At 56.0% G+C, this 137,541-nt stretch overlaps 9 protein-coding genes, 1 long non-coding RNA gene and 1 other non-coding gene across 11 annotated transcripts; 5 read left to right on the top strand and 6 right to left on the bottom strand.

Annotated features, from left to right (window-relative positions):
• Positions 1 to 19,288: 19,288 nt before the first annotated feature.
• Positions 19,289 to 22,150, bottom strand: TMEM270 (transmembrane protein 270). The gene is made up of 3 exons (XM_004587202.2): positions 22,025 to 22,150; positions 19,681 to 20,085; positions 19,289 to 19,593 (listed from the first exon to the last, which is right to left on the bottom strand). Exons 1-3 carry the CDS (start codon positions 22,094 to 22,096, stop codon positions 19,306 to 19,308), a joined length of 765 nt encoding a protein of 254 aa, XP_004587259.2. The 5' UTR covers positions 22,097 to 22,150; the 3' UTR covers positions 19,289 to 19,305.
• Positions 22,151 to 27,640: 5,490 nt separating this feature from the next.
• Positions 27,641 to 30,631, top strand: METTL27 (methyltransferase like 27). Its single transcript, XM_058680739.1, has 5 exons — positions 27,641 to 27,809; positions 28,152 to 28,280; positions 28,536 to 28,671; positions 28,886 to 28,978; positions 30,101 to 30,631. Exons 1-5 carry the CDS (start codon positions 27,705 to 27,707, stop codon positions 30,343 to 30,345), a joined length of 708 nt encoding a protein of 235 aa, XP_058536722.1. The 5' UTR covers positions 27,641 to 27,704; the 3' UTR covers positions 30,346 to 30,631.
• Positions 30,632 to 32,726: 2,095 nt separating this feature from the next.
• Positions 32,727 to 33,532, bottom strand: CLDN4 (claudin 4). The gene has a single exon (XM_004587004.2). The coding sequence runs from the start codon at positions 33,406 to 33,408 to the stop codon at positions 32,779 to 32,781; it is 630 nt and encodes a 209-aa protein (XP_004587061.1). The 5' UTR covers positions 33,409 to 33,532; the 3' UTR covers positions 32,727 to 32,778.
• A 30,930-nt stretch (positions 33,533 to 64,462) lies between these two features.
• Positions 64,463 to 65,852, top strand: CLDN3 (claudin 3). Its single transcript, XM_004587003.2, has one exon. It carries the CDS (start codon positions 64,772 to 64,774, stop codon positions 65,432 to 65,434), a length of 663 nt encoding a protein of 220 aa, XP_004587060.1. The 5' UTR covers positions 64,463 to 64,771; the 3' UTR covers positions 65,435 to 65,852.
• Positions 65,853 to 84,091: 18,239 nt separating this feature from the next.
• On the top strand, positions 84,092 to 86,416 carry ABHD11 (abhydrolase domain containing 11). Its single transcript, XM_004587200.2, has 6 exons — positions 84,092 to 84,280; positions 84,408 to 84,543; positions 85,139 to 85,312; positions 85,454 to 85,624; positions 85,733 to 85,914; positions 86,110 to 86,416. Exons 1-6 carry the CDS (start codon positions 84,168 to 84,170, stop codon positions 86,240 to 86,242), a joined length of 909 nt encoding a protein of 302 aa, XP_004587257.2. The 5' UTR covers positions 84,092 to 84,167; the 3' UTR covers positions 86,243 to 86,416.
• Positions 86,370 to 87,469, bottom strand: LOC131483205 (uncharacterized). The gene is made up of 3 exons (XR_009247567.1): positions 86,997 to 87,469; positions 86,656 to 86,776; positions 86,370 to 86,570 (listed from the first exon to the last, which is right to left on the bottom strand). It is a non-coding gene; the product is annotated as an uncharacterized LOC131483205 (long non-coding RNA).
• Positions 87,470 to 91,971: 4,502 nt separating this feature from the next.
• STX1A (syntaxin 1A) lies at positions 91,972 to 105,220 on the top strand. Its single transcript, XM_004587002.3, has 10 exons — positions 91,972 to 92,032; positions 98,403 to 98,480; positions 98,718 to 98,817; positions 100,777 to 100,851; positions 101,247 to 101,320; positions 101,443 to 101,551; positions 102,021 to 102,094; positions 102,673 to 102,810; positions 104,762 to 104,872; positions 105,029 to 105,220. The coding sequence occupies exons 1-10, from the start codon at positions 92,003 to 92,005 to the stop codon at positions 105,104 to 105,106; spliced, it is 867 nt and encodes a 288-aa protein (XP_004587059.1). The 5' UTR covers positions 91,972 to 92,002; the 3' UTR covers positions 105,107 to 105,220.
• A 1,570-nt stretch (positions 105,221 to 106,790) lies between these two features.
• Positions 106,791 to 115,754, bottom strand: BUD23 (BUD23 rRNA methyltransferase and ribosome maturation factor). The gene is made up of 12 exons (XM_004587001.2): positions 115,652 to 115,754; positions 115,518 to 115,555; positions 113,303 to 113,398; positions 113,114 to 113,196; positions 112,919 to 113,015; positions 112,078 to 112,174; positions 111,428 to 111,478; positions 110,166 to 110,251; positions 109,896 to 109,941; positions 109,586 to 109,644; positions 107,048 to 107,137; positions 106,791 to 106,938 (listed from the first exon to the last, which is right to left on the bottom strand). Exons 1-12 carry the CDS (start codon positions 115,697 to 115,699, stop codon positions 106,884 to 106,886), a joined length of 846 nt encoding a protein of 281 aa, XP_004587058.1. The 5' UTR covers positions 115,700 to 115,754; the 3' UTR covers positions 106,791 to 106,883.
• LOC118757834 (small Cajal body-specific RNA 20) lies at positions 107,393 to 107,521 on the bottom strand. Its single transcript, XR_004995394.2, has one exon. It is a non-coding gene; the product is annotated as a small Cajal body-specific RNA 20 (non-coding RNA).
• On the top strand, positions 115,730 to 116,595 carry DNAJC30 (DnaJ heat shock protein family (Hsp40) member C30). The gene has a single exon (XM_004587199.2). It carries the CDS (start codon positions 115,880 to 115,882, stop codon positions 116,564 to 116,566), a length of 687 nt encoding a protein of 228 aa, XP_004587256.2. The 5' UTR covers positions 115,730 to 115,879; the 3' UTR covers positions 116,567 to 116,595.
• A 7,686-nt stretch (positions 116,596 to 124,281) lies between these two features.
• VPS37D (VPS37D subunit of ESCRT-I) lies at positions 124,282 to 128,213 on the bottom strand. Its single transcript, XM_004586999.2, has 4 exons — positions 127,994 to 128,213; positions 126,422 to 126,593; positions 125,607 to 125,689; positions 124,282 to 125,462 (listed from the first exon to the last, which is right to left on the bottom strand). The coding sequence occupies exons 1-4, from the start codon at positions 128,129 to 128,131 to the stop codon at positions 125,079 to 125,081; spliced, it is 777 nt and encodes a 258-aa protein (XP_004587056.2). The 5' UTR covers positions 128,132 to 128,213; the 3' UTR covers positions 124,282 to 125,078.
• Between the last annotated feature and the right edge of the window lie 9,328 nt (positions 128,214 to 137,541).

Raw genomic sequence — 137,541 nt, 5'->3', positions numbered from 1 at the left:
GAGAAACCTGTCCAGCAATGAGATCAAGGCGATGGCACCAGTGTCTCCCCCAAGGGAGCCAAGCTCTGCGTCCCAGGACATTCCAAACCCTGTGAACAAAACATGGGATGGGACACTGGCCAGGCTGGGCCCAGGCCAGGCAGCCCCCTGCCCCTTCCATCAGTGGCAGCAATGGTCGTGTTTAATTGTGGTGGTGTTGGTGGGAAAAGGGGGGTGGTGGCTGGCCCCAGCAGCGGGACCAGCTTGGGAGTACAGCATGAGCATCTGGGAACGCTGCCCGTGTACAAGTCGCCTGGGGACGCCACGTCCAGGCACCTGCCACATTCCCTCCATGGGTATGAGGGGGTGCTCTGCCTGAGCCCAACCCCAAGTGTTTCACAACACGCACCTGCCCGGTGCCGTCCAATTCAATGCAAACCTGCAAAGCTGCAGTTGCTCATGTTGGGTGAGCCAGGTCCAGCCAGCTTTCTCCATTCTGGAGGATACAGGGGACCCAACATCGAGCCTCGTGGTTCCAGAGCTCTATTTCAGGATTCTTAGCCAGGGCCTGAGTTCCTACAACCACACTTCATGCTGAGAGCAGCAGGGGACCACCCAGCCACCCCACCCCTACTCCAGGGCTTGGCCTCTCTGCCCAAACAGAACCTATAAAATCCCCAAGTTCAGCACCTGCATCCTACCAAGCAGCTGTAAGTGGGGGTTCAACACAGAACACCCCCACCACCACCCCCCTGCCCAACTATTGGGCTCACAAAAGCCACACACGGAACAGCAGGGGGCAGCAGCCAGCAGCGCTGTGGCTCAGGGACAATGGGGACATCTCCCCAGCTGCCTGGAGGAGGTGTCCTCCCCAAGGGCAAGCCCTTATCAAAGAGCACCCTGGTGTCCTCAGGAAGAGACCCTCTTAGACCAAGGTGAAAGGGAAATTTAGATCCATCTCAGTAGCCTAGTGGCTAAAGTCCTCACCTTGTACATGCCTGGATCCCATTTGGGTGTCGGTTCCTGTGCTGGAGGCGCCGCTTCCCATCCAGCTCCCTGCTTGTGGCCTGGGAAAGCAGTCAAGGATGGCCCAAAGCCTTGGGACCCTGCACCCGTGTGGGAGACCAAGAAGAGGCTTCTGGCTCCTGGCTTCAGATTGGCACAGCTCTGGCCGTTGCACCACTTGCGGAGTGAATCATCAGACAGGAACATCTTCCTCTCTGTCTCTCCTCCTCTCTGCATAAAAACATAAAATTTTAAAAAAATGAACAGTTCTTATTAAAAAGAGAGAGAGAGAGATGAAAGGAAAATTGCCAAGACTTGGAGGCCTTTGGCAACTCCTTGGTGACCGCGGGGCTGGCCCTCCTCCGAGACTCAGTGGAGCAGCTGGGGCATGACTGGGAGCCAGCAGGCAGGTGATTGCTGTGGGGCCCTACAGAGCTGATATGGGAGACCCTGCAGTGAACACAGGAAATGTGGAGCCAAGAGGTGTACAGCTAACATCAGCATCTTGGACTCCAGTCCCTGAAGGATAGGCACCCGAGAGACTTAGGCAGCCCAAGGTGATGGTCAAATCAACCATGATGTGGGGACTACTGGCTCAGTGAGTCCAGTCCAGACATACAGCCTTGGAACCAAAACTTGCCATGACCAGGAACGTTAGTCTAAGCAGCCTGGCTCAGGCTGTGAATTCCAGATTGAGGTCCCGATCACCTCGAACCTTGCTCAAGGGTGAAGCAGGAGAGCTGAGGCCCCACCCTCATCACCGGGATGGGGTTTAGGGTAGGAAGGGCAGACTTCAGGAGGCCTGGCCATCACAGCCCCCTCTCTCTGCAGAGAAGGTCCACCGCCGCCGCCCCCCCACCCTGACCGGAACAGGTCATGCTGACCAGGGGCACAGTTGACAACCAGCAGCCTCTCCCAAGAGGTGTCCCTGTCTGACCTGCCAGCTGCTCCCAGGGTGGCTGCAGCGGATGGTGCTGACAAGTTTCCGGAAACCAAGGGCTCCAGCGTCCGCACGGAATTGCGAGCAAGGCATGCCCAGGATAAGGTGGGGTTCAGCCAGCCTGACCCCGTGGAAGCTCCATGGAGCACAGGCTGTGGGCTGAGTGTGAGACCATGGTGAGGAGGAGAAGGAGGTTTGGGGAGCACAGTAGTGCCCAGAGAGCCGTGATCCGTGAAAAGCAGGGGAGGACTGGAAAGTGGGCATTGGCCTGGTGGAGGGCGGGGTGGGGGTGGGTAATCCAAAAATCAGAAGCCACCAGCAACCACAGCAGGACGTTGCGTGCATGGAAATTGCTCCCCCACCCTGCCGGGTCAAGGGGAAGCTTCCAATCCCAGCACCAGGGACCCCAACAGCCCCCTGCTAGATTGTGGTGAAGACAGAGGTAAGGCCTGGAGGGCCATTTTCACCTTTGAAAAGCCACAGACATCCGAAGTGGGGCATCGGAGCCAAATTGCTGGGAGCAGCGGCGGCCCCGTGGGCGCCCGCCCTGACGTCAATCCGGATTTGTCTTTTGTGTCTGCGGCTTCAACAGGAGGAGGCCAGATCAGGGGGCACCGAGCCGAAGAGGGCGGGAGGAGGACAGCCCTCCATCCCACCGCCCCAGCTCTGCTGATCAAAGCTGCTGCTGCTGCTGGGTCCACCCCACTCCCTGCAGATGAATCATGTGCAGGTGGCAGTCCTGGGATAGGGGTTGGAAGTTATCAGAAGGGGCAGGGTGCCTTCGTGACCACTCCTGCCCCGAACAACCGCCCACAGCTGGACCCTTGCTCCAGCCTGAACATTAAAGCTGCATGCCCAGCAGTCTGGGAGGCCCCAGCCAGGACCGTCCTTTGGTTGCAGGGTGGAGACAATGTTAGCAACGGAGAGGCTGACCCTGCCCCCAGGCCAGTGTTCCCAGCCCCCACCCCAATGCCAGCACCCTACTCCAGGCCTCTTGGCACAGCTGCCCTAAACTGCTGGTCCACCTTTCTTAGGACACAGCCCAGGTCCCCCAGTACTGAACTTCAGAGATAAAGCAACAGGCCTGGGAGAGGGCCATCTGGTATACTGCAGGCATGTTTTCGCTTGGGCATAGTACGGTGTCACCAAGCCCAGCCCATCCCGCATTCTGCAACCTGAGACCCTTACAAGGGTTCCTTCTGGAGTCAGGGATACCTAGGGCACTCAGGTGGTGGGTGACACTGCTCTGCCTCCATCAGCTCCCCATCTGGGGCTCCCGACCAAGCTGTACATCTGCTCTGAAATCAGCCTCACCACACACACACACCGCTTGGTGACACCAACCCACACACACCAGGCCAAGTAGCAGTCAAAGCACCCCTGGCCCCAGGCTGAATCTGAGCTTGAATTCAGGCTTTCTGATCCCAGCCCCTGGCCCCAGACTAAGGTTACCTCTACTCCAAAATGAACTCTGAGCCCATCACCTGTCTAACACCAACACCAACACCGAGCTCCAGACTGAACTCTGACCCTGGCTGTGAGCTAACCTGGCTCCCTACCTTCACCTGAGTATCCCATGTCCCAGATGAACCCCTGAGCCTGACGCTGTCAGTAGATGAGGTCCTGACCCAACACACACAACCAGGAAAGACCACTAGGCAGCGTTAGGGCCATCTGGGTGGGGTCCGGGACTCAGGAATGAAATCATGTGACCCTGGCCAGCACAGGCCCCCTCAGCCTCAAGTGCATCAAATGGTGGTGGGTGAGTGCTTGCCTCTGTGTGGGGGAAAGCGGAGCTGGGTGGGGCTGGTCAGCACTGGGCGTGGCTGCGCAGAATGAGGTGGTGCCAGGCAGAAGAGGGTGAGGTTTGAAGGAACAGGGTAGCATGGGGAGGTTGGGCAGAACTGGGCGTGGCTGCGCATGATGCTGGGGGTGCAGAACTGGGTGTGGCTGGGCAGAATGCAGCAGAGCCCTCCAGAACTGGGCGTTGCCAGGCAGGATGGAGTGGGGCGGAGCAGAACAGGGAATGGTGGGAAAAACTGGGCATAGCTGAATAGGATGGGGAATGGCTGGCTTGAAAGGAGGGCAGATGCTTCACCCCTATTTATTTTTTTTAAGATTTATTTACTTATTTGTATTGCAAAGTCAGATATACAGAAAGGAGGAGAGACAGAGAGGAAGATCTTCCGTCCGATGATTCACTCCCAAGCGGCCGAAATGGTTGGAGCTGAGCCTATCCTAAGCCAGGAGCCAGGAGCTTCTTCCAGGTCTCCCACACGGGTGCAGGGTCCCAAGGCTTTGGGCCATCCTTGACTGCTTTCCCAGGCCACAAGCAGGGAGCTGGATGGGAAGCAGGGCCACCAGGATTAGAACTGGCGCCCATGTGGGATTCCGGCACATTTAAGGCAAGGACTTTAGCCACTAGACTACCGTGCCAGACCTCTCATCCCTACTTAAGGACCTTGAAGAAAGGGGGAAATGGACCCAGCATTGTGCCAACCACTCCTGGGTTATAGGCAGTGCCCAGGAGAAAACAGGTGAGGACAGAGCTGACATGAACACATGTGAGGCTTGGAGCGTGGGGCTGGGGTATTAGCAATGGCTGAGTTCCCCTTCCCACCACCTTCCATCCACTCTCTGGGCCTCCCCTAACTGCAGGAGGTATGTATCTGGGGAGAAAGCTGTCCACGTGCTCAGGGCTGACTGGGTCCTAATGACTGGGTCCTAAAGATTGACCCCTCCCTCAACACACACACAACCTCAGGGGACCCTTGTCCCTACCCCTGAGTGGCGTCTGGAGGCCCGCCTCATCCCAGTCCTTGGCCCCATGTCCCACATCCCAGCGCACTGTGAGAACGTGCCGGGAGGAGGAGGTCAGCCCCAAGGAATGTGCTGTCCAGGGGCCAGCGGACGGGATGGGCCGCCAGAGAGGCGGGGGGCAGTGAGGAGAGCTCGGCAAAGGAAAACAGAGAGGTGCTGGGGGGGCAGCCAGCCAGGCAGCAGCAGCCCAGCCATTGTTCCCGGCCCGAGGGTCAGGTGCACTGGGCTATGGGCCCAATCCCAGCCTTCCCAGGAAAGAAAGAGACAACCCAGCCCAAGAAAGAGACAAAGCTTGCCCCCTTTCCCCGTGCCCCTCTCCAGCTCTGTGAGCCTCCATCTAGCCTTTGGCTGTGTCTCTCCTTCTTGTCTCAAGGCCTGTGGTCCTGTCTTCTCACAAGCCTTTCAATGTTGAACAACTGAAAGTGACTCTGACTGTGGTCGCTGGGCCAGTAGCACCAATGTCACTTAAAACTTGTTGGAAAGCACACACACACACACACGCACATACACACACACACACACCCCTACTGGACTAGAAATTCTGGGGAGGGGGACTCAGAAGCACGTTTAACCTAGGCAGCCCTCCAGGGACATCTGTGACACACACAAACATACGAGTGGCCAGTTCGAGACCCGGCTGCTCCACTTTCGATCCAGCTCCCTGCTAAGGCACCTGGGAAAGCAGCAAGTGCTTGGGTTCCTGCCACCCACATGGGAGACCCCTGGTGGAGCTCCTGGCTTCTCTGACTTTGAGTTGGAGAATAACTCACTTAGAGGGTGACCATGGGCCACGCCACAGTCTAAATGAACAAGCAGGTGAGTGCGTGGATTTCGAGAAGGGCTAGCCTCAGTCTCACATCATTACAGGGTGCTTCTGTCTTTCTTTTCTATCTGGCACCCAACCCCTGACTGGGACAGCGAAGAGCCGACACTAACTCCCCCTGAGGCAAAGCAAGCTGGCAAAATAATAAATAAATAAATAAAACTGTACCTCTAAGGGACCCAGCCAGCAGGTACCCAGGCTCAAAGAGGACCAGCCAAAGCCAGGGGTCAGGGGCCAGTGCTGTGGCTCAGTAGGTTAAGCCGCTGCTTGCAAAGCCAGTGTCCTATATCAGAGCTCCAGTTCAGTTCCCTGTTATATGCCTGGGAAAGTAGCAGAACATAGCCCCAGTGCTTGGGTCCCTGTACCCACATGGGACACCTGGATGGAGTCCCTTGGCTCCTACCTTTGGTCTGGCCCAGCCCTGGCTATTGTGGCTACTTGGGGAGTGAAGCAGCAAATAGAAAATTCTGTGTGTGTGTGCGTGTGTGTGTGTGTCCCATCTTCTTTGCCACCCCACCTTTTTTATTAAACAGATCAATCCATCTTTTTTTTCAATCCATCTTTTATACACACACACATATGTATATAATCAGGGGTCCAGTGAGCCAAGGGGACACAGCAACAGAGGACAGGAGCTAGAGGCAGGCAGGATGCAGAGCGGATGGGTCATCCCCAGCACTTGGAGAGGCTGTTGGCCCATGCCGGGGCAGAGCAGACAGGAAGAGGAGCTCCAGGAACGACATGGAACCTCCACCCTGAGAACTGGGACAGCAGCTTGGATGCCAGGCACCTGCCCAGTGAATGGGGGGCTCCTTCAGACCTCCCCTGGCCAAGACCAGGCTGGGACCAGGGCAGGGGTGGTGGAGGGAGGGGCTGGGGGAGAGTTCAGGGACCTCGGCCACAAGGAGAGTCAGGCAGCTGCAGGGTGACACCATCCGGCATGTTGTACATCTCGTGAGCTCATCCTCCAGCCTGCTCTGGGAATGGGATCCTTCCTGAAGCCGGGCTTGCCCTTTCCTGAACTCCAGAGCAGCTGGGCGGCTGAGTGCCGTTGGCTGCGGCAGCTGCCTTGGTCGGACCCAAGCTCAGCCACAGGTGGCCCAGAACCCGTGGCTGTAGAGACAGACAAGGTCTGGACTGACCGCCTCAATGCTGTCCACCTGCTAGCTCGCAGCAGACACACCGTGAGGCCGGATGTCCGCTCCCACGGCCACTTCCGCCCAACACAGAGAGACTAATTTTCCACTTAGCATTAAAAAAACATAAGTGACTTCACCCATAGCCGCCTCCTCCTCTGGAACAATTTGGGTCTTCCAAATCTAGTCATCCCCCGGGAGTTCCCTCCCATCTGTATGGGCCCAGAACTTGCAAAACGTCCCCTGTTGCAAAGTGACACAGGGGCCACCTGGGAAACCCTGCCTGTCTGGATCCCTTGGAAGTCAGCATTCCTGTTAGCTTCCACCTGCAATGCCAGCATCCCGTATAGACACTAGTTTGAGTCCTGACTGTTCCACTTGCAACCCAGCTCCCTGCTAATGCGCCTGGGAAAGCAGAGCAGGATGGTCCAAGTGCTTGAGCCCTTGTAGCCGTGTGGGAGACTCAGATGCAGCTTCTGGCTTCCACTTGGCCCAGCCCTGGTCATGGCGGCCATTTGGGGAGTGAACCAGCAGGTGGAAGCATCCTTTAGGAAACACCTCATATGTGCAGACAGCATCTGCCAGAGGTTCTAGGGGAGGAAAAGCAGAAGACAGCCAAGGAGCACGTAGTCCAAAGATCCCAAGGCAGAGAGAAAGAGAGCTTCCAGGGGGTGCAGAGACCCTCAAGGGCTCGGCACGGATGTCCCCTGCTCTACAGTCACTGTCACCAGGTGAATAAGACCCCAGTGGATGGTGTCCTCAGCGGATAGCCGTGGGCAGGTTGCAGCTCCCAGCCAGTCGGGGTATGACAAGCAGCAACCAGCATGCCCTGGGAAAGCCACAGCTTGGTCCTTGGACTTGCACTTGAATTCACAGACTACCTTACATCTGTGCCTAGCTCTCCAGCCCTGCCCATAACTGGGTTCAGTCCTCTGCAGCTTCCCCTGCCCCCAAGGCCTAGGATGACCTCCCATTCCTACCCACCTTTGTGGTCTCAAAGACAACCCCGTCCACACACACACACACACACCTCCCGAAGCCCCTCCACCCTCTGGCCTTCTCTGGGAGTAGGAGAGAGGAAAGGCCTTGCCAGGCTGACTCCCGCCTCTGGAGACACTTGGCTGCCTTCTGAGGCCGGACAATTCAGGGAAATGTGTGCACCCAAACAGCTCTGCCTCAGGAACTGCCCGACCCTGCCCAGGAAAGCAAACTCCCGGGGGCTCCTCCCAGCTGCCCACTTGCCCAGTGGGGGGTCACAGACATTTCCCCACCCCCCCACACACACATATCCCCGCCCTCGCCTGCTGTGGGCCAGAGTGGGAGGGGAGGAATGTGGAGCTTGCTTCTCTGGGCCACAGAGGGATCCCGACTCCTCCTGGCCCGATCCGAAAGGGAGTGTTCTTCCCGGCTGCAATGCATGTCCAGGCCAGATTGTCCGTTTGCAACTGGAGAGCCACGGCCCACTGGGCTCCTCTGGCCCCAGGGTTTGATGAAATAAGCACAAGGAGCCGGAGCTGGCAAACATATTCAACAAGCATCCACTGCCCTTGTACTCTCCGGCCAGTCTCAGAGATGGGGTGCTGGCAATCTAGGGGGGTGTACCCCCTATGTTCTGACAAAGAGACAAGCAGGAGAAAGCACGACAGACCCCGCCTGGTTCATTCCCCCACCCAGCCTGAAACAGCTAAATGACAGGGCCAGGAGGCAGGTGCACATGTGGGTTAGGGGGACGGGCTAGGCCAATGCGCCTGTACCTATGGCTACTCTGCCATGAAAACCACACAGGTCAGCCCTGGAAGCCCCCCAGCCCCCCACCCTCATCACCGAGGTAGTGAATATCAGGTGGAAAAGCAAGAGGAAGTACAGCGAGGTCAGCCTCTTGCACGCGGGCACAAACACGGCCTCCTTGACACTGCCGACAGGTGACATTCCTCCACACACAGACCCGCTGTGGGTGAAGGGAAGCAGGGCACCTTGCTGATCCCCCTCTCACCCATCTCAGGCTCTGGACTAGGGCTGGGACACAGCCCCACCCCTTCTTACCTCTGAGGCCTCTGATGCTGGGAGAGAAAAGAAGGCTGGAGAGGACCGCAAAGGAGGTGGGCAGGTGGCCACGTGGAGTGGGAGGGTAACTGAGGGTGATGGACCCAGCCTGCTTGCCACAGCCCCTCACGCCCACCTCGGCTGCCCACCCTCAGACCAGAGACCGTGTGTGTGCGCGTACAAGTGCGTGTGTTTCTGGCTCTTTGTCGGAGGGCGGAAGGGTGCAGCTCCAGGTCCTGAGTAGATCAGTTGAAGTGACAAAGTATGTGAGCCACATGGAGCCCAGGCACCCAGGGAAGGAGTTTCTCGATGCAACAAGCTGGGGTTTTGTCAGTCCTCACCGCCCCCACACACACACAGCAGCCCCCACCCCAGACAGGACAAAAATAGTCCTGGCCCGACAGGCTCGGACGCATAAGGCCTGGCCCCGTTTCGCCGGCCCCCCTGTCCTGGAGAGAGTGCCCAGTGACCTGATTCTCTGGATGGGTTTCGTAATCGGTCCACGTTGTTTCGGTTGTCTGTTTGGGTTGTCCAGACACATGATTCCCTAAGTGACACCCCTATACCCCAACTACTACCACCCCCCACCACCATCACCATCACCCTTCACCATTCCACCCCCACCATAAACCCCCCGCCTCCACCATATCACCCTCCACCATCATTGTATCATATCACTATTAGATTATTATAATATATAATATTACTATATCATATCACTATACCCACCTCCATCACCATCACTTCCCACCTACCACACACCACCACCTCCACCACCATCACACCCACCTTCCCATTCTCCCACCATCATCCCCTACCTCCACCCCTGTACCACCACAGCCTCAAACTGGAAAAGCAAGACCAGGGAAGGAGACCACCCCCACACACACCCCACCCCCAGTCAGGTCCGGGGCACCCAAGCTTGTTCACAACACAAACAGGCCTGGGCCTGGCACAGAGGGAACATCCGGAGGTGTGGGGTGACAGAATGACCTGAGCTCCTGGCCACCAAGGAAGGACCCAGAGGGTGAGCTGAGCCCCAAAGGGCAGAAAATACCTCCCATGGGCCCAAGAGCCAGTTGTTAGGAACCGTCTCCTTCTCCCAGGTGGATGAGAAGATCTCTCCCAGGATTGGTTGGTGGCGAGGATAGAATGCAGGGACACTGACAGGGCGCTTACTGACCCAGGACCCATAGACCAGAGCACCTCAAATGCCCCTCAAGAGGCATGGCCTGGCCACCCCTTACCCCTCTGCTGGCCCACCCCCTCCCTCTGCAGAACTGCAGGACCCAGCCCTGTCTGGGCTGTCCCACTGGCCAGGCCTCCTTCCTACTCTGGCTTCCAATCTTGCTCTACCATTGTTCCCACAACCACTTACTCTGCCTGGGATCAGCCCCACAGGTCACGCTGGGCACGTGGGGCACAATACAGGGTTGAGTGGGGAGGCTTTGGGCAGTCACACACCCCCACCCCAGGAGTTAGGAGAAGGCAGGAAGGTTTGCTCTCAGACCTTCTTTGCGGGGCTCTAACAGCCATGGATCTGAAGCTGGGCTTGGGCCCGGCGGCGTGGCCTAGCGGCTAAAGTCCTCGCCTTGAACGCCCTGGGGTCCCATATGGACGCTGGTTCTAATCCCGGCAGCTCCACTTCCCATCCAGCTCCCTGCTTGTGGCCTGGGAAAGCAGTCGAGGACGGCCCAAAGCTTTGGGACCCTGCACCCGCGTGGAAGACCCAGAAGAGGTTCCTGGTTCCCGGCTTCGGATCGGCGCGCACCGGCCCGTTGCAGCTCACTTGGGGAGTGAATCATCGGATGGAAGATCTTCCTCTCTGTGTCTCCTCTCTGTATATCTGACTTTGTAATAAAATGAATAAATCTTTTTTAAAAAAAAATGAAGCTGGGCTCAGCCACATGTCTGACAAGTCAGCCACTCAGCCTCAGTTTTCTCATCTGTGAATTGGGGATAAGGGCAGGCCCCTCCTGCTCAAGGCGTTCTAGGATACTTATCCCCAAGGGAGAGCATCTCCTTGCTGCCCAGCAGGGGAGAGGAGCTGCTCCCTCCCCCAAGAAGGATGGGCTCTGGGGTGGGAGGAGGGAGTGAGAGACAGGAGGTCCAACAATGCAAGAATCTTGTAAGAGCCTTCTCTCCTTCGGTCATTGAGTTTTTGGGGATGGAAAATGTGAAGATAGACAGAGGGGTGCAGTGGGTTAAACTACCACCTGCAATGCCAGCATCCCATAAGGGAACTGGTTTCAGTCCCAGCTGTTCCCTGCTAATGTACCTGGGAAAGCAGTAGAGGATGGCCCAAGGGCTGGGGCCCCTGCACCCACATGGCAGACCTGAAAGAAGCTCATGGCACCTGGCTTTGCACTGGCCCAGCCCTGGTTGCTGCAACCATCTGGAGAATGAACCAGCGGGCAGAAAATCTCTCTCTCTTCCCTCTTTTTCTATAACTGCCTTTCAAGAAAATAAAGCTTTAAAAAGAGAGAAGCTCTCTGCACATCAACCAATAGAGACCCCTAACTGCAGTCCTGGAAGTCCTGGGGCTGGGGGTGGGGAGGAATGCATCCAAGCAGCACCCAAACAGGGGCAGGTGCAAGGCTGCAACAGCTCCACATCCCATCCGGCGCCAGCCTATGGTGGCGGGAGATGGTCTCTGGACAGCGGCAGTGGACACTTCTTCCCCGATAGAGGTCCAGTGACAACACCTGCCCCAGGGCCTCGGATCCATCCGCCCAGCCATCTCTCTATGCCCACATTCACTTTGGCTCTGACCTTCCCAGCCTGCCCTCAGCTTGCAGGAGCCCCACCACATGGTAGCTGCATGGATGTTCAGCCTTAACTTCCCCATCAGCAGAATAGGCTCATGGCAACCCTGCTACCTCTCCCCTTGTCCCTCAGTGCCCTGGGGAAGCATGAATAAGGCCCACATATCTGGCCTATGGTGGGTTCGCAACCCATGCTAGCCCTCCCTCACTCTTTCTCTTTTTATTATTATTATTATTTGTGTGTCTACCTCGCATGTTTCTTGACTCACATTTTCCATGGCACCACTCTGTGGTTTGGGAGGCCTGGCTTGAGGTGTTGCCGCTTGAGGAAGACTCTCAGCTGGGGCCAGCGATGCTCCGATAAAGCCTGGCCCCAAGGATGCAGAATCCACAGATCGCTCCAACACATCCCAGGCCTTGGAGGAGGCCGGGCCAGAGTGCAGTCAGGGCCCACAGCAAGGGCCCAGGCTGCCCCCCGTGAATGGGGGGCGGGGAGGATGGCTGGAGCAAGAGGTTCCCACCCCCCAGCTGGAGGTGCAGACGCCCTGAACAGGCAGAAGCTGGAACTGGCAGGCCCAAGCCCCATGGAGGAGGCATCGGCACAGCCTCTGCCACGTCCCTTGACATGTATGTTCCTGGCGTGTGTGTCCCTGGCATATGTGTTGCTTGCCGTGTTCCTGACATTCATGCATGGTCCTGACATGCATAGCCCCAGCACGCATGTTCATGGCATGCATGTTCCCAGTATACATGTTCGTGATGCACATGTTCCTGACATGCGAGTTTCCTGTCATGTTTCGGGCATGTGTGTTCCTGATGTACATGTTCATGGCGCACATGTCCCTGGCATGTCTGCTCCTTGCCATGTTCCTGACTTGCATGTTCTTGGCATACATGTTCCTGTTCCTAGCCAGCTCAGATCACTCCGTGGCAGGAAATGTACTCTCTGCCATGGCAATGCTTAATACACTCACACGTGTGTGAGGGTCATTTAGGTCAGAAAGGCAACTGGTTTAGGCCAACACCCGGTGGTTACCAGACTGTCCCTGCCCCAGCCAGTCCCTTGTCCCTCCTGTTGACAGCCCCAGCTCCCTCAGGTAGCCTGTTTTCCCTGATCCCAGAGGGTAGCTGAGCAACTCCCTGCCAGGCACAGGTGTTGATGGGGCAAGGGTGGGGGGAATGAGGAAGGGCCCAGCATAGCTAGCCCCTTAAGATAAGGACAGAGGGGTCTGGCACAATAGCCTAGTGGCTAAAGTCCTTGCCTTGCATTCACCAGGATCGTATATAGGTGCCAATTCGTGTCCCAACGGCCCTGCTTCCCAACCAGCTCCCTGCTTATGGCCTGGGAATGGGACCCTGCACCCACGTGGGAGACCCAGAAGAAGCTCCTGGCTCCTGGCTTCAGATCAGCTCAGTTCTGGCCATTGCAGCCACTTAGGGAGTGAATTAGCAGACAGAAAATCTTCCTTTCTGTCTCTCCTTTTCTCTGTGGATCTGCCTTTCCAACAAAAATAAATAAATCTTTAAAAAAAAAAAAAAAAAGATGAGGGTAGAGACACGGTGGCTGGCAAACTCCCTTGCAGAGCGCCCCAGGGTGGGGGGGCGGATCCCAGAAGTTCTTTCAAGTAGTGCCAAGAGGGCTGCCGGGTGGCCTGGTGCAGAGTGGCAGCTGTCACCGCTCCTGGCAGGGGCCATGCATCCAGATGATGTTAAAACAAAGTCATGTTTCACAAGCCCCCTGAGCCATGTCACCAAGGGAGGCAGGTACACAGGGAAACCTCCCCCCCACCCCCTGCCTCAGGGCAGGGCTCCTGACACCAGGCGAGCTGATGGACCCCTACCCTCATCTCCCGCAGGCCCCAGGGACCCTGGCCGCCCAGCTGTGTGAACAGCATTCAGCCAGCCGGCTGGCTGCCGGGGAGACAGAGACGGGGGCGGAGCAGCCGCCGGAGGCCCACATGGGCCGCGTTAACCTGGAACGGGTTCTTTAGGGCCAGATGCTAGCCGGGCTTTGGTCTCCAGATGTGGGCCGGCTGGGGGTGGAGCACAGCTCCAGATGTGTTCAGCACAGGCAGGCTCCAGCTGCAGCCCTGGCCCCCACCCCGTTGGGGTTGGGGGGGAGGGGAAAATTCTCACTGGGTGCTCTCCCTGGAGAGCTGGGGGTGGAGGGACTCGCTCAGCACCCCAGAAGGAAGGAAGGAAGCCTGCTGGCAACCCCAGGATTGGCAGGGCCCACAAAGACTGTTCCCTGTAGGAGCACCCAGAAGACCTGGGAGCCAGAGGCAAGGCAGGACTTCCAGTAGGACCAGAGGGCCTGGGGCATGGTTGCCCAAAATGCAGGCAGGGTGATGGTGCTTTGAGGCCAGTCAGCGTTATTCTCCTGCCTACCCCTACCCAGACATTCTGAGACTTTGGCCTTGACCAAACAGATTGCTGCCTGTCCCTCTCCCAGAGAAATGTCGGAGGACACAGCTTTGCCATGGGACCCTACCTGTCCAGGGTTTCTGCATCTAGGCACCCAGGAGGCCTAGGGCCTGGCTCTGCCTGCCCTGTGCTGGCAGGTGGAGGTGCGGCACCAGAGTGGGGCTGCTGGGGAGGGCCGAGGGACCCTTGGGATAACCTGGGGTTTTCAGAAGCCCCTCTGGAAGCCCCCCACCCTTATGCAGCCCCCTCCTACGTGTCAGAAGCCACCTTGCCTAGCCCCGGCCCTGTTCCAAACTCTTTTAAGTGCACAGCGCAGGTGGCAGGAAACCCCTGCATCCCCCAAACTTCCAGCTGCAGGCAGGAGGCAGAGGTCAAACCTGCCCGATTGTAGAGCAGGTGCCTAGAAGTCCCAAAGCCCAGTCTAGGGTTGACAGCAGCCCCTGGGGAGGGCTGAGCAGCCACAGTGCCCTCACCCCGCGCCCAACAAGCGTGGGTGGATGGAGGAAGCGGCAAAGGTGGCAGGGGGAATGGCCCAGGTAGTGCCAGGCCAGGATGGAGAGTCCAGCAACCAATGGGGAACAGTTGTGGGAGAAACAGCAGGAGGTTATGTCAGGTGAGCGCTCAGGCAGGGGGGCTCTGGCGAGCCCCACCTTGGTGGGGCCAGGTCCAATAGCTGGGGCCTGGATGGAGTCGCTGGCTGGTTGTTGAGCACAGCATGAGGGCCCCAAGAAGGGGAAGAAGCAAAGACAGAAAAGAACCCCCAGCCCTTGGGGGCGGGGCTCTCTCCACGGGTTGGGGTTTAGGGGTCCATGTCAGGGAAGCTGGAAGTGGGCAGCAGAACCCCATTCATGTTCAGGTGAGGGGGGGTTCTCACATCTGCTCGCTCCCTCTCCCCTCCCCTGGGGTGGGAGCTGAGCTGCACCTGCCCAGCCTCTACCACCTTCCCTAGTGTGAGGATGGGAGAGGGGAAGGAGGACCATGAAATCGACCCATGTCGGAGTTGTGAGCTCAGGGGCTGAGCATGAGCCGTAGGGAGGAGGGTGCATGAGAGAGAGACAGGGGTCAAGGAAGGGCCAGGGCCCGGGGCAGACTGAGGAGGGAGCCCCTTGTAAGTACAGGGCCGGGGACCAGCCAGGTCGCTGTGTGTCTTGGCCGAGTGGGACCCTTGGGCGGCCAGGTATGTAACAATCCCAGCCATTTCCTGCCCTATTAATGAGAAAGGGGCTGATACAAATACATGCTCAGCATAAATAAATACAGGCCGGGCCGACTGCATAGCAGACAGATTGCGTGGAGCTGCTGGCCGGCCCTACAGCCAGCTCCCCCCACCCTGCCCACAGACTCCCCACTCCCCCCCTACACTTGTGTCTCTCCCGCCAGCAGCCCTGGGGCCCCTCCGCGTTCACAGAGCCAGATACAAATGAACATAGAACCCACTTGCCCCCCACCCTGACCCCCAACACACGCACACACACACATACACACGCACTTGCTTGGGAGGTCCTAACAGGGGTTTGGGCATCCTTAGTACACAGGCTGGGCCACAACCTTGAGCCTGCACGCTGTACACAGGTGGGCAAATGGAGGCTGGTATAGACGCAGAGTTCCCTGCCGCTTCTCCACCTGCCCGCTGCTGGGAGGCCCTGACAGGCACAATCTGTGGGCGTTCTTCCTTCCTGCACTCCTAGCCCTAGGATACTAAGGTCCTGGGAAGACCCCCCAGGACTTAGCTTGAAAGTCTGGAAGCGCAGTCAACCACATCCCAGAGCTAGGGGGCATGGGAAGCCTGATTTTGGTCAGGAGTAGAGGGCCCTGTCTGCTGGGCACCAGGACCGGCTTCTTTCCTGCCCAAGGCATCCTCCTGAGGCGTCCAGGAGCCAAGGCCCCAGGTACTGGGGTCCCCTAGGTGCTGACTCTCGCGCCAGGGATCACCTTTTCGGTCTATACTGCACAAACATGGAAGACAGAGGCTAAGAGAGGGCTCAGCTTAACCCAGAGTCACACAGGAAGATTGGGGCACTCCAGTCTGGGGGGTCAAGTAACAGGTAGGTTTATTTCCCTGACACCCCCTGCCAGGCTTACCCTCCCAGAGGTGAATTCCAGGGATAGGCCTGGGCCCAAGAGCCCAGGGGAGCCACAGTGGTTGGGAACTGACAGGTTGACATCATTCCTGGGCCCAAACCTGGAACACTCCTGTCTCCCAGGCCCAGGCCAATGTCTCCTCCTCCAGGAAGCCCTCCCAGCTACTCTAAGCCCCAAGGACCAGCTTCCAGTCTGCTGGAAGCCCAAAGAAGTAAAACCATCTTCGTTTCACCATGTGTCTTGGGAGAGGACCCTTATCCCCAAGCGCGGCCACCCAGGGCTCCTCTAGCAGGACCCGCCTGTGAAAAAGGGCCCCAAATTGTACTCCTGGGGTCGGAATCGTGGTGCAACTGGTTAAGCAGTGCAAGTTCGAGTCATGGTGGTTCCATTTCCATTCCAACTCCCTTGCTAATGCACCTGGGAAAGCAGCAGAGGGTGGTGTAAGTGCTAAGACCCCTGCACCCATGGGGGAGACTCCGATGGTGCTCCAGGCTCCAGGCTTCTGTCCAACATAGCCCCCACTGCTAATCTCCGTGTCTCTCCTTCTCTCAGTAACTCCACCTTTCCCATAGATAAGACCACCCAAGAATAAATATTTCTTTTTAATTACATTCCTGTCCCCACTGGCAGCCAATGATTTGTGAGCCAGTGGGTGAGTGGGCCAGGTATGAAGGTGGGGGTACTGTCAGGGCAGTTGGGCTAAGCAATTCCAGCAGGTCAGTTGGCTCTGCCCTTTTCCCATCCCCAGCAAATGAGCCCAGACCTCACATTCCCCCCACCCCAAGCAGGTGGAGCACAGGATGACCCTCGACCCCTAGCCTTGCCCCAACCTGCTGTCCGTTCCAGCCTTGGGTCCTTATGTACCCAGGCTCACTGCAGCTGGGCAAGGTCTCCAACCCAGGCTTACAGGGATGTGATCAGAGGAGATGAAGGTGTCACCTAGTCCATGCCCCTGACAGCTCCTAGGAGGCCCACCCCTATCCCATGCTCCAAGAATTATACCAATAAACAGAGAGGGGCCAGCACCGTGACATAGTAGGCTAAGCCTCCACCTGTGGTGCCAGCATCCCATATGGGAACTAAGTCAAGTCCTGGCTGCTCCACTTCCCATCCAGCTCCCTGCTAATGCACCTGGGAAAAGAGCAAAAGATGGCTCCAGCGCTTTGGACCCCTGCCCCCACATGGCCGACCCAGAAGAAATGCCTGTCTCAGGCCTGGCACAATGGCTCAATTGGCTAAATCCTCACCTTGCAAGCACCAGGATCCCACGTGGGCACCGGTTCATGTCCCGGCTGCTCCATTTCCCATCCAACTCCCTGCTTGTGACCTAGGAAAGCAGAAGAGGATGGCCCAGAGCCTTGGGACCCTGCACTCACATAGGAGACATGGAAGAAACTTCAGGCTCCTGGTTTTGGATCAGCTGAGTTCTGGCCGTTGCAGTCATTTAGGGAATGAACCAAGACATAGAAAATCTTTCTCTGTCTCTCCTCTCCATAAATCTGATCTACCTTTCCAACAAAAAAAAAAATAGACAAATCTTAAAGAAAGTCAGGATAAGGGAGAAAAAAAGTGCCACTATCACCTCTGCCCAGCGTCCAGCCACCCACCGTGGCTCTCAGCCCCTCTCCAACTGCCTCTTTCTCACTAGCCCAGGACCTGCAGACAGCTACAGCATGCCAGGCTGCACCCAGGATGACCTTGACAATCACTTTACTCCACCCAGGGCCCTCCACAGGCCCTCACTGCCCTGGCAGCCACCACGGGTACAGGAAAAGTAGGGAGAAGCCCACCCTGCACTTCCACCACCCTCTGGCTTGGCGAGTGAAGGGTGGCTGCCGACTCTCAGCAGAATTGCTATGCCTGTGTTAAGACCCCGCATCCCCACTCACAGGTAAAGGGAGTGTGGAGATGTTGGCTAAGCTTCCCCGCACTCCAGCAATGGGGATGGACAGAGGCTGGGTGAGTGGGTGGGTGTGTGGATGGATGGATGGATGGATGAGTGGATGAATAAATTTATGGGTAGGTGGGTGGATTTGTGGGTGATGGAGGTAGTGAGAGAGGGAGGGATGGTACGAGTGAGTGAATGAAAGATGGATGGGTGGCTGAATGTGGACTGGTTATTTGCAGCCTGGTTCAGGAGGAGTAAATACTTCTCAAAGCAACCATCTAAATCTCTGAAATGTGAGGTCAGGGCACCCCCCAGAGGCCAGAGCCCCTAACTGCCTGCCTGTCCTCCCCACCAAAGGCACTGGGTACCAGCTTATGCTGAAAAACCCAGGGCCCTGGATCCACAGCAGAGTCCCAAACACAGATGGGGAGACCCGCATGTCCCTGCCCAGTGTGTATCGGTAACCTCAGCCAAGTGCAGCTTTTTCTTTCCAAGGAAGTGTTCATCAGATCCAATGCTTGAGCTGCTGGAAGATTCAAACGAAACTGCGAAGTGTCCAAGATGATTGACATCAGACCCAGGAAAGCTGCTTGTAGGAGGAGGCTTTCCTTCCACAGACCACTCCACCCCATGCATCCCAGGCACACACACACCTGCAGAGAGTTCCTCCAACCAAAGAGGAAAGACACAAGAGGCGAGCCCAGCATGATAGTTCAATGGCTAAATCCTCTCCTTGCAAGCGGCAGGATCCCATATGGGCTCAGGCTCGTGTCCCGACAGCCCTGCTTCCCATCCAGCTCTCTGCTTGTGGCCTAGGAAAGCAGTAGAGGATAGCCCAAAGCTTTGCACCCGTGTGAGAGACCGGAAGAAGCTCCTGGCTCCCGGCTTCAGATGGGCTCAGCTCAAGCCGTTGTGGCTGCTTGGGGAATGAATCATCAGACAGAAGATCTTCCTCTCTGTCTCTCCTCCTCTCTGTATATCTTCCTTTCCAATAAAAAATAAATAAATTGGGCCCGGCGCGATAGCGTAGTGATTAAGGTCCTCGGCTTGCACTCCCAGGATCCCATAAGGGCTCCGGTTCTAATCCCGGCAGCCCTGCTTCCCATCCAGCTCCCTCCCTGTGGCCTGGGAAAGCAGTTGAGAATGGCCCAAAGCTTTGGGACCCTGCACCCATGTGGGAGACTTGGAGGAAGTTCCTGACTCCTGGTTTTGGATTGGCAGCCACTTGAGGAGTGAATCATCGGACGGAAGATCTTCCTCTCTGTCTCTCCTCCTCTCTGTATATCTGCCTTTCCAATAAAAATAAGTAAATAAAAAAAAAAAAAAGAGTGAGAGAGCGAGTGAGGCAGGGACAGGGGGTTCATGCCAAGGCAGGCCGGGAAAGCCAGGTGGGGACACGTTTATTCTCCAGGGGGCCCAGGCTCTGACAGAACAGGCCCTGTCTCAGGGGTCAAGGTCTTATGAAGTGGGGACTCCAACAGGGTCCTGGGAGCCGCCTGCGGCTCCATCTCCTGGGCCTGGGCCAGCTGGGCAGTGTGCTCAAAGGCAGCCTGCAGCAGGTGGGAGGCGAGGCAGGTGATCCAGGTGATGAGATAAGCCAGGTGCCAGGAGGCCAGTGCGGCTGTGGTCTCTGCCCAGCAGGACAGTCGGCTCCGCAGTTCCAGCACCGTGTGGTTCTTCAACAACACCTGGGGATGAACAAGAGCTGCCACAACTGGTACCTGCCAAGGCTGATGGCTCCCACCACCCCCAACCCACACCCCAAGCCTACCCACCTGGCTGGGCAGCCAGCCCTGACTACAGCGATGAGCCTTCTGGAACAATCTCCAGGTCAGCAGCGCCAGCAGCAAGGTCACGAGCATTAGGCTGTGCAGACATGACAGCAACAGCTCCCCACAGCTGGCCGCCGACAGGCCCAGCCGCTGCAAAGTCAACCCCACAGTCCTGGCACAGCCCAGCATGGCTGCCCACACCAGCCTGGGACCCCGCAGCAGCAGCCACACGGGGACCCACGTCAGGGTCACCCCAGCATGCAGAGCCTGGCCCAGGGCTCCCAGTAGGCTGTGGGCTGGCCTGCCACTGTCCCCACGGGCCTCCTGGACCAGCCCCGTCACCCAGTGATTGAAGAGAAGGATCTTGAGCAGCAAGAAATTGTACAGGTGCACCCGGTTCTGGGTGAGCTGCAGGGCAGAAGAGGAGGCTGGAGTTAGCCACCTAGGACAGGAACCCAAGGTGCACTGTCGCCCGGGGGCGGGGAGGGGGGTTGGAACAGGACAGGGAGGCTACTAGGCCACCTTAGTTAGCTCTCACACCCACCCAAGGGTGATCTGAGTGCACTGTTAAGGAGTGCTTCTGAGCAGGGTGCTCAAGAGGTCTCATGTAGTTGACTTCCTGTTTGTCGGATGTTGGTGATTATCCACAGCACTGTAGACTAAAGGGGTCCATCCCCTTCATCCCCTCCATCACCATCACCACCATCATCACCACCATCACCATCATCACTATCGTCATCACCATCATTACCATCATCATCACCACCATCATCACCATCGTCATCATCATTGTGGTCATTGGAGAAGAGGTAGCTACCCCACCCTCCTGTTGCAGAATTTGAACCCAGCTGAGCTGCCTTCTCCCAAGCTCCTTGGCTCCCCTTGAGACCATGAGGGCAGAGGTATATGACAGGAGTAGATGCATTGCTAGAACACATGACAGACCCACTGAGGAAGGCATGAGAAGGGGAGAGGCCCAAGCTGGCTTCTGGGTCTGTGGTTCGTGTGGCAGGTCGGTCGGTGGTATGCCCCAGTCAGGGCGTGCTCAGCAGTGGGACGGGGGACAGCTGAGATAGGGTGAAAAGCTGGAGTTAAGAAAGCTTAACCCCTCAGCACAGCCCTGAGGCTGCCCACCACCACAGATCACCACCACCTCTTTCCCCAGCCTCATGGATTGTGTCCTAGGGGCTCTCGGGGTGTGGGCAGCTACCTACAGGTGCCTGCGTGCCTGGTTCTTGGGCTGGATTAGGCCAGAGGATGAAGTTTTTCAGGAAGCTGTGTAGAAAGGAGACTGAGGTCCATGGAGAAAATAAATCAGATCTTCCCACACACACACCCCACCCCCACCGCTGTGGCACTGCAGGCAAATCTGCCTTCTGTAGCACCAACATCTCGGATGGACACCACTTCCGGTCCCAGAGTGGTACTTGGCCCAGGCCTATGCAGTCCAACGTGTGCCTTGGCAGGCAACAGAGGACGGCTCCAGCACGTTGGTCCCCACTGCTCACAGGGGTGGCCTGATGGCACGGCGGGCTCCTAGCTGTGTCCTAGCCCAACACTGGCTGTTGCAAGCCAGTAAACCAGAGAATGGGTGAACCTCTCTCTGATTGTCTTGCAAATAAAGTAAAAATAAATACATTTTTTAAAAATAGAGCATACGGGGCTCGGCGTGGTAACCTAGTGACTAAAATCCTTGCTTTGAATGTGCTTGGATCCCACATGGGTGCCGGTTCTAATCCCGGCAGCTCCACTCCCCATCCAGCTCCCTGCAGCGTGGCCTGGGAAAGCAGTTGAAGGTGGTCCAAAGCCTTGGGACCCTGCACCTGTGTGGGAGACCGGAAAGAGGCTCCTGGATCCTGGCTTCGGATCAGCCCAGCTCCAGCAATTGCAGCCACTTGGGGAGTAAATCATCAGACAGAAGATCTTCCTCTCCGTCTCTCCTCCTTTCTGTATATCTGACTTTGCGATAAAAATAATCTTTTTTTAAAAAATAAAATAAATCACACAGGTGTGTGGACACCTCTCTTTTCTGACCACAGAAAGCAGGAAGGGGGGACAGGGCTGACCCAGGGACCACCACTAACTCAGCCCATAAGTGATTGCGGGTTGGACATGTGGCCCCAGCCATTAGCACTTGAATATATTTTTTTAAAGATGGGGTAGGAAAGGCACATGCGAGCCCCCCTCCACCCCACTGGGTAGGGAAAGTCCTAGCTCTGGGCTTGGTACTTCCAGAAGCACTCAGAAGGTCACCCAGTTCCAAGGGGCAGGCATAGGAGAGACTCCAAGTAGCCAGGAAAGACTGGTGGGCATGGACCCCACCCATACCCCCAATGCCCCTGCTCACCAGTGCTGACAGCCGCAGGGCCTGCAGCAGCACCCCCAGAAGGCTGGGTCTCCCCGGGGGGGCGGCCTCCATGTCTGGCCTTCCCCCCCTCACCTCCTCTGCCTGGGAGAGACAAGGAGGATGACCTCACAGATGCTCACAGGGTGGGGGGTTCAAGTTACCATGGGGACCCCATCGCTACAAGAGATGCCCCTTTGGCCAGCTCCTCTCATGGGTGTCTCACTCTCGCTCTCTGCCCATAAAACCTACAGAAAGCAGACAGTGGAAGGACAGTGGTCAGAGGTCAAGCACCCTCCTCAGAGGGCAGGGGACAGGATGTCTGGGGAGCTGCCCACTAAGGCAGGGTAGGGAAGAGGTGCCTGTTGTTTGCTCAGATGGTGGCAATCAAAACTGGTTTTGGGAGCTTGTTCCTTGGCCTGTCCCCCTTCCCTCCTTGGGCTTATCCCTACCACCACCCCTGGCCACCACTTAGAATCCTTGTCCCCAAGTTTCCACTGTCACTGAGACCAAATGCATGGTTCCAGGCACTGGGGTCCTCATGGTCGTTAAGGGCAACCCCTTTAGGTCTGCTGCCCTCACCTCCCTGCAGAGCCATCTGTAAAGGTAAGGACCACCCCATGAGAGAGCGCCCACGACAGGAGCCAGGGAAAGCCATGCCTCTTGTAGCAACCAAGTTCCCTCAGTAATCTTACTGGGTCCCATCCCTGGACCAGTGAGCATCAGCACGCGGAGTTAAGAAAGGGCAGTAAAAACCTCCAAGTTACATCCTTAAGTTGGGAGCTATTCCATCACCCTAGGTACAAGACCTCCCTCCCAGCCCCCAGGTTCAAGGCCATCTGGGCGCTGCTGAGCCAGGCTAAGGTCACCGGGAAGACAGCGCTCAGGGAACGCAGTTGCCATTGCTCATTGCCAAGGGAAGCCAGTTCCTCATCCCCGGCCCCAGGCCCCATGGCAGGTGCAGGATGGGGGTGCAGCCGGTGCAGGATGGGGGTGCGGCTGACAGAATGACAACGCAGGAAGCGGGCAGCAGACCCAGGCAGCAAGTCCGAAGTCCGGAGTCTACAGAAACCTGAGGACCCCATCCAGCTGAAAGGAATTCTGGTGTTGATCAAGCTCGGATTTGAAGTGATCTCTGCCCAAGTTTTTGCTACAACTTATTTCCTTTTTTCCAACCTAATATTTTTTTAGGTTTATAATAGATTTTTTTAAATTTATAATCATTTTTATTGGAAAGGCAAATTTAGAGAGAGAAGGAAAGACAGAAAGTACTTTCTTTTTTTTTTTTTAAGTGCTATATTACACTTGAAAATTGCTAACAGTAGACTTGAGGTGTGCTTGTTACAAAGAAATGATAAGCATTGAAGTTCATTTGGATGTTCAAGAGCTTGGTTTCGTCATTGTACCACCTGCACATACACTGAAGCCTTCTGAACACTATAAACACATAGGTCCGTACTTGTCATTCAGAGGATGGGGAGGGAGCTGGCAGAGGATTAGCAGAAACGAGAGGCTGGGAGAATACAGTGGGAAGAGGGCATGGGACAAGGTTGGTCATTGGGTACCAGCTTACGGGAAGCAGCAGGAAGAAGAGCTGGAGTCCCAGGGCACAGTGGGTGACTAGGTGATGACAGGGCACCACCTCCCCAAAAGCCTAGAAGAAAAGATTTTGAATGTCGTCAACACAGTTGATGAATGTGAAACAGCTGTGTTTCCCCTGGTACACAGTGCGCATGCGTCCAAACGCGTTGAGCAGTCAGCATTGTGGCGTAGGGTGTGAAGTCACCACCTGCAAAGCCAGCATCGCATAGGGACACCAGTTCGAGTCCTGGCAGCTCCATTTCCAATCCTGGGAAAGCAGCAGAGGATGGCCCATGTGCTCCTGCACCCACATGGGAGTTCCTGGTGGAGACTCGGGCTACTGGCTTCAGCCTCGCCCAGTTCCTGGCTGCTGTAGCCCTCTGGGGAATGAACCAATGAATAACACATCTGTGACTCTCACCATCTGCTGTAACTCTGACTTTCAAAGTAAATAAATTGTTTTTTAAATTATTCTGCCTGGGCACGTTCTATTAATGAAATGACAATGAGCAAATATTTACGGTGACATACTAGCAACTTTCGTGCATGTTTGGAATTGTCCACAAAATGCTTAGCAGGGACAATCAACTTCCAGCTACAAACCAAAGGGCAGAGGGCTGGGCCAGCGGGGAAGTAGCTGGGGCCAAGCAGCACAGGTAGAGCAGGCAGCAGGTCTGTCCACAGGATTTGCTGATACAACATGGGAAGTGGCTGGGGCTGGGCTCCTGGGTGCCAGGTGACTCCAGGGACAGGATGGCTCTGGGGTCTGGGCCAATGTGTTCGTGCCCAAGGAGGAGCAGATGTGGGAGTGAGGACCAGCAGCGATAGCATTTAGGGGTGTGGCCTCTAGAAAGGTGTCAGGTGTGCAGCAGTAGTAGGACAACCTAGTCCAGAGTTGAGGAGTCGGGCTGGCAGTGACCAGCTGGGAAGTCACGGGGATATAAATAATACTTACACCCCTAGGACTGAGTGAGATCAGAGCTGAGGTCACCCAGGGCGTGGGTGGAAACTGAGAACAAAGGCCTGGAACTGAGCTATAGCTCCCGGGGCACAGCTGGGTGCCGCCGACCTGGAGCCCTTTTCTTTTCATTGGAAAGTCAGATTTCCAGAGAAAAGGAGAGACAGGACAATCTTCCATCTATCGATTCACTCCCCAAGTAGCCACAACGACCCAAAGCCAGAAGCCAGGAGTCCTCCTCCACCACCCACCCCCCAGGTCTCCCACACAGGTGCAGGATCCTTGACCACTTTCCCAGGCCACAAGCAGGGAGCTAGAAAGGAAGTGGAACAGCCGGGACACAAACCAGCGTCCACATGGGATCCCGGTGCATGCAAGGCCACTAGGCTACCACACCGGGCCCTAACCAGAAGACTTTTATGCCCCTGGGAGGGACTGGCAAGCCCCTTTCATCTCAGGCCTTGGTATCAGTTTTCCAAAGCTACCCCATTGCACCCCATGCTCCCCTCCCACAGCCGCACTGGTCCACCATCTTCCAGGCACTTTCAAGACCTGCCTCACCTTCCCTGACTCGCTCACTCGCTCACACAAGCATGCTTCCCAATTGGCTGCCTGTGGCCTTTGCCTGGCATGTGTAGGTGACCCGAGAGTGCTTCCAGAACTTCCCTCTGGTCACCAGTGCAGGGGTGGAGGGGAGGGGATTCAGAGGTCATGGACGTACTGTCCTTGTAGACTGGTGGATCCCAGCCACCCCTGACCAGCAGAGCTGCCTTTAAGATTTGTTTATTTTTGAAAGAGTTAGAGAGAAGGAGAAGAGAGACAGATCTTCCCCCTCCTGGTCCATTCCCCAGATGATTGCAATGGCTGCAGCTGGGCCAGGCTCAAAGGCAGCAGCCAGGGAGCTTCTCCCTGGTCCTCCCATGTGGGTACAGGGGTTTAAGGACTTGGATCATCTGTTACTAGCAAGGAGCATCCCAGATGGGATGCTGACATCACAGGTAGACACTTAACCTGATACGCCACGGTGCCTCTATATAGAGCCGTCATTTCCAGACAAGGCCCACAGCCTGGCCTTCCCCCATCCCAGGCAAAGGAATGATCCTGACCGCCCCCCACCCTCATGGTGGATTCCGGGTTGCAGTGACTTAAAAGGAAAAGCCAGCCTGGGAACAGCCAACAGCATCTGCCCGCCACCACTGCCACCCCAGAATGAGGCCAGCCCCGGTGCCTGTCAGAGACTGGCAAGCAAGCAGCATGTGCATAGCAAATCCTTATGGGCCTAAACCTAGCCCCCGTGGCCAGCTACCTCCTCCTCTCTGACCCGCATCCCGTGGTTGGGTGGGAATGGTCATGAGACCCAATCTGGCCAATAGGATGAGGCAGAAGTCACCCAGGGGCAGCAGGACCTCCCATCTTGCTTTCTGAAAGGAGAACCTGAGAGCGAACCCGCTGCACCTGCCAGCAGGTGCAACTGTGATGACAAATCAGACCAAGCGCAGGAGGCCTGACCAGCTTCCAGGGCTCTGGTGGTGTGACAGACCCCCTGTCCACCACCTCTGGTCTTGGTGTCTTTTGTTAGACCAGAAAATCCCACCCCTGCAGCCCTGTTTAAGCCAAGGCAATGCCCGGAGACCACAGTGATGCCCAGGGACCACACAGATGTCCACTACATGCTCACCATACACATTCAGACAAGGGCCCATTCAGATTAAGGTCTCCACTGGCGACACCCAAAATCTGGGCTTTCCTCGCTACTTCCACTCCTCCCAGGCACTCTCCCCACAAAGACAAAACAAAAACCCTTCCCTCCTGAATGCCTCAGTGTTCCGGTCCAACGCCGACCCCAAGTCTCAATGACTTCACACAGACCTTTCGGAGAGCCTGGATAAGCTCTGCTCCACTTCTGACCCAGCCCCCCGCTGACACACATTCCGGGGCCAGCAGGTGACGGCTCCAGCACTTGGGCCCCTCCCTGCCAGCCTCATGGGAGACCTCAAGTGGAACTCCAGCCTCCTGACTCGGCCTCTGGTAGATGCAGCCATCTGGGGAGTGAACCAGAGGATGCAAGATCTCTCTGTAACTCTGCCTTTCATAAAAATAACTCCTCCATGCCCGCGATGAAGGAATCATGACTGGTTATGATCTGTACTACTGTAACAATGCGGAGGAATTCAATGTGAGGGGAGGGTTTGGGGAGGGGTTGGGGGAATCCCAGAGCCTATGAACGTGTCATAAAACGAAATAAATGTAGTTTTCTTAAAAAATAACTCCTGGGCCCGGCGGCGTGGCCTAGCGGCTGAAGTCCTCGCCTTGAACGCCCCGGGATCCCATGTGGGCGCCGGTTCTGATCCCGGCAGCTCCACTTCCCATCCAGCTCCCTGCTTGTGGCCTGGGAAAGCAGTCAAGGACGGTCCAATGCATTGGGACACTGCACCCGCAAGGGAGACCCAGAAGAGGTTCCTGGTTCCCGGCTTCGGATCAGCGCGCATCGGCCCGTTGCGGCTCACTTGGGGAGTGAATCATTGGACGGAAGATCTTCCTCTCTGTCTCTCCTCCTCTATGTATATCTGGCTGTAATAAAATGAATAAATCTTTAAAAAAAAAATAACTCCTAAAAACAGGGCCCAGTCCCAGAAGGCTGAACCCCAAATGTCCGCGCCCCACAACGCGGGGGGCACTAAAGCCAACTCCTGGCTACATGCAAACACTTCAACTATGAGCAGAAAACGCGCAAGGAAGTCTCCGCGTCGCACTCGCTGCATTTCCAGCTCTCCGCCAGCCGGCCACCCGCGGCGGCCCCGCAGACCGGCCCCCACATGACCGTGGCTGTCCAAGAGCTCATTGGCTGGCAGCAGGGGGCGGGTTGCCATCGCCTCCCTCTGATTGGGAGGCGGAAAGCCAATCATCGAGTCGTGTTGGGGACGTGGCCAGGCTGGCCGCGTCTGCGAGGCCCGCCTCCAGTCCCCGTGCGCGCCCACGTAGGCCGGTTCCAGGAGAGCTCTCGGTGAGTTGTGACCTGCGACCCCGGCGCCCCGGGCGTCCTCCCTCCTCCGAGGTGAAGGGGGTGGGGCTGTCTCAGTGTCCCTTCCTGTGTCCACTCACCCCACCCCACCCCACTCCACAGCCCCTGTACTCCCAGACAAGATGGCTCAGGAAGAGGCGCTGGCCCGGGTCGGGGCATCCCACGGCATTAAGGACCTAGCAGGCAAACTCCACTTCTATGACTGCTGGGCCCCAGACTACGACCAGGTAAACCCGGACCTTCAGCCAGCTTTACTTTTCTGTCTGTAAAACGGGATCAGTTAGCCTCACCTCCCCAGGGCACCGGTGAGAACAAAACTGGCCCCTGCCCCTCTGTCCGCTCAAATAGCCGCCCTGTGGGCTGCTGGGGGATGGTCCTTAGCCTGACGCTACAACCCCTGCACAGAGGGGTTGCCTGAAGGAGGTGCCACAGGTCCTCCTAAATGGAGACAAGTCCCTGAACTTAACTTTCCTCTCCCCGTAACCCCAACACACACACACACACCCTAACGCGGGGGCAGGGAATGGGGCTGCCTGGATGGATCTTGCTCACTGCGCTGGCTCCTCCAGGACTTGGCTGCCCTGCACTACCGCGCCCCCCGCCTCGCTGTGGACTGCCTCACCCAGGCCGTCTGGGATCTGCCCCACAGCGCCCTCATCCTAGATGTGGCCTGTGGTACCGGCCTGGTGGCTGTGGAGGTAAGGCACCCCACCCCACCCCCAGATCTGCTGCTAAGCAACATACCCCCCACCCCCAGCTTACTCCCCACTTGATCAGTTTCCCTACACCAAAACCCCAGGGATTCGACCTCTGCCTCAGACTAGCTGGTCCCAAACGCCTGGACCAAATTCTCCTGCCAGACCTAGTGCACACACACCACCCCAACCCAGCAAGGTGCAGGGACCCCAGTGGAACCCATAACTGAGTGCTGCCCCCACTGCCCCATGCGCCAGCTGCAGGCTCGGGGATTCCTCCGGCTGCACGGAGTGGATGGGAGCCCCAGAATGCTGCAGCAGGCCCAGGCCCGAGGCCTCTACCAGCAACTTCAGCTCTGCACCCTAGGCCAGGAGCCTCTGCCCAGCCCAGCAGGTACTTCCCCCTTCTGTCCCTGGCCCAGCCTGGCCAGTTGCCTCACCCTTGGGCTTATAGCACCCATCTCCCTGCAGCCCACAGCCCCGGCCCGACACACACACACACCCTACAACCCCCCAACATGCATGGAACTGGTCCTGCAGACCCATGCAGTAGCCTTGAACCCTTCCCTCCCTGTCACCCGCCATCTCCCCACCCCCCGGTTCCTTAGGGACCTTCGATGCTGTGCTGGTGGTGGGCGCCCTCAGCGAGGGCCAGGTGCCCTGCAGTGCCATCCCAGAGCTCCTACGCGTCACCAAGCCAGGTGAGGAGTTGCCCAGCCAACCCTGCCCCCAACGACCAGGGGCCTGGGGCGGAGGGGAGGGGAGGGGGACAGAGGGAGAAGGGGAACAGAATCCTAGCCCAGCCCCAGCTGGCCTGAGCAGACCCATGCAAACAAGCAGGCAGGGGAGACAAGGGGCCAGTTGGCCTCTTAACCATGGATAACAGGGAGCAGATGGACAGGTGGTACAACACCGGGGGTCCCTTCGCTGTGAGATGGGGAGCTCCCAGCCCAGTTTCCTCATTGGCCGGCTTCCCCCCTTCATGCATCCACGGGTCGCTTTGGGTGAGCCTTGCTGTTTATATGGCTTGGGTTTCTCCATCTGGGAAATGGGGCTTCCCTGGGCCAGGGCTGGGGAGAGTGGACAGCCACACAGATCCATTTGCTAGTTCTGCATGCTGGGCAGGTAGCTGTGCCTGCTGAGCTCCTGCCACCACCCAGCCCTGAACCTGTCCCCCTCATCCTGGGCAAGAGCATGAGGATTGGGAGCCTGGGGCAGTAGTCATTCCGGAAGTTGCTGGCAAGGTCAAAAGGCCTCCTTCTCAGACACTGCACCCTCACTTCCCCCTCCTCCGCTGGCTGTCCCTGCTGCTGGGCCCAGCATGGGGCAGCCAGCAGAGACCTGGGCAGGCCTGGGCAGGCTTGGGGCTAGGGAGCCAAACCACACAGGGATGTTGTGGGAGTCAGTAAGAGAGACAAGGGTTGGGCACAGGTGCTCCAGGAAATGCCCTTGTGTGAGCCAGCAGGTACCGGGCCCCTAAGCCAGACCAGAGCCCCATGGGCCAGCCTCCATGTCAGGGTCTCCTTTCCTGTCGCTGTGTACACCTGCTGCCACTTGCCACCTCCTCTGGGAAGCCCTTCCAGACCCCAGCCTTTGGGTCTCCCTCTATCTCCTTGTGTGTGCAGTTCCTGAATGGGCTGGGCATTTTGCACGCACACACACATCTTTCCCCAGCACAACAGAACTGTCTCTGGTCTGCCAGTACAGAAACAGAAGCTAAGAGGAGCATAGAGACCCCCCAGGAAGTCCTGGGGCAGGGAGGTCAAAGACAGCCAGAGGACAGCTGCCCCCAGCTCACCTGCACCCTCCTTATCCCTCCTCAGGTGGGCTGGTGTGTCTGACCACCAGGACCAATCCATCCAACCTCAAGTACAAGGCAGCTCTGGAGGCCACCCTGGACAGGTTAGAGCAGGCCGGGGCGTGGACGTGCCTGGTGGCCCAGCCTGTGGACCGCTGGGAGCTGGCCACCTCTGAGTCGGAGCTTGTGCTTGGGGCCTCTGCTCAGGATGGCTTCATCTCTGGCATCATCTATCTGTACCGAAAGCAGCAGGAGACCACCCAGGGTTGAGAGAGAGAGAGAGGCCTGGTCCCCAGCCCTCCCCCATCCTCGCGACTGTCCCCTGACCTTATAGGTGGCCCTGGCCAGGCCCACCCCACTGCCTCGCCTGTGACCCAGGGCTGCTGGGCCCACTCCACCACCCCACACAGGAGTGCTCTGCCTGTCCTATGAGCTCTCCAGAGGGGTGAGAGGATTTCCAGAACATTCATTCTGGGGGTTCAGGATGCTGCAGGTTGGGGAAAAAGGTGGCATTGCAATGCAGCAGGTTAAGCTACTGCTGGAGATGCTGGCGTCCCCGAGAGGAGCACCAGTGCTTCCAATCCAGCCCCTGTCCCTGCTTCCAATCCAGCCCCTGTCCCGTGAGCCTGAGAGGGCAGTGGGAGACGGCTAGATCACCTGGGAGACCCAGAGGGAGTTCCAAGCCTCTGACTTCAGCCTGGTCCAGTCCTGACCAGTGCAGCCATCTGGGGGGGGGGGAAGGAAGATGACACAGCAGGATGCAACAGCTCTCCTGTGTGCAGAGCGGAGAGAGGTGGCTCTACTTTCAACATAAATAAATCCATCTTTAAAAAAGGAGGCCAGCTCCATGGTATAGTAGTCTGTCCTCAGCCTATGGCGCCAGCATTCCATATGTATACCGGTTCATGTCCTGACTACCTCACTTCCCGTCCAGCTCCCTGCTTGTGGCCTGGGAAAGCAGTGGAGGACGGCCCAAAGCCTTGGGACGCTGCACCCACATGGGAGACCCGGAGGAATCTCCTGGCTTCTGACTTTGGATTATCTCAGCTCCGGCTGTTACAGCCATTTAGGGAGTGAATCAGCAAATGGAAGATCTTTCTCTTACTGTCTTTCTTTCTCTTTATAAATCTGCCTTTCTTATAAAATACATGTGTATATATATATACATAATATATAATATATATTATGTATGTATATCCTTTTTGGGGGATTCCTATATATCCTTTTTTGGATTTATATAAATATATATTTATAAATAAATATATAAATATAAATTATATATTTATAAATATATATGTTATGGATATATATATACAAAAAAAGGAGACACTGGACAAGCCAGAGGAGACCCCATCAGGACAGTCCCTGACCTAAAACTAGATGGAGGCCCCCAGGTGCTGGGGCCTCATAGTTCAACTGTGTACACAAGGAAACAGGCTAGACCACCCTGGGAGGCACTCGCTCTGGCTGCCGGGGGGCCTTAGGGTGGGAGCCAGCCCGCCGTGGGTTCCCGGACCTTTCACACAGCGTGTCCCTGAGCTGGGACAGGTGAAGTGACCGCTGAGTTGGGCTGCTGCTGCTAATGATAACACCCCCTCCCAGGAGTGGAGGAGGAGGCTCAGAGCTGGCCCTTCAGGACCAACAGGATCCAGAACATTCCACACCCAGGGCAAGCTGGGGAATGGTCAGGAGGTAGCCCAGGGGACCAGCCTGGCTACCAAGAGAGATCAAAGGCCCCTGGGGTGGAGTATTTTCTGTCCTCCCTCCTGGGGTCCCAGTCCCCCAACACACACAGACAGACACACGCACACATACCTGCTGGGTCCTGGGTTTACCCCCTAAAATGGAGATGGTCTAAAAAAGATGACTGCCAAGGTTAAGGCCAGTTTCCTGGCTAACTCCTTGCCGCGGCCTCAGGCTCTGCCCGTCCCACCCTCACCCCCGGAGCTACAACAATTAAACACAGTACAGAAATCTTTCCTATGCACAAGTCCTATTTATTGTAGAAAATAATAATAATAATTACAATGACTGAACAGCACTCCTTAAATTACAAAACAGAATACACTGAGATACAGAGGCAAAACCTGGACTTTGCACCCCCCAACACATACACCCCAGACTGGCCAATGTCCTTGACTTGGTAGAGGAGTCTGTCCATGGGGGGGTGGGCTTCAGGCCCTCCCCCACCCCTCCCTGCCCCGAACCAGTCTGTCCAGTGGGCCCCTCCTCAGGAGGCATTCTTACAGCCATAACCACCACAGTTCCTTGGGCAAGGCATGCACAGCCCAGGCGCCAACCTCCTTCCATCATACACCAGTGGCACCCAGACCTTGGGTGGAGGCCAGGAGCTGGAGAGACAGTGCCAAGACAGGAGCTAGTCACAGAGGACTTTGGGCAGAGGGGGACATGGAGCAACGCCAGCACAGGTGGGGAACAGAGCTCCAGGGCTGGCTGTCCGGGCCAGCAGGGCCAGCTCCCCGCTCCGTCGCCTCCTGCACCCGGGAGCGATTCAAAGAAGGGTGGGGGTCTTTGGCATCCATCTTGGGGCCAGGCAGGTATCCCAAAGTGGGCCAGGCAGGTGGGGCTGAGGACTGGCCACCGGGCAGGCCTCCTGCTAAGTCACAGCCGGGAGTTCAATCCTAGGGGAAATTCGACCGAGAGCGACAGACCCCCTGAGTGGCAAACGGCCGCGGTGGCACCTTACACGTAGTTGCTGGCCGGCGCTGAGCGGGCGGCCGAATACTTGGCAGAGTAGGGTTTTTCGGCGCGGGGTGGGCAGTTACAGCAGAGCAGGGCACCACCGAGCAGGAGCAGGCCCGAGGCGGCCCAGCCGATATAGAGCGAGGCTCCCATCTCTCGTTTCTGGCCCGAGGCCACCAGCGGGTTGTAGAAGTCGCGGATGACATTGTGGGCCGTCCAGGACACGGGCACCATCACCAGCAGGCCGGCCAGCAGGAACACCACGCCCGCAACGATCATGGTCTTGGCCTTGGCCGTGTCATCCTCCACGCAGTTGGTGCACTTGCCCCCGACCACAGACAGCAGCACGCCCACGGCGGCCACGATGATACAGATGATCATGAGCGCGCGGGCCGCCTGCAGGTCCTGCGGCAGCGCCAGCAGCGAGTCGTACACCTTGCACTGCATCTGGCCCGTGCTCTGCACCACACAGTTCATCCACAGGCCCTCCCAGGTGACCTGCGAGGTGACAATGTTGCTGCCGATGAAAGCCGTCACCCGCCACATGGGCATGGCGCAGCTCAGCATGGCGCCCAGCCAGCCCAGCACAGCCAAGGCTATGCCCATCACCTGTAGCCCCATGGAAGCCATGGCTCCGGGTCCCACGGGCCGGGCTCAAAGACCTGATGTGGCAAGAAGGTGGATGGAACGATCCGGGAGATAGTTGTAGGATTCCAGGCGAGAGGGAGACACAGACGCAGAACCCGCAGGAGCCGTCCTGAGTGTGAGCAGACCAGTTCCTTCCAGCCAACAGCCGCCTCGCCGGCGGCAGGTGCAGTAGCTTATATGGTGCTGCCAGAGAGGCGGGGCAGAGGGAGGTGGGGCCTCCCCATGACCAGTTTCTCTGGATTCCTGAGCCTTAGCCAACAAAGACACTGGAAGGTCCCTGCCTCCCCCTTGTCCCCCACTGGTTCCTGAGTCACTCCCCAGTATCAGAGGAAACTGCCCTCTCTCCCCCAGCCCCCAGGGCTCTGGCTGAGGTCAGCCGGGAGACAAGTTCTGAGTCAACAGCCAGGGTCACCTGGACGTCCAGAGGGCAGGGCGAGACAGGCCCAGCCCCCCACCCCATCCCCTTGCTCCCAAACGTAGGCCTTGGAGGGATGGGGGGGAGAGATGACCCCATGGACTGAGTCTCAGGATGAAGCTGGCCTTTGCATTGTTACCTGGGACAGGGGGAAGCCCTGCCCTCCCCACCTCTCTCTTTCTCCATGCACCTTTAGCCAGAAAGAGAGAGACAGCGTCCCCTCCACAGCCCTGTAGGGCCAGGGCTGAGGTCGTGTGGGCAGAAGGCCTCCTGGGAGACAGCAGTCCCACAATGGCTGTTTACTCAGTGCGGCCATCCAAAGCACTCAGATAAAACCGAGAGAGGGGGCCAAAGTCCCCGGTGGTTACAAAAGCCGGATTGAGAGCCCGGCCTTGGGGTTGGGGGTTGGGGTGGTCCCCTGGAGACTGAGGAGGACCGCCCCTCAAAAACGCACTTCCAAGCACAGTGGGAGGACAGGAAGGAGAAAACACAGCTCTCTCCAGGCAAGGCAGCAGCGGGACTGGGTGAAGGGGACATTGTGGCGGAAAGGAAGAGAGAGGAATGTAGTTGGACTGGAGATGGGCAGGCCAATGGTCATGGGGAGGGGCCAGCCCTGGGCTGTGCATGGAGGCAGGTGGGCACTGGTGGCTGGCAAAGGTCCCCATGGCTTCAGGAGACACTGCCAGAGTTGGCACCTGAAGGGAGGTGAGGTGGCAAGGAGAGAAAGCATCCAGGCTTAGGGGATCTGGGTCAGGATAGAGAGGTGCTGAGGAGACCTAAAGGAGACCTCGTTGTCCCCAAAAGCATCCCCACTGGGCTATCCGGGATGCCACCGACCCATGTTACAGACTGGAAAGCTGAGGCCTCGCCTTTACAGTTAAACATAAACACCTCTGTCTCTTCCTTCGTTGGGCCAGGGGTTCCTGGACAGGACAAAAAGCAATGTCCTGCTCCGACTTCAGGGTCCAGGACAGGGCTTGGCACCCAGTGAGTGCTCAATGATGACACCCGGGGAAACTGGTTTCTGGCCAGCCACCGCCTTCTCTCACACTCCAGACAAACAGGGATGGTCGGCGCTGCCCGCGGGAACCGCCCTGGCCGGGGCTTTCCTTACAAGGCTCTGAGGAAGCGCACAGCAGGTCCCCTGGGGGCTGAGCAGTGGCTAAGATAAACATCCTTCCCAGTGGACAATAAGCACTTTCCTGCTCGGCCCAGCCTCCCAGCAGGTGAAGCTGGGCGTGGATGCTCGGGCCGCGCGGAGGGCCGGGGCGCGAGGAGGGCCAGGGGACAAGTCCACTCTCCAACACGAGAGCCTCCGGCCCCACGGGCGCTCACCTGCTGGCCCCATTGCAGACTCTGAACCGGGAAGCTGAGTTAACCAGTTAGCCTGGACAACCCCTTTACGACCCCTTTACCCGACTTCCTGTCTGTCTTTTAAAACACAGCCAACCGGCACTCTACTCGGAGAGGCAGGATTATGGCGGGGCGGGGAGGGAAGCACACCACACACAAGCCTTAGAACTTTCCATCTGGGCTCCCCCTCCCCACAGCCTGTCAGTCAACCATATCAGGAGCTGAGAGAGGAGAGGGGCTGGGGGGGCAGGTGCAAGCCCGAGCTCAGGTGGTAGGGTGGTGGGGGATGTTAGGAGGGAGAGGTTAGGAGCGGGGGGAGGGGTGGTAAAGGGGGAGGAATCCAGGCTTGAAGCAGGGACGGGAGAGGCGCCCTGAGGGAGCAGGAGCTGGAGGTATTTATCTATGCTTGAGCGACAACAAGAGCAGGTGGCTCCGGCCCACCCACCCACCTGAGGCAGGAAGAACACCTGCGAAGGCAGGACACTTCCTTGCCCTATCCTGGTGGCTCCTGGAGCCTCTGCGGGCCCAGCACCCCACCTTTCAGCACAGCACGGTTCACCACCATCATTTGTCTCCTGGTTCAGGGAATGCAGGGCTGTCATTTCTTTTTTTTTTTTTCTTGTTCACAACGGATGCCTCCTGAGCTGCCGGAAGAACCAGGCAGTCAGGGCTGGGTTTTAATTAAGACTAGCCTCCTCCCCCCACGGGGGCCAACTTACCCATTCCTGCCCAGGCCATAAACACCAGCCACAGTCAACTCACCAGGCCTGGCTGTCCCCCACCCTCTACCCTCCCCCACCCCTCAACTACACCTTGTGAAGCCAGAACATGAGCACCCCGTCCTCTGGCTAGCACAGGCCAGGGAGAACCGGAACATGCTCTATACAGGAATGTGGGAACTAGGGACAGGAGTCCCTGCCTGAGGCTCCACTCTGCCAGGCAGGGGCTCCCATCCTGGGTGTCCTTGGTTCCAACGCGCGCGTGCGCGCGCACACACACACACACACACACCCCACACCCCTTACCCTGATGCAGCCCCTTGAAGTCTCTAGCAAAGCGTGCAAAGCCAGCCAGTGTGGCCTGTCCGGCTCCCACCCCTGTGCAACCATAAAAGGATCTTAGCTCTCAAGTCTTTCTGCTTCCAGGGAACAGGAAAAGCCACAAGGCAGGAAAGACAGGTAAGCAATGCATACCCCGGCATTGGGTACCACAGTCCAGACCCTGCCTGGGTTGGGGGTCCCAGCTCAGCTCCTGGAGCCACCTCCCTGCTAGTGTACACAAGAGAGCAGCAAGTCTCAGCTCAAATCCCTGTGTCCGGACCACCCATCTGGGATACCCGCCTGGGATTCCTAGCTCCTGCTTTCAGCCTTGTCTGACCTTGGCCCCTGTGGGCGTCTAAGGAAGTAAATTAGCCGTTGGATAATCTCTATTTTTTTCTCTCTCTGCCTTTCAAAGAGATAAAGTTTTTTTTTTTTCTTCTCTCAACTGTGGACACTACTCTGCTGGGCTGCAATTCTTGCTGATAAGCATGAGAGCCAGGGTTACGGACGGGCCAGGCTGGTCCAGGCAGCAACACCAGTTGGTTTTTTTGTGGGTCTTACCTGGGGGAGGGTCAGGTTGAGTTAAGCTGCAGTACCCATGGCAGTACACAACAGCCAGATGGATGCCGGACAGACTGGGCTAGGCCACAGCACATGCCAGCATACGTAAAAACCAAGGCTGGGGGTGAGCGTGCTGGGGATTTTGGGGGGACATCTCAACTAGGCTGTGGTACCCACTGGTGTGCATGAAAACTGGGCAGGCTGACTGGGATAGGCCACAGCACGTATCAGTTCACTTGAGAGATGGGACTTGGGGTGGGCTGACCAGGCAGCTACATCCACTGATAAGTGAGTTGGTTGGGGCAGGTAATAGACTGAACCTGACCATGCACTGGTTGGTGCATACAGGTTTCAGGTCTAAAATCACCCTTGGCAAGGTTTATTGGGGTCTCCCCAACTAGATCACTATAATCAAACCCCAACCACAGGGAAAATCACAGTATATGTGGTCCAACCTTGGAGTGCATAGTTGCTGATGCCTGTTCAGCATACCCAGATAAAAATAAAAGACGTGACAGCCAGCTCATCTAGGCCAGCAGAGGACATCAAATGCCTTGTCGGAGGATGGAAAACAGAACAGGTTGGACCACTCTCCTGGCCAAGCTTTGCAACATGTTCTTGAGCCTTTGGATGCACTAAGGTGGACTGGGTCAGCCAAGAGAACTTGGAAAGATTTTCTCAACCCTGGGACAGCAAAGCTGCCGATGTCTTTTAGAGCTCTGTCAGGGCCACTGGGGTCGCAGCCTCAGAATACTCTTCCCTACATCGGGGTCTCTAAGGTGTAATCAAATAGCCATCCCCCCCACACCCAGGTGCTGATGTAGTTTGAAGGCAAGGAATGGTCCCCTCCTCTTCCCTCCCTGTGCACACAAGAGAAAAAAAATGCAAACATTTGTCCCACTCACCTTCCACCCTAGCCAGAGAGTATGCCCATGGGCAGGCATACATCCCTTTCAACTATATAAAAAATATTACAAATTAAATTAAATTTTAAAAATTTCTTCTCTAGGGCCCAGCGGCATGACCTAGCAGCTAAAGTCCTCACCTTGAACGCCCCAGGATCCCATATGGGCGCCGATTCTAATCCCGGCAGCTCCACTTCCCATCCAGCTTCCTGCTTGTGGCCTGGGAAGCAGTCGAGGACGGCCCAATGCATTGGGACCCTGCACCCGCGTGGGAGACCTGGAGGAAGTTCCTGGCTCCTGGCTCCAGATCGGCGCAGCACTGGCCATTGTGCTCACTTGGGGAGTGAATCATTGGACGGAAGATCTTCCTCTCTGTCTCTCCTCCTCTCTGTATATTTTACTTTGTAATAAAAATAAATAAATCTTTAAAAAAAATTTCTTCTCTAAGCACATGACATTTTGATCCTTATAAAATCAAGCATTTTCCTCCCCCCAAATTTTTTTTTTTTTTTTTAAAAAAAAGGAAGCAACTTCATTCTCCTCTCCACTTCCCATCCAGCTCCGTGCTTCTGGCCTGGGAAAGCAATGGAGGATGGCCCAAAGCCTTAGGATCCTGCACCTGCGTAGTGTGGGGCACGTCACAGACTAAGGACTGGACTGACTGGACTTGGATCACACCACCTGTTATCCCAGAAACTTGCAGCCCACTTTGAGCCAGTAGCAGGTACTTTCTGGATGCTGCGCATGCAAATGTGCTCCTTGGCAACAGTGGCCATGCAGAACTGACAGGTTCTGGAGTTCATCACAGCCGGGAAGGGAGGGGCTTGTCTGCTCCCACGGAAAGAGCGCTGCTAGTATGCCAACCCATGCAGGGTCATCTTCAAGAAAATCGAAGAATGCTGAGGTGGTGTTGCAGAATATTGTAATTGAAAAAAAAAAAAGATTTTAAAAATGTTTCACTGGAAAGGCAGATTTACAGAGAGGAGAAACAGAAATATCTGTCATCTGCTGGTTCACTCCCCAAATGGCCGCAACAGCCGGAGCCAAACCAATCCGAAGCCAGGAGCCAGGAGCCAGGAGCTTCTTCTAGGTCTCCCATATGAGCACAGGGTCCCAAGGCTTTGGGCCATCCTCCACCACATTCCCAGGCCATGAGCATGAAGCTGGTTGGGAAGTAGAGCAGCTAGGACATGAACCAGTGCCCATATTGGATCCCAGCGTGTGTAAGGCAAAGACTTTGGCCATTGAGCTGTAGTGCCAATCTTCAACAGTGGTTTTTCACCCCATTAGGGGGCCTTCAGGATGAGTCAAGATGAAGTAGGTTCCCCTATGTCAACTAGGAATGCCACAGAATTGCTCCCCTATTTTTAAGGTCACCCAAGGCTCCTGGGGGCTCAAAGAAATAGAGCCCCAGCCCTGTCAGTCCAACTCTTTTATGGGATGCAGGACTTAAGGCTGTTTGTCTGACTCTCTTGGGGTGCTCATTCTTCCTATGACCCTCTTCTTACAGTAGACACCCTAATGTTTCCCCCTCCCCCGAGCAGGGATCTGGAGGTAGGACTTCCCATTAACCGTCCCCCTGCTTGGTGCCTTTCCTCACAGACCATGCTCTCACAGCGAGAATCTTGGCAAGCTTTTCCGTCTATTCCCCAGTGAGTCTTGGCTATTAAATACCTGCTGAGCCACAGCCAATAATTCAGACCAATTCTTACTTCTAACTCTGGGAGTTGCTTCATATCAGGAACTAAGAAACAAAATCCATGTTAATAGCTCCCCTACTGAGATGGAATTAAGGATCTATTGGGGTAGAGGTCCAGTAAGCCTCCACCCAGCATCCCAGAAACAAACCAGGGGACTCCACAGGCCCCCTATAAGACCTCACAACCTTAGTAAGGTTGATGGGTTTATGGATTGCTGCCCTGAGACCCTCAACAGTACCAGAGGCAGGAATAGGTATATCCCTCCCTCCCTAAATCCATCCTAGGAATTTGGATTCCAAGCCTCCCAGCAAGGTAGATGGGGAACTGGAGCAGCTGAAACATGAACCAGTGCCCATATGGGATGCTGGCACCGCAGGTAGAGGATTAATCTGATAAGCCACCACACCAGCCCAATGAAATTTTCAAATGTTCCTGAATGAGTTACCAAGGAGATAACTCAAACCTGAGAGGCACACTGTCCATAAAGTGTTCCCAAGACCCTTCCCCCTCCACTTCAGTGCCATCTCCTTGAAAAATTCTTGAAGGAGGGTCTTTGTAGGGTTACAGAACACAGGATGGATGTATCACTAGCTGTGAGGACAGTGACAGAGACTGCCCAGGGCTGAGCTGAGTGAGGGCTGGGGATTTTCAGAATCCAGGGTATGACACAGGTGACGGCTGAGTGACCCTGCCCGGGTGGAGCCCGCACTCTGCTGCTTTCTGCGATGTGACATTGGGCAACGGAACTAAACCCTCACCCTAGGGGTGATGGATGGCGGATCCTGAGTCCCCAGGTCCGCACCCACACACAGACTAACTTCCCTCCAACTGTCCCTTGGCAGGTCCCACACAGCCTCCAGAAAGCTCCAGCCCGTGAGCTCAGAAATGGGGGTGCTGTGTGGGGGAGGCCCTGGGCCTGGAGCTCTCCTAATAACAGGGCCAGGCCGCCTCAGCTGGCCAGACTGGCTGAGCCGGTACCGCCCTCAGTCTGGGCCCACATGGGCAGAGGATCAGGGAGGCCCCATCTGGGGGTACCTCCAAGCTGGGGGAGGGGGTCCCAGGGCCCAGGCACAGAGAGACAGCCGAGTGAAGAGTTGGGGGTGGGATGAAGGAGGGAGGACAGGGGTTCAGCCGTGCTCCCCAAACTCAGTTGTGGGATTCAGCTTCTGTTTGTGCGTTTATGGATTTGTCTGTGGCTTGTGTATTCAAGAGTTAATGAACTGGAGGTCAAACTGAGAGTTTTTAATCACATCTGTCCCGAATAGGTACAGACTTCTTAAAAAAAGAAACATTTATTTTTATTGGAAAGGCAGATTTATAAAGTTAAGGAAAAACAGGAAAAAAGATCTTCCATCGGCTGGTTCACTTGCCACATGGCTGCAATGGTCAGAGCTGAGCCGATCTGAAGCCAGGAGCCAGGAACTTCTTCCAGGTCTCCCACGTGGGTGCAGGGTCCCAAAGCTTTGGGCCGTCCTCCACTACTATCCCAGGCCACAAGCAGGGAGCTGGATGGGAAGTAAAGCAACCGGAACAGACTGGCACTCTTTTGGGTCCATCTCTGGTGCTTGAAGGGTAAGGATTAGCCAGAGGTATAGACTTTAAAATAACTAATATATGTATAAGTGTATATACACACAATGGGGGAGCTAGGAGGTTCATGAATTTATACATGTATATATTATTTGAATGACAGAGATAGGTCTTCCATCTGCTGTTTCATTTCCCAAATGTTCACAACAGCCAGAGCTGAGCCAGACTACAGCCAAGAGTCTGGAGCGCCATCCAGGTCTCCATGTGGGTCAGCAGCCCAGGCACTGGGGCCATTTTCCGCTGCTTTCCCAGGCACATCAACAGGGAGCTGGATCGGAAGTGGAGCAGTGAGTGGGGACTTGAATCAGAGCTCATCTGGCAATGCCAGTAATGTAATCAGTGATTTGACCCACTAGACCACAACGCCAACCCAGAGACATTTTTTTTTCCCTTGCTGTCATCCCCTAAATAATCCAGTGTCACAGTTGGCTAGCTAGCAGCTCCATGACACTACATGTTACCAGCCAGAGCTGTGCCTGGATTCTAAGTGGGTACTGGGTTGCTTTGTCGGAGAGACACCTACGCAGCTCTAAATTGGGGTATCCTGGCGACCTTGGTCATCCTCCTTGCATCTCACCCAGAAGCTCAGCAGCCTTCACAGGTCACTTGAAGAGGCCAGGAGTCCCAGATAGGGGTGCTCCCACCCCCGGCTCCCCAGCTAACTCCCCACAGCCCTGGTCCATCTGCAGGTGCAGTGGACAGAGAGGATGAGGGCCATCCTGCCCAGCCAGACAAGCCTCCCTCAACACACGCCCCCATCCCACTCCTGCTGTGGCTTGGGGCTTAGGCGAGGGTGCCTCTGGATAACAGGAAGTCGTCTTATCTCATTCAATTAGCTCACCCATTTTCCAGATGTGAAAATGAAGGCTCAGGCAGCTGACTTGGCATTCCAGGGCCACCAGAGCAAATTCATATCCAATCTGAGATCTGGCTCCGGGGCCCTCTGCCCCCTCACTCCCCCATTCGTAAACTTCTCTCTACAAGGACCCACGCAGCCCCTGCACTACAGAGCTCAGCCAGGAATCCAGTTCCTGCTTTCCCAGGGGGACTTTCCCACATCCAAACTTACATCCACTCCTAGCCCAGTGGGAACCCTGGGGAAGGTAAACTGATCCCACCTGGGGCATCCTGCAGGCTTCCTGGAGGAGGTGGCAGATGGCGACGGGAGCTAGGAGCTCCATGAAGCAGGCAGGGGTCACCAGAACCAAGCAAGTGTTAGTATTGGGCTGGGACCATCAGCAACACCCAGCCAGGAGCCTGGGGACCCAGGAGGTCGGGGAGGGGGAGCTCCTGTAATCTGTGTTGGGAGGGTCAGTGACTGAACCAGCATGGAGGGGCCATCCGGAGAGCAAAGAGCTGCCTTGCTGGGCTGGAGGTGCGCAGGGCCTTATTAGGGGGTATCCCCTGAGCCAGAGCCAGAGCCAGCGCAGGCTCCCCGCACCCTCCTCCCCCAGAGCAGCAGTCCTGAGTCCTGGCCCCAGGCGGGTCGGCTGACGACAGTTTACAGAGAGGCACTCCGTGACACACCATCGAGAGCCAGAAAGAGAAACCAACAGAAGGCTGGGGCCGGTGAGTCAACTGTGACAGGACCAGGGACACAGCTCAGCTCAGGAGCACTCTGGCCCCAGCCCTGGGTGACTCAGACATGGCGTCGCTCCTCCTCCACCCCTCCACGCCTGGCCTCACTCCTGCCCTGATGCCACCCCACACACACCATCTGTCCCAGGCTTTCTGGGCATGGATGGGTGCCCCGTCCTCTGCCCACATCCTTTGCTGTACAGGAAGCCCAGGTCTCCACCTTCCTACCAGGTGCGAGTCCTGACCCTGACCCCTCAATCCTGCGCTAGCTCCCAGCTGTGGAGCAGCCTCAGGCCCAAGAGGGGGCACACACAGGGATGGCTGGGCATGGGTTCCCCACCCCAGGGAGCCAGAGGTGGGGCACAGGTCCCGGAGTAGCCTAGCTTTGTGGTTAAGCTTGACCTGTCTAATTGTTCTGTGTTCTTTTTATATTTGGGCTGACCCTTTCCAAGTTCTGAGACTCCTGCAGGTTGCCAGGACACTCACCTGTGGCACACAGCCTGGCCCTGCCTCCCGCCCTGCCCATGTTCCTCTCCCTCCAGCTGGGGCACTTTGCAGCTGCCATCTGTTGGTGCACTGCCCCCAGCACCCGACTCCCAGGCCTCCCCACCCACGCACGGCTGTGCACCAGGCGTCCTCCGCATCATGATTTCTTTTCGAATCACCTCCACCCCACTTCTCTGCCATCTCATCAGGCTGCCGGGGAACCCAGTGCTGCCTGCCACTCCCTCTCAGACCAGGCCATGGCTTGTCCCTGACACCTGCTGCCAAGGGTCACCTCCGAACTTCAATCTGTGTGGCCCTGTTCATGGCCTGGGATCTCAGGGGCCTGGCAGCCATGCCACTGAAACCACAAATGGCCATCTAACAAAAGCTGCCTCTTCCTAGCCACGCCCAGTCTCATGCAATGATTAGGGAACTGATCACGGGGCTTCCCTAGCCAGGGTATAAGCTCAGGTGGGTGGGGAGGTATGTCCCCGTCCTGACTCACACCTCGTACATAGTAGGGGCTTTCTCCAGTGCTCCACGCTCTCCCTACTTCCCTCCCTGGCAGAGGAATCTCTTGGACACCCTTCCTCTCTGGTCCTGCTCCTGCTTTGCTTAATGTCCTTGTCACCCTCAAGTTCAAGCTCGGGTGGGATTAGCCCTTTCAACCCTTCCAGGCAGCTCCACTCGGAAGACTAAGCTCTAAGTGGCAAGACCAGCACTGCCCCCAAACACAGCCCGCTCCCTGCTGGTCCCCATGCCCCGCCAGCTCCTCCAGCCAATGTCTCAACTCCCAGCTTCCCCTCCTCCCAGAACACCATGCTAAGCAAGGGGCAGCTGACCTCAGGCACATGGGTACTACCTTCCTTTCCCACTGCTTATCCTGACGTCCTGCCAGAGGCTACCTGCCTGGTCATTGGTCACCCAAGCACCTCCACTGTTACCCACGCCTAGGCCTCTGTGTGGTATATCAGTTGGTCATTTTGCCACATAGCAGTTCCAGTCACCATTCTGTAAGGTTTTTCAGGCACTGTGACCTGTGACCTTGACCTGAAACCAACCCCACTGCAGCCCCAGTCACCCTGCATATAGACGTGGTTGCCACTGCCCAGCGAGGCTCTGGTGTCAAGGGACAGCACCTGACTCTTGTCTGCCACCCCTTCTCCTGCAGAGTAAAGTGGCAGATGGAAGAGTACTTGCCTCTCTCTCTCTCACTCAAATAACTACTTTGTAAAGATTTTATTTATTTTTATTTGAAAGGGAGATTTACAGAGAGGAGAGGCAAAAAGAAAGATTTTCTACCCACTGGTTCACTTTCCAAATGTCTGCAATGATCTGAGCTGAGCTGATCTGAAGCCAGGAGCCAGCTGGGTCTCCTGGACAGCTGCAGGGTCCTAGGACTTTAGGCCGTTCTCGACTGCTTTCCCAGGCCACAAGCAGGGAGCTGGATGGGAAGTGGAGCAGCCGGGACACAAACCAGCGCCTATATGGGATCCTGGCACTTACAAGGTGAGGATTAGCTAATCGAATTATCACACTGGACCTTCAAAACTTTTATTAGAAAACCTAAAACTGTACTTGAAAGTAAAGTCTAGGGGCTGGCACTGTGACGTGACGGGTACAGCCACTACCAACAGTGCCAGCATCCCATAGGGGCATTGATTTTGCCCTAGCTGCTCCACTTCCTATCCAGCTCCCTGCTTGTGGCCTGTGAAAGCAGTGACCGATGGATGGTCCAGGTCCTTGGGACCCTGCATCCACGTGGGAGACCCAGAAGAAGCTCCTGACTCCTGGCTTCAGCCTGGCCCAGCTCCAGCCATTGTGGCTATTTGGGGAGTGAACCAGCAGATGGAAAATCTCTCTCTCTCTCTCGTAACTCTGCTTTTCAAATAAGTACATCTTTAACAAGTCTTTTTTATTTTTTAACAAAATCTATTTTTTCAAGAAAGAAGGCCCCCTTTCTCCAGGGAGTGTTCCTGATTCCTGCCTGGGCAGTGAAGGGGCATTGAAGGGGTTGGGCTGCAGGACTCAGGGGTCAGCCTTGCTCAGGTGCCAGAGGGTGCTGGCACAGAATGTCCTGTTCTTAGCAGGTGCACACTGGGGTGTGGAACAGGTCATTGTCACGGTTACTCGGCTAAGTTTCAGATGGTTGAGGGAGATACCAAGTGTGGAGGCCAGCCGGGGGAGTACACTGCACGTCAGCAATGGCCCATTCTGTGGAAGCGTACAGCGGAGTGCTCCCTCTTCTCAAATGTTGATTTTCGTCTACTTGAACAATAGAGAGAGAGAAGGAGCTTCTATTTCCGATGCCTGCAACAGCCAGGGCCTGGCCAAGCCATGTGGCACTTGGACCATCTTCTGCTGGATGAGTAGTGGAGCAGCCAGGACTGAAAGCTGTGCTCCCGCACAGGACAAGGTGCTCCACCTGCCGAGCTGCAGCGCCTGGTGGACTGCCCTGGCCACCTGTCTTGAGATAGAGGCATGGAGGACAGAGAGACAGCAGGTGTCTGATGAGCAAGGCAGGATGGAGGCTCCGCCAGTCTGGGTGCCTCATCCCGCCTATCCCTCCTCCCCCAAGTCAGCCTAGCCCTGCCCAGGCCCCAGAGCCTGAACCCTCAGGGGGCTGAGTCACATAGGGACCACCCGCCCCTTCCCCACGGATCCACATGGGCTCTCTCCTGGCCCCTGTGTGGATCTCAGCTCCACGGGCACTTGAAAATTATGTTCCCCTGGCCTCCCCAGTAGGTGACTTCTCAGCGACTCCCAGACCTGGTTAGCAGGGGCTACAGGAGGGGCAGGTCTGTGCACCCAGGAACCGGCCAGGGCAGCAGGTAGTAGGGGTGGCGTTCGGGTTCAGGGATCCTGCATCCTGTGGGAGCAGAACAGGAGCTTCTCTGCTCAGTCACGCCCCCACGTCACCTTATTCCTACCTGGCTGGCTGGGTGTCCACAGGAGTCTGGGTTTCCCCCGCCAGCTGGGAGCCTAGTAAAGAGCAAGCAGGCAGGTGCCTGTCACCCATCCACCAGCAGCGGCTGCGCTCGCAGGGGTTGCCCTCTGGTGTTCACTTGTGGGGATTGCAGCCTGCGAGGAGTTCGGATGCTGCTGGAGGCGCCGGAAGCAGATGGAGCTGCCGGCATACGAGCCTCACCTTCCCTGCCCATCCCTCAAAAAAAAAAACAAAAAAACCAACAACGAGCTGCCTAATTGCAGAATTTGCAATTTCTTTTCGCAGATGGCTCAAAAGCTGACCCCGTGCCAGGAGCGTGGTCTGGGGAGGAGTGCCTTGGAAAGAGTATCCAACTCCAGGAGCAGAGAAAGGGGCCCCCAGCGGAGGCGGGCGGTACTGCATCCTTCGGGCTTTGCCCGCGATCTCCTGCAGGGGGCGCCGCGAACCGGTCGCTAGAGTGGATCAGAACCCTGGGGATGACGTCATTCCAGGGTGGCAGCCCCCTTCCCCATCACGCCCTCCTATGACGACCAAGCTGAGAGCAGGTGCCCTCAGACACTGCCCCAGCCCGTGCTGGTCCCCTTCTCCAGCAGGTCTCCTCACCGAGCCCCTGCTGAGGAGCTAGAAAGAACAAACGGGCTCAAAGAGAGAGACTCGGGCTTGGCCTTAGTGACTAAATCCTTGCCTTGTGGCGTGCCAGGGTCCCATTTGGGCACTGGTTTATATCCTGGCTGCTCCATTTCCCATCCTGCTTGTGGCTTGGGAAAGCAGTCAAGGATAGCCCAAAGCCTTGAGACCCTGCACCCACATGGGAGACCAAGAGGAAGTTCCTGGCTCCTGGCTTCAGATTGGCTCAGCTCCAGTTGTTGTGGCCACTTGGGGAATGAACCAGCGGATGGAAGTTCTTTCTCTTTGTCTCTCCTTCTTTCTGTAAATATGTCTTTCAGTAAAAAGAAAATTAATTAATTAATTAATTTAAGAAACAGAGAGCAGCCCAGGGAGGGGGAAGGGACTTGGGGAGAGGGCAGGGACAGGAAAGGGTAAGGTCTTCCAGAGTAGAGGGCTGTTGGCAAAGGAGGTGACTCAGACGGGGGCATCTGGGAGGAGAGCGGACTACGGGGAGGCTCGCTGGGGGGGTCATGGAGCCCAAGGGGCCCAGTGAGGGGAGCTCTCACAGCTCCTATACCAGGAGCTGGGGAAAGCTGGAGGCGGTGCCAGCTGCTTGGCTGCAGCCCAGGGACGCAGTTTGTGGGGCAGTGCCCTTGGCCCCACTCCCGGGCAGCCCCCAGGCTGGGTTTCACCGGACCTGGCCCGAAAAACGGAAGAAACCAAGACTGGGCAGGGCCTCTTTATGGCTATTGGCGAAACCAGGCCCCGAGGACAGGGAAGAAGTTTCTCTGTGGAGGAGGGGGTGTGTGACTCATGGCTCCTTCCGGGCTCTGGGACACCTAAGAGCCTGGGAATCATCTGCCAACCTGCCCCGCCCTGGCTACTCTCAGCTCACACCTGTCCACCTGCCCACACACCTCATGAGGGACAGGCTGCACCCACAGCCGGGGACACTTGTCACGCGGATATTGGTTGGAGCCCTGGCTGCTCTGCTTCTGGTCTAACTCCCTGCTACTGCAGCTGGTGAGGCACTGGAGGATGGGCCCCTGACCCACCTGCAGCCCAGTGGCAGACTCCGGTGCAGTTTCTGGCCCCTGACAAGTGCAGCCATTTGGATGAAACCCCAGATAAGATCTCACTCACTCCTTCTCTCATTCTCTTGCTTCACCTTTCAAACAAAGAAGTCTTAAAAACAATGATAAGGGTCCAGCGCCATAGCGTAGTGGCTAAAGTCCTCACCTTGAACGCACTGGGATCCATATGGGTGCTGGTTCTAATCCCGGCGGCCCTGCTTCCGATCCAGCTCCCTGCTTGTGGTCTGGGAAGGCAAGAGAGGATGGGCCCAAAACTTTGGCACCCTGCACCTGTGTGGGAGACCCAGAAGAAGCTTCTGCCTCCTGGTTTCAGATCAGCTATTTGAGGAGTGAACCAGCAGTCAGTAGATCTTTCTGTCTCTCCTTCTCTCTGTAGATCTGATTAAAAAAAAATTTTTTTTTTAATTAGACTTATTACAAATGATGCTCCATAGCCTGGGAGAAAATCTTTGCCAGGCATATAAGCAGTAAATAATCAGTAAAATAAATAAATCCATCACAATAACCCCAAGCACATCAGGTAAGCCCCAACAGCAGCCCATGGAAGAGGAAGCAACACATGCTCAATGTCACGGCCATCGGAGGGCAGCCAATGAAAGCAGCAATGCCCCCAACACCCACAGGTGAGGGAGGAAGGACAGGGTGCGTGGATGAGTGCAAGGTCACAGACCGGCCAGGTCGCCTGATGTGCTCAGGGGGTGAGAGTCTCGCGTCACAACAACTGTTCCTCTAGAGAAAGTCACATGTCTACACCGGGCGGCCTGGCCATGGGCGGACGTTCACAGGCACCTGTACCCGGCATCCTAGCCACGGGCAGCACCCACGGGCCTGGCTAGCGGCCCAGCCCCGGGCGGACACCCATGGGTTCTGCCGGTGGGAGGAGAATGGCTGTGAACCGAGGCAAAGATCGGGTGTTGACATCAATGATCTGGGTGTGGGAAACACAAAATCAACAACAAAGAGAAAAATTTCAACTCGGTATGCCTTGACCCGTTCCCCACTGTGTCACCAGTTGCGGGGCATGACCCCATCCACCCAGCAAGCCACCTGTACTGCCGCCACCCAGCTCAGCAGGGGCAGTCGCATCCCACAGATTGAGGGTTCAGGCCCCACGCCGGCCCCCTCCCTCTCCCCTGACTTCCATCCCTGCCACCCCTCCCCCACCCATGTGGTCTTCCTCTGCTGTGGAGCGCTGGGTTAGTCCAAAAGGCTCAGAGGTCCCCGAGAACCCCCAACCTGCTGCCCGGGTCTGTTCTGGAAGGAGCAGTGGGGATGCCCACAAGCTGCCCCATTATCAGGGACCAACCTATGGTGCCCCTCTCCGTCCCCTTTCTACTATCACCTCCTCCCACAGCTGCTCCCGACCCCCCCTGCAGGTCACAGTTCTACGTTCTGTGGCTTGCTTTGTGGGGAAGAAATTCTGTTTTGCACAGCCTGCCTCTTGGAGGAAGTGTAGAACTGCAAACCACAGAGACTCAGCCTCTGTCAGCCACAGTGGGCATTTAGGGAGTGACCCAGCAGCTGGAAGCTCTCGCTCTCCCTCTCTCTCTCTCTGCTTCTCAGTAGCTATAAGAGAATCACAAAAATGTCATGCACCATAAAATTCAAAGTTTAAAAACTAATTAACTAATTAAAAATGCAATTTAAAAGGATATGATTATTTCAATGCAATAAATTCAAGCGCATGCATAGTGTTCCGCCATATACATTTTCTGCAAGCTGTTTTGAACCCTGGTGCAATATGCATGGGTTGTAAGAGGTTTTGCATTGTAAGACATGTGTCTGTCTTTAAGATGTGTTGATGTACCTAACAGGCAAAGCAGCTGAGTTTTATAGAGTTAGGAGAACAGAGAGACACAGAGAGAAGTCTCACATCCACTGATTCACTCCCAAATAGTCACCGTAGCTGGGTCTAGGCCAACACAGCCAGAAGCCAGGGTTTCCCACAAGGGTGGCAAGGGCCCAGTCCCCATCAGCTGCTGCTTTCTCAGATTCATTGGCAGGGACCTGGATGGGAAGCAAAGCAGCTGGGACTCATACCAGCTTTCTGATATGGGACATCAGAGGTTTCACCCACTGTGTCCCAATGTCAGCCCTGAAATTCATCTCTTTAAAAGACTTTTTTTTCAGGCCCGGAACAATAATCTAGTGGCTAAATCCTCATCTTGCAACTGCCGGGATTCCGTGTGGACACCAGTTCATCTCCCAGTTACTCCACTTCTCATCCAGCTCTGTGCTTGTAGCCTGGGAAAGCACTCGAGAATGTCCCAAAACCTTGAGACCCTGCACCCATGTAGGAGACCCAGAAAAAAAGCTCCTGGCTTCTGGCTTCAGATTAGCTCAGCTCTGACCATCGTGGCCACTTAGGGAGAGAACCAGCGGATGGAAGATCTTTCTCTCTGTTTCTTCTTCTCTCTCTAGATCTACCTTTCCATGAAAATAAATAAATCTTTTTTAAAAAAGACTTTTTCGTTTATCCATTTACTTATCTTTAAAAGTTTCTGTTTTGTTTACTTGAAAGGCAGATTAACAGAGAAAGGAGGAGACAGAGAGAAAGAGAGAGAGCGCGCGTGCGCGCGAGCTGGGCCACACTGAAGCCAGGGTTAGGAGCTTCTTTCAGGTCTCCCACTGGGTACAGGAACCCAAGCACTTGAGCCATCCTCTACTACTTTTCCAGGCACATCAGCAGGGAACTGGATGGGAAGTAGAGCAGCTGGGACACAAACCAGCACCCATATGGGATGCCAGCAATGCGAGTGGTGGCTAAAGTCACCATGCCCTGTCACCGGCCCCCTAAAGGTCATTTCCTCCCTCTGTAAGGCCAGATGCTTCTGGGTGCTGGGGTGCATGATAAGGACTGGGCTCCCACACCCCATACTCTTGCTTGTGAATCAGGAACCACACTAGAAGATGCGCCAGGTCTGTGTAGGAGGTACGGTGGGTTCCCGAAAAAGAGAGGCAGGTGGCAAGGTCCATATCCTGCATGGCCCACCCACACAGCACAGTAGGACAGGGTCCCCAGCTGGCTAGTCCCTAAGCGAGGATGCCAGCAAGGCACTCAGGACTGGAGGTACTTTGCTGCTAGGTGACCTCCTCCCTCCCTCGCTCCCAGGACAATAAGCCTTCCTTAGTGGGAACAAGCCCTGTATGGCTAAGGCCTTCAATGTATTTCCTTATCAAATCCAGTTTCAGCAAAGAAAGAAAAAAAATGCACCTGCCTCCAGGCTGCAGCCGGAATGCCCCCACCCAGGAAAGCAGATCAGGTTACTGTCTGGAACTTCAGCCCCCAGGTGATGCCCCTCGCCCAGCCTTCCAGAAGAATCTGGTTCAGTCTGTTCAGCCAGAATCCCATCCCCTCCCCACCCAGTTTAGCCCTCTGATTCCCTACACCAACCCTCAACCCTGGTTGCTTAGAATTCTACCCCATTCACCTGGGCCTGATCTCTGAGCTGAGCCCATGCCAAGGCTCCACACACCTCCCAAGCCCCCACCCACCCACCCACCCTCGCCAAGCCCCCACCCACCCACCCACCCTCTCCAAGCCCCCATTCCACAGTAATGCTTGCACCTAAACCTAGGCTGCCTCACATGGACCTCTAGCAAACATCCTTGAATAACTCCTGCCACCACTATCCCCACCACCACCCCAACTCTTCCCCCCAACCTGGGGCGCCATGGCCACTGTGGTCACAGCCCATGGAGCAGGCCTGGCGCCAGCTGGAGAAGACAGTGGGACTGCTTGCTTGCTTGCTGGCTGGCTTGACTCTGGAGCGTCTCCCAGAGTCAGGCCACCCGAGGCCAGGGAGCATGGCCTCCTCTGTGAGTGATAAGGACAGAGCCAGCCAGGGGACGGTTGGGCAACCCCAGATAGAAACTATCTTGAATCAACTTCCCCCTCCTTGGGCCTCAAAAGCTGCTTTGTTTGACTTCAGCGTGGTTTGGATGGAGATATGATAAGGGCCTAAGGTTTAAATAAACTTAGACAACAGCAGGTGTCCGTCCTTCCTAGGAGGGCGACTGAGAAGGAGGGAGCCATGGGGGACCCTCAGGTGCCTCCTCCCCCTTCAGGCTGTGAGGGCCTCTTGGAGTTTCTTTCTTTCCACTTTGTTCTTTTTTAAATTTCTTTTAAAAGAGATGTGTTTATTTTTTATTACAAAGTCAGATATACAGAGAGGAGGAGAGACAGAGAGGAAGATCTTCCATCCGATGATTCACTCCCCAAGTGAGCTGCAACAGGCCGGTGCTGCGCCGATCCGAAGCCGGGAACCTGGAACTTCCTTTAGGTCTCGCACGCTGGTGCAGGGTCCCAAAGCTTTGGGCCGTCCTCAACTGCTTTCCCAAGCCACAAGCAGGTAACCATATAGGTTCCTGGCGCATTCAAGGTGAGGACTTTAGCCGCTAGGCCACGCAGCTGGGCCCAAAAAGACTTTGTCTTGTCTTAGAGCCCACTGTGGGGAATCCAGAACCACAGTACTGCTACACAGCTCTCAAACACAAATGTTCCCATGAGCTAGACTGAAACCTGTCCACAGGGGCTGGAGTGCGATAGTGTGAGAGACAAGGAAATTCCTATGTGACCTCTTTCCCCTCCTCCAGCCCGGTTTCTTTTTTATTTATTTGAAAGGCAGAGTGACAGAGAGGGAGAAAGAGAGAGCTCTTCTGCCTGTTGATTCACTCCTTGAGTAGTTGTAAGAGCCAGGACTGGGCCAGACCAAAACCAGGAGCGTGAAACTTATTCTGGATCTCCTACGTGGGTGCAGGGGTTTAAGCACGTGTTCCTAATGTTTTCCTGGGCGTATTATCGTGGAGCTGGATGGAAAGCGGAGCCAGGAGCCAGCTACCACGCAAGCCCCACCTCCAGTTTCTGACCCAGTTCCTAGTTCCCTTGTAGAGAGGTGCTGGGGGAATCTCAGGGTCCCATGTGTTTTTGGTTTTTGTCTTTTTTTTCCCCCCTAAAGATTTATTTATTTTGGGCCCGGCACAGGGGCCTAGCGGCTAAAGTCCTTTGCTTGAACGCACCAGGATCCCATATGGGTGCTGGTTCTAATCCCGGCAGCCCCTCTTCCCATCCAGCTCCCTGTTCTTGGCATGAGAAAGCATTCAAGGATGGCCCAAAGCTTTGGGATCCTGCACCCACATGGGAAACCTGGAAGAAGTTCCTGGCTCCTGGCTTGATTGGCTCAGCTCCAGCCCTTGCAGTCAGAAGATCTCACCCTTTCTGATTATCTGACTTTTCAATAAAAGCAAAATAAATCTTCTTTTAAAAGATTTTTTTTTTTTTTATTGTAGAGGCCGATTTACAGAGAGGAGAGACAGAGAGAAAAATCTTCCATCTGCTGGTTCACTCCCCAAGTGGCTGCAATGGCTGAAGCTGTGCCGATCAGAAACCAGAGCCAGGAACTTCTTCCAGGTCTCCCATGTGGGTGCAGGATCCCAAAGCTTTGGGCCATCCTCGACTGCCCTCCCAGGCCACAAGCAGGGAGTTGGATGGAAGAGGAGCAGCCAGGATAGTTTTTTTTTTTTTAAGATTTATTTATTTTTATTACAAAGTCAGATATACACACAGGAGGAGATACAGAGAGGAAGATCTTCCGTCCGATGATACATTCCCCAAGTGAGCGCAAAGGCCGGTGCTGCGCCCATATAGGATCCTGGAGCTTGCAAGGCGAGGACTCTGGGCACCAGACCTGCCAGGTGCGGTCTTTGATCTTGGTTCCCCTGGGGATTCCCCCTGGGCAGTGAAAGCATCTTTTGTTCTGATGATTCCTGTTCCTTCCAGACAGTCTCAGCAGAGGGCTATTTGCCAGGGGAACCACCATTGGAGGGTGGGAACTGTCCGCCTCTGAGGGGGGGTTTGTCACACGCTGACTGGAATACCATTGGCTGATGATGCAACCGATCAGGCCTATGAAATGAAGCCACCATGAAAACCTTCAGGGGCAGGAAAGAGTTCAAGGAATTCCCAGCTGACAGAATCTACAGAGGGGCCTAAAGAAAGTGGAGGTGCTGGGCCCAGTGGTGTGGCCTAGTGGTTAAAGCCCTCACTTTGCACTCCTGGGAACCCATAGGAGCACCGGTTCATATCCCAGCTGCTCCACTTCCCTTCCAAGCTCCCTGCTTGTGGCTTGGGAAGGCAGTAGAGGACGACCCAAGGCCTTGAAACCCTGCACCCCCAGGAGAGACCCAGAGGAGGTTCCTGGCTCCTAGTTTCAGGCTGGCTCAGCACTGACCATTGCAGCTACTTGGGAAGTAAACCAGAGGGTGGGAGATCTTTGTCTCTCATTCTCTCTGTAAATTGACTTTCCAATAAAAATAAAATAAATCTTAAAAAAAAAAAAATAGCCTCGGACCCGGCGGCGTGGCCTAGCAGCTAAAGTCCTTGCCTTGAATGCACCTGGGATCCCATGTGGGCGCCGGTTCTAATCCCGGCAGCTCCACTTCCAATACAGCTTCCTGCTTTTGGCCTGGGAAAGCAGTCGAGGACGGCCCAATGCATTGGGACCCTGCACCCGCATGGGAGACCCGGAAGAGGTTCCAGGTTCCGGGCTTCGGATCGGCGCGCACCGGCCCATTGAGGCTCACTTGGGGAGTGAATCACTGGACGGAAGATCTTCCTCTCTGTCTCTCCTCCTCTCTGTATATCTGACTTTGTAATAAAATAAATAAATCTTTAAAAAAAAATAGCCTCAAAAATGGGGCACAAATCTGGCTTTCCAGGGAAAATAATAACTAAACCTTTCAAAAAGGAAATGGGGTGCAGTATGTGGGGATGAGCCCTGGGCGTGAGGGATATAAGCATGTCAGCAGGTGTAGCCGCCAGAACTGAACCCCATGACAGGGCATTCGGGGTGGTGGCAGCAGAATCGCTGTGGCTGGGAGAAGTTCACACATCGTGCACACACACACACGCACGCACACACACACACACTCCGTCATCCTGGGGGCCTCAGGGGACACGTCCTGTGTTGAGCATCAATGCCCAGACCAGGAGAAAAGAGTGTGGATTTTTAAAAAAGATTTATTTATATTTTTATTGGAAAGTCAGATATACAAAGAGGAGGAGAGACAGAGAAGAAGATCTTCCATCTGCTCGTTCATGCCCCAAATGGCTGCAAAGGCGGCTGGAGTTGAGCTCACCCAAAGCCAGGAGCCAGGAGCTTCTGCCAAGTCTCTCATGCATGTTCAGGGTCCTAAGGCTTTGGCTCATCCTCAACTGCTTTTCCAGGGAATAATCAAGGAGCGCTGGATAGGAAGTGGGGCAGCCAGGACACGAATCGGAAAGCATATGGAATGCCAGCGTTTGCAAGGGGAGGATTAGCCAATTGAGCCTAGGCCCCCAATTTGGATTTTGCCATCTCCAGCAGCAGAGGACTTGCGCTTAGGAGAAGGAGGAGTAAGACACCCATTGCCCAGTTTTGTCAGCAAACCAGACACCATGCGCACCTCACACCTGCAAAGCTGGGAAGTGCGGAGAACTGGGCATGCCCACCGGGCACCTCTGGACTCCAGGACATGTGTCAGCAGCACTGTCACATGGCCCGCAGCTAGGCAGCTGGGGATGCTCTGGGCAGCCAGGGGCAGGACGGGTGCATGACTCATAGATGGGCACCTGCTGCCAGCCTGTGTGCTCAAGGTCAGAGCCATACTGCTTGGTATCCCTGGGCTTTTTGTGAGACATGATTATACTCTGGTCTGTTCTGGGTTTTGTTTTTTTTTTTTTTGAGGGGTGGGGGTTTAGATTTTTTTATTTTTTTTTTATCCACTGACTCACTCCTGCCCCCGCCAAATGGCTGCAATGGCCAGGCTAAAGCCGTGAGCCAGGATCTCTGTCAGGGACTCCCTTCTGGATGCAGGGGTCTCCATACTGCAATCATCCTCCACTGCTTTCCCAGGCACATTAGCGGAGACCTGGATGGGAAGTGGAACAACCAGGACTTGAACCAGTGCCCATACAGAATTGCTGGCATTGCAAGTGGTGGCTTAGTCCATTATGCCACAACGCCAAACCCCTCTTGAGTTTGAGTTTTTACTCATTTACCCCACATTTGGACCTGAAGAAGCAGGTGACCAGGAAACACCAAGGGTCACAGACCACAAAACCCCCCACAAAAGCTGCTCAATGTGATCAACGGAGCAGGAAGTGGGCAGCCCAGTAAGACAGAAACCTCGGAGACAGAGACTGCTTTGCTATATCCCAATGGGGCTCACCACACCCTTCCCTAGAGGCCAGGGGTCATCTTAGGGACAGCAACGGGGTACCCCAATACCCAATCTCCTCCAGTTTCCCCGGCAGAGGCCGATAGAGAGCATGTGGGGTGCCTGGCAGCTCTGAGAGCCGCCCTCTCCTCCCAAGGAGATGATGGTGCCATGTGTCACCTCCATCCCCTGTGCTGTCAGCTGCAGCTCCAAGCTAATCAGTAATGAGAAGCCATCTTCCTCTCCCACCCCTTGGGCCATTCAAGGCTGAACAGGGACATGGACTTCCACCTGACAGTAATAAGGCAGCCCCACCCGCCCGAGGAATGTCACAACAGCCCTGTGGTGCAAGAGGTCAAGACGACCCAGGGTCTCTGTGCAAGAGATGGAAACACCCCACCCCCAAGCTGGTTGAAGTCTCTTATCACACCAGGGTGAATCCCGGGTTAATGAGGAAAAGATGCTAGCTATCAAACAGCATTTCACACCAGCTTGATCACTTTCAAGGGAGCAATTATGAATGTACTTGAAACAAATAAATAAAAATAGAATGGGTGGTGCCACAGCATAGCACGCGAAGCCTGTGATGGCAGATCCCATATGGACACTTGTTCAAGTCTTGGCTACTCCACTTTCCATCCAGCTCCCTGGTTATGGCTTGGGAAAGCAGCAGAGGACGGTCCAAAGCCTTGGGACCCTGCACCCATGTGGGAGACCCGGAAGAAGCCCCTGGCTCCTGGCTTGAGATCAGCTCAATTCCAGCACTTGCAGCCACTTAGAGTGAACCAGCGAATAGAAGATTTTACTTTCTGTCCCTCCTTCTCTATATAAATCTGTCTTTCCAATAAAAATAAATAAATCTCTTTTTAAAAAAATTAAGGCAGGGAATTAGCCTGTTGAGCCACCACACGGGCCTCTCACAAAAATTAAAAATAGATTTTTTTTTAGCATAAAATTAAAAAGTAGGGTCCGGCTTGGTGACCTAGCAGCTAAAGTCCTCGCCTTAAACGTGCCAGGATCCCATATGGACACCGGTTCTAATCCCGGCTTTTCCATCCAGCTTGTGGCCTGGGAAAGCAGCAGAGGACAGCCCAAAGCCTTGGGACCCTGCACCTATGTGAGAGACCCAGAGGAGCTCCTGGCTCCAGGCTTCGGATTGGCACAGCACTGGCCATTGTGGTCACTTGGGAAGTGACTCATCGGATGGAAGATATTTCTGTCTCTCCTCCTCTCTCTATATATCTGACTTTCCAATAAAAATAAATAAAATCTTTAAGAAAAATGAAAAAGTAGAAGACACAAGAAAAAAAAAAACAGCAATGTTAGCTCTGAAAACACAGAAACTGCCATTAGAGCCTCCCAGGATGGTTTGAGCAACACTACAGAGAGGAGGAAGAAAGAACCCAAGAGCTGGAAGACACAACAGCCCATAGTCAATGTCCACAGAAAGGAAGAAACAGACTGGCAGGGAAAAAGAAGAGTTGTATGACATTTCTGTGTCATTTTACAAGGGAAAGAAATCAGGCAGGACTGGAAAGCACTGGAGGAAATAATGGCTGGAAAGTCCACAGTGTTCTGAGACCAAAAGGCTGTGTGAGCTCCAAATAGGACACACACACAGAAAGACACACACACACACACAGTGTCATAACGAAGAGGGCGTTGGGTGCCGGGAGACGCCACGAGGGACATTGGCATCCCAGACCCGGCCAGAGCTCAAGACCCAACTCTGCTTCCAGTTCAGCTTCCTGCTAAGATGCACACACTGGGAGGCAGCAGGGAATGGCACCAGTGCCCAGGTCCCTGCCTCCCACCCACGTGGGGGATGCAGATGGAGTGCCAGGCTGCTGACTTCAGCTTTGCCCAGCCATGGCTGCTGCAGGCACTTGTGGAGTGAACCTGTGGGAGAAGACAGCTCTCTCTGTGTGTTGTGTAATTCCACCTATCAAATAATTTCTTAAAAATATATCTTTTGGGCCCAGCGTTGTAGCCTAACGGACACAGTCCTCACCTCGCATGCACTGGGATCCCATATGGGCACTGGTTTGTATCCTAGCAGCCCCGCTTCCTATCCTACTTGTGGCCTGGGAAAGCAGTCGAGGACTGCCCAAAGCCTTGGGACCCTGCACCTGTGTGGGAGACCCGGAAGAGGCTGCTGGCTTCGGATCAGCTCCGCTCCAGCCATTGAGGCCGCTTGGGGAGTGAATCAACAGATGGAAGACATCCTTTTCTGTCTCTCCTCCTCTCTGTATATCTGACTTTCCAATAAAATAAATACATAAAATATATCTTATATATATATAAAGATATATATATATATTATAGATAGTACAGATATATATTATTTACATATATTATTACAGACATATATTATAGATATATATATATCGTGAAGAAGGCAGACATTGTCACAAGTAGACCTTCCCCTGAAAGAGGAAGGAAACTTAGAACATTAAAAAAAAAAAAAAAAAGATACACATAGTGAACGAAAAATACACAAATGGAGCAATGTTGGAAAATCACCAATTTGAAAGACTTCGAACGTCTTATCTGCCTAACTTACTACAGCGCTACGGCCATTGAAGGTAACCCACATCAGAAGCTTGGGTTTGCATCCCTGCCCCATGCCTGATTCCAGCCAGCTGCCAGCGCACCCCACGGGAGGCAGCAACAGTCAGAGAGCAGTGCCTGTCCCTGTCACTACCACGAGGGACCTGCTTGGAGCCCCAAGACCTTGTCTTACCCTCAGCCACAGCGGGCATTTGATTTATTTTTCAAAAACTTTGGTACCGCTCAAGCCAAACCTGCAGCCTGAACTCCGCCCCCAACTCTTCCCGTCTGCCATTTGCAACCCCTGGCCAAACCCTGGGGACACAGGAGGTAGCTAGGGCCCCCGATCAAATGACACTGACCACAATGTTTAAGTCACCCACTTAATCACAGGCATCAGTGTTGATATTTCTTTAACAAAAAAATAATATTTTGGGGCCTGGTGGCCTAGTGACTAAAGTCCTTGCCTTGAGTGCACTAGGACCCCATATGGGCATCTGTTCTAATCCTGGCAACCCTGCTTCCCATCCAGCTTCCTGCTTGTGGCCTGGGAAAGCAGTCAAGGATGGCCCAAAGCATTGGGACCCTGCACCCACATAGGAGACCTGGAGGAAGTTCCTGGCTCCTGGCTTCGGTTTGGGACAGCTCCAGCCATTGCAGTCACCTGGGGAGTGAATCATTGAATGGAAATTCTTCCTGTCTCTGCTCCTCTCTGTATATCTGACTTTGCAATAAAAACAAATTTAAAAAAATTTTTTTTCTTTATCTGCAATGTGGGGTTACAGAGAGAGAGAGATATCTTTCATCCACTGGTTTACTCCCCAGATGACCACAACGGCCAGGGCTGGCCCAGGTCAAAGCCAGGAGCCAGAAGCCTCTTATGGGTCTCCCTTGTGGGTGCAGGGGCCCAAGCACTTTTGAGTCATTTTCTACTGCCTTCTGAGGTACATTAACGGGGAGCTAGGTCAGAAGTGAAGAAGCTGGGATTTGAACCAGCGCCTTTATGGGATGCCTGCTGCAGACAGTGGCTTTACGCACTATGCCACAGTGTTGCCCCTATTGTTTCTTAACTATCTTTTTTTTTTTTTTTTTAAGATTTATTTTTATTACAAAGTCAGATATACTGAGAGGAGGAGAGACAGAGAGGAAGTGGAGCTGCCGGGATTAGAACCAGCGGCCATATGGGATCAAGGCGAGGACCTTAGCCACTAGGCCATGCCACCAAACCCGTTTCTTAACTATCTTTACACATACCACACAAGCACTGCACACTCACAGCCACACACATGCACATATACACACACATCCCACATGCACACCAATGAAAAGGTGGTACAGTTCCAACAAGCTGAGTGACCACAGCGAGCAGATCGGTGGTCTTGGCACTCCACTGCCTCTGTCCCCCCAGCCAGGACCACTGGGCCTTCACCCCTCAAAGCCTGAGTTCTTCCCTTCCTTGAGTCTGTGTAAAGTTCTCACCTCTTGGTGTCCCCGTGTATGGCAGGAGATGCTGAGAAGGCCAGGCTGGCTGGCAGGAGGATCCTGCAGCCACAACCAGATGGGCGCAGCCAGGGGGCCCAGAGGACCACTTCTTGAGGGGAGGTAGAGAACAGGCTAACATCTTAGCTACTTACTCAGTACCTCTTTTCCTGGTCGTTTGTTGATTGGGAATCACACACACACACATACACACACACACATACACACACAGAGGGTTCTACCCAAACACACCCCATCATCTCCAGTAATCAAATCCTCCTCCTTACCAACCTCCAAGGGAAGGCTCTTTTAACTCTGTTTGGACCACAGAAACCCACTTCCACAGGGGTCACTCAGCCCTTTTGGCAGGGGCGAGTCCACTCCCACAGGCTAATCATGCTGTTGCTTTGGAACAGGAAATTCAAGGGTGTGTGCATGGAAACACGTCCGTGACCTTGGGTGGGGGGTGAGGTGAAACGGAGCTCCCCGCCCCCCATCACAACTCACAGCACTCACCAGGCAATGGGATATACACACTGCAGGCCCCAGAGGCACGCTGGCTTTGTTTTCAAGATTTATGTGTTTATTCAGTTAGTTAAAAGGCAGAGTTATGGGATCTGCCTACAGTCCTGGCAACCCACATGGGTGCCAGTTCATTTCCCAGTTGCTCTACTTCCCATCCAGCTCCCTGCTTGTGGTCTGGGAAAGCAGCTGAAGATGGCCCAGAGCCTTGGGACCCTGCTTCCTGCATGGGAGACCCTGAAGAAGCTCCTGGCTCCTGGCTTCAAATCCAGGAGCCAGGAGCTTCTTCCAGGTCTCCCACAACGTGGGTACAAAGACTCAAGCACTTGAGCCATTATCTGCTGCTTTCCCAGGTGCACTAACAAGGAGCCATATAGGAAGCGGAACAACCGGGATGCGAACCAGCACCCAAGTGAAATGCCAACATCATAGGAGGTAGCTTTACTTGCTATGCCACACCGCTGACCTTAATTGCAGAACATTATAGGTACTCTGTTATGTAAATATCAGCATACTCCACGGTAGAATATTTTTATTGTGCCAAAAAATCTATTAGCAGTCACTCTCCAAGCAGGGTAGGGAAGCTTTGTTCTGCCAAGGGCCATTCGGAAATTTATAGCACCATTCTTGGGCCATACAAAATTGTAAACTTAAACATTGATCTGCTGGGGGCCAGCATTGTGGCATAGCAAACTAAACCACTACTAGTGATGCCAGCGTCCTAAACACGTGCCGGCTTGAGTCCTGGCTGCTCCCCTTCTGGTCCCAGCTCTCTGCTAATGCACTTCAAGAACTCTAGGTGGGTCTCCCAGAGAGGCAGCCAGGGACCCAAGTATCTGGGTCATCATCAGCTGCTTTCCCCAGTGTGTTAACAGGAAAGTGAATCAGAAATCCTCACCCTGAACACGCCAGGATCCCACATGGGAGCCAATTTTAATCCCAGCAGCCCCGCTTCCTACCCAGCTTGTGGCCTGGGAAAATTAGTAGAGGATGGCCTAAAGCTTTGGGACCCTGCACCCATGTGGGAGACCCTGAAGAAACTCTTGGCTCCTGTCTTTGAATCGGCTCAGCCCCTTGGAGGGGTGAACCAGCAGACGGAATATCTTTCTCTCCATCTCTCTTTCTCTCTAAGTCTTGTTTTCCAATAAAAATAAGTAAGTCTTTCAAAAAAAAGTGCAACAGCCAGGACTCAAAGCAACACTCTGATTAGGTGTCATAGGCGGCAGCTTAAGCTACCGCATCACCACCGCCAACACTTCTTTCTTCCTTTTTTCTTTTTATGAAAGCCACTTTAGAAACTGGTGCTATGGTCACCACTGTGGTATCAACATCCCCTATGGGTGCTGGTTCATGTCCGGGCTGCTCCACTTCGCATCTAGTTTCCTGTTAATGGCCTGGGAACACAGCAAACAATGGTCCAAACTCTTGGACTCCTACACCCACGCGGGACACTCCAAGGCTCCTGGTTTCCGACCAGTCCCACCTCTAACTATTGTAGCCTTTGGGGAGTGAACCAGCAGGTGGAAGTGCTCTCTGTCACTCCACCTTTCAAACAAAGTAAATATACCTAAAATAAAACGCCTCTCAAGCTAAGATGAGTTGATATCTCCTTTTGATTTGTATTGCCATGGCCTATTTCTAATTGAAATTTTTTGTTCTGTTTTTCACTGGGTTGTACGCACCATGGTCAGTATTGAGTAAAAAGTTGATGGGGCTGTGTTTGCTCAGAGTCAATGCTATTTGCTGAGTCCGTGAAGTTTGGCCCCTGGGCTTCAAGTCCTCTGTCCTGCTACTCTTTGCCTCTAGTCGAGGGCACCTCCCGCAGGCTCAGAACCAAGCCACTGCTGAGTGCTGGCAGTAGAACCATGCCCATTTCACAGGCAGGGAAAACTGAGGCTCCGTGGGGCGGAGGGACTGACCCAAAGTCTCACCTGTGAGAGTGCAGCCAGACTCAGACCTGTGCAGGACCAGCCTCACCATACACCCCTGCTCCTTCCAGGGCTCCTACCTCTAGCCCTGTGCTTGTCACTGCGAAGTGAGTCACACGGACATAATTTTGCTCATTTTACAGGAGAGGAAAATGAGGCTAAGGGAGGTCATATGACTTGCAAGATCTAGAATTCAGGAACCCTAGAGGAGGCCCAGCCCTTGGCTGGAGCACCTGACCCCAGCCAGCATCTCCCTGCCCACCCCACTACCCCACCACACACACACACACACACACACACACACACACACACACACACACACACAGGCCAGCCATGCCATATCCACCTTTCCCTGGCTCAGGGCCACCCGAGATAGGATCCTGGCTACATAAACTTCCTCCAGGACTGCCCACACCCAACACCAGCTAGACCCTTTGGCCTGGCACTCCCAACCCCACCCAGCAGTCCCAGCCCAAGGCCTTTGCCCCTATAGAAAGTGGGTCCCTCTGGCTCTGTTTACCTTCCTCTTCTAGCTCCCCAGGGCTTGGGCAAGCTGCACGCCTGTGTTTGGCAAAGCAGGAAGCCACTCAGCAGGACAGCTATGTAGGCCTGGGCAGACCAGGTTGGAGAAGATGAGCAAGTGACAGCTTTCCTCATTCACGGCATTAAATCGATTCTCCCTGGGCCACACAGCACCAGTGAGCTAAACAGACCAAATCCTCACCCATTTCAGAGACATTCTGGAGTTGGTAGACTGTGTGTGTGTGTGTAAGAGAGAGAGACAATCAAAAATATACAGGGGGCAGGCACACGCTACAGCCGCAAAGTCATCCACTTAGGAGCCCGGCATCCAACATCAGAGTGCCTGGTCCCAGCTACTCCATTTCCCAATCCAGCTCCCCGCTGATGTGTCCCCCAGGGGACACAGTAAGCAATGACGCAACCTTTGGGTCCCTGCCACCCATGCGGTAGACTCAGATCTCAGGTTAAATTCCAGGTTCACTTGCTTTCTCTCTCTCCCACCTTCTTTCAAGTGAGATGAAAAGGCACACTAACTTGTAAATAATGTAAAAAAAAAAAAATGGAAATACACAGGAAATGGATGGAGTGTGTCTCACAGGCAAAGGGACCTGGCCATGGCAGGTGTTGTGTGTGGGAGCCCAGGAGCCTGAAGGCAGCAACACACAGCACACAAGCACTGGGAATAGTAGGGGGGGGGGACCAGACGCGTGGAAACTCCTAGGCTAATTCCGAAAGGCTCAGAGCCAGGTGCGGGAGCCAGGACCCGGTGGAAAACATTTCTGACCTTCCCATTTTCAGTCTATCAAACTTCTTTCATCACCACTTCATCAACGTGGACCCCGACCCTGAACCGAGGTACCCCTGAGGGATGGGGGAACAGGCTCCCTGAGAGGAGGGGACTCCTTGAGGTAGAAGAGGGGCAGGGGGCTGCGGCTTTCTGGGACCAGTTCAGCTAAAGGCATCCAGGCTGGCTGCCAGCGCTAGGAGCAGCAGGGGGCTGGGGAGGAATTTGGGCTCCCTTCTGTACCTCCTGCCCGCCGCCCCCCAGGCCTGGGGACCCTTGCAGCCCGACCTCGGTTGCCAGACCCAGCTTCCCCCGGAATTGGACGATGCCCAACAGCTTGGCGGAGACCCGACCGGCAGGCGCCAGTTGCGCGCATCTCAGAGGCGAGAGGGACCTGGGCAGGTGCAGCTCCCCTTGGCGGAGCCCAGCCCACTCGTCCCAGCAGCTGTGGCCACGCCCTCTCTTTCTCTCTGGGCGCTCAGGGGCCCGGCTGTCCAAAGCAGTTGGCGGCGCCCCCCAGGCCCACACCGCCAGCGCCAGAGGCGCCGAAATGCCTCGAGGAGTGTAGAGGGCGGGGTGGGAAGGGGCAGTTTCTGATTTGCACTTCAAGTCGTTCAAGTTCTGAGCTAAAGAGGGACGCGGAGGTGGGGGATGGATGGGGAGGGGCAGACTCCGCCCTCCTCTAACAGCCCCCACCCCCAGCACCCGGGAGCACGTCGCCACTCGCCGCCAAGTCCTTCCCTCCCTGGGTGCAAGGTGAAGGTGGGAGGGGGCCACGTCACTGTCCCCAGGCCCGACTCCGCCCCTCCCGCCCCCGGCGCGCCGCTGGGGCAATGAGCTAAGTCTAACCGGCCCCAGCGCACCGAGCCAGAAGCAGGTGCAGGCGCAGTCGCGGCGCCGGGGTTCGTGGCCGAGCCGTTAGCGGCCGCCGTCGTCTGTGAATCCGTCCATCCAGCCGCAGTCCTTCCTCGGGTTCGCGCACCCGCCCGCAACTGACCCCGGCCAGGCCCAGCGGCCCCGGCACCCTCGTCTCTCCAGCTCCCGGAGGCGGCTGGTGCGGAACCGGCCGGCACAACCGCAGCAGCCATGTCTATGGGCCTGGAGATCACCGGCACGTCGCTGGCCGTGCTGGGCTGGATAGGTTCTATCGTGTGCTGCGCGCTGCCCATGTGGCGCGTGTCGGCCTTTATCGGCAGCAGCATCATCACGGCACAGATCATCTGGGAAGGCCTATGGATGAACTGCGTGGTGCAGAGCACCGGGCAAATGCAGTGCAAGGTGTACGACTCGCTGCTGGCGCTGCCGCAGGACCTGCAGGCGGCCCGCGCGCTCATCGTCGTGGCCATCCTGGTGGCCGCCTTCGGGCTCTTCGTGGCGCTCGTGGGCGCCCAGTGCACCAACTGCGTGCAGGACGAGACGACCAAAGCCAAGATCACCATCGTGGCGGGCGTACTCTTCCTGTTGGCCGCGCTGCTCACCCTCGTGCCCGTGTCCTGGTCGGCCAACACCATCATCCAGGACTTCTATAACGCCCTGGTGCCCGAATCGCAGAAACGCGAAATGGGCGCCGCTCTCTACGTGGGCTGGGCCGCCGCGGCGCTGCAACTGCTGGGAGGTGCACTGCTCTGCTGTTCCTGTCCGCCGCGCGACAAGTACGCGCCCACCAAGGTCGTCTACTCGGCGCCGCGCTCCACCGGGCCCGCCACTACCACCATGGGCACCGCCTACGACCGCAAGGACTACGTCTGAGCCGATGGGCGCGCGGGGAAAGCCCCTCCAACCTCAACCTCAACAGCCACCACCACCGGGAACTGGAGTGTCCACTAAGTCCTCCGCCCCGGCAGCCTCGCGTTCGAGACCCTGCCGCCCCGACGGCGCCTTCTCCCCTTCGCCACTTGCCACCGCCTCTACGGGGCGCGGGAAGCCGGACTGCTGGGGAGGTGCGGGCGGTGGGGAGAGTCAGGGTTCGACCCGCGTGGACAGTATACCCCAGCTCCGCTCTCCTGCCCGCTGCTGGGTGACAACCGCCGCTACTTGCCCGCTCATGGAGGCTCCCTTGTCCTCCACCCCCACTCCAAAAGCCCGCCGTTGCTTTGGGTCCCTGGGACACGGGCAGCCAGGAACCGGGCCACTTGATGTTTTTCAATAAAAGCCGTTTGTTTTTGCAGTGGCTGGCGCCTCCTTGTCCTAAAGCTCCCCCCGCCCGGGAGGAGGGGGTGATCAGCCTTGACTGGACCCCACCACCCATACGGCACCCCCAACTTGGATGCAGCTTAGCTGAGACCTAGGGTCTGCCGGCAGGCAGCGGGAAAACCCGGCCTTAAGCTCCGTGCGCCCCGCAGGGCTGGGGGAGGGGTCTTTGGCTTACTGACTGTGAAGTCCAACGGAGCCTGGGGCGGCGGGTGTTTCCCGCTGCCCACCCGGAGGAGGTGTGGGGCAGGTGGCAGGTAGCCGCCCACCCCGTGCTCTTGGTTGGGGCTTGGAGCACCCGTTGACGCCCCCAGTGTCCCCACACAATCTACACGGGAGTTCTCATTCCCAGGCCGGGAAAAGGAAACAAAGGAAGACCTAATGTGTGGCTCCTAGAGCAGTTCGGAGAACGCTCACCTGGCCTGGGAAATAAGAAAGGGACCCCATCTTCCAGGGACCCTCAAGAGAGAGGAGGGAAGGAGGGAGAGAGGCCACAGACTCTGTATCTCAAGGGGCCTTGGGGGAGGTCTGTGGTGGGCTCCTGGTGGGTGGGAGTGGCGCTGAGGCCACAGGCCAAGCCGTGGAGGGTCGTGGATGTGGAGCAGCACTCAAACCTCACTCTGAGCATTGGGGATTCTCGAAGAGAGTGCGTGGAAGACCAAGCATAGCTCTCCATCTGGGCTGACAGGTGCTGGCTACAAGGCAGGGGCAGCCGGTAGGGATGGGCAGAGGGAGAGCGAGGGGATAATCCAGAGCGGCCCCAGTGATGGGCACTGCTCATAACTCGAGCCCGGGTTCCTAGGGGGGAAATGATGGATTCTTACTTAAAAAAAAAAATAGTTGGGGGCCCAGTGCCCTAACCCTCCACCTGTGGCACCAGCATGCAATAGGGGAGGCTGTTTGGTTCCACTTCCCTGCTAATGCACACGGGAAAGCAATGGAGAATGGTCCTTGGGTCCCTGCGCTACCGTGGGAGACCCAGAAGAAGCTCTTGGTGTTAGGACAGGCTTAGCTCCAGCCATTGAAGCCATTTGAGGAATGAACCAATGGATAGAACATCTCTCTCTCTCTGTTACTACCTTTCCAATAAAAATATATTTTTAAAAGTTATTTGAGGGCCCGGCGGCAAGGCCCAGCGGCTAAAGTCCTTTCCTTGAACGCAACGGGATCCCATATGGGCGCCGGTTCTAATCCCAGCTGCTCCACTTCCCATCCAGCTCCCTGCTTGTGGCCTGGGAAAGTAGTTGAGGATGGCCCAAAGCTTTGGGACCCTGCACCCGCATGGGAGACCTGGAAGACGTTCCTGGTTCCCGGCTTCGGATTGGCACAGTACCGGCCCGTTGCGGTCACTTGGGGAGTGAATCATCGAATGGAAGATCTTCCTCTCTGTCTCTCCTCCTCTCTGTATATCTGACTTTGTAATAAAAGTAAATAAATCTTAAAAAAAAATAAAATAAATAAATAAATAAATAAAAGTTATTTGAGAGGTAGACCAACAAAAAGAGCTTTGCTGTACTGGTTCAATCCTCAAATGCCTGCAATGCTCAGGTCTAAGCTGAGAGACCCAAGCCAGGAGTTTGGAATTCCATCCAGGTCTCCCACCTTGAGGGTGCAGGAACCCCAACAGCTTGAGCTCTCACCTGTTACCTCAATAGGGAGTGTGGGTGCTAGGTTGTTTGGGCCAAACGCCCATCTCTGGATTGCACTGTGAGAAGATGGGAGTCTGGAGAGCTGCGGCGGGGTGGGGGGGGGAAGTCCAGAAGGAGGCAGGGGGGAAGTCCAGAAGGAGGCAAGCCGGAAGTCGGAGGCTGTACCTACAGTTTGGCGGGGAGTCGTTAAACGTACACATGGCAAGCGAAACCAGGGGATGGGGTGAGGTCAACATCGAAACCAAAAGGGAAAGAGAACGGGAAGGAGACCACAAGAATGACCACAGGGGTAGCTGCAACAGAAGGGCCACTGGTGGCCTTGGCTAAGACCTGGGGACAGAAAACCATGGTGGGGAAAGAGTGAGCATAAGGTGATAAGACAAAAGTAGAGCCTGTGGGCCACGTGTCCCCAAAGGGCTCCAGGGCCAAGCCAGACACTTGAGGTGCAGCCAACCAGGGTCACCCCAGGGCTTGGAGGTTAGAAAAACCTGGAAGTGATTGTATCTCTGATTTTCTTTTTTTTTTTTTTTTACCCTGGCTGCAACTAAGCCATGGCAGAAGGCCTTTTGTGGCAGGTGTAAAATCCCTTGGTGACCACCAGCTTCCGGAGGACTGGCTTGGCTAAGAGCCTGCTGCTAGCCACACTGAACCAGGGTGTGATTGTGACGGGTTGGGGGAGGCAGGTGTCTGGCACAGTGGTTAGGACACAGCCAGGGATGTCTGCATCGTGGAACCAGTCACCTGCTGTGAGTCGTGAGTCTCAGTTTCTGATAATTGAAAGTCATGCTGTTGGTACAGAACCCTGGGAGGCAAGCAAGTAGTTGCTCAAGTACTTGGGTCCCAGCCACCCCCCGGCTGGGGATACTCGGAGTGAGTTCCAGCTGTCAGCTTCAGCCTGGTACAGCCCTGCCTGCTTTAGACTTTGGGGAAGGACCCAGTGGTTGAAAGATTCTCTCTCTTTCGTTCTCTTCCTCCCTTTCAAATAAAATGAAAGTAAACACACACTTCTTTCATGATATGAGTTTATTGTGGCAGGTGTGGTAGCACAGTAAATTAAGCCTTGAGTTTATTTTTTAAAAAAATGCGGGGAGAGAGGGGAAGGTGGCCCAGCACAGTAGCACAGTGGCTACAGTTCTCGCCTTGAACGCACCTGGATTCCTTATGGGTACCAGTTCATGCCCTGGCTGCTCCACTTCCCATCCAGCTCCCTGCTTGTGGCCTGGGAAGGCAATACAGGATGGCCCAAGGGCTTGAGACCCTGCACCAGTGTGGGAGACCAGAAGAAGCTCCTGGCTCCTGGCTTTGGACAGGCTCAGCTTCAGCCGTTGTGGCCACTTGGGGAGTGAACCAGCAAATAGAAGATCTTTCTGTCTCTCCCTCTCTCTGAAAATCTGCCTTTCCAGTAAAAATAAATCTTTTTTAAAAAGGGTAGGAAGTTGAAAGACAAAGTTCTCCTCATTCTACCAGATAGGCAACTCCCCACATCAACATTTTGCAGGTGCCCTCCTCCTGTTGATTTCCCTTGTATGCCACTGAAGTTCAACTCCCAAGGTCAAGAACGAACAATGTCCCAGCTCTCCCGTTTGCAGCACCCAGGCTGGTGCGCACGCAGGGAAGGCTGTGGAATGAAGGCTGGCCGGCCTGCCTGCCTGCCTGCCTGCCTGTCAGGCCCCTGGCACGGGGGCTGAGCCCAAGGGAGGCGCTCAGCACCCCTGTTGTTATGGATTCACCTGGAAACTGGGGGAGACATTTGGCTCGTGAGAAACATTCTCTGGGTTTCGTCAAAACAAACTAGCAAAAAAAGATTTGGAGCCCCCCCACCCACCCCCACCCCCTTCCCCTGCTATGCCCTGGGGTTCCATCTCCCACTGTGGCATCCTGGTCTTGCCACACCTGTTCTCTTGTTCTCTTCCTCCTGGCAGACCAACAGCCAAGGGCTTTAGCAAACACACACAGTATTTATTGTGGTTCCGGATGGTACTGCCTCTTCCTCCCCTGCCAAGGTTCCACTAATGGCAGCAAGCAGGTGTGTCATGCCTTTAGTTCTCCAGTGCTGCAACTCCATGGGGTAGGTGGTACCCGGGGCACCACCAAAGCTAAGGACCTGATGAAACCCCGTGCCCAGCTCTGCCACCTTCTGTCAATGCCAGCCCCTCACCTGTCCCCTTTCCCATTCCTGCTAGATCTGTCCACCTCTTTCCTCCACCCACACGACCCCAACCCAGAGAACTGCCTGATGGCGGCCATCTTGCCATCTCCGCCTCAGGAGGCAGGTCCCTCTGCAAAGCCTGCTAGGCCCCCACTTTTTATTCACCCTAGAATAATCCTGAACCTGATCCTGTCACTCCTCTAAGGCTCCCCTCACCCCAGCCCCCCCGGGGAGGGCGGGTGTGTCTGAGGCAAGGCACATATCACAGGTCCCAGACCCAGTTTGGAGGAGCCACTGTTTGTGTCTTACGCGCAATCAAGTAAATGTAAATAGATTCCAGAAAAGTTCAAAGGTCAGTAAGGAAGGGCTTGGGAAGGGAGAATCTGGGACAAGTAGGTTTCGGTCAGCAGAGGAAGAGGGGAACACTGGATGGGTAAGAAGCGGCAGATGAGCACAGGGTGGTATGCATGGGTGTGGCAGCCGTGGGGAATTCACACCCAGAACCAGGAGGGAGGAGTGAAAGCAGCAGTGGGGAAGTTGGCCGGGGACTCCAGCTTCTCCCCTGCCTGAAGCACAGCCCATTGCTCCAACTGTCCCACTCGCTTCTGACCGTCTGACCCAGCTTATTGGGGATGATCTCGGAGCAGCAGAGGGTGGCCCAAGAGAACGGGCCCCTGCACCTATGTGTGAGGTCCTGAAAAACTAGCTCCCAGCTTCAGATCGGCTCAGCTTTGGCCACTGTGGAGTACTCTGTACATCTGTCTTTCAAATAAAAACATAAGTAAACCTTAAAAAAAAAAAGTGTGTTGGGCCCTGCACAATGGCTCAATGGCTAAATCCTTGCTTTGCAAGCACTGGGACTACATATGGGCACTGGTTCATGTCCCAACCACCCCACTTCCCGTCCAGCTCCCTGCTTGTGGCCTGGAAAAGCAGGTGAGGACATTCCAAAGCCTTGGGACCCTGCACCCACGTGGGAGACCCGGAAGAAATTCCTGGCTTCAAATCAGCTCAGCTCCAGCGGTTGCAGCCACTTGGGCAGTGAACCAGCAGTTGGAAGATCTTTCTGTCTCTCCTTTCTGTGAATCTGATCTTCCTTCCCAATAAAAATAAATAAAGCTTTTTAAAAATGAAAGAATGTGGAAATCGTAGAAGGCAAAACAGGAAAGTGGCTTTTAGAAGACTGAAGGGGCCCCAGCACAGTAGCCTAGTGACTAAAGTCCTTGCATTGAATGCACTGGGATCCCATATGGGTGCCGGTTCTAATCCCGAACGCTCCGCATCCCATCCAGCTCCCTGCTTGTGGCCTAGGAAAGCAGTCAAGGATGGCCCAAGGCCTTGGGACCCAGAGGCGGCTCCTGGCTCCTGGCTTCAGATTGGTTCAGCTCTATTTGTTGCAGCTGCTTGGAGAGTGAATCAACGGATGGAAGAGAAGGAGAGACGGAGATGGAACAATCTCCCATCCACTGGTTCATTCCTCAAATAACCGCAAAAACCAGAGCTGATCTGAACCCTGGAGCCAGGAGCTTCTTCTGGGTCTCTCACATGGGCACAGGGTCCAGGGTTGGGCTATCCTCTGCTGCTTTCCCAGGCCATTAGCAGGCAGCTGAAAAATGGAGCAGCCAGGACACAAACCAGCCTCGATATGGAATCCTGGTGCTTATAGGTGGAGGACTAACTTGTTGAGCCATGGAACCAATCCTTCTACCTTTCTTATTGTAAAGCTTCCTACAAAGCAATAGTGATCACAGCAGCGTGGTGCTAGTATAAAGATCAATGTCATAGAACAGAGAGTCCAGAAATAAGTGTTCCCCGATGTGCTCCAACGACTTGCAAAAAGCACACCAAGTCTCCACATGCCGGGTGGACAGGCTTTCAACACACACTTCAAAGCAACTGTTATCCACCTGCGAGAAAAGAAAGTTGGCATAGTAAGGTACAGCAGGCACCAAAGCTAACTGAAAACAGATGGCGGACGCAGTGCGGGGGTTTCGTAAGGTAGGGAAGCAAGTTCCACGTTGAGACCTACTAAAAGTCAGCCCTAGGGGGCGGGTATGGGCAGCGTTGTGACACACCACCTTAAGCCACCACCTGAGTTGCCAGCATCCCACATCCAAGTACCAGCTCATCGAACGGAAGATCTTCCTCTCTGTCTCTCCTCTCTGTATATCTGACTTTGTGATGGAATAAATAAATCTTTAAAAAAAAAAAGTTTATGGGCTCTTCGTTTTTTGTTTTGGTTGTTGTTGTTTTAATTGAACAGAACTACCAGTGACAACAGCCCTACTTCTGGCAGACAGTGAAAGAGAATCAAAGGCAGATGTTTGCACAGCATGTTCCTCTGGAGGCGATGAGGGGAGATGAGGGACGATGCCAGCGATCAGGTGGGCAACAGCGTGCTCTGTGGATAGAAGGAAATCCTGTCAGCTGCTCCAATGCAGGCGAACCCGAGGAGTTCACGCCAAGTGAAACGGAGCGGCCGCAAAATAAAAACACTGCTCACGCCTAGGTGTGGCCACTCCAGGCGTCAGAGTCCAAGAAACCGAAAGTAGGATGGGACCGGCAGGGCTCGGGTGGGGAACTGCATCTGAGTCGGTGTGGAATTACACACGTGCAGAGGACCTGCTGATGACGGTCGGCAGCCACAGAGACATGCTCAGCTTGCTTCAAAAGATGGTTAGAATAGTTGTGTGTGTGTGTGTGTGTGTGTGTGTGCGCGCGTGCGTGCGTGAGTTATCCCCAGTAAAGCAATTCAGATGGGGTCGGGGCTTAGCCTAGCTAGGAAGACACGGCATCCCACGTTGGAAGAGATGAACTCAACTGCCGGCTCCTGCATCTTGGTCCAGCTCCCTGCCCATGAGGAGCCTGGGAGGCAGTGGGGGTGGCCCTGGTGATTGGGTCCTTGGGTTACCTGGAGGGCATTCCCTGCTCCTGGTTTTGGCCCAAGCCAGCTCTAACCTTCATGGACACTCAGGAAGTGACCCAATGTATGGGGACTCATTATATATCGCTCTCTTTGCTTGTCAAACCATATCTACACACGTATTCACAAAGGGGAAAAAAAACAGAGTTTAAAAATTACATGGGGCCCGGCGTGGTGGCCTAACGGCTAAAATCCTCGCCTTGAACGCACCTGGATCCCATATGGGCACCAGTTCTAGTCCCGGCAGCTCTACTTCCCATCCAGCTCCCTGCTTGTGGCGTGGGAAAGCAGTCGAGGACGGCCCAAAGCCTTGGCACCCTGCATCCGTGTGGGAGACCCAGAGGAGCTCCTGGCTCCTGGCTTCGGATCGGTGCAGTACCAGCCATTGTGGTCATTTGGGGAGTGAATCATTGGATGGAAGATCTTCCTCTCTGTCTCTGTTCTCTGTATATCTGACTTTACGATAAAAATAAATAAATCTTAAAAAAAATAAAAATTACATGAAACTTGGGTCAGCATAATGACTCGAGATTGACTCATTTTTATTGGAAAGGCAGAGTTACAGAAACAGAGGAGGGGAGGAAGGGAATCCTCCATCACTGGTTCACTCCCCAAATGGCTGCAAAGGATAGATTTGGGTCTATACTAAACCAGGGACAGGGTACTTCTTCTGGGTCTCCCACGTGGATGCAGGGTCCCAAGGTCTTGGCCATCCTCCACAGCTTTCCCAGGCCATAGGCAGGAAGCTGGATCAGAAATGGGGCAGTCAGGACACAAACCAGGGCCCATATGGGGCACCACCTCTGCAGGCAGAGGCGCAACAGCCCCAATATATCTTTAAAAAAAAAAAAAATTCCAGGGTTGGGTATTGTGGCACAGTAGGTTAAGCCACTGCCTGAGACACTTGCAACTCACATGAAGTCCAGACTATTCCATTTCTGACCCAGCTTCCAGCTCGTACATCCTGTGAGGAGTTAACGGGGCTGCTTGCAGCCTTGGGAGTGAGTCCGCAGGGACGGTCTGCTAGGGACTGGGCTTTCACATTCCTGAGAGACACATCACCTTTGTCTTCCCTGCACATGTCACCTGGAGTTCTTTCAATAACCGGAATGTCAAAAGGAACAAGCCCAGGGCCACATCAGGTTAAGCCGATGCCACTAACAGATCCTGTGTCCCAGCTGCTCCACTTCCATCCCAGCTCCCTGCTAAGGTGACTGGGAAGGCAGCGGAGTGCATGGGACCCTGCCAATCACCTGGGAGACCTGGATGGAGTTTGGACAAGAGGAACCTGGACCTGGCATACAGGTTTGACCCCCGAGGGAGGGCAGAACCCCGCCCCGCCCCCACTCCTTGCCCCTGAAGTCAGCCTCACTTGGGGTTTCCAGCTAAAGACCTGTTAATCATACAACTTGGCTCTTGTTCGGGGGTAGGGGTGGGGTGATTCCCAGTTCCAACGAAACTGTATCACATAATACAATGTAATCAATGAATAAAAAAGAAATAAAATAAAAAAAAAAACTTGGCTTTTGTTAAAAGACTCCAGTATTTGTTCACACAATCCTGTGAAGAAAACTGGGCTAGAATTTGATCGATTTGCTAGATCCAATGTCAGTCTGCAAGGCCCGCATGGGAGTCAACAAACTTCATGATATACAGAAATCAAGTGAACACCTGCCTTTTTTTTTCCAGAAAAATTCAAGCTGTAGGGGGAATGGGGGAAATCTATAGGTCATAAAAGGAGTGATATATGAAGCCATCACAGTGTACACTTTAACTGATTTCTGATTCAAGGTATGCAAATTGCAAATGTAGCTAATGATGCTTAAGCAATTATTTGAGGGCTGGTGCAATGGCTCAATTGGCTAATCCTCCTCTTGCAAGCACCAAGATCCCATATGAATGCAGATTCGTGTCCTGGCTGCTCCACTTCCCATCCAGCTCCCTGCTTGCAGCCTGGGAGAGCATTCGAGGCCAGCCCTAAGCCTTGGGAGCCACATCAGATCAGCTCAGCTCTGGCTGTTGCGGCCACTTAGAGAATTATCCGACAGAAGATATATATATTTTTTTAAGATTTATTTATTTTTATTGACAGTCAGATATATACAGAGAGGAGGAGAGTCACAGAGGGAGATCTTCCATCCACTGATTTATTCCCCAAGCAGCCACAACAGACAACTGAGACAATCCGAAGACAGGAGCCAGGAGCCTCCTCTGAGTCTCCCAGGCAGGTGTAGGGTCCCAAGGTTTTGGGCCATCCTCGACTGCTTTCCCAAGCCACAAGCAGGGAGCTGGATGAGAAACGAGGTTGCTGGAATTAGAACCGGCGCCCATATGGGATCCAGGTGCGTTCAAAGCGAGGACTTTAGCCTCTAGGCCACATGCCAGGTCCCAGCATTCCCCTTCTTACTAATCAGGTTCCCCCTTACCTGAGGCCCCGCTTATCATCTCCCAGCCTCATTACTGTCCACACAGCACCCTGTTGGCCGAATGGATGTCACCTTGTACTCACATACCTGCTTGTAGCCTTTCTCCTCCTCCCCCTGGAGAGTAGAAAGCCAGTATCTGGGGTGGGGGAGGGTGTTAGGGAGGGGAGGAGGAGGCTGGTGGAGTTTTTTGGTTTGTTTTTGTTTTTTAAAGACTTATTTCTTATTGGAAAGGCAGATTTACTGAGAGAATGAGACAGAGAGAAAGATCTTCCATCTGCTGGTTCACTCCCCAAATGGCCACAATTGCTGGAGCTGAGCAGAAGCCAGGAGCCAGAAGTTTCCTCCAGGTCTCTCACACAGATGCAGGGTCCCAAGGTCTTGGGCTGTCTTTCTCAGGCCACAAGCAGGGAGCTGGATGAGAAATGGGACACCCAAGACATGAACCAGCACCCATATGGGATTCCCAAAGCATGGAAGGCAAGGACTTTAGCCATTAGGTTACTACCCTGGGCTCCTTTTTTGTTTTGTTTTTAGTTCCTGCAGTAACAGGCTCAGGAAGCTGCCATATTCCTACCCCCAAAATTAACACTTGACCTTGGCAGGTGCACAATAAATATTTGCCTTGTGAACGGTTGGGTTGCTGACTGACAAAGAACATCAGTTGGGGACTGGAGTGGACACGTGGCGTTGTGGCAATCAGGAGTGACCTCGCTGACTCTTCTGCCACAGATCCAGCCGCGCTCCCTCACATGACAGCCAGCCCAGGTGCCTGAGACAAGTTTTGCTTCAGTCCTTGATGCTGGGATCCCCAAGGCCAAGGTGTCCAGCACTGGACAACATCCGGATGGCAGTGGCGGGACACCCATCGCTCTGTCTCCTGCTGCTAACATGGGCTCTATGCTTGGGACAAGGGACTCTGATGCCAGCTGCCTTGGGTCTAGCAGCCCCCTTATGCCATTCGTTTCTGGGCACACTATCCAAAACCACACGGGACAGAGCCCTTCCTATTCTCTGCCAATATATCACTTCCACTGGAAATTCTCTCCTTCCCTTGGGACTGGGGGACAAGAGCAGGAAACTGCTTTTCCACTCTGACTTCTGCTCCAGATGGGGAAGAGCCAGACCCATAGCTCAGAGAAAGAGAAGTAGGTAGGAAAGCTCAGAAGTTCAACACAAGGGCCTTGTGCGATGGCTCAATGGCTAAATCCTCACCTTGCAAGCACTGGGATTCCATATGGACACCAGTTCTTGTCCTGACTGCTCCACTTCTCATCCAGCTCCCTGCCTGCGGTCTGGGAAAGCAGTCAAGGATGGCCCAAAGCCTTGGGACCCTGCACCCACGTGGGAGACCCAGAAAAGCTCCTAGCTCCTGGCTTTGGATCAGCTCAGCTCTGGCCACTGAGGCCTGTTAGGGAGTGAACCAACAAATGGAAGATCCTTCTCTTAGTCTCTCCTTCTCTCTGTAAACCTGACTTTCCAACTTTCCAATTAAAAAAAAAAAAAAAAACAGAGTGGACAGGAGGAAGCAGGGGGAGGGAGGGGGGAGTGGCAGGACAGGGACCTGATCAGCAGCTAAAGTACTTTCAAGAGTCCCACATCCGTTCCTGACGCTCCCTACTCTCTCACTCTGCATAGGGCAGGTGACAGCTGCTTCTCACATGGGAGCCCTGGATGGAGTTCCAATCTCTTGACTTCTGCTCTGGACATTTGGGGGAATACGCCAGTGGACGGATGAGAGATGAGGTGTCTTGCACAGAATGCTCCCACTTGCTGGAACATTCTCCTCCCTGTGACCTCCTACAACAACAGTTCAGCACAAAAGCTCTAAAAGGCGCGGTGGCCCCATTTCAAAACACACAGCCTCCTTCCACCACCACCCCCATCGGAACCAAACCAAAAGTGACTCAACGGGGAGCCTTGGGGAGCCCCTCTCCCCTCCCAGACCCGGGATGGAGGAGTAGGATGTGGAGGTGGCAAGGAGGCCCCTGCGATGCTCCTGACACTAGACCTAGGCTTGCTGCCTACTGCCAGAGGAGGAGGAGACCAGGGAGGCCTCCCTAACCTGCCCTGGAGCAAATAAATACTCCACACAAGCCATTATTGTCTGCTACGTTAATTTGTTCTTTTGTTCAGGGCTCGGGAGCGGGAGGGGCAGGGCCGGGAATGCACCTGGCAGTTCACTGGGGTGTCCAAAAATGTCAGCTGGGCCAACTTGAAAGCTGAGGAAGAGAATGTTCTCTCCAAGCCCGGAGAGGCCCGTCGTGGGGCGGGCTCGCCAGGTACCAGACCCTAGGGGATTCGTGCTTGCCATGCGGATTAAATGCCGCGCTGTTGTAGGGCTGGCGGGGGTAGTCGACTCCGATGCCGGACAGGAGGGCTCCCTGGGGAATGGTGTGTGTGTGTGTGTGTGTGTGTGTGTGTCCTGCACTGCCCAGTGTGTGTGTGCATGTGTGGCCTACACTGCCCACCACCGGACAGGAGGGTGTGTGTGGGTGTGTGTGTCCATCCTGCACTGCCGTGTGTGTGTGTGTGTGTGTGCGTGTGTGGCCTGCACTGCCCACCCCGGGCCGTCGGGCCCCAGCAAGGCCGCAGCCCCTGCCCGCCCCACCCCGGCGGCTGGCAGGAATTTGCCCCAATGACCTCCCCAGGCGCACGCCTGTCGCCATGACGACCGGCCACGGAAACAAGCAGTGCGATTGTCCCTGCTCAGCGGGGCAGGTGAAACCCCGGGCACGTGACCGATACTGAGCCAGGTGCGGCTGTGGGACGCTCGCCGCCTCCCCGCCTTAACCCGTTCGCCGCCCGCCGCAGGTCACTCCCCCTTTGGCTCCAGCCCCGAGGACGGCGCGGAGGCAACGTCTGAGAGCGCCGCGCCGGAGGTGGCTGCGTGAACACACGCCTTCCTCTACAGGAAAACAAAGATGGCTCCTCCCCACGCCACCCGGCGCTGAGAACTTGACCTCCGGGCCTGAGGAAGGGGGCTGGTCTAGACACCCTCCACCCCACCCTCCACCAGACCAACACAGCCACCTGCGGGTTTCCTAACGCGCTGGCAAATGACCACTCCCCAACACATCATCCCCCCACCCACCACTTTCTCTGGAATGTTCTAGGGAAAACCTCGAGCTAACTGGTTTTTCGGCTTACTAGGCCCAGCCCCGAGGGCCCAGGGCTCTGCGTAAATACCTCAAATCCAGTGGCTTCTGGACCTGGGCCAGGCTCAGGTTACCCAGATGAAGGGCTTGGGAGAGAAGGACAGCGGCGGGTTGGGGGGTAGATGTTGGTTGTCCGAGGACTCGTTAGAAATGCCTCCCTTTGAGGCACCCTTCTGCCTCCAAAGCTTTCCACTTCCCTGCCATCAACCCTAAAAGAACAGCCTCCAGAGAGGACTGACCCCTTCTGGGGTTCACACCAGCCCCCCTATACACACACACACACACACACACACACACACACATCATATTTCCTCCCCCCAATCCTGCTGTACTTCTAGCTTTCTGATGATTACAGGGGAGCACACTACCTGATGTGTGCTCTCCCCAGGGACCTGCCTCAAATTAAAACAAGACACCTGCCAAGTCTTTCCTCTTTGGCAAGGAGATGACCCCTGGGAATTAGGGCACTCCCTGGGGCCCACAGCAGTAGAGTTAAGGACTGGTGAACTGCTGGGACAGGTGCTCTCGGATGGAGGGGGCCCACTAACTCAGCTATCAGGTTACAGCGGCATTTGTGAATACCTGGAAGTCCTTGATGATGAGTCAGTAAAATTGCTACAATGTAACTCTGAGGGTGGGCCTTGGGGACACCTGCTTGGCTTCTCAACGCTTGGGTTCAAGTCCAGGTTCTGCTGGTCCGTTCTTACTCTCGGACCCTGCTAAATAGGGCCTAGCACTTTCCCTGGGGGCAGCTGGTGGGGGCAGGGAGGCAGAGTCCCTCTGCGCTGCATAGGGAGGGGGGTGTCTCTTGACTGCAATAACATAAAGCAGTTAAGGTCCCGGGAGGATTTCTGAGAACTCCACATGCAGAAATCCCTCCCACACACCATTTCCCAGAAGAGAGGGGAGGGGAAGAAGCAGCAGGGGGAGCTCCTACTCGTGTCCATAGCAACTCCAGCCTGGGTGCAAACTGGGCTATCCATCTTTTTCAGATGCCCATCTGGCTTAACTGGCGCACTACGATATTCATGAAACATGACCACCTTGCCTGCTGCTGCCTTCTGTCTGAATTCTCCCTTATGCAAACCCAAGAACCCCTGATCGGGCCATTTCCAGGAACAACTCAAGAACAGATGTCCCTACAATCCCACGGAAGACTTGGATTGAGGTCCAGGCTTGTGGCTTCGGCCTGACCCAACCCTGGCTATTGTGAACATTTGGGGAGTGAACCGACAGAGGAAAGATCTGTCAGAACTGGCCTCATGGCACTGTGAGCTTCCTGCTCCAGCCCCAGGTGTTGCATAAATTTTTCTTTTGGGGGGCCGGTGTGATAGTGTAGCGGTTAAAGTCCTCACCTTGAACGCACCAGGATCCCATATGGATGCCGGTTCTAATCCCAGCAGCCCCACTTCCCATCCAGCTCCCTGCTTGTGGCCAGGGAAAGCAGTGAAGGATGGCCCAAAGCTTTGGGACCCTGCACCCACATGGGAGACCCAGAAGAGGCTCCTGACTTCCGATTGGCTTAGCTCCAGCCATTGTGGCCACTTGGGGAGTAAACCATCTGGTGGAAGATCTTCCTCTCTGTATATCTGCCTTTCCAATAAAAATAAACAAATCTTTAAAAATAATAATACATTTTCTTTCCTTTTTAAATATTTTTAAAGATTTTTTTAAATTGGAACATCAGATATACAGAGAGAAATAATAATACATTTTCTTTCCTTTTTAAATATTTTTAAAGATTTTTTTAAATTGGAACATCAGATATACAGAGAGGAGGAGAGACAGAGAGGAAGACCTTCCATCTGCTGGTTCACTCCCCAAATGGCCACAACTGCTGGTGCTGAGTCTATCTGAAGCCAGGAGCTATGAGCTTCCTCCAAGTCTCCCTGTGGGTGCAGGATCCCAAGGCTTTGGGCTATCCTTGACTGCTTTCCCAGGCCACAATCAGGAAGGTGGATGGGAAGCAGAGCCACCGGGACTAGACCCGGTGCCCATATGGGATCCCGGCGCATTCAGGGCGAGGACTTTGCCTGCTAAGCCACCACACCAGGCACCTCCCCCCAAGTTTGTCATGGTTCTTATGCTCACTTGCAAAGACTTCATCCAGAAAAAAGGCGTTCATAATTTTTTTTTTAAAGCTACCTCTGCTAGGGAAGAAGTCAAAAATTAGCCAGTGTGTGTGGTAACAAAATCCTAAGGGGAAAAAGGCCTGTAGAAGGGAACTTAGCAGCCTCAGAAGCAGTGCAGTATTTTGTTTGTTTATTCGAAAGGCTGATTCACTTCTCACATGGCCAGCAACAGCCAAAGCTGGGCTGATCCAAAGCCAAAGCAAGGATCATCCGCCACGTCTCCCATGCAGGTGCAGAGCCCAAGCTATTGGGCTACCCTCTGCTGCTTTCCCAGGCCATTAACAAAGAGCTGAAACAGAAGTTAAACAGCTGGTACTCGAACCGGTGCCCACATGGGATGTCAGCATCAGATGCAGAAGATCAGCCTACAATGTCACCATAGTGGCCCTTATACATGTTCTGTATTTAACATTTACAATGTCCTGGCTGTGCCTACAGCTGATCCCACCCAGTCTTCCATCCAAGAAAATAGTTAGGCAGGAATTTTTAAAAATATTTATCTCATTTTCATTGGAAAGTGAGGTACACAGAGAAGAAAAGAGACAGTGAAAGATCTTCTGTCCGTTGATTCACTCTTCAAGTGGCTGCAATGGCTGGAGCTGAGCCAGTCAGAAGCCAGTAGCCAGGAACTTCTTCCAGGTCTCACATGTGGGTGCAGGGTCCCAAAGCCTGGGGCCATCTTCAAATGCTTTCCCAGGCCACAAGCACAGGGAGCTGGATGGGAAGCAGGGCCTCCAGCACAGGAACCGGCCATCCATATGGGATCCGAGCGCTTTCAAGGCGAGGACTTTAACCGCTAGGCTAACATGCCGGGCCCCATGAAAATTCTCTCTGTCAGGCGCCAAGAAGGCTACCCGAGCTGATAACACAGAGTAATAAAACCTTGGAAGGTAATGCGTCTGACTACTCCACACCCCAGAAACCCTCCAGCCAGAGGAGGGACAAGTTAGACCCCATGCCCTGAGGAGCCTATATCTGAATGCAGACCACACTCACGATTCTCTCCTGAAACATCGCCTGGCATTCCCGGGGTGCAGTGCTCAGCCCTCCGAGCTGGGATGCCCTCCTGGCTGGGCCAGGTGTGTTCTCTCCATTAAACTACGTCACCTTGGGCCTAGCACAATGGCTCAATGGGTAAATCCTCAGCTTGCAAGCACTGGCATCCTGTACAGGCACTGATTCTAGTCCCGGCTGCGCCACTTCCCATCCAGCTCCCTGCTTGTGGCCTGGGAAGGCAGTCGAGGATGACCCAATGCCTTGGGACCCTGCACCCACATGGAGATCTGGAAGAGTTTCCTGGAGTCTTCCTGGAAGACCTGGAAGATCAGCTCAGCTCCAGCCATTGTGACCATCTGGGGAGTGGACCAATACATCTTTCTATGTGTATTTGCTTCTCTCTGTAAATCTGCCATTACAATAAAAAAAACAAATTATAAATAAATAAATAAACTACATGATCTTGCTTGACCCAGGCTGCACAACTGGATACTCTCAGGTTCTGTCTGGCAAAGTGCCCATCCATTCTGTCTCATGCCCAAATTTTTTCTTTTCCTTCTTTCTTTCTTTTTTTTTTAATTTATTTTTATTGGAAAGGCAGATTGATGGAGAGAAGGAGAGACATTAAGATCTTTCCTCTGCAGGTTCATTCCTCAAATGGCTGTAATGGCTGGAGCTGTGTTGAGCTGATCCAAAGATCCAGCAGGCAACTGGTTGGGAAGTGGAGCAACTGGGACACGAACAGGTGCCTGTATGGTATCCTGGTGCTTGCAAGATGAGGATTTTGTCTCTGAGCCATCGCTCCAGACCCTCATGCCCAATTTTTTTGTGTGTGAGGATAAGCACCTGTACCCCAGTCATCTCTGTTAACACCTCCAGTCTTTTGGGGTCCTCGGTCCCGGGGATTCAGGGGAGACCCATTACTACAACCCTGCAGTGTAGACTCTGGCAAGTGTGTTGAGGACATGGGTAGAAGAGATTCACTTCAAGGTGAAGGTTTGGGGAGGAGGTGGCGGTTATAGTGCACCTTCAAGGTTGTGTGAAGATACCTTCTGGACAGCCAGAGAGGCCAATTCAGCATCTCAGCAGGGAGCGGTGTGTCCCCAGAGTGCCTGAAAGGGGGTTGGGGAAGGGGAAAGACCAGTTTGGGGACCAAGTTCCAGCTTCCCCCAGACTGGGTCCATTTGCTCAGGCACAACAAGCCAATCACTGGGATGATGAGGGGAAGCGAGTGTTCACTGCAAAGCTCAGAGCAGGGAATCCTGCAGCCAAGGCTCAATCCCAAGAGTCCCTGAGGGATCCCAGACCGTGGAAGATGGCACCCAAAGTTAGGGCCCAGCAGCAGGTGATAGGCATGGGGCACGGGGCTCTCTATAATAAGATCTGGGAGAGGTGCCAGTGTGGAAGGGCAGAGGTGGCTGGGGTCTGGGTGTGTCCAAAGCAAAACTGGGTATTCATCTGTTTAATCAGGGCCTGAGAGCTCCTGAAGCAGCTCTTAAAATAGCAAGCTGCATTGTGATGTCAACTCTAGTTAGGGTCTCTTATGTTGGTGTCACTCCCTTAACTTAGCAAATGCTACTTCAAAAAAAAAGGATTTATTTTTAAATTTTTATTCGAAAGATAGAATTTACAGAGAGAAAGGGACACAGAAAGGTCTTCCATCCACTGATTCACTCCCCAAATGGCCACCACGGCTGGAGCTGAGCCTGTCCAAAGCCACCAGCCAGGAGCCAGGAGCTTCTTCTGGGTCTCCCATGCGGGTCCAGGGTCCCAAGGGTTCAGGCCATCCTTGACTGCTTTCCCAGGCCACAAGCAGGGAGCTGGATGGGAAGTGGCGCAGCCGGGACAAGGGACAGGAACCGACGCCCATATGGGATTCAGAGCTTGAAAGGGGAGGATTAGCTAATTGAGCCACTGTGTCAGGCCCCGTACTCTTTTATTTGTAATATTTATTTATTCACTTGAGAACCAGTGCCTACACACGCCCACCCAAAGCTGAGAGCCAGTAATTCCATCCAGGTCTTCTACGTGGGTGACAGAGATCCAATTCCTTGAGCCCTCACTGCCGCCTCCCTACACAGGCAGGAAGCTGGTGGCAGAGGCCGACCTGCCCAGGCTGCGTGATATGGGCGCAGGTGGCTCAGCGTCTCGGGTGGGATGCAAACACCACGGACTGCAGTGCTCGCTGCCGCCACCGAGGCAACTGGCAAGACCAGCAAACTGCCTGCAGGGGTGTGTGCAGAGCTCTGAAAAACGATAAGCTGATCCGGGCCGCGGCCTTTAGGATCACGATATACACGGGGGTGCCCGAGCTCCAGCCGGCCTGCCTGAGCCTCCTAGCCGCCGAGCTTGCCAACCACCAGGCTGGACAAGGGCCGCTCCTGGCGCCCGGCACCCAGGAAGCGCCGCGCGAAAGGACAGACAGGGAAGCACCCCAGAGCCTGCAGCGCCTCAGCCCGGGAACCCTAGCAAACCTCAACCCAGAGTCCGAGCCCAGTGTTGACGGGCGAAGGGGCGGGGTGACGCGCGGCTTGGAGAGGCGGCCGGGGCGGAGCCAGAGTCGGGGCGGAAGCAGAGTCTCGGGGCGGAGCCAGAGTCGGGCGGAGCTAGAGTCTGGAGGGGGAACCAGAGTGCCGGTTGGCTCCACCCAGGGCGTGGCAGGTGCGTCCTTTCGCACTGGCGTAGCGGGGGATTACGTAGTGGCGCACGAAGCGGGGCGGAGCTCGGGAGGGGATGATGTAAGGAGACGTGCGGCCGGGGGCGGAGCTCCAGCGGGAGCTGGGCGGGGTCGCGCAGAGGCCACCGGTGGAGCGGAAGTGCTCCTTTGCAAGGTGCACGCCCGGGCAGGGAGCGGCTGCGGGCATGCTCTGCATGGCCCGAGCGTGGACGCTCCCGCGTGGGACGCTCGAGCCCTGCAGACACGTCCTCTCGAGGTTGCCTGTGGCATCCCTCAGCGGCAGCGGCGCCCGGCCGAGGTCAGTCAAGGGCGCCACGTGGGTAACCGTCTCCGCCCCTTCCCTGGGACCGGTCCCTCCACTGCATGCCCCCTCTTCCCCATACCCCTCCCTGAGCTCTGACCCTCTCCCCATCCTCCCGCTGAAGGCCGCTGCCGCTGTCCTATAACCTGCTGGACGGGGACGCAGGGAGGCCGGCCATCGTCATGTTGCACGGGCTCTTGGGCAGCAAAACCAACTTCAACTCCATCGCCAAGGCCTTGGCCCAGCAGACGGGCCGAAGGGTGAGCCTCGGATAGGAAAGGGGCAGGTGAGGTCCCGGAAGACCGGACCTGGGTACACTCCCTCACCCCTGGGCTGGGCTGGGCTGAGCAATGGCCCGTTTCTGGTGTGGAGAACCCCCTGAGGCCAACAGGGACGGAACTAGAGAGCCAGATCCAGGGACCCAAGCCCCTCATGCTGCCAGCCGCCCAGTCCTCTTCCAGGGCAGAACTAGGTGGCCCTGCAAGGCAGGGGTGGTGGGGCAACCCCTTTCTCTTCACCAGGGCTGACAGGGAGCCCCCCCCCAACTCTCAGAATGGCCCATTCTGCTAGAAATTTTACAGGGACTCCTCCCTGGTTCTCCTTAGGGGGTGCTGCAGCCCCCAAGCCAGCCCTGCTGTGAGGCATGAGCTCCTGGGCCTTCTTGAGTCCAGTGTCCTAGCTTTTCACCTGGGCCTCCCATAACTGCCTCTTGTCCGTCCCCTCCCCAGGAACTGTCCGTCTCGACTTGCAGTTGCCCTGCCAGGAGGTCATGAGTGGCCACCCTCAGCAGGTGAATGCCAACCAGGACCTGCTCAACCCACCTCCCACTCCAACACACCCTACCCTCATCCACAGGTACTGACAGTGGATGCACGGAACCATGGTGACAGCCCCCACAGCCCAGACCTGAGCTATGAGGCCATGAGCCAGGACCTGCAAGGCCTGCTGCCCCAGCTGGGCTTGGCACCCTGTGTCCTGATTGGCCACAGCATGGGAGGCAAGACAGCTATGCTACTGGCACTGCAGAAGGTGAGCCACCTCCAGGCCAGTGTGAGCTCCTGAAGCTAGCCAGACAGCCAGCCAAGTTCAGGCTCCAAAGCCGTACTTGAAACTTCGAGGGCACCCCCACCCCACCCCAAAACCTGTCCCCAGTCCCAGTCTCTCCTGCAGCCAGAGCTCGTGGACCGTCTGGTGGCCGTGGACATCAGCCCAGTGGAGACCACATCTGTCTCGGAGTTCAGAGCCTACCTGGCAGCCATGAGGGCTGTGGACATCCCAGGCCAGATGCCGCGCTCCCGTGCCCGCAAGCTGGCTGATGAGCAGCTCAGCCCCATTGTCCAGGTGATGTTCCCCACCCCAAGAGACCAGGCATCTGTCGGGGGGGTGGGGGATTGGCAAGAGGCAGTCTGGGCCTCACGCAGACTCCCACCACCCCCGGATCCCGGACAGGATGTGGCTGTGCGCCAGTTCCTGCTCACCAACCTGGTGGAGGTGGATGGACGCTTCGTGTGGAGGGTGAACTTGGATGCACTGGCTCAGCACCTGGACAAGATCATGGCCTTCCCATCCCAGCAGGACCCCTACCCTGGACAGACCCTCTTCCTGCTTGGTGGAAACTCCCAGTTTGTACGGTAAGCCAGCCTGGGTGGTGATGGGGTGAGGTGGGGGATGGGAGGGACTTGCCTGCCTGGGGCTGGGAAGGGGGTGGGGAGGCAGGGTTTGAGAACCTGTGACCTCACCTGTCATTCATCTGTTTCCACTCTGCCTCCCCGTGTTTCCGTCCACCTGCTCATCATCCACGGTGGCCCCGTCTCTGCCCTGGCCAGCCCCGAACACCACGCCGAAATCCGGCGTCTGTTCCCTCGGGCCCAGCTACAGACTGTCCCTCACGCCGGACACTGGGTACACGCCGACCGCCCACAGGACTTCCTGGCCGCCATTCGGGGATTCCTGGCCTGAGAGCTCCTGGCCAGATGGAGCCTCCTTGCCTCATCCCTCAGGGGCCACAGCCTGCTGCTCCCTGACCCGGCATGGAAAGATTCGGGTTGGCGGGCAGGCAGGCAGACAGTGAGAGGATACAAGGGCATGGAGTTGATTACAGTTTTAATGAATAAAGACCGAATTCCCAGGGGTTTCCTGCCCAGCTCTGTCACCGCCAGGGCCCCCACTGGCCCAGGGAGAGGCCAGTCCAAGGCTTCCTGGCCGTTTTGGGGTCTTCATGGGCGCTCCTGGACTCGCACTGTAGCTGCCTCTGGACCTGCTGCCTCACCAGCTGCTGCATGTCATCCTGGAGGGCAGGAGAACAGGTTCAAGGCCAACCCCGTGACTGTGTCCCCATCTCTCCCCCCAGGACCCATGGGCAGCCTCCCTACCTCCCAGGCCTCCACCTCCTGTTTCAGCCTCAGTTTGTCCTCCAGCACCTCCAGCAGCTGGGCCTCCACTGCACGTAGCCTGGCCTTGCACAAGTCCAGCTCGACCTGCAGGGCCTGCTTCCTGCAAGTGGCAGGTGGCAGGCACAATGTCCTAAGGCTCCCAGCCCTGGGGCTGGGCAGGTGTGGCAGCACACAGCTGCTGCCTCAGAGACAACTCTGCCTTCCCAAAAGCCTGGCTACCCCCTCCCTTCCCTCCTCTGGCAGGACTGGCCTCTGTCCCCCCACTTCCCCCCCTCCGGGCCCTTTGCCACCCTCCTGGCTTCCACCAGCAGCCCCCTTACTTGGCAATGGCTTCATCCCGCTCCTGGAGGACTTGGTCCAGGGAAGGCGCAGTCTGGGCGTCCCCCAGTGCTTTAGCCGCTTGGGGTTCCTGTCTCTGTTGCAGGGTGTCAGGTGAGGAGGCTGGGACTTGCTGGAGTGAAGTGTCCACTCACCCTTTGACCTTGGCCTTGGTGCTGATGTCAGGAGGGAAGGGGCTAAGTCCCCCTCCCCAGCTCGTACTTGTTCCCTAAGCAGCCAGCTCAGAACGGGGGGACGTGGGTCCAGCTGTGGAGGTGGCCCACGTGGCCAGTGCCTTGTCTGAAAGCAGGCAGTAAGAACCGCCAAATACAGAAGAGGGTCTTCAGCCAGTCTCTCCCCCCCCCCGAAGTGACACAGTGGGTGGCTTTAGAAAGACACTTACCACCCACGAAGGCCCAGGGACAGAGACAGGCCTGGTGGCTGGGACTCCTGACAGCAGGGTGGGGCAGGCAGAGGACAGGGCCCTTTGCCCTCCAGGGTGAGGCCTTCCCTGGAAAGCCCCACCCCCAGCAGGAAGCAGGTGCCTCTGCCCACCTCCTGCCGCCTAGGAGCCCTCAGCTGCTCCCTATAGGTATGGGGACACATACACACACACCTTGCTCCACCACCAGGGGCACTCTGCCCATGCAGCACAGGAGGGATCGAGCAGGGGTCGATCCCCCACCCCCATCCAGAAGCTGTTTTGGTGGGGACCACTGCACGTAGCGTCATCCTCTCACACCAGCTAAAATCAGAAGGAAAAGTTTGTTCCTGGCCTGTTCCTCCCAGCATCTCGAATCTCCAGCCCCACTACACGTGTATTCCTGACCTTAATATTCCCAAGATATCCTCAATGTCTCCTCCCTACCTCCCCCAAAGAACCTGTCAAGTACCCTGGCGACAGAACCCACACAAAGGGGAATTGTGTCCTCCAAGAGGCTACGCAACAAGATTGCATCTAGTGGGCTGAGCGCTTCAACTCAGCACTCAGCAGTGGCTGCTCCCGCCCCACACACTCACACACACATGTACCCTGATACATGTGCATACAGACATATGGCTTCACACACACACACACCTTGCTACCACTGCTCCCCAACCTACCCAGGACCAGCTCAGATTCGGACAGTCCCTTCCTCCCCCACCCCTGTCCCAGGTAGTGTCTCTCCCAGCCCCACCCTAGCTCCTGGAGAGAGATGCCCTGGCCCAGCAGGTGGCAGCAGCTAGCAACAGCAGGGCTCCTGGGCTCAACCCCCAGGCTTCCAAGCAATGGCCAGCCCCTTCCCCAGTGCCTGGCTTCCCCTCCAGGGCTCTTCCACAGGAGTCAGAGGGGCCAGAGCTCTGGTGTAGCCATGTTCAATGCTGCGACCCCTGCCGTGCTTCGCATTGCCATGTGTCCATGCATCCTGCACTTGTCAGGGACCATTGCAGGGGCACCGTCAGGCCTTGGTCACCTCCCAGTCCCCTGATCCCAAGTCCTACACTATGGACTTGCAACTTTCCTCCCTAGCCAAATTTCCTCCCTGACTCCCAGAGCCCCAGGAGTATCCACCTGGGCCCTTGGGGTGTCAAGTGCATTAGCAGGGAGCTCGACCGGAACCAGAGACAGGACTTGGTCCTAGATGCTGGGATACGGGATGTGGACATCCCAGGAAGTGGGTTCACTCGCAGGGTGGGGGAAATCCCACCTGGTCTTGCTCCGGTGGACACAGCCTTACAGCTATGCTTCATGTAGCCACGAGGGGGCATCCCTTTCCTTGCTTGGAAAGCCACCTGGGTTCCAGCCTATAAATCCAAACTTAACACAGGCCACTGACCAACTTGTAGCCCTGGCCCCTGGGCTGTCTAACAGGCACTCAAAATGAACTTGCCAGACCCCCAAATCCTGACTGGCTGCCCCTCCTATAGCCTCCTCCCCCATCTTTGCGAACAGCTGGATTCAGGTCCAGGCTTGTGGTTGGCTTTGGCCTGGCTTAGCTCTTGCTGTCTGTGGACATTTGGGATGTGAACCAGCACATGGATATCTCTGTTTCTCTCTTTCAACTAAAAATAAATACAACCAAAAGTTTTTTTAAAGATTTATTTTTATTACAAAGATATATACAGAGAGGAGGAGACCCAGAGAGGAAGATCTTTTGTCCGATGATTCACTCCCCAAGTGACAGCAACGGCCGGTGCTGAGCCGATCCAAAGCCAGGAGTCCGGATCCTCTTCTGGGTCTCCCACACAGGTGCAAGATCCCAAGGCTTTGGGCCGTCCTCGACTGCTTTCCCAGGCCACAAGCAGCAGGGAGAGCTGGATGGGAAGTGGAGCTGCTGGGATTAGAACTGGCGCCCATATGAGATCCCGGCGTGTTCAAGGCGAGGATTTTAGCCGCTAGGCCACGCCTCCGGCCCCTAAACAGTTTTAAATGGAACAGAAAATACATTCAGAGACAGTGGCATTGTGAAGCAGCAGATATTAAGCCACTGCTTGGGATGCCGACATCACATGTTGAGTATCACCAGTTTGAGCCCCAGCTACTCCCACCCATCCAGCTCCCTGCTGATGCACCTGAGAAACTGGGGCCAATCACTTGGGTTCCTGCATGCACAGGTGAGACCCAGATGCAGTGCCTGGCTTCAGCATGGCCCAGTCCTGGCTGTTACGGCAATCTGGGGCAAGAAGTAGCAACTAAGAAAATGTCTCCTTTTCCCTGCCTTTCTCTCTGCCACTCCACCTTTAAAATAATAAATAAATCCTGTGACAGGCATCCAGGGCCTTCAGCCTGCACAGGGCTGCTGTGGGACATGGCCACTGCCTTGTGTGCCTGAGCCAGCTCTTCTGACTAGTCCCCCTGTCTCGGAGACACACCTGCTGTATCCCAGCCAGTGCTGGACATATGACTTCCTCACGGCATCCCTTCACATAGAACGCTGTTCTCCCATTCTCCCCTCCTATTTCTTCTTTTTAAATGATTGACGGACTTTCTTTATTTAAGAGATGAAGACATGGGCCCGGTGCAGCAGCCTAGCAGCTAAAGTCCTCGCCTTGAATGCGCCGAGTATCCCAAATGGACACCGGTTCTAATCCCAGCAGCCCCTCTTCCAACCCAGCTCCCTGCCTGTGGCCTGGGTAAGCGGTTGAGGACAGCCCAAAGCCTTGCGACCCTGCACCCATGTGGGAGACCTGGAGAAAGTTCCTGACTCCTGGCTTCAGATCAGCGCAGGGGAGTAAATCATTGGATGGAAGATCTGTGTCTTCTCCTCTCTGTATATCTGACTTTGCAATAAAAATAATAAATAGGGCCCAGCGGCGTGGCCTAGCGGCTAAAGTCCTCGCCTTGAACGCCCCGAGATCCCATATGGGCGCCGGTTCTAATCCCAGCAGCTCCACTTCCCATCCAGCTCTCTGCTTGTGGCCTGGGAAAGCAGTCGAGGATGGCCCAAACCTTTGGGACCCTGCACCTGTGTGGGAAACCCAGAAGAGGTTCCAGGTTCCCAGCTTTGGATCGGTGCAGCACTGGCCGTTGCACTCACTTGGGGAATGAATCATCGGACAGAAGATCTTCCTCTCTCTCTCCTCTCTGTATATCTGATTTTGTAATAAAAACAAATATATCTTTAAAAATAATAATAAATAAATCTTTTTTAAAATAAATAAATTGGAATCCCTCCCCCACCTGCAACCCCAACAATCCCTACGCCTTCCTCCCCACCCTGTCTTCTCTATGGCCTCTGGCGGCCATCCACCTAAGCAGCCAGAAGAGTCAACATGTAGCAGGTGCCCAGGGAACACATGCAGAAGTGAACAGTCTTGGAAAACCTCTCCCTGCACCATGTAGACACACACACACACACACACCCTGCATTCCACAAATGTCACCTTAGCAGTCACAGCCCTGGCCTCATTTCCCACTGCTGTGCACAGCCACACTCTCCTGAGGTCCTCCAGACACAGGACATGATGTGCCACGATGCCTCCCCCTCCCCTCCCCCACCCAGGTCTTTCCTGTCTCCTGTCCCCCTGCCTGGATATCCTCACTTCAGGGAAGCCCCCAGATGCACCCCGCTGGCTCAGCCTGCACCTACAGACTATACCAGTCCAGGTCCCTTTCCCTGCCACTTGTCCCCTGTCTCCCTGGGCAAGTCCCTCCAGCAGGTGAGCCCTCCCACCCCAGTTTCACCTTGCTCAAGTGGGGACCTGCTTTGTGGGAGTGAACTCCAGACAAGTATAAGGAGTGTGTGTTCCGTCCATCACTTCGCGTGACAGATTGTCCAGGGAGGAAGTGAAGGATGGCACAGTGGCCCCAGGGCCCTGCCTGCCTGCCTGCTTTCTGCCAGCCAGCCAGCTCACCTGTGCCCACAGTCTGGGCTGGGTGCCAAGCACACCAGGAGCTGGGCTGGGCTCCAGAGTAGTGTCTTGGTGGTGCTGGAGAAAAGAAAGGCAGGAGGTGAGGTTGGCACAGAGACGGGACACTGTGGAGAAGGGGTCTGAGAAGCACCTGTTACTAACCAGTCCCCCCATCACCACCAGCACCCCTCCACAGGGGCTGCCCCCCAAGATTGTGGATAGGAAATAGGATACGGGTTGGGTTGGGGATTGGGCACACGGGCAGCTGCGTGCTGCTCTGGGAAGCGCCAGCTGAGAGGTAGGGCACGGGTGGGTGGTCTCCAGGTAAAGCCAGAGGCCAGGATCACAGGCTGGAACGGCAGGGCTCAGCGTCTGGGGGGAGGGGTGTTCCATGCCAAGTGCTCGCTGGGGTAGGAGGGGGACCCCGCCTGGGGGATGCTGAGTGGACAGCAGGGCGGGAAGTGATGGGGTTGGGCTCTGGACCAGGATCGCGCATCCAGGACCTGGCTGCCCCACCTCCCGGGCGGCGAGGCGGGGCTGAGGGGCGGGACTGGGACCGGGCCGGGGTCCCGGGAGCCGGGGCGGGGCCGGGTCGGGCGCTGCGCAGCCGCGGGGCGGCCGCCGCGCATGCGGGGCTCGCCGGGCTGCAGCCGGTGCAGCCGCCACTCCCGGGAGCATGAAGGACCGAACCCAGGAGCTCCGCACGGTGAGTGCGGCCCCGGGGCTGCTGTCTGCCCGCCTCCCGCGGCCCCCTGCGGCATCCCCCGCCAAAGCCCACCCGGACCAGGGGAGAGAGGGGGCCGGGGATCCTGACTCCACTGCCCCCTTACATACACACTCACTCCGGGTCCTGCCCCCTTGGAACCCATTTCGGGGAGGTCTCCGGCTCACGGGTGCTGGCGAAAGGAACCCGGGGATCTTGGATAAACTTTGCGGCGTCCCCTTGCTGGGAGAGGGGAATCAGAAGGTTATTGGAGTGGCAGGACCGAAGCCTGACCTCTCCCTGTCCATGCTGCCCCTGTCACCCCACCCCCACCCCCTCCATCCCCTCCATCCCCAGTGACCGCCGACGCACTGGGCTGGCGCGCTGCGGAAACCCTCCCCGGGGCGCCGCCCCGCCTCCATCACCTGTGGCTCCCCTCTCACCTGTGGCTCTTCATCCCGCTCCCACTCTCTGCCCGCTTCCCCTCCTCCCCTTCCCCAGCCCCCACCCACCCACCTCCCCCCGTCCACCTGCCGAGCTTCTGGCCAGCCACGGGTTAGCCTTTTCAGACCCTCCCAAGGTTCCCCTGGGGTGTGGCTCTTGGTGCGGGGTTCAGTGTGTGTGTGTGTTTGTGTACTGGGGGACTAGCGGAACACAGAAAAGCTCTGGTAACTCCCCACCATCCTCAGGCTAGCCGAGACTCCTGAGTCCTTTGCTATGGAGAGTTTTCTTTTGGGTTTGGGGTCCCTGAGTGTGGACCTGAGTCTCCCCGGTATTGTACCAGGCTTGTCTCCTGGGCAGCCTGGAGCGGTTGCTTCCATGTCTTCTCTTCCCTCTGCCTGCATCCCCCACCTGCCTCGCCTTCAGACCTGTGTTTGTCATGGCTGGCCAAGTGCCCAGCCCCAGGGGCAAAACCTGTGGGGTTTCAGAGGAAGGCTGCCAGGGGTCCCTTCCGCAGTATGTGGTCTCGCTGGTCCTTGCACTGACCCTCAGCTTCTTGTGCCTCCAGTCAGTGGGGGTAGGAGCTTTGGTGGCAAGGGATGACTGTGTGGGGTGCAGCTCTACCCTTGTTTGGGTGCCTGGTTGGCGCAGGGAGGCCGGGGGAACCAGCTGATCCGACTCTGGCTTATTCTTAGCTGGAGAGGGACCCTGGGGCCTGCCGGCTGGATATTGGGGGTATAGGGAAGGTCAGAGTCAGGTACAGCTGAGACTGGAGGAAATCCTAAGAGAGCTTGAGTCATGAGGAGCATGGACCCAGATGTTGTCTGGGGTGTGACTGTCCCCAACACGCACACACGCACACATGCACACACACCCCTGCCTGGATGGTGGTCCTGTTGGGGGGGCAGCAAGCTTGGCTTCACTGCAGGGACTGGGATCCCTGAGGGACAGCTCTCCAGAAAGGTCCCTCTGGGAGGATGCTGATCGCCCCAAGGTTTTCCTGGACACAGGAAACTACAAGTCCAGCCTTTCCTGGCAAGCTTGAACTCTGGGCAACCTTGAATTCTGGGCATTTGGGTGTTTTGTTGTTGTTGTTGTTGTTTTAGCTCAGAAATGCAGAGGGGCGCTGGCTAGGCTGGACAGAGGTAGGGCCGTCCATACCACCACCACAAACCCCCCCCCCCCACCGCCTTAGCTCACCCTCCCTCCCTCTGTCTTCCTCCTCCTCTCTCCTTCTCGCTAACCCAACACCGCCACCACATTTGGAAGACTCCAGTGCAGGGAGCTTATTTATAAAAGTCACACTTAAGGAAGAAGCTGGCGTGCTTCCTGGGTGCTCTGCAGGCCGGGCTGGGCCCCTCCAGCCACCCGCAGCCCCCGCGTCTCATGGGCAGATCCTCCCAACTTCCCTGCCCCCCATCATTCTGCAGATGGAGAGAAGGGAGTCACAGGCAAAGGAGCAGAAACGCCACCCTCAGGGGTAGAGGGTTCAGGCAGGGTCACACAGTTCCCTGGGGACTTTGTGGGGGTGGGATGTCCCCAGACAGCCTCCTCCCTCTGATTTTCTTTCTGGAGCCTTCCTGGCGCTGACCCACCCCCTTCTGGGGCCCATAGCTGTGTTCATCTATGAGCAGCTGGGCCCAGCCATGAGTTGCCTCCAGCCTGACCCTGGAGGACTTCCTGGAGGAAGTCAACTTGGGAAGAGTCCCAAGAAGGAAGAGTTACCAAATAGGGGAGTGGGGTGATAGGAAAGGAAAGCACAGCCTTAAGATAGCCCCAAGCAAGCAAGGAGAAAGCTGCCTCGCTGGAGGTCTCTAATGCCCACCACCTTACTCTGCATTCCCTGGAGGGCCAGGGCAGGGCTGGAAGGGGAAGCCCAGGTCCCCCCACCCCACCCCACCTACTGACGCCACCTGTCATTGCTGGGAAGGAACTGGTAGTTTAGAAGGCAGCACCTGATGGATGGGGGCACCATCAACCTGGACCCCTCAGTTTCCCCATCTGGAAAATGGAGCCAGCGTTGACCTGGCTGAGAACATTGTAGCAGATACAGGACGGGGCCTTCCCATTGCTCCTGCCCCTCGTGATGACTTGGGGCGATGACTTTTGTGGTTTTTTTTTTTTTTTTAAATGTTTGTTTATTTTTATTGGAAAGTCAGATTCACAGAGGGGAGGAGAGACAGAGAAAAAGATCTTCCATCCACTGGTTTACTCCATAAGCAGCCGTAACAGCTAGGGCTGAGCTGAGCCAAAGCCAAGAGCCAGGAACTTCCTCAGGATCTCCCATGTGGGTACAGGGTCCCAAGGCCCTGGGCCATCCTCGACTGCTTTCCCAGGGCACAAGCAGGGAGCTGGATGGGAAGTGGAGCAGTAGGGACAAGAACCAATGTCCATGTGGGATGCTGGTTCTCGCAGGTGGAGGAATAGCCAGTTGAACCATTGCACTGGCCCCACTGGGCACCTTTTCATCTTGGTGCAGAGGGGCCAGGGACATCTCTGCTCCTAGCTTGCAGGTCAGAAAAGGCCAGGAGCTTATCTGAGGTCACCAGAGCAGGCAGGTGCCCCTCCTCTGAGTCCCCTGGAAACCCAGCAGAGGGGTGAGGCCCGGGGCAGCCTGTGCTGGGCAGGGAGCTCCCAGCCCTGGAGGGTGCGTGGGTGGGATGAAAGCCCAGCACACCCCCCCCATCAGCTCTGCCCTGCTCTGGCCCCAGTGATATTGACTTTGATTAGTCATTAAAAGGAGGAAGGGGAAAAAAAAATCACCCTGGTGGCAGACAACAGGCACTCCACAGCTCTGGGTACAAATCAACCCAGCCAGCCAGCCAAGGCTGGGCTGCCACCGTGGGCCATGGCCGGCACTGGGCCATGGCCTGGCAGCTGCCCCGCCCCCTCCCCCCAGCCCGTGCCCCTCAGAGGAGACATCAGACGCTGGCTCCATTGCAGGCAGCTGTCCTGCCTACCTCTGAAGGGAGAAATGGCCACAGGAAGTGGGAGTTGGGGGTAACTAGTGGAGAGTTCTCCTTCCTGGTACAATGCAGTGTCCCTGCCTTGCTGGCTTATAGCCCAGTTGTCCAGGCTGGAGGAAAGGCAGCCAGAAAGAGGAGAAACTAAGCCAGCATAAAGCACCGGTTGGGATTTAAAAGAAATAATAATAATAAAAAAACAACCTTGGGGTGGGCTGTGGTGTCAGGAATTGTTACCCCCTGGGGACACCGATATCCGATATACGAGGGTCAGATTCAAGTCCCAAGTACTCTGCTTCCAAAATTTTCCTAATGTGTTTTGGGCTCACTTTTTTGTTTGTTTTCATTGCTTAGATTCCTTTATATATTTAAAAGACAGAGTTAGAGAGGACATCTTCCGTCTGTTGGTTCGCTCCTGAAATAGCTACAGCAACCAGAACTGGGCTGGTCCAAAAGCCAGGAGCTTTTTCTTCTGGGTCCCCCATGTGCATGCCAGGGCTCCAAGCATTCAGGCCACCTTCTTGTTACTCCAGGCCTATTAGCAGGGAGCTGGATTGGAAATGGAGCCTCCAGGACTTGAATTCACACCCAAATGGGATGTGAGCCACGGTTGATTTTTTTTTCAACCCTAAAGTGGATGGCGGTTGGGTATGAGTAGGGAGGGAAGAGTGAGGTCCAGGGCATGCCAAACTGGGGAGGCCACACTCGGGAATAAGGGTTCCCCACAGATGTGGAGGTGCATCTGTCCCAAAGAAAGCTGGGTCTGTGAGCTTGCACCTGTCCTGGGCTACAGCCACCTGCTCCACACAGATTCCTCCAGAGCGCTCAGCTCCTCCCCAGGCCCCTTCCTGGGGTGGGGACCGCAGTGGGGGTCCCTAATGCTGCTACAAACACCTGATTGCCCACGCCATTCCCCAGCAGGGCCTTGGCCAGCCTGGCACCAAGCAGCGTAAGTCTGGGTTGGGAGTCAGAGATGAGGGCTGTGTGACGCGCTACAATCTTCCCGTCTCGTTCACCGTCCAGTGAGAACTGAATGGAGGGCTGTGCTCATCCAGAAGAAGTTTCTAGAAGGATGCCCCCACGTTGGCTGGGATGTGATTTGAGGGTGCAGAAGCACTCAAGCTAGGAGCCCACACAATCTCACAGACAGAAATGCGTGGCTAGGCAAAGCTTTCCCTTAAGTGCCAGACCCAACGGTGGTGGGGTAGGCTGGGCTGCGTTGTCGCTTCTAGGAGCTCTCTGGTTGTATGAATGGAGGTAGACCGTGCAGAAAGAGGGAGGGAGTGGGTCCGGCCACAATTGGCTGCAGAGTCTGCTTGAGCCCTGGGGATGCAGGCGTAGGTGGAGGCTTGAGCTGGGTGCACCTAGGCAGTTAAGGGCCAAGGAAACCTTAACTTCTCAAGGTATAGCTGCAGCCACCTGCTAGGGACAGGGCCTGGCCTAGGACCAGGCCCCAAGGATCTTACCAGGAAACCAATGAGTTGCCCATCACTAGGAGTGTGCAAGCTGAGACAGGCGACAGAAACCAGGGGAACTTGACAGGTGCCTGTGGATAATGGGCAGATCAGCCTCCTGGGCTCCCGGTGGGTGGTATTAACTACAAGGGTCCTGCTGGGGTCTGCTGTTCCTTGGGGCAGTAGGAAGGAGTGGGAGGGTTTGGTGGGACCAGCCACTTTAGGACCCAACTCCAGGTTGGAGACATTTCTGCATCTGGCCCCAGCCTCGATCCCAGGATTGTCCATCGCCAGGAGGGCTGACCATGACTCTCTGGACTTTCTTTCCTGGAAAATTCTCCTCCCCGTCTTGCCTTTTCTGGGCACTGGGAGACGCGTCACAACCTGGCAGATGGCCCAGGATAAAGAACTGGGGTCCCTCCTGCCTCAATTTCCCTGGGCTGTGCCCCTGTGACTCAGCCTCCAGGGCTGGCAAACAATGCAAATGGTTCCTCCTTAGATTTTCTGTTTATGGTGGGCTTGGGGAGAGGGGCTGGCATTAGGCAGCTGCAGGCACTGATGGGTTTATTTTTCACTGGTGGGGGTGGAGGTATGATCTCTTAATGAGAGGAGCCGCCCCCTCCCACGCGTGCAGGGCCCACTGTGTTGGGGTGAGGCCCCCCTTCTGTGCTCTAGCCCTTTATAGAAACTGCCTGGCCTCCCTCCATCCTTGCAGCCCGCAGCCCTGTCCCCATTTCCTAGAGAACAGCTTTTCTGGCCGCCCACCGCACCCCCCAACTCTTGCCAGCCTCAGTGGGCTAACCCAGGAGCCAGGTGGTGTCCCTGAAAAATGAGATGTGACCAAAGCCTAAAGCCCAGAGCCAGGAAATGGTCCTAGCCTAGGCAGAGGGCTGGCCCCAGACAGATCAAGGTATAGGGTGGGGCCTCAGCTGCAACTAAAGGCAGGTGGCATCAGTACTGGGCACTGCTGCCCATAGGCAGAAGGATTGGATCCCCTGTGGAGACTGATGAAGGAGAGAGTGGAGCCCTGAGAGGCCAGGTGGGCAAGGCTGGCACCCGGCAGAGGCCTCCACCCACCCACCCACCCACCCACCGTACCCCTGCCGGCACACAGCATCTCCCAGATCTGATTAGGGCACATTGGGCTGGCCTGGGGGAGGAGGACGGTGCAGGATGCAGGATCTGTCCCAGAAAGGGAGCTGGGGTCACAAGCACCATCTTCATGAAGATGGATGGGCCAGGAGGGGATGCGCATGGCAGGTGGGGACTGCTTTAGTTAACCCACAAGGAGCTAGATGGGGGAGGCTGACCCCTGGCCTCGCTGCTTAGGCTAGGTCCCCCCAGAACCCTCTGGTTTCCCTATGGCCGGGAGCGGTGGGCACAACCTGCCCTCCGAGTCCTCTTAGAGGCCAAGGGGCTGCTCCCTGCATGCCTGGGGTAGGCATCTCCAGATGCATGGTGCGGGGGCCCAAGGGTGCGGCCATCAGCTACTCATGGGTGTCCAACCCCATGCAGGCCAAGGACAGCGATGATGATGATGATGTCACCGTCACCGTGGACCGAGACCGCTTCATGGATGAGTTCTTCGAGCAGGTGGGGGCTGGTGGACATGGGGTGGACAGCTCCCATCCCTGAGCCAGGGTGGGGGCTCTTGCACCTGCACCTGCCGGTACCCCCATCTAGAGCTCCAGGCTAGAAGGGCCACTGGGGGCAGCCACTCCTCTCCCACCCAGACTGCTGCTGGTCGGGACCCGAGCTCAAACAGCCACTTCCCTGGGTCTCCTCCTAACCGCCCCCACTCCCCACTCCCGGTTCCGCTTCGGTCCCCAGGTGGAGGAGATCCGGGGCTTCATTGACAAGATTGCAGAGAACGTGGAGGAGGTGAAGCGGAAACACAGCACCATCCTGGCCTCCCCCAACCCCGATGAGAGTGAGTTCACAAGGCCAAGTTGTCGGCTGCAGCCATGGGGGGGGGGTGCTCCTAGGATACCCAGAACCAGGGGTTGGGAGGAAACAGGGGTCCATGACCAGCCTCTCCAGCCATACCCAGGTCTCCCCAGCCAAGACTTGGGTCGACAGTAGGGCGCTGGGGGTGGGGATGGGGGTCAGGCCTTCCCAGGTGCACCTGCTTTCTTCCAGCAGCCACCCTGGGCTTTCTGGCAAGGAGGGAGGGAGGGAAAGGAGGGAGCCAACTCTAGTCCAGGTTCCACCCCTTCCCCTGCCTCCCTGAGAGCACGTGGCAGCTCCTAGGAGACAAGCGCTGTGGGAGGGCTGGCCGGCCCTGGCGGCCTTGGCTCCCTGCCATTCTGTCCCCCCCAGAGCCAGGCATTCTCCAGGCTCCAGGAAGCCACCTGTGCCCCTGGGGCACTGGGAGCCTGTTTCTGTCCGGATGCCACACGATGTCCCCAGATGGGTCCCCAACGAGCTGACTGTCACGTCCCTGGGCTGCCCTGGCCTGCTGCAATCCCCTCATTGGGCGCCTGCACCTGCTGCTGTACCTGCTTGTCCCTTGGTGCTGTGCCCTTCCTCCCCCGGAGTCCAAAGGGACAAGGCGTGGCCTTGTGGCTGTCCTCGAACCCACCAGTCCCCAACCCCTGGTCCAGAATAAACCTCTGCCAGGCCCAGGCAGCCCTGAAGCCCAGAGCACAGTCGTGGGAGGGTGCACATGGGTCAGGTGGGAGCCAGAAAATGCTGGGGAAAGGAGCGATCCCACAGCAGGGGTGCACCTGTCTCCAGATTTGCCTGGAAGCTGCACATGACACGTGTGTAGTCCATGTGTATCTGGGTCACTCTTGGCTGAAGGTCCACTTGTGATTGCGGGGTGGGGACAGAGCTGCCCAGGCCTCTCCCTTTGGAAGGGCGCCCCAACCTCCAATGCCACCTGCTGCTGCTGCATCTCACAGGCCATGAGTCTGTGCCTGTAAACCAGGCCATCTCAACCTGTGGGTTGGGACTCAGCGCTCTACAGGGGGCAAGGGGGCCTCTCCAAGGAAGGCAGAAATGGAAGGAGAGATGGCCAGAGTGGGTTGGAGGGGGTCGGCTTTCCTGGGCCCAGATTGGCTCTGTCCCCCTCTGGGGGCCGCCATCCGGCTGGGCTATTTTAGGGACTGAGCAAAAGAAGCTGAGACGTCAGAGCAGCTGGCACCCAAGTTTCTCCTTTGTTCGTGCGATCGAGGAGCCCTCCGCACACACGCCTACTCACCACCATCCCTTCCCGAAAGCCTGCTAGAGACCCCAGCCAGCCGCAGGCTCTGGAGCTGCCCAAATGAGGCTTGGGTGTGACCAAGAGCACCCCAGGGCAAGCTAGGTACCTACTGTGGCCTGGGCTGCATCTCTCTCTTGGAGACCCAGCTACCCATCACCTCTTGTGTCTCCCGACCCTCTTTCTCCATCAGCTCCCACCCGCTAGGGGCCTCCTGCCAGGACTGGGCAGTTTCTGGAACTGTGAGCCACCCCCCATCCCTTGTGGTACCATGACCCCTGGGAATGTGTGGTGGAGGGAGGCTGGCATCTCACTGCCATGCCCCTCTCCCTTCCTCCTACTTCACTTTCCTGGGCTCCCAGGTAAGGCCAGGTGAGCCCAACATCCCCACCTTGGGCACAGGCAAGCATCGAGTAAATGTTCCCCAGTGCCAACTTGAGCATCGCCAGCTGCTCCCCAATTATTTCTGTCTTAAATTTAGACCCATCTGTTATCTCCCAGGCGGTGCGCAGAACCGGCAAGTCGAGCAGGCTGCGGCTGGTGTGGCCCTGGCCAAGAATGGGGGGCGGGAGAAGTGGGGGGATACAGGCAGGTACACCTTAGCCAGGAGAGAAGGTGTCCCAGAATTCTGTGCAGCAGAGCTGGAATGGCAACCGAGGGTCTAACTCTCCACTCCCTTCTCCCCAGAGACGAAGGAAGAGCTGGAGGAGCTGATGTCGGACATAAAGAAGACGGCCAACAAAGTCCGCTCCAAGCTCAAGGGTGAGTGAGGCTCCAGGCTGTGGCTTACCAGCCTGCTTCCCCCAGCTGTCTGGGGTTTCTGCCCCTGGTGCCAGGCAGGGAGTGGGGAGGATCTGGGGCCCCTTTTTGTACCCATTTGCTCAACTGTCTGTCTTTCTGGCAAGGCCCAGCTGGGGACAGGGACCCAGGTGTTTGCAGCTCAGTGGAGCCACAACCCCCCGGATCCTGGCCACCGGACTGTGGCCCTCCTATCTGCTATAAAGGTGGTGGGGACATGCCATAGGTGTTGTGTCCCACACATACAGCTGGGGGTGTGTCAAAGTGCTGCCCAGGTCCCTTGTCCACCATGCACGGCTCACACAGACCCCGCCCCCTGGGGAGGAGCCAGCTGTGACTCAGGGACAATCCTTCCCCAGGCATTGAGCAGAGCATCGAGCAGGAGGAAGGCCTGAACCGCTCCTCGGCTGACCTGAGGATCCGGAAGACACAGGTGGTGGCGGCGGGGACACTGGGGCAGACAGACTCTCTGCCCCTGCTTCTCCCCAGGGCCTTGGGGGTGCCCATGGAGCCTGACCCCTGAACCCCATACCCCCATCTTGGACCCCCCCCCAGCACTCCACACTGTCCCGGAAGTTCGTGGAGGTCATGTCTGAGTACAACGCCACGCAGTCGGATTACCGCGAGCGCTGCAAGGGCCGCATCCAGAGGCAGCTGGAGATCAGTGAGTGGGAGGGCGGGACGAGACAAGGGCGGGGCCGAGTTTGGGGCGTGGTCAGGATGAGGGGCGGGGCCCGATGGACCGGGTCTCAAAATGGACGGAATTGAGCCTCAGAGGAACCTGGGGGCCCTGGATACAGGGGCGGGGCCGAGGCTGAGGGACGTGGTCCTTGTATGGGGGCCAGGATACAGGGGCGGGGCCTAGTCTTAGGGAGTGTATTCCTGGGCGTGGTCAGTATGCAGGGCGGGGTGACTCGGGGGCGTGGCCTTAGGGGTGGGACCAAGCATGAGGGGCGGGGCCCGGTGGACTAGGCCTGAAAAGGGACGAATTGAGCCTAAGAGGAGGAACCAGGTCAGGAGCGGGGCGGTGGCTGAGGGGCGTGGTCCTGGGCGGGGCAAGGGCTTAGGGGCGGGGCCGAGGCTGCTGCTGAGCTCCCCAGCCTAGCAGCTTAGTCCTGTTGACCCCCACGCAGCCGGCCGGACCACAACCAGCGAGGAGCTGGAGGACATGCTGGAGAGCGGGAACCCCGCCATCTTTGCGTCTGGGGTGAGTGTGGCCCCTCCTACTTCCCTGGGCTGCCCTGTACTTTGGTCCTTTGCCTAGTGCATATGCACCAAGCACAGGGCCTGGGTATTTGGACAGAGACGGAAGGAAAACAAATTGGCTAAAAGAGGAAGCTAAATGCCAGGGAAAGGCCTCAGGGGGAGGGGGAGGGGGAGATGGAGAGGAGCAGGCTGTGGTCCCGTAAACATGAGTGGGACCCCGTTCTAGATGCTGGGCAGGCAGGGCTGCTTCCCGGGATGAGGAGCAGGGTTGGGGTATGAGCTTCCCAGGATAGGGAGAGACATTGTCAGCTGGAGTCCTGGGCCCATGCATGGTCAGAACCTTGGGGCAGGGACTGCAGCATCAGCTCCCCTGTGACAGGTAGGAAACCAGGTGACATCTTGGGGATTGGAACAGGATGCTCTGGTCCTCACTTCCGAAGCAGCTCTGTCCACACCAGCTACCGGCTGCCTTTGCCTCTTTTCCACTTTGGCCTGGTGTCCATGCCCTCCCCTTCCTCTCAGTAAGTAGGTCTCAGGATCCAGCTCCCTGTTGCCACACCCACCCTCCCCATCCCTTAGATCATCATGGACTCCAGCATCTCCAAGCAGGCTCTGAGTGAGATAGAGACGCGGCACAGTGAGATCATCAAGTTGGAGAACAGCATCCGCGAGCTGCATGACATGTTCATGGACATGGCCATGCTCGTGGAGAGCCAGGTGGGTGCCTGGGACCCTCCCCACCTCACTCCAGACAGCCATCAGCCCACAGCAGCCCGCCGGGGGAGGGCTGCTCTAAACCCCCTCCCCTTTCTGCCCAACACGCTGCCCTACCTGGGAGGGACAAGGAGGCCTCAGGTAACCAGCTGCTCATTGTTGGGACTGCCTGCAGAGCACTGCCAGTCCTCCCTCCACCACCCAGATAACCTGCTGTTCTGCATGGCTCTGCATGGCCCCACCTACCCACTTAAATGCTTCTCGTCCCAGCTGCTCACCGCTAGGGGCCGCATGGTAGCATGGGGGAAAGAGCCAGTGGGCTGTGCTGCGGTGGTGCTGGCTGCTTGGGAAGCCTTAGAAAGCTGCACCTGCCGCTCAGGGTTCAATGCGTCCAAGAACCACCAGGCGCCACCTCCCCCACCTTCTCCCAGGCCTGGATGGGTTGAGATGAAGGACAAGTTTGAAGGCAATGCTGACACCATGGCTCTGGGCAAGCACACTTGGTGTGGCACTGCAACAGACTGACCTCGGTGGATGGGGTCAGGGAAAAGACATTGGAGCTGACACATGGGGGCAGAAGGAGGAGCTGTACCCCAGGCAGGGTGACCAGCCACACTGCGCTGCTAAGAGCTCGGTCTTACCTAGGAAACAGAGGGGATGTGCAAGGCTGGATCCCCAGGGCCCTCAGAGCTAAGATGAAATGGGAGACCAGGATCTAGCCAGCACTGGTGGGAACACATGAAGTTTTATACTTTTTAAGGATGTTTATTTATCTAACTTAAAAGTCAGATTTGCGAGGAGAGAGATCTTCTGTCCACTGGCCACAATAGGCAGGGCAGGGCTAGGCCAAAACCAGGAGCCAGGAGCTTCTTTCAGATTCTCCCCGCACCCCCCCCATCCTCCAATGGGTACAGGGGCCCAAGGATTTAATCCATCTTGCACTGCTTTCCCAGACCATTAGCAGAGAGCTGGATCAGAAGTGGAACAGCTGGGACTCGAACCAGTTACCCCATATGGGGGCGGGGGGGGGAAGGATGCCAGCACTACAAGTGGAGGATTAGCTCATGCCACTGCACCTGCTCCTCTGAGAGGCAGAAAGAAGCAACACTGAAGAACTTCCATCTTCTGCTTCACTCCCCAAGTGCCTGTCAAGGTCATGCTCGTGGGTGGCAGTCAGGCAGTCCCTTGAGTCATCACCACTGCCCCCAGGGTGGGCACAAAGGGCAGGAAGCTGGAGTCTGGAGCTGGGCATAGAATCCACGCCTGGAGAGGCAGGATTCCTGGACCAAACATCCACCCTTAGATTGGAGGGTGTTAAGGCAATGGGAGTGACATGAGCTTAGTTAGGAAATCGGGAGCCCAGGAGGAAGCTACTCCCACCAACCTGGTGAGAGACAGACCAGGGTGACATGGAGCCAGCCTTGGGAGATGGAGGCAGCTACCCCTCTGTTGGTGTGACTGGGAAGGGAGCGTTAGAGTTAGGTGGGCCTCTGGGGGCAGCAGGGGGCCAGACTGTTGGGCTCTAGCGCTCGGGGTGGGAAGACCCCTGGTCAGCAAGAGCTAGCTGGGGCCACTGTGCCTGAGTGGCATGGAGAAGGGGTGGTCACTTGGTGAGCTATTGCCAGGGCGGGCTGACCGCAGCTCACCCACTTCTGCCCCGACCTCCCCTGCCTGTTACCACCCTGCTGCAGATAGCACTGGCCCCGGGATCAGGTGCCCTGGCTGAGCATCCTCCGCATGATCTCCAACCCCTTGGCTGAAATTGCATGGTCCTGGGAATCCCCAAGATGTCTGCTCTCTAGGGTCCAGGAAGGTACTAATGAGAAGCCACTCCTCACCCTCCTTGTATCCGTTCCCTCTCCCTCCTTTTCACTCTAGCTTCAGCCTCATTCCGAGTCCCAGGAGGAGGAGGAGGAGGAAGCCCCCTGGAGCTCCTCTACCCTGGGCCCTACAGGGTGAGATGATTGACAGAATCGAGTACAACGTGGAACATTCAGTGGATTACGTGGAGAGAGCTGTGTCCGACACCAAGAAGGCCGTGAAGTACCAGAGCAAGGCGCGCCGGGTCAGTAGTCCCCCGCCCTCCATGCCCCCTGCTGCAGTGCACCTGCTGGGTTCCAGGCCTTCCCTGCCTGCCAGGCCTCCCCAGCCGCCCCTGGCCAGCCCCAGCCAGCCCTGGCCTGACGTGGCTGCCACCCCTGCCCCTCTGGGTCCCCTGCAGAAGAAGATCATGATCATCATATGCTGCGTGATCCTGGGCATCGTCATCGCTTCCACCTTTGGGGGTATCTTCGGGTAGAAGCTGTTGCACCTGCCGCTCTGCTGTTCCGGATGGCCCATTCTGCCGCCACCACCACCACTGCCAAGGAGGCCCCCCTCCCCCGCCCTCCGACCTTCTGGCTCAGAGCTTCCTCCCTCTGCCATGGGAACTCTCTGTCCTCCCCGCCCCACCCCGCCCTGAGCCGTGTCGTGTGCATGAACTTGTGACAGTGCGTGTCTGTTCAGGGGAGGCAGAGGGGAGCCAGGGCTATGGCTGGGCCAGCACATCAGGTGGCTTGTTGGGAGGCCTAACCCAGGTCTTGAGACCACCCTGATGAGACAGGGCTACCTACCCTTCCTCGGGCCTGGGGTCTGCCCTTCCCAGAGATCCAGACTCTCCTGGACCGCAGCCTTTGCCTCTAGCCGACCTACTCATCTGCCCTGTCCTCTGGCCTCTCCAGCTGTCACCCAAGCCAAGCCCCCTTAAGGCGTGGGAGACCAGCTGGCCACATGGTGCTGCTTTTCAGGTTAGGGGAGGGGGTGGCCCTGAGGGACAGCCCAGCTCTCAGCCCCTATTAGCTGACCACTGCCAGGGAGGCTCAGTGTGCTGTGGCTGCTGGCCATGTTCAAGGCCAGCCTCCCTCCCCTACCCAGGGGCAAAGCCCAATAGCTTGCCCTGTGCACATTCCCACAGCCCCAGGAGCAAAAACCATGACCCCAGACGACTAGCAGAGCCCTCTGGTGCCTAGTTCCCCCTCCCACCCCACGTTGCCCTTGGGAGTGAGCTAGCCAGGCCTGTGCTGGGACAAGAGCCTGTGGCCTGGGTCCTGCTGCTGCCATCCCCAGCAAGCCCCCAGGCAAATCCTCAGGCCAGTGTTGCATGTTTGGGACCCAGTCCCTGCCTGCTCATGTGCTCTGGGAAGTCAGATGTCACTTCAGGCCCACAGTCCCATCCTGCCCTCACTGCCCGCTCCCCCGTTGACGTGCCATGTGGGTGTCAGGTGTCTGGATGCAGTATTCAGCAGCCATCTAGGGGCCCCCCCAGCCCCAAGCCCCTTTTGTTGATGGGTCAGGGGTGTGCATGCGAGTGCATGCCGCAGGGAACAGGGCCACGTCCGTGTCCCCCTGCCCCCGCCCCTTCCCTCAGCTTGGCTCCTGCCGTGACCAGTTCGTGTTGCCTTCTTCAACAGCGACCTCCCCGTCCCGTTCACCAAAGGTCTTGGTACAACCAGCTGCCCATTTTGTGAGGTTTTTATGTAGAATAAACATTTGTATGGGTACCAGGCCTGGATTTCCTGTCACAGCCCTAAGGGTCTTGAATGGCTAAATGCAGGCTTTCATGGGGACACAGGCCCGACCTGCCTCACCAAGGCGAAACAGCCAGAGCATCCACCAAAGGCAAGCCCTGCACCAGACAGCTGGGGAGACCCTGCCATGGTGCCTGGCAGGGTTAGGTCCTTGGGCATTGTGGCCCATGCATGGTTTTTACCTGGAAGTCTTCCCTGTCCCTCTGTGCCAGGGTCCCAGTCCTAAGGGGAGGTTAGGGTTAGCCCTACCTTGCTTCCCACGCAGCAAGGCAGGGACCCCAAGAAGTGATGACCACGTGTGCTGGACACTGCCCCATGATGGGAAGTTTTTTGTTTTTTTGAAAGTGCTTTTGCAACAAAATAAGACACTCCAAACATTTTTTGGTAAGAAAATACATATTTAGGGTTTTCCTAAAATACTGGTGATGTCTGTACTTGGACATGGGGGAACTTGCCAGGGGCAGTGCCGCACCGCGGGTCCCCAGCCTGTCCCCCACTCGCAGTTGGACTTCAGAAGCGGGGCTTGCGCTTGCGGCCAGTGTAGCGGGAGTCAGGCCGGACCTCCCTGGGCCGGGGGAGACCACAAGCAGGCTCAGAAAGAAGCAACCAGCAGCCCGGGGTCCCTCCCCATGCAGACAAAGTCTTCCCCCACCCAAGTCCCCACCCGGACTCACTTGCCCTGCCGCCTCCGCCGTTCCTTCTTCTCCAGCACCCACGCGCGGCTCTTCCTCACCAGCGCCCGCCTTGAGAGCCGCAATGAGACCCTGGGCCAGACCCAGGCGTGAGCTGCACGGCGGGCACCCACTAGAAGCCCAGCGGCAGTGGAGGGAGGTATGCACCTCCCTTGGCCTCAACCACCCCTTGTTTACAGCCCCACCCGAGTCCGCACTCTGGCTCCCTCCTTCCTGAGGGCAAAGCGGCTATGTGTGCCAGCAGGCTCCCCAACCTTCACAGGGGAGACCCCAGGTCCTGTCCCCCATGCTGGCTCTGCAGATCCAAACAAGGGTCGCAGCGCCTACAGATGTGTGAGGTAGGAAAACGGGGCTGCCCAGCTCGCGCAGTCCCGACGATGGCCTCAGCAGGCTACTCTCGGCCTCCAGCCCTGGCTGGGAGGAGAGGGACCCCCACAGCCCCAAGGGAGGCAGGCCTGGGCCCTCCCTAAACCACACCCCATCACCCAGGCTGTGGGGACCAAACTTGCCAGCACAGCATGCCCAAGGGTTGCACACCAGAGAGAGCTCCCCACTAGGCCAAGCCAGCACAGGCCCAGCACAGCAGAGTGGGCTTTCCACCGGTGGCAGGGGGTGTAAGATATGCAGGCAGGGCACAGCTGCCCAGGGTGCTGCAGGAAGAGACACACCATGGTGCAGACATACAAAGGGTCAGACAGGACGGAGAGAGGTCCAGGGGCTGGGGAGCAGACAAGGACAGCAAGATGGAGGAGCACCAGAGAGAAGCCAATGCCGGCGCAGAAGGCTGCAGCGCCAGGGTCATTTCAGGACACATCGAGGCCAGAGTGGCAGCCACTGCTTAAGGCTGCTACAGGAGACAGAGGAAGCAGGCTAAGCTGGGAAGCCTGGACCCGTGGGGGGACCAAGCCTTCTGAGTGGGTTAGCAGTGGTGGGGAGGGGGAAGGCCAGGCAGCAAGGGTGAAGGAACAAATGCACAAACAAGACACGGTAATGCAGACAGACAGATCAAAGATCAGCTAAGTGGAGTTCTGTGTGGTTTACCTATACCCTTAAGGACCCTTCATGGGAGCAGACAGCCATCCTTCCTTGAGGTCACACCTCCTCCATGAGGCCACGCCTCCTCCATGAGGCCACGCCTCCTCCTACCAGCCCTCTCTGTCCACCTCTGAACCAATGAGAACCCCGGACTTCCCCAGCTTTATGGTTAGGCCGTGTGGTCTGCAGATGCTGCTGTGAGGACAACAGGAGTCTTCTGGTGCCATGGGGGGGGTGGTGGCTAGCAAACCTACACTTCCCATCACACGTGAGAAGGGTACAAGGGAGGGTGCCCCTTAGCGCAGAAACATCTGGAGCAGCCCCTGGGGCATGGGCTGGGGAAGTCGAGAGTGATACTGGCGTAAGGCTTCGGGTCTGAGGGCCCAAATCTTGCGCACCTGGGGTTTTCACAGCAGTGAGCCTTCCAGTCTCAGCCCTCTATATCCATTGAGCCATCTACCAAACAGGGCTGAGACAGTCTGGGCACCTGACCTGGTAAGAGCTTGTTGTTGACGCTGGGATGGAGACATGGCCCGCCAACTGTCCACGCTAACTGGGGGACAGACACCAAGTCAACAGCTACTGTCCAGAGGGGAGGAAAGTACAGAGGAGAATGTGGGTCGGGGAGGAGGGGAGAACTCAACAGGAGATACCACCACGAGAAACAGAAGCAACACCATGGCCGTTTCAATGAGACGGGAGGCCTCACTGCTGTGTGGAAAACCAACAGCGAAAGGTTGAGACTGTAAGCTGGGAACCACTGCAGGTGGGTAAGGGGCAGAGGCACCAGACAGGAGTGTGGGGGGCAACGGTGGTAGCTGGGAAGGGCACTGCCAACAGACGGTGCGACAAGTGAGCCAGCGAATGACCAGGGCTCAGGGAGGGTCCTGGAAGCCTAGATCCCCACAAAAGGTCCAGTCTAGACACCCTGGGAGTTGCCTGATCAGAGGGGAGGCTGGGACGGCAGGTGAACGTTAAGAACTTCATACAACTACGGTGGGATTGAAAGTAGCTCACAGAGAGGTGGGGTCTGGGCTGGCAGCAAGAGCCCCTGAGTGGAGATGAGGACGGAAGAAGGGTCAGTGGGGTTAGAAGTGGAGACAGGAGTGAGTGGGGGGAGGGGGAGTTGAAGTAAGAAGAACCAGCCAGAGGGAGGGGTCAGGTTACAAAGGGAAGTCCTCCGACAGATAGGGAGGAGCAATTGCAAGGTTCCCAGAGCTGCAGCAGGGAGGGGGAAACAGCAAGGATGCCCCAGGACACTCCCAGGAGGACAGCAGCCTCAGAGGGAAATGTGGCAAGAGCAGATGCAGGCTGAGTGCCAAGGGCTCCTCTCTAGTTCTACCACCACCCCTGTAGTTGCTGCTTCACTAACCTCGGGTGCCCTGGGCAATGGCAGGGACAGCCCTGTCCAACGTGCCCACAGCAAGAAGCGCACACCCAGGCACGGCCCGCCCGACTGCCCACCCACCCGCGCAACCACTTTACCTCTCACTCGTGAAGCGGGACTCACTGGCCTCATCCTCATCGGGATTTTCGCTCAGCCCCTAGAGGAAGCAAAGTGTGCTGAGCCCATCCTGGGTTCTCTCTGCCTTTGCCCAAGTGGCAAGACTGCGCCCCAGGCCCAAGGTGTCCTCCCACAAGGTCCTCCAGTTGGGATCTTCAACAGGACAGCTTCTGTTGGCACTGCAGGCATTGGAGCCCACCTCACTGCCAGCGTTCTCCTGGCATGCTCTTCAAGCTGAGGTCCAGGTCTGGAAACCCATGGACCTGGGCCTGCCACCCTCGGGTCCCTCACCTTGGGCAGATTGGTCACAGGCCCGGAAAACAGGCAGAGATAGAACCTGAAAGAAAGAAGGGCAGAGAATGAGGGCCCACTCAAGGCCCTGTGGAAGCGGCCCCCATGTCCACTCCAACCTCCCGCGTGCCTGGGCCCTGGCGGACCTCCCCGACCGGTACCAACTTGGTCCATCACAGCCTGACAGGGCCATACCAGTGCACTGGCCCTGCCACCCAGGACACACGTTGTCCCCCCATCCACATACACACCACCACTACTAGCACTCACTTCTTGGCTTTGGTACTGTTGGGATAGTCCACCACCACGCCGCCAGTGAAGCCAGCCCTCGTGGCCTGGGTGGTGATCAGTTCCAACTACAGAGAGAACAGGGTGGCTCTGAGGCAGGTAGGCCAGGCTAGAAAAGCAGAGCACTTGATGCCCACTACCCTCAAGGAGCCTGTCTGAGAGTGGGCATTTGAGGGCTAGATGCGATGGCTCAACTGGCCAATCCCCTGCTCCTTCCAGCACCAGCATCCCATATAGGTTCCAGTTCAAGTCCTGTATGCTCCACTTCCCATCCAACTCCCTGCTTGTGCCCTGGGAAAACAGCAGAGGAAGGCCCAAAGCCTTGGAACCCTGCACCCACGCATATGGAAGACCTGGAAGAGGCTTCTGGTGCTTGGCTTCAGATCAACTTAGCTTTAGCCACTACAGCCATTTGGGAAATCAACCAGCAGATGGAAGATCTTTCTGTCTCTTTTCTGTAAATCTGCCTATCCAATCAAAATAAATAAACCTTAAAAAAAAAAAAGAATTATTTTTATTGGAAAGGCAGATCAGATCTGCAGATCTGCTGCTGTTACAGGCATTTAGGGAATGAGTCATACAAGAAGAGCCCTGTCCCTCTCTCAAATCAAGAAGCGTGAATTTATCTGCAAAGAAGAGGGGCAGCACAGAGAGACCCTACCTGGCAAATGTGGCTGAAGATCTTCATCAGCAGTTTCTAACCAAGTCCCCAGAAGACGCCCCGAGGACTGCCTCCAGCCCACACCTCCCTGGGGGATCACATCACAAGGCAATTCCCTGATGTCCCACTAGCCAGCCCTGGGATCCACCTGCTCCCTTAGTTCAAAGCAGACAACTGGCCGCCAGCCTGGGGTCTGTAGCCTGCTGCATTTGGGTTATCAGGCAGGGACCACTGCCCATGTGTATTTCCAAGCGTGCACTCCTAAGTCTCACTTCACGGAGCAAACAGACAGCAAGAGCCTCTCACCCTGCCCCCACTTGGCAATCGGTACAGAATTCAGTAACCTCACCAATGCCTGACCCACAGATCTCCCTCCCCTCTTTCCTCTGCCATTGGGGGAGAGTGGATTAAAGGAGATGGCGAGGTCCATGGGGACCACGCAAGGGTGTCCAGTGCCGCCTCCTTCTGCCAATCAACACAGGGTTCCTTGTCACTTGCCAGCAACACCAGGGAAGTTGAGGAAGACTTAGTTGTCTTGGGCCCCGCCCTCTCTTCCCAGCACAGGCGGCAGCCAGGGGCTTACCTGCTCCGAGTTTTCGGGGTACAGCTGCAGGACAGCTCGAGCGCCTCGGACCTATGGCAGAAAAGTCCCTGCCTCACCAGCAGCCCGTGTGGGGTCAGGACCCAGACACGCCCCTCTGCCATCACAGGCCAGGCTCTGGGCTCAGCCCCGAGGCTGGGGACCAGGACCAGGACCTGCTAAAGCTGCTGCTTTCTCAGAGAAGCAGCTAGCTCCCAGGAAGTGTTGGAAGCTGGGAGGAAATACCAAGTGGGACTGAAAGCTGGTGAACCAGCGGACACAAGATCTTCCTCTCTATCTCTCCTTCTCTCTGTATATCTGCCTTTCCAATAAAAACAAATAAGTCTTTAATAAAAAAATTCAACACATATGGTCACACTGTGTCTGTGCTCCACACCAAGTAGGCCCTAGGTCAAGGTCATGAGTTGCCTGGGCTTGGGTTCTGCCATCAGCATCTTCCGGATTTGATGGGACTGTGCCAGAGCACTGAGTGTGAACTTGGTTAGGACCAAAGCAACAGTGATAAAGCTCTGCCTTCCCAGGCGGTTCCACCCAGGGGCATCCTAGCTCCCAACCTCTGCCTGCAGGGCTGGGGCCGGGCAGCCAGCCTGCTTGGAAAAGACAGATGAACCAAAGGGAGCACACATACTCACGAGAACTGAGTAGAGTGAAGAGAAGAAGCGGAAGAGGCGCTTGGCCGGGATGTCGGACTTCTTGTTGGAACTGCAGAGCCACTGCACGGCCGAGATGCTGAGCGACGGGAAGGGACCCCATCGGGAGAGGCTCCGAGCCTCTGTGGGACCCCTCCGCCAACCTTCCCGGGTCCCCCCCCCAGAGCAGGTCCTCTCCAGGGGTGTGCTAGGGGCGGCGTTCACCGCTCCAGCCAGCCCAGGGAGGCTGCCCTCAGCCTTGTTTTTCTGTGTGCTTTCCTGGGCACTTTAGTAGGGAGTGGCTTCTGCATCTCCACCATCAACAAAATACCACTAGTGCTATACAGGACTAACCACCTACCAAAAGAGACACAGAACAACCTGTACGTCTAACAGTAATTTCCATGGACGAAGGCCAGTTTATCTACATCCTATACAACATGCACAAAGCTTGATGGTGGGGCTGGCAGTGAGATGCAGGACTGGGCGGTGCAGGGAGTGTTAAGCTGCAGCCTGCCAGGCCAGCATGTCATCTGGGCCCCATTCAGATGATATCGGGCGTGTTTAGGGTGGTATGGCTGTAGGTGGGCCCCATTCAAATCCCAGCTGCTCCATTTCCCACCCACTCCCTGCTCATGTAACCAAGAAAACTGCAAAGACAGTTCAAGTGCTTGAGCCCCTACACCCAGGCAGGAGACCTCAAAGAAGCTTCCAGCTTCTGGCTTCAGCCTGGCTCAGCCCTGGCTACTGTGGTCATTTGGGGAGTGAACGGTGGGTTTTTAAAAATCTTAACAAAAAAAGCACTACCCAAAAAAGGCTCAGACCCTACGCGCAGCCCCCTTACCTAATACAGCCGTCAAAGGAGCCCGGCTTGAAGGGGATGCCCTGGCCCATGTCACCCAGAAACAGGTCTCCCTGGGTTTCTCGGTCCAAGGCCGCATCTGCATGCAAGAAGAGAGAATTGGGGGGGGGGGGGGGCAGTCAGTATGGGTACTGTACCATACAGGTGGCGACCCAGCCCTGGACCAGCCAGACATACCAAGCATGGCTGGGCTGATGTCGATGCCCACCCAGTAGTGTCCCTCATCTGAGAGGTAATCTCCACTCAGCCCAGAGCCGCAGCTGGAAAACAGACAGATGCATGCTCAATGTGAGTGGCAGGGATGGCATCCCACGCCTGAGTCACCCCATGCTCCAGCCAGGGGTCAGGGGGAATCCCAGGCCTCACCCAATGTCCAACAGGAAACACGGCTGACCCTCCGGCAGGTTCAGGAGCTCCAGTGCCCGCCCGGTCATCTTGGTCTGAATGTCGATCATGCGGGAGCTGCAAAACCCAGAATGAGTGAGTGGTCAAGGAATTTTGAGTACCACCTTCCCCACAGCAAAAAAAAAAAAAAAAAAAGAAATGAGCCATCACCTGGAGGTGTCTTTCCCAATCTCTGTAATTCCAACTTGACACCAACAAACATACATCAGAGCCATTTAAAAGTGACCCCCCCGGGGCCTAGCGTGGTAGCCTAGTGGTTAAAGTCCTCACCTTGCATGTGCCGGGATCCCATATGGGCACCAGTTCTAATCCCGGTGGCCCTGCTTCCCATCCAATTCCTGCTTGTGGCTTGGGAAAGCAGTAGAGGACAGCCCAAAACCTTGGGACCCTGCATTTACATGGGAGACCCAGAAGAGGCTCCTGGCTCCTGGCTTCAGATCGGCACAGCTGTGGCCATTGAGGCCACTTGGGGAATGAATCAACAGACAGAAGATCTTTTTGTCTCTCCTCCTCTCTGCATATCTGACTTTCCAATAAAAGTAAATCTTAAAAAAAAGTGACCCCCCCCCAGCCACTGGTACATGTCATAGCTGGTTAAATCACTGTGCTCGAACACCCCATACAGAGCACCCTGTTCAAGTTCGCTTCCGGCGCAGCTTCCCACTAATGAGCCGAGGAGGCAGCAGATGACGGCCCAAGTACTGTGAGCCCCTAATGGAGCTTCCAGGCTTTGGTCTGGCCCGGCTCTGGCTGTTGTGGACAGTTGGGGAGTGAACCAGCACATGAAAGATCTTTCAGCGTATAGACTTAAAAACCAGAAGAGTGGCACCTGCTAAGCTGATGTGAAGAGAGACCATCACATAGCGAGTGCTCAGTCACTGACCATGGGAAATCTCACTCAGACGTGATGAACATATTCTCCAGATGGATGACCCAGCCTCGTCACCCCATGTTACCCATCAGGGTACATCCGGAGGACTTGTGGAAAACACTGCACCATGAAAAAAGCTACCCATGACCTTCAAACATTTTCGGCACCACAATCAAACCACTCTCTGAATTTTATCTTCCACAGATTTTTGAATGCACAAAAATACAAGAGGGTCTGGTGGTGCCAGTCAGGGGAATAAAATACACATTAGTCAGTCAGACAGAGATTAAAGAATGCAGCAAACAAATAAACGGCAGAAATAGTTTACCTAACCCAGTAAATTTTTAAAAAGATTATTTTTTTGTTGGACAGGCAGATTCACAGAGAGAAAGGATCTTCCTTCTATCCACGGGTTCACTCCTGGCTCCTGCTGCAACAGCCAGGAGCCTCTTCCAGGTCTCCCACGCGGGTGCAGGGTCCCAAGGCTTTGGGCCATTCTCGACTGCTCTCCCAGGCCACAAGCAGGGAGCTGGATGGGAAGTGGAACAGCCAGGACACGAACCAGTGCCCATATGGGATCCTAGTGCTTGCAGAGGATTAGCCAACTGAGCCATCACAACAGCCTCTAACCTCATACTTTTATTTGGGCTTCTATGTTCTGAATACAGTTCCAACCATCGACACACCAAAAATTAACTTTTTAAAAAGCCTGACATTTCTGCCTACATAGTCACTTGGGGGTAACCTACCACGGTATCTATAGCCTGGATTACACAAAGCTGCTTTCCAAATGCCTAACTGGGGGAAGAGGGGACGTATCCAACTGGAATCCTAGTTCAACAAGTGGGCCAGGGAGACCTGGTGAGCCTGTGTCTTGGGACTTCTAATCTGGATAGAAAGGAGATGAGCCAGTGTAGCGTTGTCTACAGAGACAAGCTTACAAGCCTTCACCCCCTCTAGCTTTGACTCGTCTGAAGGGCATTCGGGCCCTGCCTCCCTCCAACAGTGCTCGCAAAGACTGACTCAGAAAGACCAGAGAAACAAAAGCTGTATTCTCTTAGTTCCTCCTCACCTCCTTCATGCTCAAAACAAGTTGCGCCCCTAAACTCTGACAGCCACCTGTGAGTGGGAGGGGAAGTGGGGAGCGGGTGTAACCACGTCCACTTCTTCATGCTGGGGACACAGACCCTCCTCATCCCTCCAAACTCTAACACAAGCTCCCGCCACCCAAAGCAAGGCCCCGGCAACCGGGGGGACGACTTGCGGCTTTCCCGACGCCCGTGGAACAATCCAAACTCGACTCACTTCCGAACGTATTTCTGTGCTTCATTGTGGTCGTAAAACTGCGACAAAGAGAAAAGAGAGACACGGCAGCTGGAAGAGGACACGACAAGGACAGGGGTGCAGAAGGGGCTTGGAAAAGCATGAGGGAGCCTCACCAGCTCGGCTGGTCCACAGTGCTCCGGCCGCCCGCCGCGAGACGCCATCGTCGCGTCTCAGGAACACGCCGGCCCCGGGAGCTCCCTTTTATTTCATCAGTTCCGCGACCGCTTCCCAAACGCGCATGCTTCGCTTCTTTGCCCCCGCCTCCCTCTGGACTGGATTGGTTCCAGGGGAACTCTCCGTGCTTCCTATTGGCCGGGCACCGCCCACTTGACCCATTCAAGATGGCAGCCGCGTGCGGCGCCGGCTGGCCGCGGCGGGTCCTGTGGATGTTGTGGAGTACCCGGGTCTGTCCTCCAAGTCAGGTGTCCGGCGGGGGCGGCCTGCGAGCCAGGTCCTATTCCCACAGCGACGGCCCATACTCGAGGACGGAGCTCTATGAGCTGCTCGGCGTGCCCTCCACAGCCACGCAGGCGCAGATCAAGGCGGCATACTACCGGCAGAGCTTCCTCTACCATCCGGACCGCAACTCGGGGAGCCCCGAGGCTGCTGAGCGCTTCACACGCATCTCCCAGGCCTACCTCGTGCTGGGCAGTGCCACGCTCCGTCGTAAATATGACCGCGGGTTGCTCAGCGACCAGGACCTGCGCGGTCCCGGGGTCCGACCCTCTAAGACGCACGCCGCCGACCCCAGCCCGCCCCGGCCCGCGCCATCCGCCGCACGGGCTCCCCACGAAAGTCGGGGATCCCCCGGCGGCGCCCACCGCACCATGTTCAACTTCGACGCCTTCTACCAGGCACACTACGGTGAACAGCTGGAGCGGGAACGGCGCCTGAGGGCCCGGCGGGAGGCCTTGCGCAAACAGCAGGAGGACCGGGCCACCAAGGGCTTCAAATGGGACGAGGTCCGGGACACCACCTTCATCTTCCTCTTCCTCTTAGTTTTCATTGCTGTCGGCTTTCGGATGTGATCGGAGAGGAAAGGCGGGAAGGGTGGACCCCAGCTGTCAGCGCCAGGACAACGGGCTTGGGAGCCCTACCTCTACTGGGATCCTCAGAACTGAACTCCCCCACCTGCCCAGCTTCACCCCTCCCAGAGGGTCCAGTAGAGGGACTTTTAGGTGCCCAAGTGAAGTATTGGCCCCAGTGCCTCGAGCAGCACTTGAGTAGCACTTTCTGTATGAATGTCTGGAATATTTGCTCTCTTGTCTTTATTGTAAGCTCTCTGTGTGGGGGGGTGCAGGGGACAGGGGCTCTCTGTACCCTTAAAACGTGCAATATTGCCCCCCCCCCCCGTATTGGCTGCCAAAAGAGACATGATAGGGTCCTACGAAAGCGAGTCTTTTTTTTTTCCTTTGAGTCCTCCTAAACTACAGGTGACACTTGCCACCTCACCCCTGGCCGGGGTCAGAGTGCAATCTGAGGTGGTCATCCTTAAGCTCACTCCCCTCCTGTGAGCGGTGGGTGGAAGTGGGATGGCTAGGACATGGAGCAGAAGCGCCCCATGTGCCTGTCTGTGAGCCGGTGGTGTGGCAGGCATGTCTCCCTATCCCCCACCCCCCCAACCTACAGGTCTGCCCCATCATGCTGGTAGAGGCCAAGGTCGTTGTTTGGACGCACTGGCTGTCACCTGGTCAACATCCCTTTACCGGCCTGTCCTCCTCCCCTTCCCAGGGGACACATTCAGCTGGACTCCAGTACCTGTGTGTGTCCGCCCCACCGCTGTGTAGCTTGCAGTATGCACCACTGCCTCATCAAGTTAAATCATGGATGCTGGGGAGGTCTGATGTGGGCAGGACTGGGTGAGGCTTGCTGGGCGCTGTACAAACACAGGCCTCAGGGGGAGCCACTGAGAGCTGGCCAGATCTGCCCTGCAGTGGCTCTAAGGGGATGACAGTGCGGCAAGTTGGCTGTGGCCCAAAGCTGAGGCCACAGGAGTTTGCAGCAAGGGTTCCAAAGCTGATGAGGGTCCACGTCCAGGGTCTGCAAAGGCACAAAGGTCTGTGGCAGCTCAGTGTCTTGGGTGCAAATCCTTGTGTAAGTTGGGATTCAGCCCACACCTTGTCCCATTCTCGCCCTTGAGGTGGCGGGAGTCCCTGGGGTGTGAGGTGGAGCTGGGCTCTCACTTCATAGCTTGTCAGTAATCAGAGTGAGCCCACCCTGGTTCGGACTGTCCTGGGGTGAAGGGGGAAGAAAACTGGGATGTGTGCTTTGTGAGAGAACATATACTGCTGTTCTGTTTCATATTTGGAAAATAACTTTGGAACTTCTTGTTGAATTAACATTGACAGGGGTAAGGGGGGATGGAATTTAGTGGAAGAAACTGGCAGAAGCAAGTGAGTGCCAACAAGAAGGGGGCTGGAAGAAATGCCCAGGGACTTGACAAATTTGCGGGTTTCCATCACGTTAGGGTCTCCTAGTGGATTTGTGGAAGCACTATTAAGCAGTCTCTCATACTCTGGGCCCCTTACGTCACACCCCTCAAGTTTGTTTTCCCTCTACCAAGGTGATAGTTCGAAGATGTTCTGCCCCCCAGACCTGGTGGTACATAAAAAGAAGGCTTTGGGGGAGCCCAACACGCAAAATACTGCTGGTCTGTAAGATATATCATTGTCATCCAACTCCAGAGCCAAGGACTTCCATTCTGATGGTGGCCACCCCTGCCTGCCTTGGGCCCTTTTTTAGGCCACTGCCAGCCCCTTCTCCCTGACACAGTCTGGGAGCTGTCGTTGGTGACTTTTTAATTAGCACCCCACACACACCTTTAGGGTTTGGTTTATTACTGCATTCCTGGTGATGAAGGCAGACTCAGGTTGCTCAGCCAGGGTGGGAGGGGCCCAGCCTGCCCCAGGCTGTGTTCAGTGCACCAGGCAAGGGAACCTTTGGACTTGGCCGTGACTTCTGCCTTCTGGGCCCAGCTGCTTTTTCCCTTTCATCTCTGCAGGAGGACCCCTCAAGGGTCACAGTGTTGAAGAAATAGATTTTCTTTTCCTCCTGCTTGCTTCCTTCTGATGTGTGGTGTTTTCTTTTCTGGGTGCGCCTTTGGTCCCTGTCGTTGTCCCACTAGGACCAGAGATGATTACCACAGGGACTTACCCACTGGGTTGTCCACTGGCTGAGTCAGAAGTTCCTAAGAGCCACCAATTGAGGCGGAGGTATCGAGTGCCCCCCCCCCAATACTCCTTTGTGGGACATAGCAGAGCCCAGTATCTTTGAACCATGAGCTTTTTTGGAAGGCTCCGTTGAAAACAGGCTAAGAGAAGAGGCAGCTCTAGAACATTCTGGAATTCCATGCACCAGAAAGGTGGGCTCCACCCTGGCCTTTTCGTCTCCTCCTCTCCAGGGTTCCCCAGGCCTGTGATGAAACCACACATTGCCACCTGCCCAAGAAGGAGTCCTGGGGAAGTCCCGCTCCAAGTGCGGGCTTGTGTAGACAGCTAAGTGTCCTTCAGGCTCACGTGTCAGACCCCAGTGAGGGCAGACTCTGGGCCTCCCAACCTCAAGACTACCCAGAGCTCTCATTGCTTGCACAGTGCTCTCACCATCTGCCCCGATGGTCAGTGGCACCATGGACTTTTCTGGGCTGTTCCTTCCTCCCTCAGCTCCTCAGCCCAATAAAGGCTGTGCTGTTAATCCAAAGGAGGCATCTTGCAAGAGGCTGGCATCATATCATGGCGTACTGGGTGAAGCTGTCACTTGGAATACCACCATCCTGTATCAGGGCTCTACTTCATTTTTTTTTTTTAATTGCAAGGTCAGATAGAGAAAAGGAGAGACAGAGAGGAAAATCTTCCATCCGATGATTCACTCCCCAAGTGACCGCACCAATCCCACGCGGGTGCAGGGTCCCAAGGCTTTGGGCTGTCCTCAACCGCTTTCCCAGGCCACAAGCAGGGAGCTGGATGGGAAGTGGAGTTGCCGGGATTAGAACTGGTGCCCATATGGGATCCCGACACATTCAAGGCAAGGACTTTAGCTGCTAGGCCACGCCGCCAGGCCCAGGGCTCCACTTCTGATCCACTGATCCTGCATCCTGCTGTTGCGCATGGGAAGCAGCTATTTGGTCACCGTCTCCCACATGGCAGACCCAGATGGAGCTCCTGGCTCCTAGCTTTGGCCTGGCTCAGCCTTGGATATTGAGGGCATTTGGGGAGTGAACCAACAGATGGAAGATTCTCTCTGTCTCTACCTTAATCTAAGGGCCAGGCGTTTAACCTAGCAGGTCTGACTCCCACACCCACCTCACGGTGCCTGATGAGTCAAACATTTGGGTTCCTGCCACCCACATGGGAGACTTGTGGCTTTGCCTCCCAACTTTGACCCAAACCAGCCTCAACTGTTGCAGGTGTTTAGAGGGTTGAACCTGCCAGTGGGAGCACCCTGAATCTAACACATTCTCTAGTATCTCCTCAAAGAAGAAAGAAGGAGGTGGCCCAGTGGGCCAAGACTTCACTTGGAACACATACCCGTGCTTCCCAAATTGTAGTGCTACTTCAAGCTCCAGCTACCTCTGCTATGAACTAGCTCCCTGTTATTATGCCCAGGAAGGTCTTAAGTGATGGCACCAGTTCCTGTGCCCCTGCCACCTGTATAGGAGACCCAGTTGGAGTTCTGGGCTCATGGCTTCAGCCTGGCCCAGTCACATTTGAGGAGCAAACCAGCAGAGAGATCTTTTTCCCTATTATTTTTTTAAAGATTCATTTGTTTTTATCGGAAAGTCAGATATACAGAGAGGAGACAGAGAGAAAGATCTTCCTTCCACTGATTGGCTCTCCAAGTGACCATAATGGCTGGAGCTGAGCTGATCTGAAGCCAAGAGCCAGGAGCTTCTTCCAGGTCTCCCACGCAGGTGCAGTGTCCCAAATCTTTGGGCCGTCCTCATCTGCTTTCCCAGGCCACAAGCAGGGAGCTGGATGGAAGCAGGGCTGCTGCCACTAGAACCGGCGCCCATATGGGATCCTGGCATGTGCAAGGTGAGGACTTTAGCCACTAGGCTACCACATTGGGCCCTCTATTACCTTTCAGATAAGTAAATAATTTTTTAATATTTATTTATTTTCATTGGAACGGCAGATTTATGGAGAGAAAGATCTTTCATTCACTCACTCACTCCGGTCACAACAGCTGGAGCTGAGTTGATCTAAAGCCAGGAGCCAGAAACCTCTTCCAGGTCTCCCACATGGGTGCAGGATCCCAAGGCTTTGGGCCATTCTCTGCTGCTTTTCCTGGACACAGGGAGCTGGATGGGAAGTGGAGCAACCGGGACATGAATCAGCGCCCATATGGGATGCTGACACTCGGAAGTAGGAGATTAGCCAGTTGAACCAACACACTGGTCTCAATTTTTTTTTTTTTTAAGGAAATAAAACATCCTGGCCTGGTCCAGTAGCCTAGTGACTAAGGTCCTTGCCTTGCACGTGCCAGGAAGCCATATGGGCACCGGTTCCAATCCCATCTAGCTCCCTGCTTGTGGCCTGGGAAAGCAGTCGAAGACAGCCCAAAGCTTTGTGACCCTGCACCCATGTGGGAGACCTGGAAGAAGTTGTTGGTTCCTGGCTTTGGATTGCCGCAGCACTGGCTGTTGCGCTCACTTGGGGAGTGAATCATAGGACAGAAGATCTTCCCCTCTGGTTCTCCTCCTCTCTATATATCTGACTTTGTAATAAAAATAAATAAATCTTAAAAAAAACAAATAAACCTTTAAACAAACATAAAGCTGGACTGCTTTGCAACCGTGTCACCTCTTTAGTCTCTACAGATGCTGGAGTCTGCAATGCCCTAAGCTGCATCCCATTGCTACAGGAGCCTGCAGCAAGAGCCTGCAGGGATGCAGGGCAGCACCTCACTCCCTGTAGGACGGAAAGATGCTCTGAGGTTGACAGCTGCGGTGAGGCTGCAGGCCAAGCCAACGGCCCTAGGGTGCATTACTGTGACTCATCCCATCTTCTGTGGAAGCCTGAGATACGCAGGGAGGAACCTGCAGCAACTTCAGCCAACTTGACACCTTGGAAACATTCAATCCTCTCTCTTGCTCCTGCTGGGGTCGGGGCAAGCTCTTAGCTGCAGTTTCACATGGAGTACTCTGAGGTTCAGGCCTGCTCACCTCGGGGAGCCTTGAGTCCATGCCATTATTTCTTGTATTTGGAAAACAAGAGGGGAGGACCCAGCAAATTGGCTAATCTCCCCCCTGCACCCACATGGGAGACCCGGAAGAAACTCCTGGCTCCTAGCTTCGGATCAGCTGTTGTGGCCACTTGGGGAGTGAATCAGCAGATGAAAGATCTGTCTCTCCTTCTTGTGTAAATCTGCCTTTCCAATAAAAATAAACAAAATCTCTACAAAAAAAAAAAAAAGCAAGCTTAGGAAAAACAGAAGCTAGAAATTCCTAAATGATTCTTATATGTAATAGACTTTTTTGAGAGGTAACATTTTTGTTTTTTAAATAGAAAATGGGTAGTTTCACCATTTGGGTGGAGTTTTGGGGCTGATTGACTGGCTGTCATAGGATGTTTATCAGATCCCTTCATGTGAACTCCCCCTCAACACACACACACACTCCCACCTCTCCAAGCTTGTTCTCACAGAGGATCATACATAGTAGCAATATTCTCTGGAGCCCCAGGAACCTAGATACAGAACATTCTTTTTTATTATTATTCATTTTATTACAGCCAGATATACACAGAGGAGAGACAGAGAGGAAGATCTTCCGTCCGATGATTCACTCCCCAAGTGAGCCGCAACGGGCCGATGCGTGACGATCCGAAGCCGGGAACCTGGAACCTCTTCCGGGGTTTCCCACGCTGGTGCAGAGTCCCAAGGCTTTGGGCCGTCCTCGACTGCTTTCCCAGGCCACAAGCAGGGAGCTGGATGGGAAGTGGAGCTGCCGGGATTAGAACCGGCGCCCATATGGGATCCCGGGGCTTTTAAGGTGAGGACTTTAGCCGCTAGGCCACGCCGCTGGGCCCGATACAGAGCATTCTAAGAACTGGCCAGTGGAAGGGAAAACCCAGACTGCCTGAAACCTTCTGGAACTTTCCAGAACATTCCATGTGCCCTCGAACACATGAAGATTTGGTTTGTTTGTTTGTTGTTTTTAAGACCACTCTGAGCCTTTCTTCTGGCCCCAGGAAGAACTAGGTATAATTCCACACACTGGTAGGGTCCCTCCCCATCTGCCTCAGGTCTTCCTCAGGCAACAGCTGAACCCTGAGGGCTGCCAACTTCTCCAGCCCTTGGAAAGCTGAGTCTGAGCTCTTTATGGAAAGGGAGATGTGTGGGAGGCCCTTTGGAAAGACCCTGCCTGCTTCCCATGGTAACACTCGTCACCCCAGCTCCTCTCTTGGCTGTCTTTCCTTTAGAAGTGTGTGTGTGCGTTTTTTTCAAAGGCAGATTTACAGAGAGAGAAGAGCTTCCATCCACTGGTTCACTCTCCAGACAGCCACAACCGTCCTGTCCAGAGCCAGCAGCTCCATCCAGCTTTCCACATGGGTGCCAGAGGATCAAGTGTTGGGACCATCTTCTGCTACTTTTCCAGGCGGGAAATGAAAATGAGCAGGGACCTGGATCTGAAGTGGAGCAGATGGGATCCCAATGTCCCAGGTGGCAGCCTAACCCACTGCACCATGCCAGTCCCTTCATACAGAGGATCTTTTCCTCCGCTGTCTCTGGAAAGCCAAGTCCAGGCCCTGGGCAGTAGCTGCTCTGCTCCTCAACATCAGATAATGGAGGAAGGCTCGGAGGTGCTAACTGGAGGCCCCTTTTCTCCTTTGGGGTCCAGAAGAGAAGTAAATTGGCTGACAGCTCACACCAGGAACTGGAGGGAAAGGTAGGTGGTGTGAGCATGTGCCCACCTCCAGGTCTAGAGGGGTACGCTACAGCTCAATGGGGGCCGTCCCCTCCAACAAGCAGGCCCAGTCCCATGGGGCACCCTTCTCAGGAGAGGGCACCATCTCTGCCTCTGGGAGTAGACTCAATTTCGCAAGCAACACATGGGGTGCACATCTGGTTCTCCATGATTTCCACGCCTTCCCCTACCCGAGTGCTTTGAGATCCAAACAAGCAACATCTCCCACGCACACACATGTGACCCAGTGATAGAAACGTGCCTTCAACACCTTCTTGTGGGACAATCGTGTCCCTCGACCCTGTCACTCCAAATGCCCCATTTTCACAGGTCCCTCATGCAGTGCAATTCTCCAGTGAGAAGTACAACCAAGTTATACCTGTTTCGTTCTAGAAGGTTCTATTCCTGTGAACACCAACCACACTGACATCAGCTTTGCTGGGCACACACGCACAGCAGCTTGCTGACCCCTTCCCCCCACCCACAGACCTTGTTTACAAGCCCTATCATACCTCTTCACCCTTCAGGCTTAGTCTAAGCTGACCCAAGGCATGTCCTTGCTCACCCACCCACTCTGCCCCACTCCCTGACACCCAGCTGAAGACCAGCGCCTGGGGTCTGACACAACCCCCTCCATCGCTCACTCAGTGGGCATGGCGATCTGCCAGACCAGAGAAGGCCCAAGTACCACCCTGTTTGGGCTTACGAATGACTCCAGAAAAGATGCTCACGCATACAGGTGGGAGCACCCGAGAGCCAAGAAAAGGCTTCAGGTCAATTAGGAGAGGCTCTTGAGGATTGGCCATCAGGAAAGAGGTGGGCAGAGAGGACTCAGGGGGCTGCCGGGCATCCTCATCATCACATTTATTCACGACCCCTAGGGGCTGGGGCTGGGGACAGAACATACAAAGACAAGGACCTGCCCTCGGAAAGCTTCCATTCTAAGGAGATGGGAGGGGACAGAAAAAATACAGGACAGTCTTCCTGGAGACGGCCCACTGTGTGGGTCAGAAGCTCCTGGCCCTACCTTGGCCCCAGTGGGGTCCGGAATGCCAACGAGTGAGTGAGCCAGCAAGCGAGTCAACTAGCTAGCAGGGCACACAGGCCCCATCATTGGGGCCGGCCCACCTGGCTCCAGGATAGTGTGCCCCAGAACTCGGGGATGGGGGAGAAAGAGTGGCAAAGGTAGGCTCCACATGGTGTGGGGGAAGATATGATGGAAAGCACTCCTGCTTAGCCTTGGCGTTGGCATTGTACGAGCCCAGAGTGGGGCAGCAGGGCCCCAGGCCTCCCCCCCCCAGAAGGTGACGAAAGTTCTTTCATGGAGGCTGGCCCATCACCCTGGAGGTCCCAAGGTGGGAGACCAAAAAAAAAAAAAAAAAAAAAAGGCAGAGGTGCCTCAGTGCCCCCCAAGCCCTGACACCTGCCCATCCCCCCAACCCTCTGTGTCCAGGTGACCCAAGTCCTCCCCAGCTCAGCCTCCAGGGCCAGGGTGGGGGACCTGCCTGAGGCCAGGGGGGAGGGGCCTGCCCCTCCCCCCACCCAGGCAGTTTTGGGGGAGAGGAGGAGGAGTTCCCCCTTCCTCCCTCTGCATCAAGTTTGTCTGGGTCCCCTGCCGGGGGACCGCACCCTAAATCCTACCGATGGGGGGGCTCGGGCTGCGAGGGCCGGGGGCTCAGCAGAGGAGCGGGGCCGAGAGGGCACCCGGGGGAGGCCTTCAGCGGGGGCACTGGGCGGGAGTCCAAAGGGGGCAGGCTCCGGGGCACAGCCGCAGCTGCTGACGGCGGTCCCCGGGCAGCCCCTGTGGGGAGCACAGCCGCAGCCGCGGGAAAGGCCTTGGGAGGCTCCGAGGGCGCTGAGGGGACTGGTTGGCCGGCGCCAGCGCGCTCCCTGCGCCGCAGCAGCTCCTGCAGCTTCTCGGCCTGGGTCCGACGCAGGTGGGCCAGGGCGCGGCCGCGCTGGAAGGCAGGCAGGAAGGCCTCCAGGCTTTGCTCCCCCAGTAGCAGCTGCTCCATCTGCTCCTGGGACAGGGGCGGGCAGGGGGACAACTTGGGAGCGGCTCCGGCTCCACAGGGCCCAGAGAAGCCATGCTTGGGTTTCCTGCAGGTGGGGCTCGCCAGCCTGGCCCTCCCAAGGGGCCCTGGACCGGCCACCCGTCCCCTCACCTCAGCGTCCTGCTCGGCCTCTTCTAGTTCAGCTTGCAACCAGCCCAGGGCGCAGTGGGGACTCCAGCGGTGCATGCTCTCCTCTGAGGAGACATAAAGATGGCGAGTGGCCCTCATGGCCCCTGCCCTCAAGGGCAAGCTAGTCACCCTGGACGGACTCATTGTTGTTCCGTGTGGCCTTCTATGTCTCTTGCTTCCCCAACTGCCTCCCCCTGCTGCTTGTCTCCTTATTTTTGTTTTTTATTGTAAAAGTAGATCAGATTTACAGAGAGGAAAGACAGAGAGAAAGATCTTCCATTCTCTGATTGACTTCCCAAATGGCCACAATGGCTGGAGCTGAGCCAATCCAAAGCCAGGAGCCAGGAGCTTCTTCTGGGTCTCCCATGCAGGTACAGGGTCCCAAGGCTTTGGGCCGTCCTCTACTGCTCTTCCAGGCCACACGCAGGGAGCTGGATGGGAAGTGGAGCAGCCGGGACACATACTGGCGCCCCTATGGGATGCAGGCTCTTGCGGGGTGAGAATTCAGCCACTGAGCCATCATGCTGGGCCCTGCCGCTTGTCGTTGGCTTCCCTATCTGAGCAGCATCCACGTGATGGGTTTGGGCATTGTTGCTGCCATGGCTCAACACACCCCCACCCCACCCCACAGCAGTCCCAGGGCTGAAACCCCTACAAGCTCCCTCTTTCAACCCTGCCTGCTCCCCACTTCGATTCTGTAGGAGGCCACAGGCAGCACACCCCACCACCAAAGCCAAAACAACTCTTCCCAATGCCCCTCTTCCCCGGACCCCTGACCCGTCCCCATGCCCCCTCACCTAGTCGCTGCAATTTGTCTGCACAATTCTCAGCCACCTCCCGTAGCTCCTGGTACTTGATGGCCAGGGCAGCCCGGCCCATCTCCAAGCGAGGTCGTAGGGCCAGGTTCTCTTTGGCCAGAGCATAGTTGGAGGCCAGGCAGGCTTCACGCTCCAGCTGCAGGCCCTGGAACTGCCAACATAGGGGGACAATCAGGGAGTCCACCCCCAGCTCACCCCCCAGGGCGCCAAGCCCAAAGCACCTGCTGACAGGCGGAGGGGACTGGGCTGGGCAGGGAGGGGGGTTCATGCCCTGGGCTCCTACCATGTGGGGTAACTGTGAGACCCAAGAGAGAAACACATCCCTATGGTGGCCTCTACAAACAGTAGTTAATTTGTAATCTTTCAATTAATCTGTGTGCCCAGGGTCCTGGGAGGAGCCCGCCTCCCGTCGCTGTCCCATTTTCCATGCCTGGGCAGCTGCCCTGGCATTCCAATGCTTTGTCTGCTTCCTCCTCAGGTGTCCCTGCCCACAACCCCAACCTTCTCCACAGTGAGGTGGGCACCCTGCCCCTTTCCAGAACACGCCCCCTGTCCTCACAGGGCACCTTTCTCTCTCCTCCACAACGGAACTCCCAAGTCCCCCCATCCATCCACCAAGAATACACACACACACACATACACACACACACACACACCCCCCAACACATGCACCCCTCTCCACTCTGGTACCCCAGCACCCTGCTTCCCACTTCCTGCACAGAGCAGAGCCCCATCCCTGGGCCAAGCCCCCTCCCTGCCCTGGAGACCTCGTTTCCCGCCCCCCAGCCCCATCCCCGGCAGGTGGCAGAAACACCTGCTCCTCCTTCACACACACAAACACACACACACACACACACACACACACACACTTTTCCCCCTGGTGCCTCCCCAAACAGCCCAGCAACCCAGGCCTATCTCTGGAAAATACACAACTTTCTCCTATGGTGGCCTACCGAGGAATACACACACACAGCTCGGCTTGGTTCAGGCCCCCTCCCCAGCGCGGGGTACCCAGCTCCCCCGTGCGCGCGCGCGCCGCTGTCGCCCCCCCTCCCCGTGCCCAACCCCCTCGCAGGGGTCCCCCCAGGCGTCCAGCCAGCCCCCTCAACCTCGTTCCAGCGCTCCCTCCCTCGGGAAGGCGCCTCCCCTTTCTGGGCACTGGTGTGCGCGTGCGAGCCAAAGCCCCTCATCTTCCCCCCAATCCCTCCCCACACACCCCACGACCAACCGCTACCCCCCACCCCGAACACACCTCCCCGAAGCATCCGCCGTAGGACACGCCTCGCGGCCAGCCCGGGGGTTGGGAGTGGGGGGGGCGGGCACGGGCACCTCCCCGACCCGCCCCAGGCCGGAGCCCGGTACCCCCTTTCCATCCCCCATCCCCGGGGGTCGGGGGGGGCGGCTCCGCAGGCGTCCCCCACCACTCGTTCCGTGCCCCCCGCCGGCCACGCGCGGCCCTGCGCCCCGGGGCGGACAGGCAAGCAGGCAGGTCCCGGCCAGGCCGCGGCCCGGCCCCCCGCGCCCCCTCTTCGCAGCCCCGCCGCGCTCTACCTTCCTGCTAAGCCGCACGATCCGGTCCAGCTTGGGCTCATCCTGAAGCAGGTCCCGGAGCTGCCCGGTGCTGAGGATCCCAAAGCGCCCCGGGCTGCCGGGCTCCGGCCCCGCCCGCGCCGCCCGGGCCCGGTACATGCCGCCCGCCCGCGCCCCCAGCTCGGCTGCTGGCTCGGCCCGTTCGGCCCGCTCCGCCCCGGCTCCGGGATCCGGGATCCGGCTGCGGCTCCGCCGCCAGGGGGCGCCCCGCCCGCTCTTAAAGGGACCGCGCCGCCGGGCTGGAGGGGGCAGGGAAGGGGGTGGTACCGCACCCCTGGGCGCGCGGGGAGAAGACGCGCCCGGCTTCAGCGCGCACGAACCAATTTCTCCGCGCCATCCCGGCATCTATCTGCACCCATTCGCCAGGACTGCCCTCCCGCTCCCTCACGCCCACCCAGGCACGCCCCTCCCACCTTGGGGAGGGGAGAGGGGGTGCTTAAGATACCTGGACCTATTTCTCATTCCCGCCCCGTACCCCACTTCAGAGCCTTCAGCTCAGGTAAATCCCTTCGCTTCTCCAAATCTCAGTCTTCTCTTCTGTGGAATGGGTTATTGGAACCCAGGTATTCATCCAAATGCTCCGCCTGTCTCCCCTCTTGATAACCCAGGTTGGACCAGCGCTGGGAGGAGTCAGCATCTCTCAGGAAAGCCTCCCAGAAACCCAAGAAGCAGTGAGAGGACTTGGACTCGCTTTGCCACAGTCAAGAGGGCTTCCCTGAAGAGGTGACAGTTGTGTTGGGCTTCAAAGCCGGGATTGGAAATAAGGGGACCAGAGGCAAGTCCTTAAGCCAAGGCTGTAAGGGCGCAAGGAGGACTCCTCCAGCCCCAGCTGGAGCACCCTGAGTAGGCAGAGTGCAAGGGTCTCCAGGGGGAACAGAGCAGGCCACCTCTGTGTCTTGGAAATGGCTTGAAATTTGATTTTCCACATCTTGATGTGTCTCAGGGCGTTGGGCTTGGGACACCCTAGACCTGAATCACAGCGCCCCCACCACTACCTTCTAGTCACAGCTCTGTTCCATTCTGTTAACGCACTGCTTCCCGGGGGGGGGGGCAGCAGGTGGTCACCCCAGTGCTGGGGCACCTGCCACCCACAGGATGACCCACATGGGTTCCTGGCTCCTGGCTTCAGCCTGGACGGGCGCTGGCTCTCTGTTGTTGACCTCTGGGGAGAGAACCAGTAGACAGGAGCTCTTTCTCAAGTAAATTCAAAAAAATTTTTTTTAAATGACTTATGGGCTGGACGCAAAGGCTCAGTAGATAAATCCTCACCTTGCATAATTTGGCTGCTCCACTTCCCATCCAGCTCCCTGCTTGTAGCCTGGGAAAGCAACAGAGGACGGCCGAAAAACTTGGGAGGAGACCCAGAAGAAGCTCCTGGCTCCTGGCTGCAGATCAGGTCAGTTCTGGCTGTTGTGGCCACTTGAGAAGTGAACCAGCGGGCCAAATTTCCATCTGTCTGTAAATATGACTTTTCAATAAAAATAAAATCAGTCGGGCATGGAATGATGATCTGGTGGCAAAATCTTTGCATTGCACCCACTGGGATCCCATGTGGGTGCCATTTCATGTCTTTGCTGCTCTACTTCCCATCCAGCTCCTTCTTGTGGCCTGGGAAAGCCTTGGGACCCTGCACCTGCACCCACGTGGGAGACCTGGGAAAAGCTCCTGGCTCCTGGCTTCGGATCAACTCAGCTCTGGCCATTGCTGCTACTTGGGAAGTAAACCAGTGGACAAAGAATCTTTTTCTATGTCTCTCCTTTTCTCCATTAGTCTGCCTATCCAATAAAAATAAATACATCTTGGGCCCAGCGGCGTGGCCTAGCGGCTGAAGTCCTCGCCTTGAACGCCCCGGGATCCCGTATGGGCGCCGGTTCTAGTCCCGGCAGCTCCACTTCCCATCCAGCTCCCTGCTTGTGGCCTGGGAAAGCAGTTGAGGACGGCCCAAGGCTTTGGGACCCTGCACCCGCGTGGGAGACCTGGAGGAGGTTCCTGGTTCCCGGCTTCGGATCGGCGCGCACCGGCCCGTTGCGGCTCACTTGGGGAGTGAATCATCGGATGGAAGATCTTCCTCTCTGTCTCTCCTCCTCTGTGTATATCTGGCTGTAATAAAATGAATAAATCTTTTTTTAAAAAAATATTTATTTATTATTTTATTGGAAAGGCTTATGTACAGAGAGGAGGAGAGATAGAGAGGAAGATCTTCCCTCTAATGATTTACTCTACAAGTGGTTGCAACGGCTGATGCTACGCCAATCCGAATTCAGGAGCCAAGAACCTCTTTCCGGGTCTCCTATGCGGGTGCAGGGTCCCAAGGCTTTGGACCATCCTTGACTGCTTTCCCAAGCCACAAGCAGGGAGCTGGATGGGAAGTGGAGCTGCTGGGATTAGAACCGGCATCCATATGGGATCCTGATGCGTTCAAGGTGAGGACCTTAACCATTATGCTACCGTGCTGGACCCTAATTAAATAAATCTTTTAAAATAAAGATGAACACATCCCCCACTGTCCCCACCCAGAAGTCCCTTTGTGCTTCTTCCTCATCCTTCCCCACATCCCTCATCTCCATCCCCAAATAACTCCATTCTTGATTTGCTTTTGTCTGCATGATCCATATGAACTTCCTACAGTGGAGACTGAGCTGTATTTGGCTTCTGTCACTAAGAATTATTATCAACATAGGTCAGTGCCATGGTTCCATTGGCTGATCCTTACCTTGCAAGCAGTGGGATTCCATATGGGCACTGGTTCGTGTCCCAGCTGCTCCACTTTTGTTCCAACTCTGCCTGTGGCCTGGGAAAGCAGTAGAGGACAGTCCAAAGCCTTTGGGACCCTGCACCTGCATGGAAGACCCAGAAGAAGCTCCTGGCTTTGGATTGACTGAGCTCCAGCCGTTGCAGCCACTTCGGGAGTGAAACATCAGATGGAAAAATCTTTCTCTCTGTTTCTCCTTCTCTCTGTAAGTCTGCCTTTCCAATAAAAATAAAGAAATCTTTTTTAAAGTCTAAAGAATTATTGTTATTATCAACCATTTTTATTTTACTTGAAGAGCAGAGAGAGAATCTTCCATCTGTTGGTTCACCCATTAAATGCCCACAAATGGCAAGACTAGGCCAGGGTTCTACCTGGAGCTTGAAACTTCATCCACATCTCCCACATGTGTTGCAGGGACATGCATACCTGCTTCCTCGCAGGGGCCACAGCAGCAGGAAGCGGGGTTGGGAACATAGAAGCTTGGACTCAAGCCCAAGACGCCCTGGCCAACTGCCTGCTCAGGAACCACCGTAATGTCCATCGCATTTCCCTGCAGGGCATTCCATTGTGCAGTTCTGCCACTCTTCTATCCACCTACCTGTCAATGGATGTTTGGAGTGTTCTCAGCATGGGGCTTTTACAAATAAAACTGCCCCAGGCATTTGCATTGCAGCACTCTGAGCATTTCTGTGGGCCAGGTCTGGGGACAGGCCACAGCACCCACTGGCACACATGAGAACTGGGACAGGGTGTGGGTCTCCCTCACAGATACAGGATCCCAAGGCTTTGGGCCATCCTCAACTGCTTTCCCAGCCCACAAGCAGGGAGCTGGATGGGAAGCAGGGCTGCCGGGACATAAAATGGTGCCCATATGGAATCCTGGCATATGTAAGGCAAGGACTTTAGCTACCACGCCAGCCCTAAAAAAAATATTTTTTGAAGATTAGTTTATTGAGCCCAGTGCAGTAGCCTCATGGCTAAAGTCCTCACCTTGCATGTGCTGGGTCCCATACGGGCGCTGGTTCATATCCTGGCTACTCCACTTCCCTTCCAACTCTCTGCTTTTGGCCCAGGAAAGCAATCAAAGACAGTCCCATATGGAAAATCCAGAAGCTCCTGACTCCTGCCTTCAGCCTGGTTCAGCTCTGGCTGTTGCAGCCATTTTTGGGGAGTGAACCAGCAGATGGAAGAGCTTTCTCTCTGTCTCTCCTTCTCTCTGTAAATCTGCCTTTCCAATAAAAGTAAATAGATCTTTAAGATAAATAAATCTTAAGTAGAAGAAGAAGCAGGAGGAGAGGAAGAAGGAGAGGAAGAAGAAGAGCAGCCAAGACTTGAACTTGAGACTGTAGGGAATGCTGGCACCACAGACAGAGGCTTAGCATGCCATACCCTGGCACCAGTCATCAATACAGCAGCTGAGATGCTGATTGGGACACCTGTGTCCATGACTGAAGTCCTTGAGTCTGCGTCACAACCCTGCATCAGATCCAGCTTCCTACTGGAACAGCAGGGGATGGCTCCAGTCCTGAGGCTCCTGCCACTCCACTGGGAGACCCAGGTGGAGTTCCTGGCTCCTGGCTTCCATCTGGCTCAGTCCCAGTTGTCAAGGAAGTTTGGGAGTGAGTCAGTGGAGGAGAGAGCAATTTGTCTGTTTCTTTCTTTCACAAAATAAAATGGAAACCCCTAGTTGTCAATGGTCCTACTGAACAAAGACACATAAAAAGCTTGAAGGGTGTGGGAGGGATACTGCAGGTTCAGGTGTTTGAAAGTCAGAGTTGAGAAAGAGAGAGAGATTCACTCAGGTTCACTGCAGGTCTCCCACGTGAGTGTGAAGGCACAAACAGTTAGGTCATCCTTTGCTGCTTCCCCAGGCCACAAGCAGAGAACTGGTTCACATGGGGAGCAGCCAGCAATAGAAACAGTACCTGTATGGAATGCCAACATTGCAGGCGGCAGCTTCACCCATTGTGCTTCAACGCCAGCCACAGAGGTGGAATATTTTGTGGAGTCTTTTGTACAGTCTGCCATCTCGGGAGTGAAACAGCGTCTCTGCTTCTCCCTATAAAATCTGCCCTTCAAATAAAGATAAATAAATCTTTAAAACAATACAAAGAAGAAGCAGTTATGCCGGCACACTGGTATAATTAACATACATTTGGCATTAGCCAGGCCTAGAGTGCCTGCCAGCAACACACTGCTTTTCTCCTTGGGCAGCGTGAGCTCAGACAGGCCCAGACCTGTTCTGGGCCCAACCTTGCCACACTGTCCCTGCCAGCACGTGCCAACCACCCACAGCCATCGCAGGGGGCCTCGGCTGTCCTCCTTAGGAGGGTTCCTTCCACACTTCTGCTGCCTGCCCCCAGCAGTAGTAGGGAGCTCTTGGGACCAGTGGGGACCTGGGCCACCATTGGGCAGCCCTGCCGCATCCGTCCTGACTGCCCACTCCAGTTCCAGCCTTGGCCTGGGTGTTGCCTCTTCCACCCTGCATGCAGCCCCCCTTGGGGCTTACAGGTGAACTGGTTGCCCGACTCCTCCACCTCAGGGGCAGCCAGCTCAACAAGGACTCTGACAACTTAAACACTGCATGGCTGGACTCTTTTGTAAATGTAGAGGTTATTTATTTATTCTAGAATCAGAGAGAGAGAGACAGATATACTGAGAGCTCTTCCATCCACTGGTTCACTCCCCAAATGCTGCAACAGGCAGGGCTGTGCCAAGCGGAAGCCATCCGAAACTCTGTCCGGGTCTCTCATGGAGCTCCATCTGGGACCCAACTACCTGAGCCATCTTTGCTGCCTCCCAGGGTATGTATTAGGAATCTGGAATTGGAAGAGGAGGAGTGGGTACCAGGTACCCCAACATGGGGTACAGGTGTCCCACAAGACATCTTTTTTTTTTTTAAGATTTTTTTTTTTTTATTGGAAAGGCAGATTTATAGAAAGGAGAGACAGAGAGAAAGCTTTTCCACCTGCTGGTTCATTTCTCAAATGGCTGCGGCTGCCAGAGCTGACCCAATCTGAAGCCAGGAGCTTCTTCTGGGTCTTCCACATGAGAGCAGGGTCCCAAGGCTCTGGGCCTCCTTGATTATCCTGCCAGGCCACAAGCAAGGAACTCAGTGGGAAGAGGAGCAGCCAGGACACAAACTTGCATCCATGTGGGATGCTGGTGCTTGGAGGTAGAGGATAAACCTAACTGCTGTCCTTTATTGCTAGATTTAGATCCTCAGCCACCGTTGTTCTGTCCCTGTCCTCTCACCGGGCTGTGACTCTGAGACTGTGCAGGGGAGTTTGTGGAAAAAGGGACCTTGGATGGTAAGTCAGACCACATCCAGGGAATCTCTACAGAAGACGCTAACTGTAATGAAACAGTAAATGCACAGCCACATCCCATAAACATGACCTTTACTTCTGGAATGTGGCAGGTTGATTCGCACAAAAAACGAAGACCAGTAGTCGGCAACATTGGAGTGATGGATGATGCTCATTTCAACAGATGGAAGAACTTCACCAGACTGAATACAGACCCTCGTGAGTTGCACTGACCAGGAAAAGTCCAAAAACAAACTTGGAAAAAATGGATGCGGTAGACATCACCATGTGGAGACAACTCAGAAGTGATGCAGGCTTAAAAGATGCCTACTTCACCTGGGCGACAAAGATTGGTGCAGGAGAAGTTAGACCTTAGAAGCGCAAGCAAGGGATGTGAGAGTGTGGGAGGACTTGGTGGGGAGAGCTGGCCAGGGGAGGTAGAAGAGCAGGGCGCTATAGGGGGGAGCCCGGTGGGGGCTGTTGCTTAGAGGTATTCAGGAAAGGGGACGGGAGAGAGAAGCTGGGGGAGGAGGCAGGAACCCAGGAAGGGGAAGAGACCCAGGAGGTTCCAGGAGGGACAGGAGTGGGGGGCTGTGGAGCAGGTGACCGGAAGGGAGGGGTTCAGTATGGAATTTGGAAGGGTGTGCAGGAGGCAGGGCTGCTACAGAGTGGACTTGGAGGGTAGGGAAGAGATGAAGGGGGTTTCGGATGCAACTATGCCACCCACAGCAGGGCGAGGGTCAGGATCCAGGGAACCCCCTCCCCCTTGGAGTGCCAGAAGGCTTGGAGGATCAGGAGAGGTCTAAAGAGGGAATGGGGGGCTAGCCCAGATCCTTCCACTGCCCACTGGGCTCTGGCCTTGCACCTGTCCTACCCCGGCCCCAGAGTGCCCCCCCCCCGGGGAGCACCCATGGAGAGGAGGGGGTTAAAGTAGAGCCTGCAGGAGCGGGCTAGGATTGGCAGGTACCCGAACCCACGGCCGAGGCCAGGGCTGCCCCACGGGCCTGCAACCTGCGGGGCAGCTGCCGCCCACGTGCTAAGGGGAGAAGAGGCACCGGATCAAGGGGCAAAGGACGCCCTGGAGTGAGGAGGGCGGGAATGGGCAGTGCCTGCGTCCACACCCCTGGCTAAAAGCCCGGCCCGGGGCGGCGCAACGCACAGAGTTCCTTGCGCCGCAGCCGGGACGCTCAGAGCATCTCCTTGCCCCAACCACCAAGCTCACGACCCAGGGGAGTTCCTTCCAGATCAGGTGAGTGAGGGTGTGCAGGCCTCTGGGAGGCAGCCCCTGCCTCAATCTCACCACCTGTGCAATGTGTAAGTGCAGCTGGGCGGACGGGGTTAAACTTCCCTGTGTATCCACGATGGGCGTGGGGCGGGGGCGGGGGTGGGGCTCAACTGCTGTCCCTGCACCAATCAAAAATGGCTGAGAGAGGGGGATATGCACCCAGCTCGGGCTGCCTTGGGGATGGGGATGTTGGAATCGTGAGCTGGAGGGTTCCCCAGCCTGGACAGGTGTAGGCACCCATGGAGATGCCAGGTTCCTATGGGCACTAGGGTCCAAGGAAGAGCCCAAAAGTGCCCTGGCTAGACAGGTTTCAGAGTGGGGCCTGTAGCTCCATGGCCCCCAGGGGCTGCAGGAGTGGTCAAGAGTGGGAGGGGTCTGTTTCCTGCTCCCATTCCCACTGTGCCGCAGGAAACACACACACCCCACACACATGCACACACACATGACTTGGGATGGGGGAGGGCAAGCTTTGGGTGTTTTCTATTCTTTTCCATGTCAGCTCTGGGATCCTGGGCTTCTGCTTCCCGTCTCTGGGCCTGACTCTCCTGAAGTGGGTGACATGGAGAGAACTGCTCCTGGGACACTCCTATGGAACTGAGGACAGAGTGACATGGGACAGTACATGCTTTGGAGGATAAGGTAGCCCAATGATGACCAAGCCACCCCCAGCCCCGCCAGTCTGCTCTGGTCCTTCACAACAGGGTGATGTCCCAGGGTCACAGGCTGAGCAGGTGCAGCAGAGTGCCAAGGAGAGCAGGGGGAGTCTGCCTCAGGCCTCCAACTTGCTTGCTAAGGACCACTTACCTTAAACCCTGGGCTTGCCCCATCTCTGGCACACAGATTCATGGACCCAGGGAAGGGCTGTGGGTAGAGGGTCCGGGAACCCCACACCTACCCAAGGAGGTCCAGGGTCTCAACCTCCTGTCAGGGGAAGCTGCAGCTCCCTAGCTAAGGACTGGGGAGCTGCAGCAGGCAAGCAGGATTTTGCTTGAGAGAAGGCAACCCTCGGTGTCCCCCTCAAACGTCCCTCCCTGCCAACACCACGCAGCGACCCCAGGCTAGGGCTAGGGTCAGGGATTACAGACCCCTTGGGTTCCTGTAGTGGAAATCCCTGGGCTTAGAGGGAGCATACCCAGTGGCAGGAGGGCCCACAGGGGAAGCAGTGTCTTGAGCATTGGTAAACTGCAGGTGGTGCAGGGGTGGGAGGGGCCGCGCCCTCCAGTCTCCCACTGGGTCCCCCACAGGTTCAGGGACATGTTGCAGATTTGTCAGGGGGCTGCTGCGGTGAGTTCTCCTTAGTGCAGTTCTCATTTGCTCCCCTGGGAAACAGAGTAGGGGTTGAGGAGGGGCAGGGTATGGGGAGGGGCAGGGCGCAGGGGGGTGGTCTGTGGCCTCAGGATGGCTGTCCTGGTGGTTTGTTCTTGGACCATCCTCTGTTGCTTTCCCAGGCACATTAGCAGGGAACTAGATCATAGTGGAGCAGTTGGGATTCAAACCAGTGCTCCTAACAGAGGCTGGTGCCTCAGGTGGAGGTTTAACCTACTATACCACAGTGTCAGCCCCCAGATAAATAGATGAGATCCCGTGACCAGCTCCATTGTAAAGATAGGACAACCAATCCCAAAGTCTGTGTGCTACCCACCATGTCCCTGTGCAGGGGAGCTATAGGGGAGAGGCACTGCCTCCTGTCTTGCGCCTCTTCCTGATCCTTCTGGGGTACCGGTACCCTTGACCATTGTTTCACCCCTCAAAGACACACCTCCTTGTGCCCAGTGGAGGGAGGTCTGACTTTCTTTGCACATGTTGTCCAGACAACATCCCAGCATGTCAGGGTGACCCAAACCTGTGCAGGCCCAAAGGAAGAGACAGGAGTGGGGCCTGTATACTGCTGAGCTCACGTGTCCTCCAAGACTCCTCTATGGATGCATCTGAGAAGTGGGTAGACTGCCCCAGTGGTACCTGGTCTCTGTTAAGACTCCAGTGGTACACACAAGCATGAAGAGAGGCAGGCAGCGCCATGTGACCACAAGATGTGACAAGCCAGATAGCCTTCATCCTAACTTCCTCCTCTGAAGCTGCTGTGGCACCTGCTACTGATGAGTTAAACTTCCCACAACTCAGAGAGATGGACTTGCCAGTCCTTCATGAACTCAGCACATGATCC

This window comes from Ochotona princeps, chromosome 24 (assembly GCF_030435755.1).
Source record: "Ochotona princeps isolate mOchPri1 chromosome 24, mOchPri1.hap1, whole genome shotgun sequence".
NCBI classification, from domain to species: domain Eukaryota; kingdom Metazoa; phylum Chordata; class Mammalia; order Lagomorpha; family Ochotonidae; genus Ochotona; species Ochotona princeps.
This window is presented reverse-complemented; position numbering and strand designations above follow the sequence as displayed.

Bases quoted from the DNA above. Each gene is read 5' to 3' on its own strand.
- TMEM270 (XM_004587202.2), bottom strand. From the start codon at position 22,096: ATGGAGGCCGCCCCCCCGGGGAGACCCAGCCTTCTGGGGGTGCTGCTG. The intron at 20,086-22,024 runs GTGAGCAGGGGC...TCTGCCCTGCAG, and splicing joins CCCTGCGGCTGTCAGCACTG to CTCACCCAGAACCGGGTGCA. The intron at 19,594-19,680 runs GTGGGTAGGCTT...GTTCATCCCCAG, and splicing joins AGGGCTGGCTGCCCAGCCAG to GTGTTGTTGAAGAACCACAC.
- METTL27 (XM_058680739.1), top strand. From the start codon at position 27,705: ATGGCTCAGGAAGAGGCGCTGGCCCGGGTCGGGGCATCCCACGGCATT. The intron at 28,281-28,535 runs GTAAGGCACCCC...CCCATGCGCCAG, and splicing joins CCGGCCTGGTGGCTGTGGAG to CTGCAGGCTCGGGGATTCCT. The intron at 28,979-30,100 runs GTGAGGAGTTGC...ATCCCTCCTCAG, and splicing joins CCTACGCGTCACCAAGCCAG to GTGGGCTGGTGTGTCTGACC.
- CLDN4 (XM_004587004.2), bottom strand. From the start codon at position 33,408: ATGGCTTCCATGGGGCTACAGGTGATGGGCATAGCCTTGGCTGTGCTG.
- CLDN3 (XM_004587003.2), top strand. From the start codon at position 64,772: ATGTCTATGGGCCTGGAGATCACCGGCACGTCGCTGGCCGTGCTGGGC.
- ABHD11 (XM_004587200.2), top strand. From the start codon at position 84,168: ATGCTCTGCATGGCCCGAGCGTGGACGCTCCCGCGTGGGACGCTCGAG. The intron at 84,281-84,407 runs GTCAGTCAAGGG...CTCCCGCTGAAG, and splicing joins GGCAGCGGCGCCCGGCCGAG to GCCGCTGCCGCTGTCCTATA. The intron at 84,544-85,138 runs GTGAGCCTCGGA...CCTCATCCACAG, and splicing joins CCCAGCAGACGGGCCGAAGG to GTACTGACAGTGGATGCACG.
- STX1A (XM_004587002.3), top strand. From the start codon at position 92,003: ATGAAGGACCGAACCCAGGAGCTCCGCACG. The intron at 101,552-102,020 runs GTGAGTGGGAGG...ACCCCCACGCAG, and splicing joins CCAGAGGCAGCTGGAGATCA to CCGGCCGGACCACAACCAGC. The intron at 102,095-102,672 runs GTGAGTGTGGCC...CCCATCCCTTAG, and splicing joins CCGCCATCTTTGCGTCTGGG to ATCATCATGGACTCCAGCAT.
- BUD23 (XM_004587001.2), bottom strand. From the start codon at position 115,699: ATGGCGTCTCGCGGCGGGCGGCCGGAGCACTGTGGACCAGCCGAGCTG. The intron at 112,175-112,918 runs GTAAGGGGGCTG...CCCGTCGCTCAG, and splicing joins TCCTTTGACGGCTGTATTAG to CATCTCGGCCGTGCAGTGGC. The intron at 109,645-109,895 runs GTGAGGGACCCG...TGCTTCCTCTAG, and splicing joins CTGTGACCAATCTGCCCAAG to GGGCTGAGCGAAAATCCCGA.
- DNAJC30 (XM_004587199.2), top strand. From the start codon at position 115,880: ATGGCAGCCGCGTGCGGCGCCGGCTGGCCGCGGCGGGTCCTGTGGATG.
- VPS37D (XM_004586999.2), bottom strand. From the start codon at position 128,131: ATGTACCGGGCCCGGGCGGCGCGGGCGGGGCCGGAGCCCGGCAGCCCG. The intron at 125,690-126,421 runs GTGAGGGGGCAT...ATGTCTCCTCAG, and splicing joins AGACAAATTGCAGCGACTAG to AGGAGAGCATGCACCGCTGG. The intron at 125,463-125,606 runs GTGAGGGGACGG...CCCCTGTCCCAG, and splicing joins AGGCCGAGCAGGACGCTGAG to GAGCAGATGGAGCAGCTGCT.